This window comes from Eucyclogobius newberryi, unplaced genomic scaffold (assembly GCF_026437365.1).
Source record: "Eucyclogobius newberryi isolate DKJ021-1_F unplaced genomic scaffold, fEucNew1.0.hap1 SCAF_4, whole genome shotgun sequence".
Lineage (NCBI taxonomy): Eukaryota > Metazoa > Chordata > Actinopteri > Gobiiformes > Gobiidae > Eucyclogobius > Eucyclogobius newberryi.
This window is the reverse complement of record NW_027316056.1, coordinates 33,933,057-34,077,235: the sequence shown is the minus strand read 5'-3', so window position 1 is coordinate 34,077,235 and position 144,179 is coordinate 33,933,057. Positions and strand designations below refer to the sequence as shown.

Here is a 144,179-nt window from a genome sequence, read left to right as displayed (position 1 = left end):
GTTGAGTTGCCCGACTGTTAGCTGCAGAGCTATGTTTAAATTGTAACCACAGTGAACGCCACTGCTTTATGTACAAATAACTGTATTTTTTTGGAATGGTCAATGGTGTTAGTCGTCATTATACATGTTTACTAAGGAAATTAATGATTTCATTGGTATTATTCGTTTTAGATATTGTTTATATGTAGCTTTATTTATTTTCTTTCAGCATTACAGACTAACATGTCTTCATGTGTTCAGGTTATTCTAGTTGGGGAGGTGGAGGCTCTAGCAGCAGAGGTAAGACTGACAGTTGTGTACCACTTTTTAGTAGTACTGTACTACTTCTAGGAATCTTGCTCTTGCATCGTTTTGTAGCGACCAAGTAGCAAAAGTTTGTTTGAGCTATTAAAGTTCCTACAATGCTATCACGTCTACCTATTGTCATTGTGCACTTGATCTTGCCTATGTCCTAGTCTAAATGCTAGATGGGACTGGGTGAGCCCAGTGCTTGTCTCTTCAAAGAGTTGGTACAAATGCTGCTTACCTGTTGTTTCCACAGCAACTCATGCAGATGCCGTCATTGCCAAGATCAACGAGCGGCTGGATATGCTGTCTCAGCTGGAGGGGGACATGAAGGGGGCGAGGTGAGCCCAGCCCACTGCAGAGCACACAGCTTCTCTGCAGGTGTCACAAACTTAACCCGTGCTGTTCACATCAGGGAACCTGGAAACGGGTCCAGTCTTGTTACTGGTTATGGCTTCATGTGTTGCAGACATGACATTTCTGACAACAAATTTGACTCTTATGTTTATTAGCTATATTGGTAAACACCATTTGAACTAGCCTCATTTTTGGCTGTAGTTCAGACCTATGAATTGTACCAATTTCAATTGTTGGCCCAACATAAAAGTTCACCATCAAACTTTTATCGGTTCCAAAAGAGCCTTGAATTTCCAAGAATTTGAACAAAGCTGCAGTTGCCCCAACACCCAGACTCCAGAATGTCTGATCTGTGTTGTAATCCCTCACTAGGCTCCTGTTTAAGCCTGTATGATGAGAGCATGGAGCAGAGCTGCCCTCCTGGCTCCAGCACCTCTTCTGTCTGTGACTGCTCTCCTCCTCCCACAGGTATGACCAGTATGAGTCTATGGACTCGCGCTCTTCCATGGCCTCCTCCAGAGATCTCTACAGATCTGGTAGCTATGGTTACGGGGATGGCAGGGGTGACAACACGCTGTTGACTCACCGCGGAGGCTCTGGCTACGGAGGAGGGATGGGAATGGGTTCAGGGGCAGGCTTTGATGACTTTTCCTCATATGGAGTTGCTAAAATGCGACCAAATGTGAGGGAGCCCTTCGTCGGGGGCCAGGGAGCGAGCTCTGGAGGATGGGCTTCAGCCAACCGCCACAGCCCCCGACGGGGCGGGAACACTGGGGGCCGAGGACCCGCAGGGGGCTTCGGTGGTCACAGGGGCCACTCTCCAGGAGGTGGTAGAGGCAAGCTCCCATCCCTCCTGTCCAACCGCATGTACTCTGAGAGCGGGGGCTTCCACCAGGTCCCCAGCCAGGGCCCTCACGACTTCCCCGGGAGGCATTTTGGAGGGGGCCCACGGGCTGGCCGCCAGCGAGGCCGCAAGAGACCCCTCAACAAAGTAAGTATTTCCATAGAATGAGAGCTCCTGAAATTGTGCCCACACAAACTTCTATATGCCCATAGGAGCGACGGCTCAGCATGCATGACTGCCTTTCTATCTGAGCTGGCCTCACCATCTCGTAATATGTCCCCTACATGTCAAGGGCAAGTCGCAACGCTCTGGCCCTCTAGTTTCCCACATGCACATAATTTGACATTATTATATAATGTAAACGTGATAATGTAATGCCCGTAGACACCATGGTGCTGTGAGTAAGGACCTGAAGGTGTAGGTTTAAAGAATGCTGTGTGCTGTAGCAGGTGAAGCCACAGCCTCAGAAAAAGAAGCGTCAGATGGCGTCTGAAGGAGATGAGCCGGAGTCAAAAATGAACAAAACTGAGTCGACCGGAGGTGATGCAGCCCTTACTGGTAATGACCCAGGTATTGCAGCCACCCTTATGCCTGCTCTTGTAACTGTGTGTGACTGACTGCACTTAAACCTGTCTCCTGTGCTTCCAGAGCCACATGACAAGAACGGACACGGGGATGAGTCAAAGACTGCAGAGGTACAGGGGTGCTTCAAACTCAACACTAACAGGGTTCTAGGTACTAGGGGCCAAGATCCTCGCGATACGATACGTATCCTGATACAGGGGTCACAATACGTATCCCGATATTTGTATGGGGTCATGATACGTATCCCAATACACTTGTTAAAAAAAGGGTCTTAAAAATGTACCAAATGTGTAATGTTTTTACTCTGGATAAGAAAATGTATGAAATTTCATGTTTATCTACAAAGCACTTATTTATAAATCCATTCTGCTCTAATAACTTTGTACATCCAATCAACTGATTCAAATAGAAATATATGGAACACATTCTAGTAAAGTATTGCATGTTTCTTGCCAAACAATCAGCCTGATCTGAACATGCTGCAGCAGCATCTTCTGCACAGATCAGCTTCTGATCAGGTCCACAGCTCCTTCTCACTCGGCCCAGAGGAGCAGCACAAACAGCAGATCAAAAGAACTATTCCACCTCGTTTCAAGCCTACGGGCCACAAAAATCAGTGACAAAACAGAGCTCCTCCTCATTGGCACCAAATCCACTCTCAATAAAACTGGTCCCTTTTCACTCAGCATCGACACCTCGACCATCACCCCCTCTACCCTGGTACGCAATCTCGGTGTCATCATGGACCCCACCCTCTCCTTCACTCCCCATGTCAGCCACATCGTCAAGACCTCATACTTCCACCTCCGCCGCATCGCCAAAATCTGACACTGCCTCACCCTCCCCGCTGCTGAATCCCTCATCCATGCCTTCATCTCCTCCCGCCTTGACTACAACTCCCTCCTCACTGGCATCTCCCATTCCCTCCATAGACTCAAAATGGTCCAAAACTCCGCTGCCCGCCTCCTCACCCACACCCGGTCCCGTGATCACATCACTCCCGTTCTCCGCTCTCTCCACTGGCTCCCCATCAAGCAGCGCATAAACTTTAAAATACTCCTCCTCACCTTCAAAGCTCTTCACCACCTTGCCCCCCCCTACCTGTCTGACCTCCTCATCCCCCACCGCCCCTCCCGAGCTCTCCGATCCTCCTCCTCTCTCACCCTGACTGCACCAACATCCCGACTCAAAACTTTTGGCGACAGAGCATTCTCCCGAACAGCACCCCGACTCTGGAACTCCCTCCCCCAACCTGTCCGCCACTCTCCCTCACTCACAACATTCAAATCCCGCCTAAAAACATACCTCTTCACCCAAGCCTATGACCTCCCCTACCCCTAGCCTCCTCTACCCCATTGCCTACTCTTCTACCCCCTGTTACATCCCCATCTTTTTCTCTCTACTTCTTCTGTCTTGTTCATTTTATCTGTATATTAATGTGTATTGTACGTGTTGTCCCCCCCTATCTGTAAATACCCCCCCTTTTTTATTATGTTCAGCGTCTTTGGGTCACTGAAAAGCGCTATATAAATAAAAGTTATTATTATTATAAATCTTAAAATAAAAAAACATTAAAAACAAAAAATATATCGATACTGTGACTCAGTCACAGAGTCAGTGACCATATATTGCCGTATCGATATTTTGAACACAACCCTACTAGGTACTAGTACTACTGTATAAATAGTTAAGAAAATTATATGAGTATTGGTAAACATTTTCATAAAACTTGTTCATTTAAGCCAGGCTAGACCGTGCATACATGTGCCCCGCCTAAGGCCCAAAGTCGCTGGGATAGGCTCCAGTCACCCGCGACCCTGAAAGGGAACAAGCGGTAGAAAATGGATGGATAGACAGTGCATACAGTCGGTAACACTGTAGCACAACGGTTAGTGTGGTTTGCATGTTCTCCCTATGTCTGTTTCCTCTGGGTAGTCCGGTTTCCTCCACCACTAAAATACTACACACATGTGTTTGACAGAATCAGGAGAGTTTAAAAGAAGAAAACATGAGAGAAGAGGAATTAAATGAGTTAACGAGCAAAATGTAATATAACAATTGGTACTCTGCATATAAATAATATTTTACCATCACAAAGCCACAGGCGTGAAACCAGCAGTGTGAGACCATTATGTGAAGACTCGCACAGGTAAATCGGCTCACACAGAGTAATCAAGGACAGAGGGGACAGCAGGGACGGCTCAAAGGTGTTCTCTGTATGTTAAACTTCAAATAGATGTGTGTTGTATTACAACCCAACTTATATTCACTGGGAAATTAGTCTTAACTAGACCCATAGCGCAGTGAACCGCAGGTGCGCCGCGAGACCCCTGGTTAAAAAAGACAACCGGCGCAACACTACTGTGTACATACAGCATCTCATGTTTCAACGTGGGCACCTGTGGCTAAATGTTGTTATCTCCCCATAGGACACATCTGTCACTGAAGAAGTAGAGGAAGGTATTGTTTATTTCCCAGTCACTTCATTGTTGCCTGTTTTTTTTCACACTGACCTAAGCCTTTCTCGCTCGTCAGGTGAGCCAAAGGCGGAGGATGGAACGGAGGGGAGCAAGACCCAGAATAAGCAGCCCGCAGCAGCCCAAAGTCACCATCAGAGGATGAGGAAGAGGAGGGGCTTCATTGAGCGGTAAGGATACACTTCAACAAACAACTTCATAAGATAAGATATTCCTTTATTGTCCACACATGGGGAAATTTCATTGATACAACGCAGGTAGATACAGAGGAAAAGGACAGATAACTTATTGGAAGTTTAAAAAACACTCTTAATAGAAGAACTCTTGTAGACAAAAACTCTCATTTCCCAACAAGGGATGGAGGGGAAAAATTAGAATGTCTGCCGGGATAACGTGACGATCTCCGGGTAAGACGATGGTTTCCCCCTCAGGTTCATGAGTTCCTCCTTTGTATAAACTCGCGGTGGGGCCGGGGGGGGCTAGCTCAGAGCTAGTATATTTTTATGTAATTGTGTATGTTGCAGGAATTGGATATTATAAAAACCGATGTGATATGTACGGCTGCAACAATTGATCGAGTGATTGACAGGGTGGCTATAAAAAAATATTTTCATAATGGTTAAAGGTTGGATGGACGATTTTTCTGGCCCAAATCTGAGTCTTATTTCCTCGTGGCGTGGACTGCTGATTAGTCTTGCCAGGTATCATAGAATCATAGAATGCACCTACTGCTCACCTGCAGCCTCGTCCGGGTCGTCCCCAGGAGAGCAGCACGTTTCCCCGTGTCCAAGCGCATTGATCTATCATAATATAGTTCCCTCAGTGTACAGGACAAAATTAAGACGGAGAAAGATAGTTCGAGCTGACTCAGAAGAGACGGAAATCTACGGGAAACGAGAGATGCGATCCGTCGCGCTAATAAACACACACTTTTTGTGCGTCCACATGGGGTGAGAGCGCATGCGCACGGGGTGAGAGCGCATGCGCACGGGGTGAGAGCGCATGCGCACGGGGTGAGAGCGCATGCGCACGGGGTGAGAGCGCATGCGCACTTCCGCCTGAGTTCTCAAATCGGCGAAAAATCGGCCATTATGCCTTTAACTATACCAACTCTAAAACACATGTGACCAGACATACTCATATTCACAGAGAAATGGCTTTAATGAGGGAGTGAAACTAGACGCGGCAGAAAAAAAGACTCATGCATAGCGCGCACTTCGATATACAGAGATCTGACCTGACTTGGCCAGACATGTGCATCACACATGGACCATATTTCTGTGTAAATATCATGTTACAACGTAACACACCCTTGATAAATACGAGCTCAGGAGCAGATTAACCAATGTAAAGACACAGACAAAGGTAAATCGGCTCACACGGAGTAAAGGACAGAGGGGACAGATGTGATGTTTGTTAAAATTTCAAAATGCTGTTTTATTACAATCCAACACGTATTCACTGAGACATTAGTCATTAATTAGTCCCACAGCGCAGACTGCCATGAGACCTCCGGTTCAAAAGACTCATCACTACCACGTTTATTTATGTGTAAATATCTCATTTTACAACGTTGGTGCGACCCGTATATGGACAAGTTCTATTTTGTTCGTAAATATCGTGTGACCCAACCCTGGCAGAAATGCGTTGATTTGAAATCCAAGAATGGGGAGTCGGACACTCAGGCTCCAGCGGCGAAGGATGAGGTCTCTGACCTGAGTGACACGTCCAACACCGTAATATAAAAGATACGTGGAAAACTATCCAACAGTTGTTGTAGTCTGATCCTGATCATATTGCTTTTCATTTCAGTAACTTTTTTCAAATATTGCTGTCACTTTGGCCAATAAGATCAAGAAGTACATTAAAAATTCCAATTTCAATCTATGGTTTGCTTTGACCCTCCTGATACCAAAGAATTATATGAGATTATTTTACAATAAAAGATTCAGCCCATGATTGCATCAAAGCTTCTTTGATTTAAAGACATGTTGCAACTAAGCAATCCATTTGCAAATATTTTTTTATCAATGAATACTATCCCAACAGATTTAAAAGTAATCACTTTATTTAAAACTGGAGAACCAAGTATGTTTTCGACTTTTGCTCTCTATTTTAAGTAGTGTTACCAGACTTGGTTCTTCCTTGTTTAGTCATCTTCTGTTCATCCTCTTTAGGATTAGGTGGGTCAAACGATTGAAACCCAGATTTGGCAGTGAGAGGTGCGTCTGCTCAAAGCGCCACCATAACCAGATGTTGTGCCCATAGGCATTATTTATTGCAAAGTAGTGTGAAATGGTGGATTTCTAAAATTAAAAAAATGTACTCATTATGCGCCAGAGTTTCAAACCATGTTATTGTTGTAAAGAACTGAAAATTGTCATGTCCATAGCAGCCAATAATACAGAGGTATTCTTTGCAGCATGAGATGTTGCATTGTCATGTTACAGAAAGCACACTTCTTCTTTTTGTACCATGGTAGAAAGTGGGCAGTCAAAAACTCCTCATTTACTGAGGTCATGTTCACACCTTCAGGGACCTAAATGGGCAAACCAGCTCATGAATCTGGCCCAAAACATGAATCCGCCACTTCCTTGCTGAAATCTCAACCTTGTTGGGACTGGAGCCGTTTCTGCTTGTGAGCATTGGTTAAGGGCCAAATAGAAGGTTTATGCATAACTGCAAGTCTCTGGTGGATCCTGAACCTTGATGTTCACGGGACAGAGGCACCAGCAGCTTCAAATACCTGTTTGCTGCTTTGTAATGACATTTTAGCAGCTGCTCTCTTAATCTGATGTATTTGTCTGGCAGAAATCTTCCTCATTGTGTCTTTATCTGCACGAATCTGTGTGTGTTCTGAGTCAGCTAATGGTACGATTAGTAATGATCACTGGAAAACAAACAAAATAACTGACACCTAAACACAATTTGCATTATTATTTGAAACAGTGTAGGCGACCAATTGAAAAACGAATTTCTAGCCCCAATTATTTGCACAAGGATTTATCTTTATCTGCAGTACATTTCACATTAGCGTGTAGCAGATTTTGAGATGTACTTGTTTTATTTGAGACAAAACATTACGTTATTGAACTGCATCAGAATCAGAAAAGGTTTGCCATAACATTGGAACTTGTTTCATCGTAAAGGTGCAACATAAAACAATGAATAATAAAATAATAATAAAACATCTATAGACTGCCCCCGAGCCATGGCAAATACTGAGCCAAGGGCATGACCCCCATCCAATAGTTGAAAATGTATTTCGCTAAATGTGTCCTTTTATTTGTGATTCCATGCAGTCTTCTGTGCTTCCTCAGGGTGATGTTTAGCTGCTCAGTTTGCAAGTTCCGCTCTTTCTACAAGGAGGACATGGAAGCTCACCTCACAAGCCGCTTCCATAAAGACCATTTCAAGTACCTTCAAAGTCAGCTGACCAAACCCACCACGGACTTCCTGCAGGTATGCGTCACCTTTGTATACTGTGTTACTCTGTTTAATGACCTAATCTCTGACAAAATACTGTGGGTACGGAAAGTAGTCAGACCCCTTTACATTTTTCACCCTGGCTATAATATAGAGAAGGTCATTTTATATCTCAGTAATGTGTCAGCATCCCATTTTGATAGAAAAAAGCAGAAGTGTAGGTTTTTGCAAATGTATTAAAAAAATAAACAAATACATCCACATGGTCCTAATCATTCAGACCTTTTGCTCAGTATTGAGAAGTACCCTGTTTGAGCTAATACAGCCATGAGTCGTCTTGGAAATGATGCAAGTTATTCACACCAGGAATTGGGGATCCTCTGACATTCTTCCTCGCCAATCCTCTACAGTTTCGTCAGGTTGGATTGTGAACGTTGGTGAACAGCTATTTCAGGTCTCTCTAGAGATGCTCAATTGGGTTTAGGCCTGTCAAGAATGGTCAGTTGTTCCGAAGCCACTCCTTTTGATATTTTTGCTGTGTGCTTAGGGTCATTGTCTTGTCTTTGGCTGGATGGCCATGTCTAGGAAGAGGCCACTGCGCTATTAGGAAGTGCTGCAGAAATTATTTTGTAACCTTGGCCAGATCTGTGTCTTGCCACAATTCTTCTGAGCTCCTTGGGCAGTTCCTTGGACCTCACGATTCTCAATTGCTCTGACGTGCACTGTGAGCTGTAAGGTCTTATATAGACAGGTGTGTGCCTTTCCTAATCACATCCAATCAATTTAGTTAAACACTGCTGGACTCCAATGATGGAGTAGAACCATCTCAAGATGGGGTGTGAGTGTACATTAATGAGAAATAAAACAGTTTTGATTTTAGAAAATGGCTGCTCTCAAAAAAAATTTAACGATGCGTCTGAACACTGTCTGTACCCACTGTATTACAGAAACCTTTGGGGTGAGCAAAATATAAATTCCTGGAGAGAGAGAGATATATATATATATATATATATATATATATATATATATATATATATATATATATATATATATATATATATATAGATAGATAGATAGATAGATAGATAGATAGATAGATAGATAGATAGATAGATAGATAGATAGATAGATAGATAGATAGATAGATAGATAGATAGATAGATAGATAGATAGATAGATAGATAGATAGATAGATAGATAGATAGATAGATAGATAGATAGATAGATAGATAGATAGATAGATAGATAGATAGATAGATAGATAGATATATATATATATATATATATATATATATATATATATATATATATATATATATATATATATATATATATATATATATATATATATAGATATATAGATATATATATATATATATATAGATATATCTCTGAAAGTCTAGCGCTCAATATTTCCCACGGACTTTAGGTGGCAGGGCAGCCTTTTTTATTAAGCACATAAGGCAAGTGAAATACGTTTGGAAGATGTTGTGACAGAGTTTTGGAAATGGGTCATTTGTTAAAAACGTTTTTAATTTTACACTGCCTCTGTGTCACTCACATGTCCGCCGCGGCTTTAGCTTGAGTCACGGCTTTAGCTTCTATATGCACTCCGTCTCGCCTCTGTCTCTCTGCTTGCCTCCATCTCTCCTGTCTAACTTTTAAACTTGCTGCCCTGTCCAAGTGTCTGAATGGGGCCATGAGAGGTACTAGCTTCCAGAGTGTCCTGGGTCGCTTTAGGCCCATGTAGTGGTTCACAAAGTAATCCACAGTGACCGAAAAGTAACGCGTGTGCATCTTCTCCTTGAAACGCTGTATTCACTGCAGTGAAGCGCCAATTCTGCACTGTCCCACTGCAGAGAGTGACTGACCTGTGGAGAAGAGACAAATGGAGAGGAGAGCACTGAGTGGCTCATTATACAGTAGATATAAAAACGTCTATTAAAATGCCAGGTTTTGTGATGTAAAAAAAATGGACCAAGATAAAAGCAGTCATTTCAGAACTTTTCCCATTTATTTTATTTTTTAAAAATATTTTTTGCCCATATGCGTAGCTTATGCTTAATAGACAGGACAGATGGCGTGAAACGGGTGATGAGAGTGAGAACATGCAGTAAATTGTCTGAGTCGGGATTCAAACTCTTAACCACTCGACCACCGGGCAGCACTTTTCCCACCCCTTTTGATGTGACTTATAACCTGTATAATTCAGTAGTAAAGTCCTTCGTGGGGGGGTTGTACGGAAAAAAAAAAAGTTTAAGTCGAATTCTGCCATGCTGATAGACTTGAAAAAATGTACCCACACTTCAGATCACCCCAGAGATTTTCAATCGGATTCAGGTCTGGGCTCTGGCTGGGCCATTCCGAAATTATTTTTTTTTAGAAAATCACTGTCTGATTTTTAAAGAATTTCTTTGCAAATAATGGTGGAAAATAAGTGGTCAATAACAAAAGTTCATCGCAACACTTTGACCTCTGTCATTGCCAACAAAGGATATATAACAAACGTTTTCTGTAAGTCTTCATAAGGTTGACACACACAGTTGCTGGTATGTTGGCCCATTCCTCCATGCAGATCTCCTATAGAGCAGTGATGTTTTGGGGCTGTCGGTGGGCAACACGGACAGCCCCAAAACATCACTGCTCTATGTCGGTGGGCAACATGGACTTTGAAGTCCCTCCAAAGGTTTTCTATGGGGTTGAGATCTGGAGAATGGCTAGGCCAATCCAGGACCTTGCTTCTTACGAAGGATTTGTTGCCGTGGCAGTGTGCAAGGGATCATTGTCATGCTGAAAGACCCAGCTCCGTTTCGTCTTCAATGCCCTTGCTGATGGAAGGAGGTTTGCACTCAAAATCACAAAGGAGGAACTCATGAAACCATCGTCTTACCGGAGATCGTCACGTTATCCCGGCGGACATCCTAAGATTTTTTTATAAGAGCTCTTCTACTGAGACTGTTTTTCAAACTTCCTATAAGTTATCTGTTCTTTTCCTCTGTATCTTCCTCTGTATCTACCTGCGTTGCATCAATGAAATTTCCCCATGTGGGACAATAAAGGATTATCTTCTCTTAAGCAGGGGGACACGTCTGGCACTGCGAGAGTCTGACGCCATAGTGTGTTACTGACGGTAACCTTTGTAATGTTGGTCCCAGCTTTCTGCAGGTCATTTACTAGGTTACCCCGTGTGGTTCTGGGATTTTTGCTCACCATTCTTGTGATCATTTTGACCCCACGGGCTGATAATCCCCCTGATCGAGGGAGATTGGCAGTGGTCTTCAGGCTGAGAAATAGATTTTCAAAATTAGGGGCCCCCAAGCAATTTCAGGGGCCGACAAGCGCGCGTGGCGTCATAAGAAGGAGATAAATGTGTTGTTTTAAACCTGGTTATTAGCATGTAAAACAATTTGAAGTACTTTTATCTGTTATTTGATATGAAGAGCACAAATACTGAATCAAATAAACCAGAGATCATGATCTTTAAAACTGTTTAATTCAATATAATAATAATGTTTCTTAGATGCAAAATAAATACTGTTTACAGCATTTGACACAAGGAGATCTTGTGGAATATATGAAATCACGTCCTACAAAATAAACTACTAACCTATATACATTGCCCCAAAAATTAGACCGGGCATTTCCGAGGACACGTGAATGCAACACGAACTCAGCGGCCAATCAGATGCCCGCTTTCATCGATATTACATCACGGAGACCGCTCGGCCAATGACAAGCGAGAAGACGTGCGAAGTGGGCATGTCTGTCAAAACGAAACTTAAACGATGAAAATGCCCCGAATATGGCCAAATTACTAGTTAAATCTTGATTTTTTTTTTTTCGAGGAGGGGCACGGCGGGCCCCCTCCTATTTCAAACCGTGGGCACGGCGGGCCCCCTCCTATTTCAAACCGTGGGCCCGCCGGAGATTCAACTGCTTACGGGCCCCCGTCTATTTCGCAGCCTGGTCTTGTAAGTCTTCCATTTTCTGATTATTGCTCCCACAGTAGATTTCTTCTCCCCAGTCTGGTGCAGGTCTTATGTTTGTGGTGTCCTTTGACAGCTCTTTGGTCTTCACCATAGTGGAGTTTTGGACTGTGACTGTTTGAACTCTGTAAGACTGAGCAAAATGATACGTATGTTTGCCGTAACCCGACCGCCCCGGTATAAAACTGGCCGACTGAAACACAAATATCAGCATTTTGTCAAAATGACGCCAAATTCTTTTATTTTACTAATATTTTGCCAACTCACCAACCATACTTTTCAAAAGCGCAATGTAGAATTGTTTTATAGCACTGGCTAACTTATTTTTAAGGGACGAATTACACATTGCGCAACGCATGTGCGCTTACATTTTAGGTCCTCCATATGCTTCTGTAGTAAACAGATCATGCAGGAGAGAACCCATATTGCCTTTTACCTGTTGGTTTGCCTCTGTCAGTGCTGCTGCCGCGGCCACTGCTCATGCCATTCTGCATCATGGTGAAGCTTGTTAAATTTGACCTGCGCTTTGCATTCTGGGAGGGAAACACGCCCAACAGTGTAATCACAACAAACACGGCGGCGCCCGTGTCCCCCGCATGTTCCCCCCGCTCGCATTCGCTACCAAAATGGAGTGTAACGACGTACAAAAGGTCGATTTGAAATATCTTAAAATCGTGAGATTTAGTCTCCCGATCGGGTTGATCGAGGCGTTTTCCGTCATTGACTGTTGAAGCTCTGGTCACTCGGAGTCAAAAAATGGCGATGATTTGGATCTCTTTTTTTTGCCTTCAAAGTAAAAAACTTTAGAATTTACCGACCGGCCGGGTCGGGTTACAGCAAACATACAATTTATTTGGGGTAGCCTGACAGTATAAAAGACACCTGCCCCCACCCTCAAACAGGGGTCCTCTGAAGTTACAGGTCTGTGACAACCAGAAATCTTGTTTGTAGGTGACCAAATACTTATTTTCCACCATTATTTACAAATTAATTCTTTAAAAATCAGACCTGTGATTTAGTTTTTTTGTTTTTGTCTCATAGTTGAGGTCTACCTATGTCAATTACAGGCCTCATCTTTTTAAGTGGGAGAATTTGCACAATTCCCCCCCCCCCCCCCCCCCGTATACACACATTACACACTACTATAAATGTGAATATAGATGCACACACAGACACATTTCACACTACACACATTTCACACTACACACATTTCACACTACACACATTTCACACTACACACATTTCACACTACACACATTTCACACTACACACATTTCACACTACACACATTTCACACTACACACATTTCACACTATACACATTTCACACTATACACATTTCACACTACACACATTTCACACTACACACATTTCACACTACACACACGCATGCATGCACGTGATGTTCATCCCTGCTGCTTCCTCCTGTTGTAGGAGTATCTGCAGAACAAGTTGAGGAAGACTGAGTACCGAGTGGGTCAGCTGGAGAACCACTCTGCATCCATCTGCCAGGTGTACAGGGAGCAGGATTTGACCAAAGGTGAGTGTGTTAACCATTTGTAAAAAAGTAAAATACAAAAAGAATGTTGTGCAATTTCATTGTTAAAATAAATATATGTGTGGACTGAGTTTTGTCAATGATCTCTAGAGTTGGCTGGGATTACAACAGTAGATGGTCTAGTTTAGTCTTTGCTTCTGGGGATATTTATTTAACTAGTTAAGAACCCATTGAGACCAAGACTTTTCAAGGGTGGCCTGCAAAGGGAAATATATGGCACAACAATCATAAAAACATTTACACAATTAAAAGACACTTTAAGAACATATAATCCATTTACATCTAAAAGCAGACATTTTTAAAATAGAATTTCTTTAGGGTTTTGTAAGAAATCGGTCAGACCAGTTCTCCCAACCTCAAGTCCACTTGAGGTTGGGAGCGTTCCATGCTGCAGGAAGTTTTGGGTCCACGGTCCTTTGTTCAGGGTTGTACGGTCGCTGCAAAAACTGGAAGAGCTGGCTCGAAGTGCTCGATTTAAAAACACGAAGCTATGGACAAAGTAAAAATATTTGTACTCTGGGCTAAGACGTGCATCCAGAACACTTCTCATCCTGAGCAAAGTAGACTGTTGATAAAAGAGGAGAAAGACTGGCACATCTGTCACATCATTTCTCAGTGAATTTGAGTCTGATGCTTAAAATACAGCGAGCACAGCGTGTCCCCTGGACAGTGATCACTGTCTACTGACGTCTTCTACAGTGTGTCAAACACTAGTGCTTCCTGCTAGAGTTCTCCTTGGTGGCCGTTGGCCAAATTGGACACACCGTTGTATGGGCCGCAGGGTTCAGAGCATGGGAAAAAGTTAGTGACTTGAAAAATGGTGATCAGTCGTATAGAGAAACCGTCTCAAATCGCACTTCATTGTGAGCAATTTGTTAAAGACTCAACTATCCCGTAGTGTTTTTAAGGAAGATCCAACAGTGTTCTGTTTGGGGTTGCTCATAAGAAACAGACATTTCTAAACAATCAACATCTGTGGATGTCATGTTTAGTCCCTGCTTTGCTGGACCTGGCCCAGGGGGAAAAGGGAACTGTGGAAAATACTTATACATATTTTTGTCTTGTTGGTCCACCAGACCTGGGTTTGGAGCACTTCATCAGAAAGGTGGAGGCTGCTCACTGCGCCGCCTGTGACCTGTTCATTCCCATGCAGAACCACCTCATCCAGAAGCACCTCAAGTCTGCAGACCACAACTATAACCGCAAGGTACAGTGCCACACGCCAAACTTCCACCACAGCAGGCTCAGTATAGTCCAGCCTTTTGAGAAAATCCACAAACTAATGCAGCTACAAGTCCATCAGTTTAGGATGCCACAGATTCTCTTCTATAGATCCTTTTTAAAAGTGTTTAAACAAATCTATTCCGAACTCCAGAATGGAAGTGTAGCATATGTGAGAATATGCCACTGGGCTTGATCAGAAGGTAGGTTTGACTCAGGGAGGTGCGTTTAAGCAATAATAAATAAAAACTAGTGAATCAAAGTGCGGCTGTGCCTTATATATTTACAGTGACTGTTTACCAACATACCAATATTTACAATATGTACAATCTGCAGATGATCAATGGTATACTGAAATTTTTTTTTTTTTTTTTTTTTTTTTTTTTTAAATGTGGTTTGGTCAAAAACAAAACAAATACTGAAAAACGTATTACAATCTCTAGTTGTATAAATAACAATCCAAATTCAACAAATGTTCAGCATAAAACATCAAAGGTAGAAAGCGCACACATATATTAAATCACATTTGCACATCTCAATGAAATAGTAGAAAAATGTCCATGCAAGAGCAAGCAAGAGTTTTTTGTATTGTCCAAAAATATAGCGCTGTGACTGAGGGGAGAGTTCGCAAAGTGTGTGGTGTCTTTCGGGTGGGATCGGACGGCTGAATCAGCCCCTACCATACCGCAGGTGGCTCATGTTGAAAGGTTTGTAGATTTGCGAAGTTCAGTGTTCAGTTCTGGGTCCAGGCTGGTCTCAGCTCGCCACCAAGTTAATCCTTCTTTCTGGTACCCCACTGGGCACACCTGGCCTGCAGTCAATAGACCGGACCATCAGTGAAATACCCAACATTTAGCTAGCTTCTAGGTTCTTTGGTTCATCTCTTTAAATTACAAATAATGCAGTAAATGCTTATTACATTCATCAATATAAATAATTTGAATAAATGCATTTTGTTATGATCAATAACCAGTTGATATGGGTAATAAACATATATATCAACAATCAAAGCAATATGTATCACAACAAGAAGAAAGACCGACAACTCGGACAGACTCACCAAATTTCACGTTTTCCCGCTTGCTAAAATTCCAACATCAGCGGCGGTTGATAAGTCCATAAACATACACTTGAGTTTAAAACCGGCGCACATTACAGTGATTAAAAACGGGTGTTTTAGTCGCAAAGCTTACCTGGTTCAGCCGTCCTGTCGTCTCTCCCAACACCGTGCACAGAGACACACAGGAAGCTGATATTGGCCAGGCAAGCACGTGATTGGTTCAAGTGACGCAGTGCGTGCGTGACGTGCGACGTACGTAAGCTACGTAAGCCACGTGACCAGAAGTGGTATCAGGAATTGTTGTTTTTTTCCCTATATGCGATAAAATTACGTGGGTTACATACGCATAAGTGAAAGGGAACGTAATGGGATTTCAATGGAAATACTAGGATTAAATTAAGTTCTAATAAATGTGCATGTTTGGGTCAGAGACAGTTTATTGCAGGGGTGGGCAAACTATATATAAACCTATATAATAACCTATATTTGACAGAAAAGTGATATTTTATTTGATATTTTTTTGGATTATTTTTATTTATTTTTTCCACACCAATGATCGTGAGCCGGTCCTCCGCTACTTGCCTGGATTCGATTATGGCCCTCGGAGGAAAATAATTGCCCACCCCTGGTTTATTGTGAAGACCTGCCATGTAAATAGTGCCTGAGGCCACAGCGCGGCGCAGCGGCCCCTTTAGACATGCTTTTAATCCAGATGCTCTTTTTAGACAGGAATATTTGCCCTTTGCCTCATATGTGGTTCTGATATTTTCTGGCTGTTGTGTTGTAGGCCATGATGGAGCAGTCCAAGAGGGCCAGTCTGTCGGTCGCCCGCAGCATTCTCAACCACAAAATCATTGGGAAGAAGCTGGAGAGCTATCTCAAGGTGTGCTACCTGCTCAAAGTATTGTATGGTTATTATGTTTGACACATGCATGTGTACAAAATGTACACACACACACACACACACACACGTTCCATGTACGGATTCTTTTATGCTTTGGAGGAAAAATATCTACAGGGTTCTTTCATCTCAAATGAATTTCCAAGTTTTATATATGAAATAAAATTTCATATATATTTGTCTTAAATTTTCTCACTTCTAGTATACGTTGAAATAATGTATATGTGTGTCAGAATGGTTTACTGTACTGAGTGAATGAGTTGTTACTGCAGCTTCCAATTATTTCAGAAAAATATCTTTCCCTAGTTCTACATAAGATTAGGTTGTACATGTTCAGCTTCTCTTTGTAAATCTCTTTTTGAACCTGGAGCTTTGACTTGCGCCATTTCCGTTCGGCCCTGCGGCACTCCCTTTTCTGTGCCCTGACCGAATCATCATTTCTCCACGGCGCCTTCTGCTTATTTTTAACCATTTTAGCCTTCATAGGGGCGATGGTGTCCAGAACATTCAAAACACTAGATGTAACAGAGTTCAACAAATCATTTACATTAGAACATGAGACATTTTCAAAGTTTATCATTTCCATAAACGGTGCACCTGTGCCATCACTTATGTATCTCATCTCAACAACTGCAGGACCAACCGGTGGTCTGGGAGAAACAGACAGGTCAAAGAAGACACAGAAATGATCAGACAGAGCAGCATCGATCACATTAACATTTGAAATATTTACCCCCTTTGTAATTATGAGATCTAGAGTGTGTCTTTTGCTGTGGGTGGGGCCTCTCACATGCTGAGTAAGACTGAAGGTTTCAAGGACAGCATCAAGCTCTTTAGCGTTTCTGTCACAAATATTATCAACATGCACATTATCAACATGCACATTGAAATCACCTGTAATGACCAAACCATCAAAGTCTGTGCATACGACTGAAAGCAGTAAAATCATCAATAAAACTTTGGCAGTGCTGGGGAGGCTTGTATAAAACAATGAAGAGAATGGATGGAGACCGTTTTAGCTCCATTTTAAAGGATACATACTCAAATGATGAAAACACCTCAAAAGAAAACCTGCGGGTAATTATTTCATCTCTAAAGACGGCACAGACTCCGCCCCCTCTTTTGTTTTCTCGTGTTTCAGATTCAAACTTAAAGTTGGGTGGAGCAGATTCTATCAGAACTACATTTCCTGTGTTTTTGTCAAGCCATGTTTCAGTTAAAAACATAAAATCAAGATAAGAAGAAATAAAATTATTAAGACATTTGTTACATAAGGATCTGACATTTAGCACAGCAAGTTTCAGACTAGTTTCAGTGGGACTGGGCTTTATCTTTTCACAGGGAATATGAATCACATTTCTCAGATTCGGCCTGACCCGCATTTTGTTTTTCCATCTTTGTGATGTGACTACAGAAATAGCACTAGGGGGGGCTCTTTTTACATAGGGCCCCGGGTTGGTTTGATTTTTAATATGACAATAAGTCCCGGCAACGCTGAGACCCAGTGCATCCTAGCTATGGGAGATACCAGGTGGATACGAGGTTGGATGGGTGGTGGGGCTTTTGTAGCCAAGGAGAGTTTGGGACCAGGTGAGAGGCGAGGGGGGGATGGGTGGTGGGGCTTTTGTTGGTGTAGTCGGCTTGTGCAGGGAAGAGTTGATAAGTATTGACATGGCCCTTGCTATATTGGGCGTGAGTGGAGCCATCTTAATGCCTGATTTGATCAGACTTTCAAAATGGCTGGGAAGGCCCATGGGTGAGAGTGGAGATGAGAAGGAGAATGATGAATCTTTAGTGGGAGTAGATGTTGCAGGGGGAACCCAGGGCTGGTGTGAAGGCAGGGGCGATGACAGGGATGTTGTTGGGCCTGTCACAGATGGGTCCAAGGCCTTTGAAGATTGTTCCTTTGCTGGAGGCGGTGGAGGTGAAATGTGGAGCAGCTGATGAATCCTTTGGAGAAGGCTGTGGTTGTGGTGCTTTTGATGTTGAAACATTGGCTCAGTCTCTGGCTGATGGAGCAGGAATTCTTCTCTCGTTCCTCTTTTCTCTAAATCTGCTCAGGACCCTGTCCAGGCCCAGTCCAATGCCTCAGAGCGTGGAGCAGGTTCTCTGTCAGCACCCTCACTCCACCTCTGCATAGGTGGGGGCCATTTCTCTTAAACAGGTCCTCTCGTTTCCAGAATAGATAGAAGTTCTCAATGTAGTGTAGTCCTCTCGGGGAACACTCTTTGGACAGCCATGTGTTCAGCTGAAGAAGCCGGCTAAACTTGTTTATCCTCCTGTCGATGTTTGGAAGAGGTCCACTTATGAATGTTTTGATTTCCATTTTATCAAGTACGTCGAATAACTTCAAGAAGTCTTTTTTCAAAACTTCAGTCTGTTCCCGCCGCATGTCCACTGCACCCACGTGCACAATCAGCTGTTTAGCTCCTCCATGCTTAGCCATAATATTTGGAAGGAGTGACGTTATCTCAGAAACAGTGGCGCTTGGAAAAGAATGTGTGTTTATCTTTTCATGCATCACGTGACTTATCGCGCCGTCACCAACCAAAACAATCCGTGTGACCTTGGCTCCTGGCACAGATCCTCCTCGCTGTACTTTGGCCTGTCATCTTTCCTTTTTTTCATTTAATTCCATCTCTGAAAGTGGTAAAAATCTGTTTGTGAGCTGCATTTTAGGTGACTTCACGTTATCTTTGTATCGTTTAGGCTTTGCTCCAAGTTTGTTCCAAGAAACAGCCTGGTCTTTCTGGTTTTTAGACAGTTTTGGAAACGACAGTCACTGCGGTTTAAGTTGAAAGTAGCAGTTTTTCTTGTAAAAGGTGTGCTCTTCTTACCATCGGCTGACACAGGAATGGTATCGTGAAGACCTTTTTCAGATTACAAAGCAAATATCCGTGTTTTCAGCTCATTAATTTCTTGTTGATATTTCCGACAGCGTTCAGTCTTTCTCCCTTCTCCCGGACATGTCGCTGGCGTCAGATATGTCGTTAAAACTGGAAAAATGTTCTTAAAATCCTTGGTTTACTTGAAAAAGTCTAAAGCAAAAATGTTTGGAAGACAAAAACTGATTAAAAAGCAAAATAAATGAGGAAAGCAGCGATAGCAAGCGGAGCGAGCAAAAAAGCGTGTGCACTCTTCGGAAATTAACCTCCTCCTTTCTTAAACACTTGGAATACATACGTTTTGGGGGAAAAATAGAAAATGATTGAGAACTATAGTTTATTTAGCACTTTACACATCTTTAGATATGGCTATAATATTATTATTTATTGGAGTAAAATTAGTCTTCACACTTTGCTAGTCTGAATTTCCTCTTTTGTTTGTATTCTCGGACTAAAGCGTTTCTCTGAACCTCTTCAGTCGTGTGACATCCTCGTATTGCTCTTCATCCTCCTGCAACAACATTAACAGTCTCAGAAAACCCAAGTCATATCAGCAGCTACTAGAACACGCCATTGTATACACCGATCCAGAGCATCCCAAACATGCTGAGTTTGACCTTACGAGTTGACCTGGAGCTACCCTGGAAGTCTGCAGGACAGTGTTTGGTCATCTCTCCTTAAACATTTTCATTATATGTACAAATGTGTTTGTGGTGGTGTTGGTTCATAGCTTTGGTGCTGTTTAAAACTGTTCAAGCCATTAATGTGCATTTGCACAGTTCGTTTCTATTTTTGGAAATATATTTCAATGATTCCCTTTTTTGCAGCTTTCTTTTCTTTCTTTCTTTTCTTCTTTTTGATGTACTGTATTGCAATACAAATCACTCTTTTTAATTTGTTATGGGTTAAGTATTTGTGTGTTTATTGTGCAATGCATTGAAATAGCAATATAGTATCGGGCCCTATTTATCGTTATATTAATTAATCTTCTACTGCTTAGTCGTGGGTGACTGGAGACTATCCCAGTGACTTAGGGCCTTAGGCGGGCTACATGATAAACTGGGGCCAGGGCCAGCAAGTCCAGAAGAGTTCATTCATTCACTAGGGGCAATTTAGAGTTGCCAATTAATCAAAATAAATACAAAATGATTACTCTCCCGCTGGATATATTGTAGTTACCAGGGCTTTTGTTACTGCTCTTTGTTCAGCTTTCTTCAAAATGAAAAAAATGTCAAGTGACCGGATTTGTTTTCCAGGGGGAGAACCCTTTCTTTGATAACCACGACGAGCAGGAAGATTCTATGGCAATGGATGTGTCTGTGGAGCAGGCAGACAACCAGCCACAAGAGGGCCTCACTCCCTCTGATGCCCTGGAAGAAGCCCCGCTCAGTCTGGAGGTTGAAGGGGCATTGGAGGTGGCGGGAGGAGCAGAGGAGGAGGTGGCGGGAGGAGCAGAGGAGGAGGCGGCGGGAGGAGCAGAGGAGGAGGCGGCGGGAGGAGCAGAGGAGGCGGCGGGAGGAGCAGAGGCGGCGGCGGCGGGAGCAGAGGAGGCGGCGGCGGGAGCAGAGGCGGCGGCGGGAGCAGAGGCGGCGGCGGGAGCAGAGGAGGCGGCGGGAGCAGAGGAGGCGGGAGACCACCACATGGATCAGGCTGAAGAAGGTGCAGAGTTCCACCCTGAGGAAGAGGAGGGCTTTGAGCTGGGGGATGAGGAGGACTGCCCCTACGTGGTCCATGAGCTCACGGAGGGACTGGATCTGCAGACGGGCCTCGCTGCTGACGAACAGGACCAAGCTGCACAATAAGCCGCCTGCTCTCAGCTCGCTCCTGTTAAGTTTTTGTAAAGGACACATATTATGCTAAAATGACTTGTTTTGCTTTTATTGTTCCCTCATCAAAAACGTACCTGAAGGTTTCATTCACGCTTGTTTAGCAAGTTCTCTCCCTCAGAGTCTCCAACACATTTGTGATGTCGTAGGTAGAGCTTCTTTAACTTCAAAAACTATCTCCAGATTCTAAGCATTTCATTCCCTCTGAAGCCAATAGACAGAACTGTAACTAAATCCTTGACTTTTTGTGTGTTAAAGGTCTAAAATGATTTATACAAATAATGCATAATATGTGTTCTTTATTAGTTTGTCTAATGGCTAATCTAATCTACTAGACTGTCCATCAAAACATTTTCGAGTCACTATTTCTGCTATTTAATGTCAATTCTAATATGTGAACGCTCGGGGACCAGACCAATTATTTGGATAAAAAAATAATAGGATTGCTGGCCAGACTGATCGAACTTCTTTTTGTATGTATATCTTTTATTTTTGGATGAAGCTTTTACATCCCTAAGCTTGTTAACACGATGGAGAAGCGGCATTATTTTGTTTGTGTACCTTTAGTTGGTGCTGTGTTTTTTCTGCCGTCTTTCATTCTAAAATAAATGTTAGAAAAACACATCTTGGCCATTTATTTTACAACTGTTTTAGACGTTATTTTTAATTTAATACGTGATGACTGAATTTTCAATTTTGGGATAATAATGATTCACATATTTACAACTTAAAAGTAATGTTTCTTGTGCTTTTAGACCCGATTAAGAGGTTTGTCTGGTTATTTTTTTGGGTATATTTTGCTTAATTTTAGTCCATGTTCTAGTTTGAGCAACAAAAATCACCTGGAAAATTGCTTCTGATCGGCAAAAATAAAGATTTTTTTTTTTTAAATCAAGATCCCAATACACGTGATTGCTTTTATTATTTTGTTCCAGGATTTTTGGCTCACTAGGAAGAAAAACTTAAAATTGAGCAGATAAATGGGCCACAATGTTAAACGCTGCGCCACGTCCTTCTCTATCGCCAGAGCCAAGGCAATTAAGCAAACCAAGTCTAAATTAGCAGGTTATGTCCGAGTCTGACTGCTTTTAATGTGAAGTGCACAGAGCGCTGCCACCGCCGTTAGCCGAGAGAAGCAGCAATGAGTTTCAAACTTTTATTACGCCTGATTTTCACTATCTCTTATGTTTTTAATTGATAAGTATGTTTTAATAGTTTCGTTTTAGAGGCGGAGTTGACCGTACAGTCCTATGGAAAGCCAATATGATCACACACCGTCGCTTAGTATTTTCTAGCTGTCTTTCAAACTAAAGCAGCGGTTTTATCACTGTGCGCCGTCAGGTGGTTTTCTGAAAACGAGCGCCGTAGTTTATTAAATATCTATTATATAAGATGCTGATGATTCCCACCCTTTGATTTTGCTAAGCCAATTAGACTCTCCTTTCTTCAGCCAATCTGGGTAAGTGTAACATCCACAGTCAAAATCAGAAGTACTGAGCCCCTATCATTGTAATGGATAGTAATATTTCTACCAAGCAATGAGGAAGAGCATATTTTTGTTGTCCTACAAGGCTGGTAACCAGTGGCGGCTGGTGGTGCAAAATATAGGAGGGGCTATTTGACATGATTGTGTTTTTTGTTTTTTTTCCATGTCCAAAATTGAATTGACTGTATGAATACATATTTTAAATACACATTTACAACTGAATTGATTAAATAAACACACTTTATTTCCACTTCTGGTAATGATAATACAATGACTTAGAGGTGCATACCATTTGTGAGAAAATACATTTGACATAAAATTACATTTTACACTTTTTATAAAATATCAGATTGTAAAGAGCAAAACAAAAATCTCAGTGATACTGTACCTTATAGTATCAATAACTACAAAAAGAGAATATAAAAAAGGCCGTGGCTGCAGAGACGCGGCGCGGTCAAATGGCCCAGCAGTTTCAGGAACCGCGGCACGGCCATATAGCCTCATGGCTAACCCTAACCTTAACCCTAACCCTGACCCTAACCTTAACCTTAACCCTAACCTTAACCCTAACCTTAACCTTAACCCTAACCCTGACCCTAACCTTAACCCTAACCTTAACCTTAACCTTAACCCTAACCGTCGGTGTAATCCCTCATTCGTCCAGGCGTGTTCCATAGTAGAAAAAGCTTCAGTTGTGTCATCTGGACTCAGTTTGAAAAAATAGACGTTTCGACTCTCATCCAAGAGTCATTGTCAATAACAGAATTTAGGTCGAGAACTCCGATATTAAGTTAAGTATTAATTAAGTATTAATATCGGAGTTCTCGACCTAAATTCTGTTATTGACAATGACTCTTGGATGAGAGTCGAAACGTCTATTTTTTCAAACTGAGTCCAGATGACTACAACTGAAGCTTTTTCTACTACTTAACCCTAACCCTTTCAGGAACCGCGGCACGGCCATGTAGCCTCATGGCTAACCCTAACCTTAACCCTGACCCTAACCTTAAACCTAACCTCAACCTTAACCTTAACCCTAACCCTGGCCCTAACCTTAACCTTAACCTTAACCTTAACCCTAACCCTTTCAGGAACCGCGGCACGGCCATATAGCCTCATGGCTAACCCTAACCCTAACCCTAACAGCGCGGTCTAAAACGGCGCGCTCAAATAGCGCAGCAGTTGCAGGAGCCGCGGAACAAAATAACATGGCAGTTTCGGCCGCGCGCCGCGGCTCTGTAAACACTCCCTATAAAAAACACAAACTTGTTTGTGCCTGTTTCATAAAACAGCTTCTAAGTGGCATTAGTTACCCTGAACTACATGTGTAACATTTTACATTTTTATATTTAATCATCACAGACATTATTGCTGTCATTTATAGCATTCTGTCATGTTTTTTTTAATAAATGGAGTTGGCGATGTTAATCGTTAACTAAGGTTCGGGAGCTGGACCACGCCTCAACCGCTTACTCCTCCAGCAAACACACCTCCACTCTTCAACCACACCTCTGGTGTCTGCGACCAGACCGCGGCCGGCCGGCATCACGGCCTTCAGACACAAAGATGATAAATATCCACTTTTCCACTTCCTGGTTCCCCGTCCTGAGCGCGCACAGGCGATCACCATCGCTCCAAGGGGCCCGCAGCTCGACCTCTCAGCTCCCCCTGGTGGCGGGAGCCAGGTTGTTTAACTAATTCAATTCAATTCACTTTCGTGACGCCCAGGATCGCAGCAATGCGTGTCTCGGAGGGCGACAGTGAAAGAACAGATTAAATACTGTTCATGGAGCATCCTGTGTCTTTGGACAAATGTTAAAATGAGTTTCAAATGTTGAGTCTCATCGACCCCTGTGCCTGCTCCTCTTTTCTCAACCTTTCTCATCGAATCATTCTTCTCATCCCCTTCTTTGCAGTGCACTCAACTCCCTCGACATGGATTCCTCCTCAATACCACAGCTACAACCCACCGCTACAACCCACCGCTACAACCCACCGCTACAACCCACCGCTACAACCCACAGCTACAACCCACAGCTACAACCCACAGCTACAACCCACCGCTACAACCCACAGCTACAACCCACCGCTGCTACAACCCACCGCTACAACCCACCGCTACAACCCACAGCTACAACCCGCCGCTACAACCCGCCGCCACAACCCACCGCCACAACCCACCGCCACAACCCACCGCCACAACCCACCGCTACAACCCACCGCCACAACCCACCGCCACAACTCACCGCCACAACCCACCGCCACAACCCACAGCCACAACCCACCGCTACAACCCACCTCTACAACCCACCGCTACAACCCACCGCTACAACCCACCGCTACAACCCACCGCTGCTACAACCCACCGCTACAACCCACCGCTACAACCCACCGCTGCTACAACCCACCGCTACAACTCACCGCTACAACCCACCGCTACAACCCACAGCTACAACCCACCGCTACAACCCACCGCTGCTACAACCCACCGCTACAACTCACCGCTACAACTCACCGCTACAACCCACCGCTACAACCCACAGCTACAACCCACAGCTACAACCCACCGCTACAACCCACCGCTACAACACACCGCTACAACACACCGCTCTTTACCATTCATTATCAATCTGGCTTAAGCTATTCTATCTTTTCGCTCTATGCTCATGCTTACTATACGACACTATTCTGACAGTTGCTAATCAAGCTGTCCTATCCTACTCTCTTATGTGAAATCTCCGCTTCCTTTTCTGGCAACTTATGCAACCTTCACACCTCGTGGCTCACAATTTAAGCTTTCACTACATTACTATCACGTCACATTCAGCTGTTTGGCTTCGCTTCCACATGCTAGCCACAGGCATCTTCGGATATTTTATTTCTTGTATTTTCTTGTATATACTGGCTTGATGTCACCTTCAGTCTCACTTTTATCCCAGCTTCTGCCCTTCACGCTACCTCTTCTTACCATGTTCACCTTGCCTTCTCACACATGCTCACATTGCCTTCGGGCTTCTGCAATATTCCATGCCAGCGCCGCTCATTTTCTTTCACCCCTCATCGCATTCATCATTGCCATTACGTCGACTCATGCTAGCATACTACTCCGACCCAAGCTAGGCTTCGCTGCTCCTATCCATGCTAGCAGCCACTCTCGCTCCGAGCCCCCTCGGCAGCCACACTTGCTTCGGGTCCCGCCGGCAGCGAGTGTGGCTGAGAGCGTGTGCTCGCTCTGATCCACGGCAGCGCCCACGTGCTCGCTCGTCACTCCACGCGCGCGCTGCTCGTCGCTCGTTGTGCCACGCGCTGCTCGTTGTGCCACGCGCTGCTCGTTGTGCTCGCGGCAGTCGAACTCAAGAGGCCCTGCAGGAACAATAAATAAGAAGTTCTGAATCTTATCGAAGAATTTAGAATTGATTGACATGTGGAGGAAAATGAACCCTAGAGCATGCCAGTTTACCCATTTGTCAAACCCACATACAATCTATTCCAGAAAGGATTACTTTTTTGTTCTCATTAAAGACAGATCTAAAATCATTGAAGCAGATATAGGCACAATAGACCTAAGTGATCATGCTCCTATCTATATTTCTGTAGACTTAAAGAAAGACATAAAAAAGCACACTTATGGAGGTTCAATGCCAGCCTGCTTAATGACCTTTTGTTTAAAGAAAAGATATTCTACAATATTAAAACCTGGAGAAAAATTATACAAGGAAAGCTTCCCTGCCCATCCTCTGGGATGCTTCCAAAGCCGTCTTGAGAGGACAAATTATAGCCATAGCCTCCGAAAAAAAGAAAGAAGGGGAGAAAAAGCTAAATAATCTGTAAGAAAAATGTAAACCATGCCAAAAAGGGATGTCCTAAACTGCTACAAGAAATTAAAAAGATAAGAGGAGAAATAAATGATCTGACTTCACAGGAAATAATTAAGAAAACGCTCTTTACAAAAAAAAAATATATTATGAGAGAGGATCAAAAATGTATAAATTACTATCTTGGAAACTTAGAAAACAACAAGCTAAAAGATTTTTTTTTTTAAAATATGGGACAGGTTGATGTAATCTTAACCAAACAAGACCAAATTCAATCAGCTTTTCAATCCTTTTATAAAAAAAAGAGGATAAAGAGGAAGATATAAATACCTTCCTGAACACCCTGACTTTGTCTGTTGCATCAGAAGAACAAAATAAGAGCTGAAATAACAGTTTTGGAAATTCAAGGTGCAATCAAAAGTCAATAAAACAATACATCTCTGGGGAGTGATGGGTTCACCTCAGAGTGGTATAAAGCTTTAAAAGACACACTTACTCCTTTCCTTTTTGCAACGTTTAACTGAGTTCTTAAAAAAACTCAGCTGGAAAGAAGCCATAATATCACTGATACCTAAAGAAGGGAAGGACTGACTGACTTGTACCACTCATAGACCCATTTCTATTCTGCAGTGGTGGGCCGTGGGTCTGGGGCCTTCAGTAAGGTCCTACACAGTCCCACCCGAATTAATCCGCCTCTTATTACCATCATTATGATGCCATGGCTCTAGACACTGTACATTTAGACAGAAACGCAGTTGAACCAGGTGTTGTGTCACCTTGAATTGCAGGGGAAGAGTACAATACAGTACAGTTCAACTAAGTTCAATATTCCCTATTTTTCTTTCTTCATTTTACCTTTTCATTGTGCAGCTTTATTGTCCTGCGCGTGTCATTGCTCGCTCGGTTGCAGTGCCGTCGCGCACTAGCGGTTTCCTGTCTCGCAGCGTCTTGAGAAAGGCGTTATAATTATGGCCGTGGCTGGAGAGCCGCAGCGCGGTCAAATAGCCGCACAGTTTCAGGGACCGCGGCATTTCCCTTATAGCCTCATGGCTAACCCTAACCTTAACCTTAACCCTAACCCTAACCCTAACCCTAACCCTAACCCTAACCTTAACCCTAACCTTAACCCTAACCTTAACCCTAACCTTAACCCTAACCCTAACCTTAACCCGTCAAGGACTTAAACGGCGCTAAAACGCGGTCAAATAGTGGTGCAGTTTCAGGAGCCGCGGCGCGCGGCCGGCACAGAAATAACATGGCAGTTTCGGCTGCGCGGCGCGGCTCTGCAGACACTCCCTATAATTATATCCTCGTGGGTTGACACAGCTTAGTAGTACGCAAATTCAGTATCCTCGTTCTGAGGTTCTGCATAGCCCCGCTCATAGGACCTCCCTCTCACTATTGGTGATCCAATCAAAAGACGTGCACGTGATGCACCTGCTGCTCCTGAGCAACAGCAGCAGACGTACAAGAGACAACTCTGAAGCTGATTGGTCATTTTCATTTCCATTCACTTAAAGCTACAAGTGCCAGCCCTGTTGATTCTGAAGGCCTGAGGGCAGAGTATAACTCTTACTCTGGGGAATAATGTAATAAATATTTGTGGGAAAATATATATTTTTTAAGGATATATTATTTACGTCATAAGGCGCTGGTACAGCTGGCAGCCCGGTGTAAACGCTCTCTCTTCTTTCTCACACTTATTGTGCTTTATCTCCTATATTTTGTAAATATAGTAAGTATATTTTTTCTATTTTACTGTACGATAGGGACACGCGCTGGAATAGTTTTTTAATTCAACTGTTTTTGACTTTTTTCGGCTGGATTTGAGCGTTTTTCGTTGCGTTCGTTGTGTTGTTGTGACGTGAGCTAGCTCCGAGCGAGCCCACCAGCCCCCCCCTCCCCGCGCCCTCCGGCCGCGCTAAAGTACGGCGTGTCGTCGGTACACGTTTATATACACGTTTATATGAAAGAGGAACTTCACGAACGATCGGGACACGCACTGGAATCGCTTTAAATTAACTTGTTTTGACTTTATTCGGCTGGATTGAGTGTTTTTGTCGTGTCGTTGCGATTTGTTTTGGCTCTGAGTCCCCCGGCTCCGGCCCCGCCCCCCGGCCGGCGCCGGACCGCGTTTATACAAAGGAGGAACTCATGAAACTGCGGAGAACTGTCGTCTTACCCGGAGATCGTCACGTTATCCCGGCGGACATCCTAAGGAAAACGCAACGAAGCAGACGGGCTGGACGTAAACTCCGAGAGAAGAGAGGGACAAACAGGAAGTCGGTTCCTGCCGTAGTCATGGGTAACGTGAGGTCCCTTCAAAATAAAATGACGGAAATAGCGAGCCTCATGCGGTCCCAGAGGATTTATAGGGACAGCAGCGTCTTGATTTTCACAGAGACCTGGTTAACAGCAGAAATGCCAGACTCTATTGTAGGTTTGGACAATTTTCATCTGCTGCGGGCGGAAAGAACGAGAGAATGCTTGAAGAAAAGAGGTGGAGGTCTGGCGGTGTATGTGAACACGAGCTGGTCCAAACCCGAACACTGCACAGTGAGGGAGCAGCTATGTAACAAGGATATTGAACTATTGGCTATTGGCATGAGGCCATATTATCTGCCCCGGGAGTTCTCACATGTGATTTTGATCGCAGTCTATGTGGCCCCGTCTGCCAATGCTGAAAATGCTTGTGAAGCACTGCTCTCCTGCACTTGTAGGCTGCAAACACAGCATCCACAGGCTCTCTTCCTCATCTCTGGTGACTTTAACCACGCTTCTCCCTCTTCTGTTCTACCAACATACACCCAGTATGTTACCTGCCCCACCAGAGAGAATAGAACATTGGACTTGTTTTTTGCCAACACCAAGGAGGCTTATTCTTCTTCCCCCCTCCCTCCCCTGGGCAGCTCGGACCACAACCTTGTACATCTGAGGCCTGTGTATGAACCCATCGTGCGCAGGCAGCCTGTGGTGTCCCGTGAGGTGAGGATGTGGTCTGCTGAGAGCGAGGAGGCTCTGAGGGACTGCTTCAGCACCACTGTCTGGACTGAGCTTTATGACCCACATGGGGAGGACATCAACACCATCACAGAGTGCATCACGGACTACATCAACTTCTGTTTTGAGAACATTGTTCCCTCCCGGACGGTGCGGTGTTTTCCAAACAACAAGCCATGGATTAACCGTGAACTGAAGGCTCTGCTGAAGGAGAAGAAGAGAGCCTTCAGGTCAGGGAACAAGGAGGAGCTGTGGACTGTGCAGAAGGAGCTGAGGAGGAAGATCAGGCAGGCTGAGGCCGGCTACAAGAGGAGGATGGAGGAGCAGCTGCAGCAAAAGAACATTCAGGGAGTGTGGAGGAGCCTGAAAACCATCTCGGGCTTCAAAATCCCCCCTGCCCAGACAGAGGGGGATCTACAGTGGGTGATGATTTAAATGCTCACTTCTTGAGGTTTGATCGGTCACCCGCCCCTCCCCCTGCACAGCTGCATGCTCCCTCTTCCACAGCTGGACAATGCCCTGCATCTGTTCCTCTTCGCTTATCTGCCCCGGACCATCAGCTCCCCACTTCGCCTGGACTCACCCATCCCCCCAGCACACAGTCCCCCTGCCAACCACTGACTGTCACAGCAGCACAGGTGAGGAGTGAGCTGAAGAGGATTAAAGTGAGGAAGGCAGCAGGACCTGATGGCATCAGCCCCAGGCTCCTTAAGTCCTGCGCAGATGAACTGTGTGGAGTTGTGGAGCATGTCTTCAACATGAGCCTGAAGCTGAGGGTGGTACCACAGGTCTGGAAGACCTCCTGTCTGGTACCTGTGCCTAAGACACCGCGCCCCAAAGACCTCAACAGCTTCAGGCCAGTGGCTCTCACGTCCCACCTGATGAAGACACTGGAGCGGCTAGTCCTGGACCACCTCCGCTCCACCGTGAGCTCAGCCATGGACCCGCTGCAGTTTGCATATCGGTCTGGCATCGGAGTGGAGGACGCCGTCATCTCCCTGCTGCACCGCTCTCTCTCTCACCTGGAAAAGCCTGGCAGCTCTGTGAGGATTCTGTTCTTCGATCTTTCCAGCGCCTTCAACACCATCCAGCCGCTGCTCCTGAGGGACAAGCTGGAGACGGCTGGTGTGGAGTATGACCTGGCAGAGTGGATCCTGGACTACCTCACAGACCGACCCCAGTTTGTGAGAGCCCGGAACTGTGTGTCTGACACTCGGACCTGCAGTGTGGGGGCGCCCCAGGGCACTGTCCTCGCGCCCTTTCTCTTCACCCTTTACACTGCAGACTTCAGACATGACACGGACAGCTGTGTCCTGCAGAAGTTCTCTGACGACTCTGCTATCATCGGACTCATCACGGACGACGATGACGCGGAGTACAGAGGACTGGCGCAGGACTTTGTGGACTGGTGTCAGCGGAACCACCTCCTCATCAACGCGGGGAAGACCAAGGAGATGGTGGTGGATTTCCGCAGACGCCACCCCACTGCCCCCTCACCAGTGAACATCCAGGGACGGGACATTGAGAGAGTGGACTCATACAAGTACCTGGGTGTTCATCTGAACCACAAACTGGCCAGAGTCGGCTCTACCTCCTGAGGAGACTCAGGTCTTCAGGAGTGACAGGGCCACTCCTGAAGACCTTCTACGACTCTGTGGTGGCATCAGCCCTCCTGTATGGTGTGGTCTGCTGGAGCAGCAGCATCACAGAGAGGGAGAGGAAGAAGCTGGACAGAGTCATCAAGAAGTCCAGCTCCGTCCTGGGCTGTGCTCTGGACTCGGTGCAGGAGGTGGGGGACAGGAGGGTCCTGGCTAGATTCACATCTATGCTGGACCATGAGTGTCGCCCCCTGCAGGACACTCTCTCCGCTCTGGAGAGCAGCTTCAGTGAGAGACTGATCCACCCTCGATGTGCGAAGGAAAGGTTCCGTAGGTCTTTCCTTCCTGCTGCTGTCAGACTTTATAACAAAAACTGTTAGTACTGAACACTCGCAATACTGACCTAACCATGTGCAATTCTGTCATATGTGCAATTGCTGTTGGAATTTATGTGCAATTCATGTGCAATTACTATGAAATTCATGTGCAATCTATGTGCTGTCGTGACACATATTCATGTGCAATTACTGTCGTGATCACATGCAATGGTATTTATGTATTTATTTATTCATTTGTCTATGGGAGTTTTTATTTATTTATAGGAGATCTTCTACTGAAAGTGTTTTTCAGACTTCCTATAAGTGATCTGTTCTTCTGTATCTACCTCTGTATCTACCTGCGTTGCACCAATGAAATTTCCCCATGTGGGACAATAAAGGAATATCTTATCTTATCTTATCTTATTATAGATTATGTTTAGGCAAGCAGTGAATTGCCTTGCTGGCCCTGACGGCCACCACAATTCTGAATGTGGACTATCGTATATATACACCTCAAATATGTCCAAAAGAATGGAACAAATGCTCTCAAACTTTATCCACAATAATAAAACAGGATTTATTAACAAACAACAAACACAAGACAACACACAATAAGGGTGTAATAATTAATTTGGACGCCGAGTAGGCTTTTGATTCTGTTAGCTGGCCATATTTATTTGAAGTCTTAAACAAATTAAACATCCATATTGGGGCTCTTTACGATGGCCCAACATCGAGAATTAAGATCAATGGCCATCTGACAGATCCATGAACTCTGGAAAGGGTGGTGAGGTAGGGCTGTGCTTGGTTCTCCCTCCTGTTTGTTGTGTGTTTGGAACCATTGGCCCAATATATTAGACAATCAAAAACAATTCATAGGGTTACAATTGATGGGATGGAACATAAAATTGCAATGTGACAGATTTTCTACAAAACCAAAATGGAAATTATCTCATTCTGGCATCCCCTTTGACCTTTAGAAATACCTACCCATTTAAATGACATATGGAATCTCTTAGATATTAAGGTGTGGTCCTCCATAGAGACCAATCAACAATTCTAGAGAAAAATTATACCCCTCTTTTTACTACTATAAAGGGTTAGGGTTAGTTTATTTTCATCCTAACTGGTTGTTTGATGAGTGGAATAAAGCGATCTCATTTGTAAGCCAAGGGGGGAAAAGTATCTGATTCAAAACTTAACAATTATCAGAAGATATGTAAGGTTTTGTCAGCTGTGAGGTCCATCTACGACAGTGTGGTAGGGTTTGGGTTGACATCTGACTGTTTGATGGCACCAAAAGGATTTTAAAGACTGCTGCATTCTTATCTTCACAGAGAGGCTTAGAGAGCATGACACAGACACGGATCTGTCGATTGGGGATTTTGGAACACCTTTCCAACTCGATCGGGACACAGACACCACAGGGAAAAGCCAAGCAGGTGGGGTATGTGTGTACATCTGTGACTGTCAGGGCAGGCATCTGTACCCCTGATATTGAGCTCTGTGTGTATCCCTCTGCCCATCATCAATGGGGCTCTAAGAGCCATCATAGGGAACTCGATGAAGCTGTGGAAAACCACCCTTGAGGCCAATGGCAAGGCACTTGCACAAGTGTCCGTCAAATGTGACATATACCAAGGAAAGGCCCCGTCCCCACTGCTGTTCTGCATAGGTCTAAACCTCCTCAGCTAAATAATCAACAAGACTGGCTATGGATACCGACTCAGGAATGGGGCCACGATCAGTCACCTCCTCTACATGGATGACATCAAGCTGTATGCTAAGAGCAAATGAGACATCAACTCACTGATCCACACCACCAGGATCTACAGCTCAGATATCGGAATGTCATTCGGACTAGAGCAGATGGTGACTAAGAGAAGGAAGGTGGTCCACACAGAGGGGGTCTCACTCCCAGAAGGAACAATAGCAGACATTGAGGACAGTGACAAGCACCTTGGAATCCCACAGGGAAATGACAACCTTGAAGAGGTAACAAGGAAAAAGGCTACAGCCAAATACCTACGAGTGAGGCAAGACCTTAGAAGCCAGCTCAATGGTACGAACAAACCCCGGGCAATAAACAGCTACGCCCTGACAGTGATCCGATCCGATCAGTTGGCCAAAGGAGAAGATACAGACCACAGATGTTAAGACACAAAAGCTCCTGACCATGGAGGGTTCCACCCCAAATCCAGCACCCTGAGACTGTACACTAGCCATAAAGAAGGAGGTCGTGGACTAGTGAGCGTGAGAGTCACTATCCAGGACGAAACGTCCAATATCCATAAATACATCAAGGACAAGGCTCCTACAGATGACGTGCTCAGTGAATGTCTCAGACATTGGGGAACAGAGGATGATGAGGTGCTGGAGGGACCATCATGGGAGGACACGCCCCTACATGGGATGTACCACCGGAACATAACTGAAGGGGCTGACATCAAGAAATCCTACAAATGGTTAGAAAGAGCCGGTCTGGGGTCTTCTGTCTTGACTCTTGATCCTTTGATATTAAGGAATTATTACAGGGACACTCAGTGGATGATACATTTAAGTGTCTTTAAAGTACAGGATTAATAGAAAGGGGTTTAAAATACTGCTAGGGCCTTCCCATTACACACTCCACCAGATGGTGTCAGTATGCAGACTCTTGTCACACTCGCACTTTGTTCTTATAGCTTTTGGGACAGGTGGACTTGATGACATCACAAAATATGAAGCTTATGTAAACACTTGCCACAATATAAGCCAATAGTTAATCTGCATTTTAATATTTAACAAATAAAACAAAAAACATCTTCATCCAAAACACTGCACCATTGTGAATGATAAAAAAATAACAATCACCCATCAGTCCTTTTCATCATACTTCTTTAAAGTTGTTTATTCTTGATAGTGCTTGTCCAAATAAGTCAAAAATATTGTAGGCGTTGAAGTTAAAGATTCTACTGAAAATACATGTTCAGAATTCTAGTTCTGGGTCCCTATTTCATCTGGTGGATCAGAATACTTGACTTTTCTAAAATCAAAGGAATACATTGTTGTACTATATACATAATATTGTTATAGTTATATTGCTTTGCTCTGTTTATACACTATGATATAATGCAATTTAAAGTATTTTAAGTTCAGGTAGCCTCTTTCGAATACAGTATTGAATAATTAGGCTATTCTTCCCAGCAAAGTCCAGGCATGTGTCTACAAGAAATATAGCCTAATAAGCTTCATGGCTAAATTTAGGCCTCAATGATTATTATTGTCATTGTTATTATTATTAGGTGGGCGCTAATAACGTTCATTAATACGCTTGTTCCCGTTAGGGGTCGCTGGTGACTTTGGGACTTAGGCGGGACACACCCTGGACAGGAGTCGATCGCAGACGCAGTGAGGGTCGTGATCGACATATTGGGCACCGCTGGTTTGAATGATAAACAACCAAAGACAAAGTAGATCTACTATAAATGCTCCTGTCATTCAATCCAAACTGCCTGGTCAAGCTGGTGGTGCGCCTCGGAGCACTTGTTGCCCTACGCAATGTAGGGTTAACACAGGGTATTAATAATATTATTATTAAAATAAGAGTAGTACTATTCAGATGGAAGTATAAAAGTCTGTTTAAAAGTTAACTGAAAAACACTGCTGCATTTGTCTTTTAACTGGCGACTGGACACTAATTGTGAGGAAATGGAAGCAAGTTTGACTCCACACATCTGTGAGAAAAGATGATAATAAGATGATAAAAGCATTTGATAATAAAGATCAATGATTTGGAAACTGTAGTGGGCTGATCTATCGTCTTGATCACGCGCTTCTGCACTTGTGGGTTATGTGATCTTTGTATATGAAGTGCATCTTTTTTCTAAGTCTTCTTTGATGCATCCTCAGTGAAACAGGCGGAGCAAGTTCTCATCCGGGGATTTCCAGCGAACTTGCTATGAAGCGAACTTTGAATTGGTACAGGACTTGTGTCGTCAAGGACATTTCATAAGTCCACAAGCACACAAGTCTGCACAAGTATGTGGGTTGAGGTGGAACTTGGTGCAAAGTACAGAGACCCCCTGGTGACAGGGAGGAGAAATATTTGTAATTTTAAATTCAAATTACTATTTTGTTCCCACCAATTATTCTTTATTCCCACAATTTAGGCAAAACATTCCCACAAATTGGACAAAATGTTCCTACAATTTCGATTTGAAATAAAAAAAAGGTTGTTATGCGCTACAACATGTCTGCATTCAGCTAAACAGGACTACAAAATGGGCTATATATCCAAGTTAATTTAAGCCAATTATAGAACCTATAACAATATTATCAGCATTTTTTTCCTGCTATCTGTGCCCAGCTCGTCTTATTTGCTTGACCCGCCAGCCCCGCCCACATTCTGTTCAAATGCGTAAGGGTCAAGAATCGGAGTCAGAGCCAATGAAATCGTCGGTAATCCATTTACCTCTCCAATCCCAGGCGGAGGTTTTAACGCGTCACACTGAGATACGGAAGTAGCTCTTCACCCCCGTTCCAAAACATTCAAGATGGCGGACCCGGCTCGTGACCCGGCCCGTGACCCGGCCCGTGACCCAGCTCGTGACCGAGTGTTTACTTCTGTTCTCGCTTCGGTTTGAACAATCAGGAAAGTCCGCTCTACTCGCCGTGATGAACGTGCGTTAGATGCGGTTATACGAAGGGCGTCATCGCGATTCAGGAGACATTTTCTGCATTCGGGGACGGATAACGCGGAACACGCCTTGTTGACATGGGCTACGTAATATCTGGTTAAGCGTGTCGCGTTTTTTGCGTCACTTCTGGGTTTATGTGACTGGTTCTTTCTCTGCTCTAAACTCCGCCCTAGAAATTGAACCTCAGCGGTCGAGCCCCAGAACCACACGGTTTAGATAAGTAGTTTGCAAAAACAAGTTTTTTGGTCAGGCAAGCGTCTTATAGCACATAACAACCAGGTTTTGGCTAACTTGGTATACAAATATTTTAATTTGTCCTTAACTTTATCCCCTTTTACTAGGGGGCCTCCATAGCAAAGTTTGAAGAGCACTGAGCTAGAACTTGTAAATAAATCCAAAACAGTATAAAGGACTCAAATGATAGATACAGTAAATAGTCCAATCCAAGTCCTTTAAACTCAGTAAATTACTGCGGCCCCAGCGTGGCTAGGTCGGTGGGCAGGTCAGAGGGCAGGTCAGCATGCTCGTTGCCCCACAGGTGGTAGAAGTGGCTGAAGTCCACATAGGGGGGCACGCGGCCAGTCTCGTCTGGCTGAGCTGCCTGGCTGCCTCTCTGCCTGAACAGGCTGCCGTCCCCCGAGCTGGAGCTGGAGCTCTGGGTCTGGGTGTTGGTCGATTGGAGTGTGGTGGTGGGGCTCTGGCTGCTATAACACAACACAATAAATAGTACATGCAAAGTCATTATGTGTATGCCCAGATTTTTTCCCAAATTCAACAGTTTAGTTTTAGTTTATTGGTTTATTTATCAGGGACAATGCACTTTAAACATTGATCTACAGGAAAGATGCTTGTGCCATGTTATAGCAAAGTTGCTCATTTCCACGTGCAGTCCTGACTCCTGAGACAAATAGCATTAATGCCAATAAAATACATGTAATGTATTTTGAGTATATTAATACACACATCCAGATTCAAAGATTGCTAATACTTTGTTTTGCTAAATTCATGCAAATTGAACCCATTGATCTCAACGGGTTCTTCCCGAGTTAAATAAAGGTTAATAGATAATACCGTATTTTCCGGACTTTAAGTCACACCTTTTTTCATAGTTTTGGCCGGGGTGCGACTTATATTTATATTTATACACTTATACTTATACTCCGGAGCGACTTATATGTGATATTATTTGTTATTTTCACACTTGCAACCGCATTTCATACTCAACTTAATAAATGCTTTTTTCTTCTCTATTATGCATTTTTTGGCTGGTGCGACTTATAGTCCGAAAAATACGGTACACAAAAAGACTGATGACTTAAAATGTACTGTATGCATTGTATATTTGAACTGCAGATTTTTGATTTTTTAACCTGAGAAAATCAATTAAAATGTAGACTGCAAAATTCAGCAACTGATATTCAAAATGAAAAATAAAAATAAAGCATGTTGATTCAGGATTAAAAAAAGTGAGACATTTGCCACCATTTAGACTGTATTGTTAGAAACTTGAATTTCAAACAACATTTTGATATTAAAGTGGAACTGAACACCTGATCTCCACCCACAGGAGGAGTCTGAAGGACTAAATGGGATAGTAACCACACTAAAGGGGTGTGGTTGACTAAAGGAAAGAGGCGGGAGGGGCAGGGTCTGGAGGAATATTTTATATCTTAGGATCTTACTGTGAAAAAGTCATTGAACCGTTTGATTAACCAGCGTTTTTGTAAAGCCTAGTTGAGTTTCACTGCTCACACCCAGGTCTGATTACCACCATGTGTAGAACCTGCCAGACGCAGCAGGAATTCAGATCTAAAAAGAAATACTGTTTTGCAGTTTTCTGTTCTTTTCTGTATGCTTATGTTTTGGGTCCCAGAAGGACTTTTTGTCTTTACATCTGTGGTAGATCTCAATTGTTTGGGAGAAGGAGGCACGAGAGTTGATATGGTAGATTCAGAATCATGGTCAGCATCATCGTCACCCTCACCATGCTGCCCACAGACTGGGGGCAATTAGTGTGTTTGATGAATCCTATTTAATAAGACTTATCAAATAGCATTCATCAAACACACTAATTAAGCTAAATACAACTTCAGGGCTATGCTTATGAATGCATTTTTTTCTGCACAATATTTTATCAATATATATCAATCAATATATTTTAATTTATTGCTTGTAGTTGGTGGGGGACTCACCCTGGGGTGGGGGTCTCCTCCTCTGGTGCAGAAGTGGTGTTGGTCCCGTTGGTAAGGGTGCTGATGGATGGCATGACCAGGGACAGCATCACACTGGTCTTACTGGTGCTCTGAGAGTTGGAGTAGGGCACTGACACTGGGTAGATACGCCCTCCTGAAAATACATGGAACATAGACCACATGAAAAATATGCAGAGAAAACAGTACAAACACTGGAAGTTTATTTGGATATTTCCACATTTCATGAGTTTCAGCTTTCAGTATTTCGTGGATTAGACCCCTTTGTTTACTAGCCTCAGTCTGAGCTAGCCGAGCTTAGCTGCTAACTTCATGGCTGAATATTCCCACGCCTTGACCTGCTGAAGTTTTCATTGCCATTAGGCACCGTTATTCAGTTTGAAGGAGGAACCTCCCATAAAGGTCCAAGTAATAATGGAACCAAAAGAAAACAAACAACACAAAAAACAAACACCAAAACTGTTCACAAACGGTATGTTTCCACTTTGTCCTCCATGTCCAAACAGATCACTGTGAATCATCTAACAATGGAATATACATTCTTCAGTGAAGAGCCTTATCTGTTCATGATTTGCCTATAAACTGACTGGTTAGATAAGCATTTTCAAAAAGTATTGTTAGTATTATTTGTATTAACAATGATTCATATGTTTTGTTTGTTCATCTGCAGGTTATGGTCTGAGGACAGTCATTACTGGGGTGGAGGAAGTGTTTACTGATGAGAACATGCAGATACATAAAATGGGTCAAATGCAGAGGACACTGGAGGAGCTCTGACCGAACTTCTTCAAAGAATCAGACTATTACGATCGATAAGATGTGGGATATGTTGCATTGCCTATTGAAACACTCTAATAATAATTGGGGCTGTATGATTCCTCAAGATCAAATCCAAGTCACATTTTAAACTGTGAAAACATGCTAATCTCAAATGCGTGGTATTGTTGTACTAATTTAGCGCTTTATGTTTTTCTCCCAAGTGTCAATGCAGCAGGAAGTATTTAAGATGGTCACAAACTGGTCTTACTGATCACCAGTAAGACCAGTGTGATGCTGTGTCTGGTATTATTGGTTGACCTGAAAATTGTGTATTTTATAACAGGTTTTTACTCTGGCAGTATTTTTTCAACCAACAAGACCCAAGGCCCATTATCCCATTATTCAAGAGCATCTCTTGATCAGTGTGAATCTCCTCAGCCAAGACTTGTTTAATCTTGGCTGAATCTTCTGGTTGACAAGCATCAAACTGAGAGGCCCAAGTGTGGTGATCGATCTGAAGATCTGTGAGGCAGTGTCACCATCAAACACCCACTCTGCAATCTTTAGTTGGATAAGAAGCAGCAGCAATGTCTCTGTAAAGTAAAGGCTTATCTTCTGATTTCTTCTAAAGTAAAATAACTGTCCTGTTCAGCTGTCTCAATGTTTTTATCTTAACTGACAACCACCTAAACGGCTTTATGAGATCAGAATCAGAAAATGTTTTACTGCCATTGTCAGTGAGTTCTAAGAATAACAGTACAGAAGGAATTTACTTTGATGTGGTGCAACATAAAACAATGAATATTGTTTGTAAAATATAATGAGGTGACCATAATAATTCTCCAGTAGCAGTGGGACAAACCGTGCGAGCGCCGTAGGCGGCGCAAGCGAAAAGTACTACAGCGCTCGCACAGTGATCTTAATATTACCCTTTTCCCTTTTACCCCTGAAGGAGCTTGATCAATTGAATTCAAACAGGATTGTCACTATCCGGTTTGTGTGCGTCTGTGTGTGAGAGAATACCCGCCATGCTAAAACCCCTCAGCGAGAACACGGAGTAGGAAAATACTTTTGTTCTTCTACCATTTTCGAGTGTGTGAGTGGAAACAGACTAAGATGGAGTACAGCAAGTTAATCCATCGATCACTAGAGCACATGTCAGAATCAGAATCAGAAAAGGTTTATTGCCATTGCTAATGAACAGAATTCACAAACATAGGAACTTGCTTTGTTGATGCGGTGCAACATAAAACAATGAAAAATGATAAAACAAACTATATATAATCAAAAAGAAAAACAATATAAATCTGCTATCGGATAAAAATAAAATTAAAATAGGCTTTCTACACAACATTTACAGTTGAATTGACAGATGTAGCGCAGGAGTCAACAGTGCAGTGAGTGATGGGTCCGGATAGACCGTAGCCTCCTGCCTGAGGGGAGTGGCCTCCTGCTTGAGGGGAGTGGCCTCCTGCCTGAGGGGAGTGGCTCAAATAGTCCGTGTCCAGGGTAAGAAGGGTCGGCTGTGATTCGACCTGCTCGTCCTAGAGTCCTGGAGACGTACAGGTCCTGCAGAGATGGAAGTTCGCGATCACCTTCTCAGCAGAGCGCACAATGCGCTGTAGTCTCTGTTTGTCCCTGGCTGTGGCTCCAGCGTACCACACGGTGATGGAGGAGGTGAGGATGGACTCAATGATGGCCGTGTAGAACTGCACCATCATCTCCGCTGGCAGCTTGGCTTTCCTCAGCTGCCGCAGGAAGTACATCCTCTGCTGGGCCTTGATGAGGGAGCTGATGGTGGCTCCCACTTGAGGTCCTGGGTGATGGTGGTGCCGAGGAAGCGTAAGGAGTCCACGGTGGTGATGGGGGAGTCTGAGATGGTGAGGGGGGGCTGGGGGGCTGTGACTTTCCTGCAGTCCACGATCATCTCCACTGTTTTCTGGGAGTTGAGCTCCAGGTTGTTACTGCTGCACCAGGACACCAGCCGCTCCACCTCCCTCCTGTGGACAGACTCATCCCCGTCCGAGATGAGCCCGATGAGGGTGGTGTTGTGTGTAAACTCGATCAGTTTTATGAGGTTGGATTTGTCTTAAAGTCTTTTTTGTTGTCACTTGTTACAATTATTTGATGTGTCTTTTGATAAATTACTATGTTGACTGCAAGACATCTATCCAGATTAATACAAATATTATCTCTCCATTTCTAAATTGATTTAAATGCACTTATTATGTTTCATGTATTCCCTTATTCATTATAAAATCCCATTCTGAAATTAAAACGGCATTTTTCATTACTTTTGTTGAAAATTGTAAATCAATTTTGAGATTTATCACAGGAACATTGGTAATTAGAGCTGAACATAATACGGTAGTTTGTTTTGGACATAAGATTTGGGTGAGATAGTCGGAATATTTTCTCCTTGGTGCGTGCACTTTTTAATACGTGCATGTGTGTAATTTGCATGGCGTTAGCATTAGCATTAGCAGGGAGTGTTGGTTGTTGAGTGACGGAGCAACACGAAGAAGCAGCCGTCATTGGCTGGGTTCTTCCATGGATGCAGAACATGAATTGGTACACAGCTAGACAGTACCTTGCGTGGGGGGAGAGAGTACCTTGCGTGGGCAGGTCCGGCCTGGGGTAGTTGATGCAGCGGATGAGCAGGGTCATGTCCTCATGTTGGACACACAGGGGCGCTCTCTGGCGCCCGGACACGTACACATCATGGTGCACGCGTTTGACCCGCTCCACCACAGACTGAGCTGCCGCCTCCAGGTCCGACTGTTGCGCCAGCTCCGCTGCTACCATGGCAACCAGCTCCTATCAGCCAGACAACAGGAACAGTAGAGTTACCAGCTCCTGATATGGGAGCCAATTTGAGCACTTTTGATCAGTCAATAGAATGGTATAGTTTTTATTTGATTTTAAGCATTTAGACAATATTCAGTATTATCCATATCTTTTGTAAATTGATGAGCTATGAAGCTAAACAGGTAGCTGTTTATTTACATAGTCGTAACACAGTATAACCAATTAGATTTAATAAGATTTGTTTTATTTTTTTACAAAAGTGAAAAGGTAATTGCAAACTTTAAAGCAACTTCAATTTAATTTGATTTGTAAACATCAAAATTGATAGAGACAACTACTGTTGTAGTCGATAACAGCAAGTGTTGGCTGAAGAAATGCATATTGGACAATCTCCAATTGATTTGTTAATTGCTATGGTTAGTAGGGATACACAGTTACCAATATCAGTCCTCAATGTGGTGGTGACACCAAGAACCAATATTTACCTGCACTGTGTTTCCTGGGTTTGTATCTGAGCTGAGCACTAAGCTCTGAACAGTTTTGTTGAAATTTATAACAGCTCCTCAAATAAGTACTTTCATGCAAAAAAGTAAGCTGCATTATGAAAATCGTCAGAAATGAATGAGATTTACTTTCCGTATTAGAACCCCTTTGAAAATAATGCCTGGTACCAGTACTCTGTATTTGCAAGTAAGATAAGATAAGATATTCCTTTATTGTCCCACATGGGGAAATTTCATTGGTGCAACGCAGGTAGATACAGAGGTAGATACAGAAGAACAGATCACTTATAGGAAGTCTGAAAAAACACAATTAAGTGTTTGAAGTAAGAAGAAGAAATACGTTTGAAAAAACACAAGTAGTGAAAAGGAAGCACTCTCACTTGCGTCCCGAATGGCAATAGTCCTAATTCTAGATTACTCTGAAACTCAAACAAATGAGAAACTTGAAACCCAACAGCAGCCCTGTTCCATACTCACTTTGGTTGTGCACCAGACCAGTGCACACTGGTCACACTGAGTGTGTTTTACAACCCTTTATAGTCCTTCTTTTGTGCCATCTTGTGGCCAAAGAATAATCTTCATTATGTTTTATTATGATTTACAAAGTCAAATGTGTAAGACTGAGAGGCGTACCTGATTGGCCTGATCCGGGCCATGGGCACATTCCAGAGCACTTATGAGCCCTTCTGACATGAGCAGTAGGAAACCACTCACTTGCTCCAGCGGCTGGCTGTGGATCTCCGGCTCGGCAATGATCGGCTTTGACTTAGCTGAACTGGAAACATAGACAGAAGAGTGGCAAAACTAGTCACCATAATTACTGCATCAACTCATTGTTCGGTAATTAAAAGGGACCACATTCATTCATTTTATTTATTTATACAGGGAAAATCCAATGAGAAAAGTTCTCTTTTTCATGGGTCCCTGTTAAAACACAACACAAAATACAAGAAACAAAGGATACTAAAACCAATACATAAAAACACATTTATACATTTAATATGAGATAAAATTCTATAAAACAAGTGCATCGCCCTGCGGGTAGTCCTTGTCCAGTTCTTTAAAATCATTAAAAGGCAAAACATTTAATTTAAAAAGTCTCTGAGTTTTGTTCCACAGGGAGGGAGCAAATCCAATGCATCCAATGATTGCCATGCTACTTTAGACTATAATTCACAGTGGTGAGTTTTGTACTCTTCTCCTGTAATGAACCTTAATGCTGAATGATAAATCGAGTTCAGAGGCATCACTGCAGACAATGCATTGATTCGCATGTCCATCTCACGTTCCATCCTTCCCTCACTCGTGAACAAGACCCTGAGATACTTGAACTCCTCCACTTGGGGCAAGGACTCCCCACCCACCTGGAGAGGGCAAGCCACCTTTTTCCGATCGAGAACCATGGCCTCGGATTTTGACTGATTGTTGCAGATACAGGTTTGATGGAGCCATCAGGACATCATCTGCAAACAGCAGGGACGAGATTCTTTGGTCCCCAAACCGGACACCCTCCGACCCCTGACTGCGCCTTGAAATTCTGTCCATAAAAACAAGGAGCAGAACCGGGCACAAAGGGCAGCAGTTGGTGGAGTCATACAGGGACTGAACAGCCCTGAGCAAAAGCACCCCCCAAAGGACATCACTAAGTACACGGTCGAAAGCCTCCTCTAGATCCACAAAGCACATGTGGACTGGTTGGACAAACTTCCATAAACCCTTGAGCAACCGGTGGAAAGTATAGAGCTGGTCGAGTGTTCCATGACCAGGACAAAAACCAAACTACTCCCCCTGAATCTGAGGTACAACTATTGATTAGATTATCTTCTCCAGTACCCTGGATTAGACCTTACAGGGGAGGCTGAGGAGGGATCCCTCTGTAGTAGAAACATCTTAAACAGAAGGACCACCACACCGGTCTGCCAGTCCCCGACCGCCACACGATGTTGCAGAAACATGTCAGCCAAGACAGTCCTACAACATTCAGAGACTTATGGTACTCAGGATAGATCTGAGCCATCCATGGAGCCTTGCCACCAAGAAGTTTGCCAACAACCTCAGTGACTTCAGCTTGGGTGATGGATGAGTCAGCCTCGATCGTTCTCTGCGTCCTCTTCGGCAGAGGGGTTGAGGAGATCTACCAAGTATTCCTTACACTATTCAACAACATCCCCACTCAAGGTCAACAGCTCTCCACCTGCACTGTAAATGGTTTTGGTGAAGCACTGCTTCCCCTTCCTGAGGTGCCGAACGGTTTTGCCAGAATTTCTTTGAGGCCCCTGCCAAGGCCTCCCTTTGTGACCGCACGAGCTGTAGACCGCTTGGCCTGCCAATACCTCTCAACAACCTCAGGAGTTCCACAAGCCAACCAGGCCTGATAGGACTCCTTCAGCCTGACGGTATCGCTTACTTCCGGTGTCTACAATTGGGTTCCGGGGTTGCGACCACAGGAAATGCTCACCACCCTTTTTTCTTGAAGGTCAGCGATTTATGATGTCTCTGGTAAAAGGAGAGGCTACAAACTTCGAACATTGGAAAACGTTTTAACAATAAACTGTCGACAAGATTAATTTCTGTACATAGTAATGGTAATGTTGTTCTGAATGTTCATTTAACTGTTTTATGACTCATCTTGTGAACATATTTACCTAACTATGTGGCCCAGTTAATGTTGAAACAATGGCTGCATGTGATACTATATTCCAGATCCAGACGCCATCTCTGTCAGCTGACTCACATGCTAGCATGTGTCTGATTGGTTGAACATTGGCGCCAAACCAAACCCCCCAGTTGTCAGTCAGTTACAGCCAGGTCTTCAAGGAGGATAGACCCACAACCCGGAAAATGAGAGAAAAACTGTGTCTCCTAGTTTAAGCAACTCTAGTTAAGCTAAGAGAGGGAACAAAGACATTCCAGAGACACCCGAAAACTCTACTCTCTCCCGATAAGTAGTTCTGTGCCTGTCTTTGGACATGATTTTTACTTTAAACTGCAATATGCAAACTCAAGCAAAGGACTTTTTGCAACTTTTCAACTCGACAACAAAATTTAGGTCCAGGACACTTCAAAACAGCATAATTTGTGGATCAGTGCAATTGCCTTTTCGTTATTGACGTGTTAGAGCCTGAACTCCAGACCGAGCTCCCCAGCACCGAGCTGAGCTCCCTCAACACGGACACACAGGCCCATCTTGGCTGGATCCCAGCTCCTGCGCCTGGTTGAATGAACGCACATATTTCACAGCTAGAATCTTATTAAAGGTTGAATAGAGGATTTTTTGCCGATTTGAGATCCATCCATTTCTACTGCATGTTCCCAGTGACTTCGGGCCTTAGGCGGGGTACATCCTGGACAGTGGCCAATTTGTCGCAGGGCTGACAAAGAGACATGGACATTACAGACAATAATTCACTCTCACATTCGTTCACTAGGGCCAATTTAGAGTCACCAATTTTACCTAACACATGCATGTCTTTGGACGGTGGGAGGAGCCAGAGAACCCGGAGAGAGAGAGAGGGAAGAACATGGGGAGAACATGCAGAGATCATGTGATGTTGGTCTGGTCTGGGAATCGAACCCATGATCTCCTTCTTGGGAGGCAAGAGCGCTAACCGCCTTTGCCACCGTGCACCGATTTGAGAACTCAAGCAAAAGTCCCTTTTTTTAAAATGCCTTTGCGCACACTCACCCCAACCCTCCTGTTCTTTCCCATCAAATCTCGTGCATGAGCATGCAACAACTCCGCTGCTACACGTGTGTTTGTTCATTAGCACGACGGATGTTTGTCAGCCATGTTTGTGCTTCGCGGTCCGAAGCGTGGAGCTACACGGAAGGAACTTGCTGCTAGCTTTGCTAAACACACACCGGCATATCAACCACACATGCAAAGCCAGGTAAACGTGCTGATATTGTGGGAACGAGCCAGAACGAGCCTGTAGGTACTCACTAGCACGCAGGGAATGATTGACATGTGGGATAACTACTCGGCTGTCCACGCCGCTAGGAAATGAGACTGATGGTCGCAAAAATCCTCAATTCAACCTTTAACTCTAACACACAACTAGATAGATGTTGAACAATTGAATATAATTTCTCCATCGGTTATTGACTTTTTTTCACATTCCATTTCATATTTTATGTTTATGTTATGTTTGTTATGTTTTATTTGGTAGATAAATCTTCATTTTAATGGTTCCTTTAAAAACGTGCAAATGCTATAATTGTGACTTTGTGTCAGCAGGACAGGGAAGTGTCAGTGTTGTTGTATATCATATTTTCTGTAAAAATATATCGCACCTCAAGTATTGTGTCCCAAATAGACTAGACAGGTCTAAACAAGACTAGACTTCATAGCGAGAATTCCATTATAGAAGGTAAGACAGGGGTCCGCAGCATCAACTTGGGGTAGGTGTGGGTCCTTGCCTGAGTAGGTGGGTGTCGCTGTAGTGGATCTTGGCACGGTAGTCTCCCAGCCGCCTGGTGCTCCTGTGCCCGGCAATTTTCCCCGCCTGTCGGACCAGCGCAGAGTCCAGCCCTGAGGCAGCGAGAGAAGCATTCAGAGGAACACAACAGGGTGCGAGCCCTCACACTGAGACTGGAATACTGCAGTTATTTAATCCCTTTCCAAAACCAATTCTTCTTCCCTCTTCCTCCCACTTCAATAAAAGAAAAAGAAAAAAGAGGTCTCCTTTTTAATTCTACGCCCTTTCAACAGTTTAGTGATGCCGTTTCCAATGCCTATTAGTATACTAGCCTATTAGTTTAAATTTTAAAAATGAATTAACTACTCGTGACTAGTCGACTTTTAAAATAATGGTAGTGGTATTTTGATAATAGTAACCATTATCTGGACTATACAGACTAAAACACATACAAAAAGACCTTTCATAACAAAAACAATGGCTTTATTAAATAAAAATATAGAAAGAACTTTTCATTTTCAACAGATTTTCATCAAATGTTCACTTTATTGATAGATATTCTATTTCTAAAAGCCTTCAGTCCCCTTCAGTTTTCAAAATTTGAAACATTGAACAATGGAAATCAAGACGGTGCTCTGCACATCAGGTTCTGTGCCAGGTGCGTAGGAGAAAGGCGTACGTGACGCTAACTGTAATGGGGAAAGAAATCCCGCACACTTTCTTACTTGCAAAATAAAAGTTTATTAATAAAGAGGCAACGTTTTATTAATAAACTTTTATTTTGCAAGTAAGACAGTGTGCGGGATTTCTTTCCCCGAAACATTGAACAACAAAAACAAGAACAGAACATGACTAGAGGGAACAAACTAAATTAAAGCCGCAAGCGGCATCCAACGGCCCTCGCGGGCCGCCGGCCTTCCGACTCTGCGCTTTCGACTTGATAAAGATGGCCCCCTTAATGTGTTGAATTAAAAAAGAACTTGACAGACGGCGACACATTGGACATGGCCAATCCAGTGCAAATGAACACAAGTGTCAGTCAAATTTGCTGCGCCGCCGCACGGAGACCGTAGCACTTAGAATATAAATATGGATAACTTTTGATGCCCCGCTTGTGTAGATGATATTTCCCAAAGTAAAGCTTGATCGAGCTATTGCCCACGGAGGAGTTTGTTAAAGTGTGAAGCGTAAATGTGAACATTTCAAAGATTTGGCGTTTCCCCATTTGTGACAGTATATTTGCAGCTCCACGGCACAGAGACCGTACCACTTAAAATCAAAATATGGATAACTTTTGATGCCCCACTTGTGTAGATAATTTCCCCCAAATATGAACTTGATCGGGCAATCGCCCTAGGAGGAGTTCGTTAAAGTGTGAAGCGTAAAAATGTGGTGATTTGAGCGATTCTGCGATTTTCCCATAAGGATAACATGGGATGTTTCTGTCATCGCTACGGTTACGCCGTACAAAATATGACTTTGGCTCTCATACCTTTTATGATCAGGATGGCAAATTAGAATTTTGTTCAAAATATCATGTCATTTGGAAAAACTCTATTGTTTATAGGCCACTCTGAAGGCCAAATAGTCAGAATTCTGGGAAACGTTTGCGGCTCCGTCGCACAGAGACCGTAAAAGCTATCCTTAAAATTTGGATAACTTTAGATGCCCCACTTGTCTAGAAGACGTACACCGATTTTGAGGTTGGTGGGCAAAACGCACTAGGAGGAGTTCGTTAAAGTGTGAAACATAAAAATGTGGATATTTGAGAGATTTTGCGGTTTTCCCATAGGGATAACATGGGAGGTTTCTGTCATCGCTACGACTACGCCGTAAAAATTAAGGCATTTGTCTGATTGGCTTTTTTGATCGGGACGGCAAAATAGAATTTTGGGTAAAGTTTAGAACATTTTGGTCAAACTAATTTTTGACCTTCAATGTTAATTTAAAGGTCACTCTGTATCAAATCAAATCAAATCAATTTATTTTTGTAAGGCCCAAAATCACAACAACAGTTGCCTCTGAGGGCCACAGGGAGAAATGAATCAACAATGTCTGTGGTGGCGATGGAGTCAGACAATGTCTGTGGTGGCGATGAAGTCAGACAATGTAGGGGGCGCTATCGCGCCCATTTCAATTTTGTCATCATAAACTGGTCCAAACTAGAAAGTTTAACAACTGATTCAAATATGGTCCTAATCGGACTCGTTTTGATCAAATGGGAGCAATTTTTAGATTAGCAATAAGTGGTCCAACTTTGCGGCTGCGCCGCACACAGAGCGTAAAAGGTATACCAAAAATTTTGATAACTTTAGATGCCCCACTTGTCCAGAGGACGTACGCCGATTTTGAAGTTGGTGGGCAAAACGCCCTAGGAGGAGTTCGTCAAAGTTTGACGTGAACAAAATGGCTAACTCAGCTTGTTTTCATTTTCAAAGGAAGATGGCGGGCATAGGGTAAGTCTGGGGGCGTGGCCACAATGATATATTTTTTTTGTCCTCACGAGAGGAATGCGTGTCCCGAATTTCGTAGCTCTACGACAAAGTTGACCTCGGGGCGTCTCCCATAGGCGCAATGTATTTTGACTTTTGTCGGTGGCGCTGTCGCGCCATTTTTTGACGAAAAAAAAATGGCCCAGAAAAAATCAAATTTTTCGCCGATTCTGAATTTTGGGCAAAGTTTGGTGAGTTTTTGAGCATGTTCAGGGGGTCAAATTAGAGCTCAAAGCGCAGAAGAAGAACAATAAAAAAAAAATAAATAATATTTTTAGCAAAAACAATATAGCCGTTTTCACTATAACAACAAATGATACATCGTTTGAAAGCTCTAAGCCTTCCCGATGCCGCCATGGGGTGGAATCATCATTACGAGCGCTTACGCGCTCGTCACTCCCTATTCCGTCGGGATGCCCCGCCCACTCCCCATAGACTTCCATTGATTTGAGCAGATAGAAGCATGGCCCATGCCTGCGGCATGGATTCTCGCGTACGGGACGATGCCAGGAGGGTTTTTGGAGGAATGCAGCGCTTCGCGCTGCTGTTGTCAACAATTGACTATTTCTGTCATAGCAGGAGTAAGTATGCATGATCCATGCCTTCGGCATGGGCTAGTTCACTGTACTTGCCAGGGGCGACGGGGTACCAAACATGCGGGCTGTGCCTGCATGTTTGGTCAGACAGTTGCATCGCTGCCTTTGGCAGCGTTGCGGGAGCAATAGGCCCTCCGCCCTGCTGGGGCTCGGGCCTAATTAAAATCGAAAGAAGATATACAACGTTTAAAATAAATGTCCCATCGTCCCATTTTGTGTCATCCATTTTTTTTGTAATGGCCTTTTCCCTTCGTGTCAAATATAGTCAGCAATGCCTTACTAATTTCAGTCCAATATTTTTGAGCAACTTGACAGTCCCAGAACACTGGACAACCACAATTTTTCAACAACATTTAACAAATCCCTGTGAATAGTGAGCACAGACATGTGACTTTTAAACCATGTATATTATAGAAATGATCCTCTCTTTCCCACTCATTTTCAGTATGTTTAGCAGAGTGGTTGTCCAGATTATTTTAATGCATTTATATAATTTAGACATTATTCCCCTTCTGTTCTGATTCATATGCCTGAGGCAGCACTTATTTTATTACTATTATATTACGGATTTTTTAATTAAATATATTGAACAGGCAGGCGAAATATAAATATAAATATAATTTCAACGTGGTGCGTTTACCCAAAACGCACCACGGGAGGAGGGGGGGGGGGCGCGACGTGCAGGAGAGTGTAACAGTAGATTTAGTGTTTTTGGATCGGTAGAACAGACGCTTCCAAGTGTGCACCCTTAGTCACAGCAAAATGCGCTTTGTTTAATTTCTTGGTTATAATAACTCCTTATTGGTAAATATTAAAACATTTTTATTAAATTTGTTATTAGGATTTTACCATCTTTGCTTAGTTTGTAAATTTTGATTGGCTCTGTTCAAGTTGATTTTGCCCAGGGATTTTCAACTTGCTCGATATGACAGGGCAGTTTGTCATCTGCCTGCACAGGAACCTCCAGCACAACTTTACACTACATATTTTTCCATCAAGCTTCATACTCACTCGTAACAATTCTCTGAATTGAGATGAAATAGTCATTTTTAAAACAAGGTAAGCCAACCATTGAACTTTTTTTTCAAACATAAAAGAAGAACAAACTTAAAAATATAGCCGTTAGCAGCAATGGTAAAAATATTTTCACTCTGTAGGAGCGATAGCGCCCCAAATAAAAAAAAAATCACTTCAAATAGGTTTAGGGCAGGGGTCTCCATTTATATTTTCCTGGGAGCCAGATTCTTCAGAGGGCTAAGGTCCAGCGGCCGGACTACAAAATCACACAGCAATTTTATGTTTTATCTCTATAAGATCCACAAACAACTCACAGTGGCACAATTCAACAACATAAATCAACTTTACAAGACAAGTACAAATATCATAACAATATTACATTACTAAATACAGGACACAAGCACTAAAACCCAGCCAATGCAACCCCAGTGTTTATTAGAAACTTGACTTGACTAGTGCAAAGCAGACCTGGACCAAGACCAGGTTTAAACCAAGAAACGAACCATATCTACCAGAAAAAACATGGATAAACTATAAAGCAGTACTAAAGTAGGACTAAAGCAGGACTAAAACAGAACTAAAGCAGAACTAAAGCAGGACTAAAGCTGGACTAAAACAGAACTAAAGCAGAACTAAAGCAGGACTAAAGCTGGACTAAAACAGAACTAAAGCAGAACTAAAGCAGGACTAAAGCTGGACTAAAACAGAACTAAAGCAGAACTAAAACAGGTCTAAAGCAGGTCTAAAACAGAACTAAAGCAGAACTAAAACAGGTCTAAAGCAGGTCTAAAACAGAACTAAAGCAGAACAAAAGCAGGTCTAAAGTAGGCCTAAGCCAGGACAAAAGCAGGACTAAAACAGGTCTAAAACAGAACTAAAGAATGACTAAACCAGGACTAAAGCAGGACTAAAGCTGGACTAAAACAGGACCAAAAAGCATAGTAGCCTACAGTAGGCAGCCAAAAAAAGCTCACCGAGGCTTTTTCTCTTTCTCCCTGCTCAGGTCTGTGTTCAGCACGATCTTGCAATTTGTCAGGACTATACTATTTGAATCGCAAACTACGCAATCATCAACAGTGAATTACAGAGCGTCGTTTGGTATGCCGCAAAACGCAGCAGAAAACATGTTTGCGCGGGAAGGGAAGGCGGTCGCGCTCGGTAAGGCGGTTACGCTCGGTAAGGCGGTCGCGCTCGGTAAGGCGGTCGCGCTTAATGGGGCCCGCCTTCCCGCGCGCGACCGCCTTCCCATTAATTCTCTCCGTAATACAGTGCAGCTGTCCTGTCCCCTGTGCAGAAAAGCCCCCCCAAATCATGATGTTTCCACCCCCATGCTTCACTGTAGAGATGGTGTTCTTGGGGTGGTACTCATCCTTCTTCTTCCTCCAAACACAATGTTCTATTTTGGTCTTATCTGACCACGTGACTTTCTCCCATGACTCCTCTGGATCATCCAGATGGTCATTGGCAAAATTCAGACGGGCCTGGACATGTGCTGACTTAAGCTGTGGAACCTTCCGTGCGAAGTATGATTTTAAACCATGACGTAGTGCATTACCGATAGTAATATTTGAAACTGGCGTACCAGCTCTCTTCAGGTCATTGACCAGCTCATCCCATAGTTCTGGGCTGATTCCTCACCTTTCTTATCATCATTGCTACCCCATGAGTAGATCGTGCATGGAGCCCTAGTCCGAAGGAGATTGACAGTCAACTTTAGCCTTTTATATTTTCTAACAATTGCTCCAACAGTTGATCTTTCTTCACCAAGCTGCTTGCCAATTGCCCGTAGCCCTTTCCAGCCTTGTGGAGGTCCACAGTTTTGTCTCTGCCTCTCTCACCTACTATGAAAATCTCAGACATAATTTCTAAGTGGGAGAACTTGCAAAATAGCAGTGTGTTCAAATACTTGTTTTCCTCATTGCCTGCTGGGCTGCCTGCTGGGCCCCCTGCTGGGCCCCCACAGGGCTTGTCCGGGGCATCTCTTAAGAAGTCATGTTAGCATTGGCATAAAAAGCTTGTGAGAGTCAGCTTTCTGCCGACATTACGTTATGAAAACGTTCCTTGTTTTTTTCTCTGTTTAGTCAGCTCTCATGACATCTCCCTCGTTTTGGGGTTTTTATTGATGAAATTGAGATTTCTAAGGCAAATGTTGGTAGAGAGGCTAACACCTGCACCATGCCCGGAGTCCCAGTCACCATATTTCAACCTTTATTTGTTTGATAATGTATTTTAAAAGGCTCAATCTACAATAGAAAAAATATATAATTAATGACTTGGGACTTGGTTTTAGACAGTCTTTGTCCCGCTACAGATGAGTGGCTTTTATTTACAAGACTGCTTTTTTGGGGGGGTATTTATGGTCTTGAAACAGCTTTGTGAGTGACTTGCCCTTTCTGTCAGTCGCTCCCGTCTCAGGTGGAGTCCAGGTGATATTGTGCAAATGGTGCTGTCCATGCAACATACAAGAGTACATTTGGAAACTATATATGCTGTGAGAGGGGGTGTGTGTGGCTCACCCAGCCCAGCCAGCCGGTGCAGCTCCTCCTCGTTGGTGGTGGTGTGGGCTCGACTGATCTGGAGCACCTGGTTCTGTCCATCGCTACTGGAGCGACACAGGAGGGCCCGGTCTGTGCCTGGAACACACCGAAGCGACAACAAAAAAAAAAAAAGAAAAGAATGAATTACAGTAGAGAATTATCATTTTATTCCCATATTTAAAAAAAAAAAAAACATACACCAAGTTGTGTTTTTTTTTGTTTGTATTTATCTCCAAAACAACAATTGTATTATTAACTTTTTCATACATTTTCCACCACTATTCTCGGACAAAAAAGGGCATTCAGAAATTCAATTCAATTTATTTTTGTAACAACTAAAATCACAACAGCAATTGCCTCGAAGGGCGACAATGAAATCAGATTAAACAATGTGGAGGAGAGATGAAGCCCAGTGCCCGCCAGTATAACCATTTTTGTAATCCACATACAATCTACTCTAGAATAGACTATTTCTTTATCCTCAATAAATCAAAATTCACAGAGGCAGATATAGGACAATAGACTTAAGTGACCAGGCTCCTATCTACATTACTGAAGACTTTGAGGAAAGATGAATAAATGCACTTTGGAGGTTCAATGCCAGATTTATCTGGCGGAGAATGATCCGCAAGAAAAACTATAATTTATGGAGGTAAATGATCCCAAGAAGGGGTATCCTCAAATGTTACAGGAATTTAAAAAGATAAGAGAAATTAATGACCAGACCTCACAGGAAATGATTAGGAAAATGCCCTTTACCAAGATATTATGAGGGTGGATCAAATATTTCTAGAAAACAAGTTGAAAGAGCAATTTCTTTAAATACGGAACAGGCAAAGTAATGTAATCTTAAAATCTTCTCTAAAATCTCAGGAGATAAAAATAATCATATAAATTCCTTTCTGGGCAACCTCAATTAGCCTGTTATGTTAAAAGAGCAAAAATAAAAAAATTGGAGCTGAAATACACTGTGCCATCAAGAGATTAAAGAACAATAAATATCCAGGAAGTCATGGATTCACCCAAGAGTGGTCTAAAGCTCTAAAAGAAACACTTATCCCTCTACTTTTAACAATATTTAACTGTGCACTTAAAAAACCTGAGACCCCTGCCAGCTGTAAAGAAGCCATCATCATTTCAATTCTGAATGTGGACTATCGTATATACACTAGTGGCAGCTGGTCCATTAAGGGCGATGCCCTCCTGTCAATCGGCCAATTTAGTCAATTATGTATTAAACAATTTTTTTTGTCTAAAAACAATATAATTTTTTCATTATTAGTGTAAATATGTAAAAGAACAAAAAAAAAAAAATATATATATATATATATATATAAAGTATACGATAGATATATAATATATATAAATAGTATTTAATATATATATATATATATATTATAGGAGGTCTGCGGAGCTACGCTGTTTACGCTGAAGACACGGTGGAGCAGCTCAGACGTGATCTTGGCGCATGGCTGAGAATTAAACTTATATTTGTTCTAAAGTGAAAACGGCTGATTTCTTATCAATCCGAGCCGATGAGACATCTGATGTGTCGAACCAGTGTAGCACTTGTGCTCCGTTACTTTGACTGCAAACACACCAAACAGGAGTTTGTTTTTTTAGTTTATTACAGTGGATAATGCCAACGCTGAAAGCATCACCGAAATTCTATTCATAAATAGATGTTTTGGTTATTAGAAAACCCAGGAAAGAATGCTATGAATGACATGTCTTTAAAAACAACTTTCCATTTAGCAATGTTGTCTGTGATGATTAAATATAAAAATGTAAAATGTTACACATGTAGTTCAGGGTACCCCATGCCACTTAGAATCATTTTGTTTTGTTTTCTGTACCGTTTTAAAGTTTTTTAAAGTCTCATTTCCTCGTGGCTTGGACAGCAGAGTAGTTCATTCACATGTCAATCATAGGACGCACCTACTGCTCACCTACAGTCTCGTCCCCAGGAGAGCAACCCGTTTCCCTGGCTGTGCATGCGTGGTTGATATGCCGGTATGTGTTTAGCGAGATCCTTCAGTGAACAGTAAAAAATGACGACGGAGAAAGACGGAAATTCTGCGAAGACGAGAGATGTGATGTACGTGTAGCAGCGAGGCTGTTGCGTGCCTTCCGCACGGGGTGAGTGGAATTCTGAGGCCCAAATACATTGTTCTAAAATTAGACGGGATGTCAATGTCAAAAACTGTCTGCAGGGCATTCATTACTTTCAGTCCAATAACATAGAAAGACTGGACAGTCCCAAAACACATGGTAGTGGTTTGATTCCTGGCTGCCACAGTTTCTAGAACGGTCTGCATTTCCCTGTGAATAATGTGCACTTTGACATGGGGTTATGGAAAAAACGTGATTAATTTTTCCAACAGAATTTCCTCCTAACATGTGACCTTGTGGTTCTCCACTGAGAAGTAGATGGATTTATTTATATTTCCCATTCTTCATGATTTTCCATTGAGCCAGTTTCAACTCCTCAACGCTTCAACCGATTTCAACATGTTATACCTCAGAGAGAGAGAGAGAGAGAGAGAGAGAGAGAGAGAGAGAGAGAGAGAGAGAGAGAGAGAGAGAGAGAGAGAGAGAGAGAGAGAGAGAGAGAGAGAGAGAGAGAGAGAGAGAGAGAGAGAGAGAGAAATGGCTTCAGCCATTGCAGATTTTCTAGTATAATTTTGATATTATTATAAGCTTTAATAAATAATTCAATCAGTATTGCAAATGATTATAATAGCATTGCACATGATCATGAAAGCCGGATGACACGTTCAGGGCTAACAGTGTTCATTGTAGAGTCTGACAGCAGCAGGAAGGAAAGACCTGCGAAACCTCTCTTTCTCACAGCGAGGGTGGATCACGGGGGTCTGTCACTGAAGCTGCTCTCCAGAGTGTCCTGCAGGGGGCAACACTCATGGTCAAGCATAGATGTGAGTTTAGTCAGGACTCTTCTGTCCCCCACCTCCTGCACCGAGTCCAGAGCACAGCCCAGGACGGAGCTGGACTTCTTGATGACTCTGTCCAGTCTCTTCCTCTCCCTCTCTGTGATGCTGCTGCTCCAGCAGGCCACACCGTACAGGAGGGCTGATGCCACCACAGAGTCCTCAGGAGTCACTCCAAAAGACCTGAGTCACTTCAAGAGGTACAGTGCGTGTGTGTTATGAGTCCAGTCCAGTTTGTGCTTCAGATGAACACCCAGGTACTTGTCTCTCAATGTCCCTTCCCTGGATGTTCACAGAGTGGCATCTGCGAAAGTCCACCATCATCCCCTTGGTCTTCCCTGCATTGATGAGGAAGTAGTTTTGCCGACACCAGTCCTCAAAGTCCTGCTCTAGTCCTCTGTACTAAGCATTGTTGTCGCCTGTGTCATCAGAGAACTTCTGCAGGACACAGCTGTCCGTGTTGTGCCTGAGGTCTGCAGTGTAGAGGGTGAAGAGAAAGGATGTGAGGACGGTGCCCTGTCAGACACGCAGTCCCGGGTTCTCACAAACTGTGGTTGGTTTTGGAGGTAGTCCAGGATCCAGTCTGGCAGGTCTTACTCCACACCAGCCATCTCCAGCTTGTCCCTCGGGAGCAGCACTGATGGTGTTGAAGGCGCTGGAGATAAAAAAAAAAAAAACTCACAGCGCTGCCAGGCTCCAGGTGAGAGAGAGCGGTGCAACAGGGAGATGACGTGTCCGCCACTCCAATGCCAGGCCGGTATGCAAACTGCAGCATATCCATGAGCTTGCAGTGGAGTAGGGGTTGTCCAGGACCTCAGCTTCAGTCTCATGTTGAAGACATGCTCCATAACTCCACACTGTTCATCTGCGCAGGACTCCCTTCCTCCGTCTTCAGCTCTCTCCTCACTTGTGCTGCTGTGACAGTAAGTGGTTGGCAGAGGGACTGTGTGCTGGGGGGATGGGTGAGTCCAGGTGGAGTGGTGAGCTGATAGGCCGAAGCAGAGGTGTGAAGAGGAACGGGTGTGGGCCATTGTCCGGCTGTAGAGGTGAGAGCATGCAGCTGTTCAGGGGGAAAGGTGGGTGGTTGATCACATCTCAGGAGGTGAGAGTTTAGATCGTTTTCCCACTGTAAGTCCCCCTCCATCTGAACAGGGGGGACTTAGATGCCTGAGATGGTTTTCCTCCACACTCACAGGACTTTTCCCATCTTGAGTGTTACAATTGGAAGTAACATTTGCTAACATGTACAGGGGCTACCAACAATGACTAACCTGGAGAGTGATAGACAACAATTAGAACACAATTAATCTGTATTGCACATGCCCCCATATTGCACTGATTTCTATTGCACGAACCCTTACATTGCACTAATTCTTATTGCACATAACTCTATATTGCAGTAAATCCAATTGCATTTAAATCAGGAGATTTGGTTGATAATACTAGCATTGCAAATGTGCAACTTTATACAACATGTTTAATTTCACACATGATCACATGTTTGCGTCTCAGCCACAATTTCAAATGTATCTTAAATGGTAGGGAAACCTGTGCTATCCGTTAAAGAGAGTGGCATATTATTCTAGAAGGCTACATCATGGTATGACAGGACATTTTTGGAGAAGGATGTTCACCTGAATGGGAGTTCATGGACAGTGGCTCGACAAACGGGCCGCTTTAAATTTGTTGACAAAAAAGTGGCAATAAAAATAAAAATAGTTGACTTTGACAGCCCTAATGTTTACCCATGTTGGCGATGTAGAGCTTGTTATTGAGAATGAGGGCCACCACAGCTGTAGCGCCTCCACACACTTCCTGCTCCAGCTCTTGCAGTCGCTCATGCACCTTCTGGCTCTGAACACACAAAACACACATAATATTCACTCACAATATTCATTCACTATATTTGAAAAATACCAAACCAGTGAGTCTATTACACCCAGTCCAGTACCACAACACATCGCAGAAGAGAAACTGCAGGCCGTAACATGCACCACAAACCAAACTGATCCAGAGCAAATAGTAAAATAGAACATCCAACAATCCATTCATTTTAATGTAGAAGAGCTGCTCTATTTTACTGTTCAACAAGTACAAGAGAGTAACACTTTGTCAAGAGACTCAGTTGTGACTCAACTGAAATTAATTGGGCTTAAAAAACACAACATTTTCCAGGAAACGTCTAAAAGAGTGACTCAACCCATTGACTCAACAGAGTTGATTTCCCACTATGAAGCATTGCTGACTGTGTCTGCATAAATAAGCATGATTTATTGAGCCTTTAAACCTTTTAATCTTGATATTTATTTATTTTTTAATTTATTTGACATTTTTCTCTGAAAAAAAAGAACTCGTAACAAATTATCTTATCTTATCTTTCTCATTTGTCAGCATTTTCAAAAATAAATATTTCAAATAAAGATATATAATAGGTAGCCTTGTCTAAAATGAAAAAATGTAAATTGGACAAAATTCTGCAGGAGGAAGGAAAGACACTGGTGGATAATCTACATGTTCAAAATAAAATGTGCAGTCCTGTCCCTTTCTGGAACCAAAATCTAGAGTCAATCATTCATGCAATGAGTGATATTTTACAACCAACAATGTCAAATGAAAGCAGATTCTACAGGCGTCTTATGGCCTGTTTAAATTCAAAGTCTATGTAAACGCGCGCCTTGGGGCGTCCTGCGTTTTTTGCGGCGTGATTTCTGCTTTTTGAGCGTTGGGCTCGTCTGGCTCTGGACGCTCCGACCCACTTGAAAAATGTTGACTCGGGTTACAGCAAACAGACAATTTATTTGGGGAAGCCTTATGTGTCATAAAATGCAAATGATTTCATAGCTAGTGTAAATGTTAACAAAACAGTCTGGTGACAAGTTAGTCCTTTATATATATTCTACAAATTTGGACTAGTGAAGTGAAAAGTTGCTGTGTTATTTCAAGGAGAAACTCCATATTTGTTATTTGTTTATTACTATAAACTAAAACGTTTATTTAAAAAAATAATATGATTTAAAAATGTTTGTTTTTGGAATGTCAAAAAACAACAACGATTAGGCTACCCCAAATAAATTGTCTGTTTGCTGTAACCCGAGTCAACATTTTTCAAGTGGATCGGAAGGTAAATTCTTATTTTTTTTACTTTGAAGGCAAAAAAAAAGATCAACATTTTGCCATTTTTTGACTCGGAGTCAGGCTTCAACAGTCAATGACGGAAAACGTCTCGATCAACCCAATCAGGAGACTAAATATCCTGATTTTAAGATATTTCAATCGACCTTTTGTACGCCGCTATCCTTTATTTTGGTAGCAAAGGCGAGCGGGGGAACATGCGGGGGACACGGGCGCCGCCATGTTTGTTTTGATGACGCTGCTGGGCGTGTTTCAATCCCAGAATGCATTGCGTAAGTCAAATTTCACACCGCGATAGAGCGTGACATGTACTATGGACACTTACAGAGGCAAACCAACTTGTAAAAGGCAATTTAATGACAGTTATGCGCGTTCTGTTTTATTACAGACGCATGTGGGGGACCGAATATGAAGACACGTGCGCTGCGCAATGCGTTATCAGTCCTTTGGGATGAAAAATAGGATTACCAGTGTGATAAAAATATTCGACACGGCGGTTTAGGAAAGACCGGTCGGTGAGTTGGCGAAATAATTGAAAAATAAAAGATTTTGACGTTTTTTCAACAAAATGCTGATATATTTTTTTTCAGTCAGCTAGTTTCATACCGGGTCGGACGGGTTACGGCAAACAGACATATCATTTTGCTCAGACTTACTTGATTAATCAAAATTTTAAAATCAATCGATTACTTGATTACTAAAATAATCGGTAGCTACAGTACTAGTGGAGTGTGCACTGCACTTACCCCGTCATGTGGGAGGAAGTTAGACAGGTGAGCCTTCTCTGCCAGAGCATCATCTATGGACTCAAAGTAGCTCTTCTCCACCACGTCAAACGCCTGTGAGGAAAAAAATACACATCATATGCAGAAAGAATGACATATCCACGTGTCTATTTCTTAAACTGAGAAGGGGGAAGAAAAATTACTATGGGACATATTTTGCCCTCTGAGGTAGTGCTAACGTGAGCCTTTTCCAGTGGGCGGGGCCAGGGCTCTATTTTCTACCCTGGACATGGCCGCTGGAGGCTGGAGTGGGATGCCAGTCCATTATGGTGATAGTGTTTGAAGCAATGACTGATAACTGCGGCATTCAAAAGCACCACCTGGGTGGGAGATGTTTGTCATGGCCTCATATACAGGCAAAGAAAGAAGTGAGCAATAAAATGGTTTGATTTCCCGTTTTCCAACATTTTAAAAATGAAGTGAAAACGTTAAACTATTGAAATGCAGCCTCAGAGCGTTGTTTCTTTATTTATTTCACACCTTTATTTGTTTTGCACAGCCCGGAATATGTCCTCAAGATGGACTTGTGCCAATATAGTGGAACCCGAGTGCTCGATGGACGCTGCGTGGTCCAGGGGGCGCGAGAACAGCGCACACACTGTGGTCAGCTCAGTCTCATTTTATGTGCCAGTTTTACGCAGACTGGGTGAGAAGGGTCAGCAGTGATCCAACCTGCTCGTCCCAGAGCCCTGGAGACGTACAGGTCCTGCAGAGATGTAAGTCCGCAGCCAATCACCTTCTCAGCAGAGCGCACAATGCGCTGTAGTCTCTGTTTGTTCCTGGCTGTGGCTCCAGCGTACCACACGGTGATGGAGGAGGTGAGGATGGAATCAATGATGGCCGTGTAGAACTGCACCGACGCAGGAAGTACATCCTCTGCTGGGCCTTTTTGATGAGGGAGCTGATGGTGGGCTCCCACTTGAGGTCCTGGGTGATGGTAGTGCCGAGAAAGCGGAGGGAATCCACAGAAGTGATGGGAGAGTCCAAGCCCCCAGGGTCAAAGATGGCGATCCATTCAAGTCAATGACAGCTGCTCAGTGGTGCATATCGCCAGTTAGCCTTTAGCGGTCAGGCACTGCGGCCCGGAAGTTACGTAATGTGGCCCAGAAGTTACGTAGGTTTGCGTACCATGTGATTGTGCTGACCAATCAGAGCGAGTTACTAGAGCAGCGCAGAGCCCAGTGTGAGACAAAGCAAAACTTTGAAAAACTGGTTTTAAGAAAACAGAAGGATTTTGAACCGGAAAAAAGTGAATGACCCGATAAAGGCATAATTTTAGTAGCTCCATGGTGTGCACGGGGCGAGAAGTGAGCACGCTGTCACTGCGTCATCCTAAAATCAAGCCGGTTAAACATGGATCTATTATAATATGGGGTTCACCTTAAAGTCCAGCTCATGGCCTAATGCTGTTGTGCCGCTTCTTTACTTTTACAACAATTACAATACATCAGAACATTGGACTATTAATGTTATTTTGTTTTCATATGTCAATTTGAATATTATATTGTATGCATAGTGCTAAACTGTACATTTTGTATATGTTCTTACCTAAATCTATCAATTGTCACGGCTCTATCAGTCAGTATTTTAGTTATTATTCAGTGTTTTGTGGTGTATCGCAATGTAAAACCATAAACAAATGTCTAGTTTGCAAACTTTTTCCCTGAATGATTCTTATTAAAGGTTGAATGGACGATTTTTTGGGCATAAATCTGAGTCTTATTTCTTCGTGGCGTGGACTGCCGATTTGTCCTGCCACGTATCAATCATAAAACGCACCTACCGCTCACATGCAGCCGCGTGCGGATCGTCCCACATTTCCGCGTGTCTAAGCGCATTGATCTATCATAATATAGTTCCCTCGGTGTACGGGACAAAATGAAGATGGAGAAAGACAGTTTGAGCTGACTCATAAGTGGACAGAAATCTACGGGAGACGAGCGATGCGATCCATCGTATTAATAAACAAACACACGTGTGTGTTGTATCGGTCCGCACGGGGGAGTGCGCATGAGCACTTCCACCTGCGTTCTCAAATCGCCGAAAAATCGTCCATTGCGCCTTTAAGGAAAAGGAATTGATTAAAAATGCATTTATTAAATTACAGATTTTTTATCTGCCAAATGCCTATCATTCTGCAACATGTCAAATGTATTCAGATGACATGTTTATCAATGTACATGCAAAACGTACTGAAAAGTCATTATTAAGTTAGTATTTAGGCTACTTGTATGTCTAATACAGGTGACAGCACTGATGGACACGAAACATAAACATTGATTATTTTATACCTGGCACAACATTCGATTTCCTTGCTTTCCTTCGGTGGATTTCTCACGTTCTTTCAGTTTTGCAGGCATTAACATTTCAAGACAACGCTTCCGAGAAAAAAGATCCACGGCCCTCAGATCCATGGTGGTCATTAGTTTGATGACCTGTTCTGTTATAAAACCTATGGATCCATAGTTTTACTGCAACTCGTTCACGGCACCTGCAAGCACTGGATTAGAGCGTCGCGCTTTAAATGGAGAAAAAGTACATGACCCGAAAATAGGTAAAAATTGCCGCTATATTTCTGAAAGCTCCTGTGCTGCTGTGACAGTCAGTGGTTGGCAGGGGGACTGTGTGCTGGGGGGATGGGTGAGTCCAGGCGAAGTGGGGAGCTGATGGTCCGGGGCAGAGAAGTGAAGAGGAACGGATGCAGGGCATTGTCCAGCTGTGGAAGAGGGAGCATGCAGCTGTGCAGGGGGGGGGGGACCGATCAAACCTCAAGAAGTGAGCATTTAAATCATTCACCCAGTGTAGGTCCCCCTCCGTCTGGGCAGGGGGGATTTTGAAGCCTGAGATGGTTTTCAGGCTCCTCCACACTCCCTGAATGTTCTTCTGCTGCAGCTGCACCTCCATCCTCCTCTTGTAGCCTGCCTGATCTTCCTCCTCAGCTCCTTCTGCACAGTCCACAGCTCCTCCTTGTTCCCTGACCTGAAGGCTCTCTTCCTCTCCTTCAGCAGAGCCTTCAGTTCACGCTTAATCCACGGCTTGTTGTTTGGAAAACACCGCACCGTCCGGGAGGGAACAGTGTTCTCAAAACAGAAGTTGATGTAGTCCGTGATGCACTCTGTGATGGTGTTGATGTCCTTCCCATGTGGGTCATAAAGCTCAGTCCAGACAGTGGTGCTGAAGCAGTCCCTCAGAGCCTCCTCGCTCTCAGCAGACCACATCCTCACCTCACGGGACACCACAGGCTGCCTGCGCACGATGGGTTCATACACAGGCCTCAGATGTACAAGGTTGTGGTCCGAGCTGCCCAGGGGAGGGAGGGGGTAAGAAGAATAAGCCTCTTTGATGTTGGCAAAAAAACAGTCCAATGTTTTATTGTCTCTGGTGGGGCAGGTAACATACTGGGTGTATGTTGGTAGAACAGAAGAGGGAGAAGCGTGATTAAAGTCACTAGAGATGAGGAAGAGAGCCTGTGGATGCTGTGTTTGCAGCCTACAAGTGCAGGAGAGCAGTGCTTCACAAGCATATTCAGCATTGGCAGACGGGGCCACATAGACTGCGATCAAAATCACATGTGAGAACTCCCGGGGCAGATAATATGGCCTCATGCCAATAGCCAATAGTTCAATATCCTTGCTACATAGCTGCTCCCGCACTGTGCAGAGTTCAGGTTTGCACCAGCTCGTGTTTACATACATAGCCAGCCCTACACCTCTTTTCTTCCCGCATTCTCTCGTTCTGTCGCCCGCAGCAGATGAAAATTGTCCAAACCTACAATAGAGTCCGGCATTTCTGCTGTTAACCAGGTCTCTGTGAAAAGCAAGACGCTGCTGTCCCTATAAATTTGTGTACAGGGAGAAGAGCAGGGGAGAAAGTACACAGCCCTGTGGAGCTCCTGTGCTGGTCGTCCGAGTGTCTGAGACATTCTTCCCCAGCCACATGCACTGCATCCAATCCGTAAGGAAGTCAGTGCTCCACCTGCAGGTGGAGTCAGGCACGTTGAGCTGGGAGAGCTTGTCCTGGAGCAGAGCAGGGAGGATGGTGTTAAAAGCTGAAGTCCACAAACAGGATCCTGGCATAGTTTCCGGGGGAGTCCAGATGCTCCAGATGCATCTCTCGTCTCCGCAGATTTCCGTCTCTTTTGAGCCAGCTCGAACACAGTTTTCCTCTGCCATCCTTCAGCCTGTACTCTTAAGGATTTCGCTAAACACATACCGGCATATCAACCATGCATGCGGAACCAGGGAAACGTGCTGCTATGCTGGGGACGAGCCAGAACGAGGCTGCAGGTGAGCAGTAGGACACAAGGGACGATTGATATGTGGGAGGACTGTCGGCTGTCCATGCCACGAGGAAATGAGACTCAGATTTGGCGCCAAAAAATCATCCATAATTCCTTTAAGGTGGGTGATATGGGGATGACCAGGGTTGGGTTGGCAGAGGTGGCCACGTCTCCAATAAAGTCCAGGTCTTTTCCATTGAAACAAATGGAAAAAAGGGGGAATGTAATACAGTGATCCCTCGCTATAACGCGGTTCACTTTTCGCGGTCTCGCTGCTTCGCGGATTTTCATCATGCATTGTGTTCTGCATTCTGATTGGCTAAACAGTCTCTCCGCGTCTTCTCTACCTGTGTGTCAATAACGTTATGGATTAATATGTACACGTACGTAAAACCGCTCGCCAAATTGAAGTTTGTGAGGCCGGTGAGAGCGGCGCGTGTGAGTTGCGGGACACGCCGGTGAGAGCGGCGCGTGAGAGAGGCCGGTGAGAGAGGCGCGCATGAGCTTTAATGTTTTATGGAGTATTTCATTGTATAATAACTGTAAAAATATAAAGGTTTCTACTTCACGGATTTTGCCTATCGCGGGTTCGTTTTGGAACGTAACCCCCGCGATAAACGAGGGTTCACTGTATTCCTTAGCAACGTATCTGCGAATGACGATGCCTCATCCGGTGTGTGTCTACTTTGTTGGCTTGAAGGGTAGAAATTGTGACTTTCAAAGACTTTGCAATCCGCTTGGATAGCTAAAACAGGCCGGTACATTCACTCAAGACAGTGGAGATTATTTTGGACCGTACCAATCCGCTACATAGCCAACCAGAGGACACAAGCCATAGGAGGCATACCTGTGTGACTGGCTGATAACAGGGGGCATACCTGTGTGAGTATGCGCCGCACTTCGCCTTCGCTGTGGGCCGTGGCAAGTTGCCCCAGGAGCAGCTCAGCAGTCAGGAACTGAGATGCAAAACTGGCCACTTTACTGCCGTCGTAGCCGTTAAAGACGCCATACAGAGAGCAGCCGTCCTCGCCCCTGACAAGTACAACACACATGTCAAGGTCAAAGACCAGTGAGAGCAGTGCTGTAATAAAATCAATTAAAAAATGGTGCAATTGAATTAACAAAAAAACACATACATATAACTATATATACATATAAATACACAGACATACAGTATATAATTTTCTTGTGCTAATGTAGGCTGGTATTCATCTTATTCTGGAAGCCCACCTAAGCATTGCCATTCCACACAATCCTTTTTCAATTTGTATTAGTTAACTTAAGGCTGCCAACATCGAGAAAAAAATCTGTTCTAAACAGACTAAAAAGCTATTTTCGGGGAATTGGTAAATTTTTGACTTGTTGCACATGAACATTGGACATTTTACAGAAATGTATCTACTTTATAGCATATATTATAGCACGTTTCCCTCGCTTCCATTTAAAATAATCGAGTTCCAGCTCAACCGGAAGACCGGAAGTGCCGATCCGAGTCAAAGAGATGAAGAAGTGGGAGGGGCAGAATAAGGTCAATAGGTCGCTGTAGGCTGCTGTAGGCCTGTAGTACCTGAAGCGAATGTGTGCATCCTCATAGGCGTGGCTCTGGCTACTCCCTCCTTCAGCTCCATACACACAGTTGGGGGCAGAGCCGACTCCACACATCTCACACTGGGGCAGGTCGTCTGTCCAGCTCTGGTGCTGTCCACAAAAGCACACAGTATGGAATTACACTCGACTGGGGACCCCAACCTTTTTTTATTGAAGTACCTCAATTAATTTATAGGAGATCTTCTACTGAAAGTGTTTTTCAGACTTCCTATAAGTGATCTGTTCTGTTCTTCTGTATCTACCTCTGTATCTACCTGCGTTGCACCAATGAAATTTCCCCATGTGGGACAATAAAGGAATATCTTATCTTATCTTAATAAATAATAATACATAACAAGCATTTACTGCCAAATTCATAGCAATTGGGGTGTGTTGTGATTCTGTACCAACTAAAAACATAGCGTATAGTGACTTTGATGAAAGCCCGCAGTTCTGGAAAACCCCTGTAATATTCAAGACTTTATGTAACACAAGCATCTTCATACACATCATTGCAACTCATTCTCCACACAGGCACATGCTAAGGATTTTTCAGAAACATAGTAGGTACTAGTTGAATAAAAACTGTGGTCTGGAGCTACTACTATAGGTATGTCAGAATCTGCTAGAGGCGCACTGCCAATTCAGTCCTGCAGTCCTATAGTTCTGCTGGCCCACCTGTGACCGTCTTCCACGTTTGACAACTTTAACAGAAATTGCTCCTCTCGCAACACCAACCAATAACATCGATCGAAATGTGCTACAACTGTAAATTACCGCCTAAAGGGGGTTACAGACCGCAGCGTCCAAAGAGTCCAGTTTACATTCAAAGTCTATGTAAACGCGCGTCGAACGCGTCCTGCGTTTTCCGCGGCGCAATTTGAGTTTTTGCTGCACAATTCCTGCATTTTCGGAAGCTTTCGATGCTTTGGGCGCGCACGAGGCATTCAAAGCGGCCGGCGCCGACATGTTCAGCTTTGTCCAACTTTCTGCGGCAGCAGCATATCAGAGATGACGCTCCAGTGACGTGCTACGCACGACCTGGAAGAAGACCCAAAACAAACCCGCAAGGATAAAAAAAAATCCTTAGGACGCAGCTCTTGGAGCAAATAATGATATTGACTAAACTCTGCTCACCTCTGATGTATATGCGGGTCCCAGACAAGCCCCAGAACCCATCGCCTCCACTTTTGGACTTTGTAAAGTGAATAAACCAAAGTCATTGTCTGCCATTAAACTCCATTTACACCACGAGAAAAGCAACACAGCACAACTCCTCCACTGAGCATGTGTGCAGAACGACTCGGACGCACGTCTGCTGCTGAGTGTATTTTACGGACAGGGGTCTCGCTACCTACATACCTAACATGATAAATCAAAATGGCCCGCCATCCGTTTTGATATAGAGGAAAAATAAACCAACCATAAAATCCGGCGCAAGCGTCCGCGCGAGCATGCTGTCACCAACCCACGGCGACCGTCGCAGAAAAGTTGAAACTTTTTTCGGCAGACGCGGCACAGCAACCAATCAGAGATTACGCTCTAGTGGCTACCCACTACCCAGAAAAGGCTCAAAACAAAGCCCTCAATGATATATATATATTTGTTTAAATCCTCAAGATGCAGCTCTTGGAGCAAATAAATATATTCACTAAACTCTCCTCACCCCCAAAGTATCTGACTATGATCTTCTATGATCCTGACTATGAGCCTGTGTCCAATGGATGAAAAGGCCAAGAAGAGTTGATGTGTCTAAATTATTTCAGCATTATATTACTCTTTAGCTAAAACTGTACCAAATTTCATAACATACCAAAATTGTTAATAAAATTGAGTATTATGATGGAGTGCTCACTGGTAATACATTTAAATCACTATGTCTTTATGTTTATTTATCATTTCCATGATTCCATTCAGTTTTGCGTAGCCAATATTCAAATTTCTTGATGTTGAATAGGCCTATACACCATGTAATAGTATGTTTAGGCTTATACACCATGTAATAGTATGTTTAGGCCTATACACCATGTAATAGTATGTTTAGGCTTATACACCATGTAATAGTATGTTTAGGCCTATACACCATGTAATAGTATGTTTAGGCCTATACACCATGTAATAGTATGTTTAGGCTTATACACCATGTAATAGTATGTTTAGGCCTATACACCATGTAATAGTATGTTTAGGCCTATACACCATGTAATAGTATGTTTAGGCTTATACACCATGTAATAGTATGTTTAGGCCTATACACCATGTAATAGTATGTTTAGGCCTATACACCATGTAATAGTATGTTTAGGCCTATACACCATGTAATAGTATGTTTAGGCCTATACACCATGTAATAGTATGTTTAGGCCTATACACCATGTAATAGTGTGTTTAGGCCTATACACCATGTAATAGTATGTTTAGGCCTATACACCATGTAATAGTGTGTTTAGGCCTATACACCATGTAATAGTATGTTTAGGCCTATACACCATGTAATAGTATGTTTAGGCCTATACACCATGTAATAGTATGTTTAGGCCTATACACCATGTAATAGTGTGTTTAGGCCTATACACCATGTAATAGTGTGTTTAGGCCTATACACCATGTAATAGTATGTTTAGGCTTATACACCATGTAATAGTATGTTTAGGCCTATACACCATGTAATAGTATGTTTAGGCCTATACACCATGTAATAGTATGTTTAGGCCTATACACCATGTAATAGTGTGTTTAGGCCTATACACCATGTAATAGTATGTTTAGGCCTATACACCATGTAATAGTATGTTTAGGCCTATACACCATGTAATAGTGTGTTTAGGCCAATACACCATGTAATAGTGTGTTTAGGCCAATACACCATGTAATAGTATGTTTAGGGTGCATGTACCTTTGGAAGTAATTAAGGTACGTTAAACCACCCTTGGAGGAAAATGCAACCCCATATGAGGCATATTTACCATCCCTTAAAAGAAATCTGGGGAGAGCATTGGAAGTAGGAGAAAGTTTTGAAAATGTACTTCACGGAAATGCTGAAAATATACAGGTAAGATCAATTGCCACCCTATTTTTATGAATTTAATGAACCATAAACTACAGAAGATTTGTGATCCAATACAACAAACCTCATGAAAATTGATTAAGGCCAAGTATGTTTTTAGCAGCCACAATATTGCTTGTCTAGTCGAGGCATCTGCTCCCGGGAGGTCCAAGTTGGGGGTCGGGTCATAAATATTTGCATGGCCTCTTTCATAATGCTTGTTGCTTGCCCTAACTGCATGGAATTATACAGGTTGTGAAAACACATGCCCAGAAAGTTCAGATATAACTCTGTTACCCCCTTAATTAATACATTTATAACTTGGAACACCAACATTTAATGAAACCCCTTCAGTAACTTAATTTCTGACATATCAGAAAATAATATGATGTGGTTAGATCCATGAATCCAGTAACAGTGACTGGCTCCTTGGTGGTTGTGCACACACGGTGACCGCTCCCCTGCACAGCAGCAGCCAGTGGTCACAGCTTTTTGGCTGAAATGTGAGGACACTTTTGCGTCATTTTGACACTATTAAAACGTGAATCACTTGGTTTTTGAAAAAAATTGGCGTATTCACAAACTCTGGTTACAATGACCTTGATGATGTAAATCAATTGTAAATCTTACACCTTTTGATATTTTTTCCTGATACTGAAATACTACTGTGACCACTAAAGGCCAAATGGCCAGGTCTTAATAATACTTTAGACGTTTTAGACCACTTTTGGAACTGCCACTGTCATCTGTATATGAAGATATAAACTTTCCATTTCTCACGTTTCTGACAAGTCTGTCGTACTTCCCTGGTCTGTGCTGTCAGGCCCTGGAGGACATGTCACCCGGGGACAGGGGCCCAAGGCAGAGGGAACAGACAGTGAGCCTTGGAAGAGTCTGATCGGGAAACCCAAACAGCCCCAGCCCGCTCTGGAGGTGTAATCTTCTGGTACTTACACTTTGGCTCAGATCCCTGCGCTGTGCCATGTTAGCTCGGCTCCGAACTTCGCCAGTAAGAGCGGAACTTGAGGGTAAAGTGTGCGTTTTGCTTGGAAACTGGCAACAACAGTGTACAGGTCCAAGAGAAGCGCGGCAGACGCCCCACGAGAGCAAGCCAAGCCCGCAGAGAAGCCCCTCAGCGCCACAGAACCATGGAGGAGAACACAACACAACACACACGCCGCACTGCCCCGGAGCATGCGCAGTCACGGCGTCCACTGTCGCAACAACAGTCGTAAAGCTGTACTTCACGACGTCCTCTGCGTGCAGGTGGTTTCCGTATGCTCTGGTCTGCCGGAGGATCCGTGAGAGCGCTCGTGCTGGTGAGTGTGGCTGCAGAGACAAAGTTAGGACAAAGTTCGAACATGCGTATACATGCGTTCGCACATATGGGAACTTGTGCAGGGGCAACCGAGTCCGCCATTTTGAAAGGGGCACAACAGCACGTCTACTACATACGAAATCCAGGAAATATGAGGCCAAAATGCCAAAAACCTGCGTTCTGTTAGGACATTGCGCTGTTGACTGACCAAGAAATGATAGCTCTGTCGTGTACCTTAGTTTGCCGTTATTGTCTAAAGATTCAAAGTATTCGTAGCTGATTATGCCGTAGAAAAGGATGCAGTTGTGTTGGTTTTGATGTATCGTGTGCCCCTTTTAAAATGGCCGCTATGGGAAGTCCCGGCTGTATGATGTCACCGTCCGGGTCACATGATCCAGTAACGCGCGCCGTCATTTTTGCGAGGGGGAAACAACACATGACACGCAAATTCGTGAAGCGTTCCTCATTTTTCAGGGCGAAATGAGAAAGGCCAGCGTGGCTCCCAAGAAGTGTGAAGGTTTCAAGAGTGGAGGTCCCAAGTGTGCAGGTTCCAGAGTTAATGAGAATACCCTGGTTGTGGATAGAGAGGATTTTGTACTCTTTATGGTGGATGTTGTAAACTGTGCTGCTCAGACTCAAAGCAGAACTGAAAGGATCAGGATCATTGCTAAAGCTGCAGGGAGATTCCTTGGAACAAAGGAGCTTGATTGGGCAGATATAGAAAACAGGCTAAAGGCGCTAAATGGGAGTCGGAGTGATGGGGGTCTGCTTGTGGGGAGTCAGAGTGATCAGAGTGACGAGATGGGGGTGGGGGTGGTCTCCTGTCCTCGCCCAGTCTCGTAGACGCACGGCTACCAAGCAGCGACATCAGTGGACATATTAAAGCCTATAGAATGAAGCCTGAAGAATAAAGCTGTACGATGGAAGCACCGAACGTCAAAGAAGGAGAGGAAGATGAAGAAGAGTCTCCCTGGAATAAAGCCGGTTGTTGTTGTTGTTGTTGTTTTATGGCGGTTGGCATCCAATTGTTGCATCTCTGAAACAACAACAACTATTCTAGTCACAAAGACATATCATGACCTCATGGGCTTTGTAACACCAAAGCAATGGAAGGAGTACTTTTACGGACTACGACAAAGTCTGAGGAATAAAGTCTGGCGGTAATGCAACACTTGGATGCCAACCGCCATAAAACAACAACAACAACAACCTTAACTACCGTTTGTCATACGGTTACGCAGAGCATTTTGGAGCCATCAGAAAAGCATCGATATGAGCTGGAGATATCACACACGGGGCTAAAATGTTGTCCTTACTAGATTCCCAAAGGTTCGTGGTCCTACAGGCCAAATCTCGAAGGGCAAGCAATTTATGAGGACCTGACCAAGACCCCCGGCGTCTACACCAAAGAGCGTATGAGAAATGACAAAAGTCTTGATGTTTACATATTTTTCGAGATATATAGTATATGACATATAGTCGTATAAATGTTTTCATCTCAATTTAGTGCAGTGGTTCTTAACCTTTTTGGAGGTACTGAACCTGACCAGTTTCATAAGCGCATTCACCGAACCCTTCTTATTGGAAAAATAAAATATGATTTTTTCAAATTCAAAACATAGGTATATATTTTACTGGTGCACAAAATGAACCGTGCATCACTGTGTTCAAAGAACAACATTTTCACACACACAAAAAAAAGAATATTTACTGCAAATCAGTGTGACATCTGCTTTTGCCTTTCAGAGACCAGTTCAGAAATGCACCTTCACCTTGGCAAGTGCCACGCAACAAAGTCTGTTCCTTTTCTTAATTTTTATGTCCAGCATCCTGGAAAAAGATTGCTCGCAAAGATATCATATTATAATATAGTAGTTATAGAAAAGGCCAAGGGAAATGGCCTCAGAGACTGACCTTTTGGCCCTTTTGGGAGCGCACCAAATTCCCTGCAGCACAGATAGGCCAAGTGGGGCGTGTCATCACGAATCATATAAGTGGGATGTGTGTCTTGACCTCCGCCAAACCCCTGAGATTGACTCACCGAACCCCAGGGGTTCAATCGAACCCAGGTTAAGAACCAGTGATCTAGTGTCAGAAGAGAAAATAAATCTAGTTTGATAATAAATAATAAATATAGCCGCAAGCGGCAATGATCGGCCCTCGCCACGCCGCCGCCACGCCGCAAGAGGAGGGGGCGCTAACGCGCCCCAATTGTCCTTTTATTACGCCTACTGCTGAATCTGTGACGCTGTCACATCTTCTCCCCTTTGTTTTACCATCAAAAAGCTATTTTATTTTGAATTCTTGGCAAAATGTGGCAAAATGTGCGGCTTTGCCGCACAGACACCGTGACTCTTTGAATGAAAATGTGGATAACTTTTGATGGTCCTGAAGATGAGTCTCACCAAATTTCAGGTTAATATGTCTAACGCCCTGGGAGGAGTTTGTGAAAGTCTAAAGTGTAAACATGTTCTGGCGATTTCCCCATTGGAATAACATGAAAGGTTTCGGTCATCGTTACTGCAACGCCATAACAATTATGACATGGGTCTCATTGACTTTTTTGATGGGGATGCCAAAATTGAGTTGTGTGTCAAATTTCATATAATTTCGCAAAACTAAACATTTAACCTCCATATAAAATCTGTAGGGGGCGCTGTGGCGCCAAATGAATTTATTTCACTTCAAGTAGGTTTAGGGCAAAGAGTTTAACAACTGATTCTAATTTGACGCAATTCGGACTTTATCTGCGCAAACGGCAGAAATTTTAAATATGGGAGATTTCTGAAATTCTAGCTACAATTTGCGGCTTCGCCGCAGAGAGACCGTGAGAGGTATCAATGTAATTTGGATAACTTTTGATGTCCCACTCCTCAGTAGCATTTTCACCAAATTTCAGCTTTTTAGGGCCAACGCCCTGGGAGGAGTTCGTAAAAGTACCACGTTTGGAAAAACTCCGAAGTCATGTTTAGCCATTTTTGAAGCAATATGGCCGACATTTGGTTGGGCGGACGGCGTTGCCGTAATAATATTTTTTACTTCTCTTGTCACCATCTACCTCGGCGCCAAATTTCATGATTCTACGATCAGATTTTTTTTGGGTCATTTCCCATCTCTCAATGCATTTTTGGTACATTTGGGGGCGCTGACGCGCCAATTTTTTTTGTTTTAGAAAAGGGAAATAGCCAGAATGTAGAGAGGCACGATTTTTAGAGGTGTGAACATTTTTGTGACTTTTCGTCAATGTTCACTGGGTGAAAAATAGGGGGGTTGGTCCCGAGAAGAAGAAGAAAGAATAATATTCCGATGCGAAAACAATGTTTCCCATTTTTCAAATATCATAAACTATACATTTTCGGAAAGAGCTCGCGCTTTCCTACCTCATGGTGTGGGTCCCTGGTCACTGACGGGTACTTTCGTTAATTTTGAGTGGGCTCCGCCCACTTTGTGTTTTTGGCCCTCTATACAGTAATAATGTTCATTTTTTGCATTACATGCTTATATGCACGGAACATGCAAGAGATGGGGAACGTATTCGTGAGCTACTTAGCGCAAATGAGTGCTTTATATGGGGATGACGACCGCTTCGCGGTCGTCATCTCAATGTAAAGTGCTCGTTTAGTGCGCACTTTTGCACGGGCTTCGCCCGTTTACAACGGTAATGTTCCATTTTCCTACTACTAATTAGTATGCACGGGGCGTGCATGAGTGAAGGAGTGCGTTAGTGAGTGTTTGGAAGTGGGCGAGCGCTTCGCGCTCGATTTCGTGCGCACTACGTGTGCACTTTCGCAGCCGTGCTTCGCACGGCCTTACGAGATTAATAGGCCTCTCGCCAGCTTGTGGCGCTCGGGCCTAATTATGCTAACTAGGCCAACATGAACTAACTGTTTCTAAAATGACGACTGCAAACGTAGCTCCACTTTGATTTTGAGCTCCATGTCTTGCCATCTTCGACCTGTTAGATCGCGTTTAGCCACGGAGTTTGTATTTGACCTTTTACTGCTGGTATCCAGTAGAAGGAAACATTTTCTTCTTGCCAATCATGATTTGACCATACAAAAACTGAGCAAGTTTTTGGCATCAATACTGTTTTGGTGTCCGAGATGGATCAGAATGACAGCTAGCTTACTCGGTAGTCAAAGTGTCGTTGAGGGGAAGTGACCCGGATGTTGTGACGTCGCGTGAACCTATGTATAACGTAAAGAGAAAGAGAGAGAGAGAAGACCTGAACCATTCCAGTCATGGGGAATTAACCCGTTTTATTTCGCATTTATATATTTACTGGCACAATAAACTATCGCAATGGGCTCAGATGCAAACTTTCCTGTGCCTAACCTCATCAGTAACTCTGACCCCTAGAATTGGTGGATCCACCAATCCTAGCTAAGCCAGAGTCCTTGTTTTTGAAGAGGGACCATAATTACCGGGTGTTTTATAGTTTTTTCATAGAGAATAATGCATCTTTAATTTGTATTAATTTTGTTAATAAATTCATTGCAGTTGTAAATGTTACTAATTTTTGGGACATTATTAACTAGCCTCTTCTCTATGTACAAAGAGTGCATAGAAGAAGGAAACATTACTCCAACAATGAAGCAAGGTGTAATTTCACTTAAAGGAGTAATAGAGAATGTTTTGGTGCCAAATCTGAGTCTCATTTCCTCGTGGCGTGGACTGCCGATTAGTCCTGCCACGTATCAATCATAAAAAGCACCTACCGCTCACCTGCAGCCGCGTGTGGCTCGTCCCCAGGAGAGCAGCACGGTTCCCTAAGAGCATGGAACTATCATAATATAGTTCCCTCAGTGTACAGGTCAAAATTAAGACAGAGAAAGACAGTTCGAGCTGACGCAGAAGAGACGGAACTCTACGGAGACGAGAGATGCGATGCGATCCGTCGCGCTAATAAACAAACGCACGTGTGGCAACGAGGCTTTTTTGTGCGTCCGCACGGGGGGTTAAACTTAAATTGGCGAAAAATCGTCCATTATTCCTTTTAATATAAATAAATGTTGTCCAAACAATGTCCAAACAAAATTATAGCAGACACGGAAACAACATTTGTCGAGTGTTGGATTTACTTGAGCACCGGGATGATGTGAATTCTGAGGCACTCGTTTTCTTTATGGACTTCTACAAAGCTTTTGATACAATTGAACATACGTTTATTTAAGAATGTCTTATTTGACTTTGGTCCTCCACAATACGAGATATTAACTGGAAGAAAACCTGGCTATTACCAGACAAATATATTCAAAAGTAAATGAAAAAAAATACATTATAACTTTCTTCATAAAATGTACCGGGTCAACTCTTTTGTCTCCAGTTTGACTGACACTGACAAAAATGGTTCATTCTGTCAAATGACTGAAGAAACTTGGGATCACTTATTTTTTAATTGTGTTAGGCTTACACAATTATTCAAATTTCCACATTGTGTGGACAAATAAAGGCGTTCTTATTTCAATCCTCAATCCATTCATTAAAATTATTTGCAAACAGTTTCCAATTAGTTGTTTACCCTAATAAATGTTTCACTCTCAATTCTTTATAATCTTTCAATCAAAACCAAAATAAATTCCATTACAGATGTGATCTAGCAGTTCCGACAAGTTATAGGCCAATATCAAACTTAGATATTTAAAATTAGTTTTATTTCTGATCAGTTGAAAGAGTTCTTGTACTCTAATGACATCCTTTGCAAATGTCAGAAAAAAGCACAGTACTATCACTGTTACTATAAAGATGGTAAATTATATTATTGTGGCACTTGATAAGAAACTGTACTTCAATTATTATAGATTTGCTGCTCTACTGTACAATCATGAGTATTCTGTGGTGTTAAGCAGCCTGTGGGGTCACACTGAAAGCACTTTTGAAATAAAAGGAAGCCACATTGTTTAGTAACACATTATGCATGTTTCCCAGTAATGGGCACTAAGCACTCACGCCTCAGGTGCAATCAATCTAAATACTATTTGGAGTACACTAATCTTAAAGAAGCAAACATGTTATAACATGGCTAAAAGCTTATAAAGGTTCCCTTTAATGAAATCTGGTCCTACAGAGGGCTGGAAACTCAGAGTAAAAACACAGTGGAACAAGCTGGTTTTCAAATATCTTGCCTAATCATCTTGAAATGCTGGAATGTGAAAATGTGAAAAGGACTGACATGTGTAATGCCCTCCTGCAGGTGGCGCTGCTGAGCCTGTGCATGCTCCCCCTCCTTAGACGGTTTGGCTCCAGGATGCTGTCCATGGCTTCAGAAGTCTACTCTCCAGGAACGCACTCTGCTGCCTTCATCACCTGCCCCAACCACACTGTGGCCCTGGAGCTGGCAAGGTCAGACTGTGGCCCTCTGCACGCCTCACAATACAGACCTGAGCCAGTGCTCGCTCACTCGCTCTGTGCTCTCGCTCTGCGCTCACTCTGCGCTCGCTCTGTGCGCTCACTCTGCGCTCGCTCTGTGCGCTCACTCTGCGCTCGCTCTGCGCTCTCTCTGTGCGCTCGCTCTGCGCTCTCTCGCTCTGCGCTCTCTCTCTGTGCGCTCGCTCTGCGCTCTCTCGCTCTGCGCTCTCTCTCTGTGCTCTTGCGCTCACACTGTGCGCTCGCTCTGTGCTCTCTCTCTGTGCGCTCTCTCTGTGCGCTCACACTGCGCTCACTCTGTGCCCTCACACTGTGCGCTCACACTGTGCGCTCACTCTGTGCCCTCACACTGTGCGCTCACACTGTGCGCTCACTCTGTGCCCTCACACTGTGCGCTCACTCTGTGCGCTCACTCTGTGCCCTCACACTGTGCGCTCACTCTGTGCCCTCACTCTGTGCCCTCACACTGTGCGCTCACACTGTGCGCTCACACTGTGCGCTCACACTGTGCCCTCACTCTGTGCCCTCACACTGTGCGCTCACTCTGTGCCCTCACACTGTGCGCTCACTCTGTGCGCTCACTCTGTGCCCTCACACTGTGCGCTCACTCTGTGCGCTCACTCTGTGCGCTCACTCTGTGCTCTCTCTCGCACCACAGGGGCATTGTCCAGAGGAAACTAGCTGCCTGCGTCAACATCGTCCCTGCCATCAAATCAGTGTAAGAACAACAGGGCTGCGGGTGCGTGAGTATTTGCTGGTGGTCGGAGGGGCAGATAGTGCAGATTAGCAGCCTAACTTCCATCAATCTGCCCCAGGGCAGCTGTGGCTACAATAGTAGTTTACCACCACCAAGTGTGGAGTGAATGAATAAAACACTGTAAAGCGCTTAAGTGTTGTGAAAGGCGATATATCAATCCAATGATGAGTTAGTTACTATGTAACAAATGGTATTTTGATAACAGTAATAAGGATGTCACACCATTATTAAATAACAATAAAATGCTTTTTTTCCTTTCATTCAAATTGTCTGTAGATCACAATTCCTCTGGTCTGTGACCAGCTTTATGAAATCAAACTTAATGCATGGTAAAATCCTGAGTGAGAATGAAGAATCCAAAGTGATTGTTTTTTTAAGAACTTGTTGTGGACAAATATAAGTTAGTAAGACTTCACATTAAATAACAATGGCAATTAATCAGATTAATTGGTGAATTAAAACAACACACTGTTTCACTAGAAACACACTCACGGAAATAGAAAATATATCAAGTAAACATAATTTCTAAGTGCTGGCAATATCAGAAATTCATTTAGTCTCAACTTTTGAAGATCCATCCATCCATCCATTTTCTACCGCTTGTTCCCTTTTGGGGTCGCGGGTGACTGGAGCCTATCCCAGTGACTTCGGGCCTTAGGCGGGGTACACTCTGGACAGTGGCCAACTTGTCGCAGGGTCTGAAGATACATCAATAACAATTAAAGGGTACAACATATTTTGTCAAGACAGAAATTTGTTTGGTGAAGTCACAGTCTATGTTCAAATTCACCTTCCATTAAAAGTAAGGTATGATGGATACCATTGAATATTTGGATACAGGTTCATGATGAATATCTCAAGCCTATACTCATTGGGTACCAAATTCATGAAAAATATGTGTCAAATGCTGAAGTGTATTTGTTAAGAGACCTTAACATCGACTGGAGCTTGAACTGTTAAATTAAAGTTTGTATGGACGATTTTTTGGGCATAAATCTAAGTCTTATTTCCTCGTGGCGTGGATAAATCATTTGTCCTGCCACGTATCAATCATAAAACGCACCTATCGCTCACCTGCAGCCGCGTGCGGATCGTCCCACATTTCCGCGTGTCTAAGCGCATTGATCTATCATAATATAGTTCCCTCAGTGTACGGGACAAAATGAAGACGGAGAAAGACAGTTCGAGCTGACGCAGAACAAGACAGAAATCTACGGGAGACGAGAGATGCGATGTGATCCGTCGGGCTAATAAACAAACACGTGTGTGTTGTATCAGTCCACACGGGGGAGTGGCATGTGCACTTCAGCCTGAGTTCTCAAATCGCTGAAAAATCATCCATTGCGCCTTTTAAATTAAAGTTAATGACACTGTTGGTTGAAAGCTTATCAACTATTTTTAGATCCTAAAGGAAACGAAGAAGAAATGCAATATTTTTTGGACATTCTCAATTTACCTGCCGTGACTGAAGAGCAATACAAAACATGAGTTGCTGAAATAACCACTACTGATATTCAAAGTGCAATCAAAAGACTACAAAACTATAAATCCCAGGGAGTGACGGGTTCACCTCAGAGTGATGTAAAGCTCCAAAAGACACAGCTCCATTGCTTTTATCAACTTTTACCTGGGCCCTGAAAAAGCTCAGTTGGAGTTTGAAGGAAGCCATCGTATCCTTAATACCTAAAGAGGGGAAGGATCGACTTGACTGTGCCTCATACAGACACTATCGTTCATACACCTCAATTATGTCCAAAACAATGGAACAAATACTCCCAAATTGGATTCACAATGATCAGACAGGATTTGTGAACAGATGACAAACACAAGATACATAAGACACATGATTATTACACATTACACATAATGACAACAACAATACAAGGCTGTAATAATAAGTCTGTACACTGAAAAAGCTTTTGATTCTCTTGCTGACCTTATTTAAAGTGCAAACTACATTTAAAATTGACAATTTAATATAGAATATTTAGGCTCTTTACGATGGCTCAACATCAAGAATCAAAATTAACATTTGACAGACTTGCTGACGTTGTGGCTCCTCCCGCTCTCCCTGTGGCTCCTCCCGCTCTCCCTGTGGCTCCTCTCGCTCTCCCTGTGGCTCCTCCCGCTCTCCCTGTGGCTCCTCCCGCTCTCCCTGTGGCTCCTCCCGCTCTCCCTGTGGCTCCTCCCGCTCTCCCTGTGGCTCCTCTCGCTCTCCCTGTGGCTCCTCCCGCTCTCCCTGTGGCTCCTCTCGCTCTCCCGGTGGCTCCTCCCGCTCTCCCGGTGGCTCCTCCCGCTCTCCGGTGGCTCCTCCCGCTCTCCCGGTGGCTCCTCCCGCTTTCCGGTGGCTCCTCCTGCTCTCCCTGTGGCTCCTCCCGCTCTCCCTGTGGCTCCTCCCGCTCTCCCGGTGGCTCCTCCCGCTCTCCCTGTGGCTCCTCCCGCTCTCCCTGTGGCTCCTCCCGCTCCGCTCTCCCTGTGGCTCCTCCCGCTCCGCTCTCCCTGTGGCTCCTCCCGCTCCGCTCTCCCTGTGGCTCCTCCCGCTCTCCCTGTGGCTCCTCCCGCTCTCCCTGTGGCTCCTCCCGCTCTCCCTGTGGCTCCTCCCGCTCCGCTCTCCCTGTGGCTCCTCCCGCTCCGCTCTCCCTGTGGCTCCTCCCGCTCCGCTCTCCCTGTGGCTCCTCCCGCTCTCCCTGTGGCTCCTCCCGCTCTCCCGGTGGCTCCTCCCGCTCTCCCTGTGGCTCCTCCCGCTCTCCCTGTGGCTCCTCCCGCTCTCCCTGTGGCTCCTCCCGCTCTCCCTGTGGCTCCTCCCGCTCTCCCTGTGGCTCCTCCCGCTCTCCCTGTGGCTCCTCCCGCTCTCCCTGTGGCTCCTCCCGCTCTCCCTGTGGCTCCTCCCGCTCTCCCTGTGGCTCCTCCCGCTCTCCCTGTGGCTCCTCTCGCTCTCCCTGTGGCTCCTCCCGCTCTCCCTGTGGCTCCTCTCGCTCTCCCGGTGGCTCCTCCCGCTCTCCCGGTGGCTCCTCCCGCTCTCCGGTGGCTCCTCCCGCTCTCCCGGTGGCTCCTCCCGCTTTCCGGTGGCTCCTCCTGCTCTCCCTGTGGCTCCTCCCGCTCTCCCTGTGGCTCCTCCCGCTCTCCCGGTGGCTCCTCCCGCTCTCCCTGTGGCTCCTCCCGCTCTCCCTGTGGCTCCTCCCGCTCTCCCTGTGGCTCCTCCCGCTCCGCTCTCCCTGTGGCTCCTCCCGCTCCGCTCTCCCTGTGGCTCCTCCCGCTCCGCTCTCCCTGTGGCTCCTCCCGCTCTCCCTGTGGCTCCTCCCGCTCTCCCTGTGGCTCCTCCCGCTCTCCCTGTGGCTCCTCCCGCTCTCCCTGTGGCTCCTCCCGCTCTCCCTGTGGCTCCTCCCGCTCTCCCTGTGGCTCCTCCCGCCCTCCCTGTGGCTCCTCCCGCTCTCCCTGTGGCTCCTCCCGCTCTCCCTGTGGCTCCTCCCGCTCTCCCTGTGGCTCCTCCCGCTCCGCTCTCCCTGTGGCTCCTCCCGCTCTCCCTGTGGCTCCTCCCGCTCTCCCGGTGGCTCCTCCCGCTCTCCCGGTGGCTCCTCCCGCTCTCCCTGTGGCTCCTCCCGCTCTCCCTGTGGCTCCTCCCGCTCCGCTCTCCCTGTGGCTCCTCCCGCTCTCCCTGTGGCTCCTCCCGCTCTCCCTGTGGCTCCTCCCGCTCTCCCTGTGGCTCCTCCCGCTCCGCTCTCCCTGTGGCTCCTCCCGCTCTCCCGTCTTCAGACTAGAACAGGCTTCTGAGAACCCCGAGGATGTCGAGGTCCAGAACAAAACCAAAGACGTGTTGTGTGTAAAAATCCAGAGCCGTAAGAGAACTCATTCTGATACAAAATGCTCATTATTATCTGATGACGAGTCTGGTGGTGATGTAACTTATGAGAAGACAATTAATATGTAAATGAGACTCATGCAAATAGTCATCTGAGTGATGATGTTATGGAAAAAAGTTGTAAATAAGGCTGACTTGGTGTTAATTTGCAAGTTTTCTGTTTTATTTTGTTTAAAAGTTTGAGTTTTTTAAAATAGAATATTTACAAATACATTTGAAATAAATAATCTTATTACATCAATGTAAAATATTGATTGTTAGTCATTTTCGTGTTTTGCTATGCAACTTATCAAATTGCTATACAAATATGAAAAAATTAACAGATTGTTTAGCAGCTGCTGCTATACAAGAGAAATCCTTCATCTGAGCCCTGTTAATACAAATAAAAACAAATACATAATAATAATAATAATAATAATAAATGTTTTCATAAATAAATAAAATAATTTTGGAAAGAAATATATGGCCTACTAAAACACATCGAAATACTGGTGTTTTCGGTTTATGTATTTATTTTCTCCTGATGTATCAATGTTATTTAGTTTGTTTTTTATTTGTAGGTTTTTTTTGGTGTCTTTTTTGTGTGTAAATATCTGGTGATGGTGGAATATTTTAGTTTTGTTTTGCGACTGTATTATGTACATTTTTGTTGTAATTTAAATAAAATAATAAAATAAAAATAAAAACTTCTTAGAAACATTTTCTTAAAAGCCGCTCATCATTAACACACGGAGAAGCTGCACTGCTCGTTCTCTGTAAATCAGTGTTAAACGGTTACCTTTGGTCCGGATCCGGACTGGAGTCCGTCCATTAGTGACCTGGGCTAAAGAGAGCGCACAGCATTAGTGTCCCTGATTGGCTAATCCTTGTTTTGGACCTGATTTAGATCTGATGGTACTCTGGACTTGGTTCTCATTGATGGTTCTTGGTGTGAAAAGTTGGAGAAACTGCTTGATAATCATCTGTGTGTGCAGATACGAGTGGCAGGGAAAGATCGAGGAGGATGACGAGGTTCTACTGGTGAGTTCATAAACCCCATGAAACACCACAAAGTGCACTAGGACTCCCTCTAACGCTGTAATGCTCTTGTAGATGATCAAAACCAGAAGCTCCAGGGTTTCTGCTCTGACTGAGTTTGTACGGTAAGAATCACCTCTGTCACTTCAGTCTCATGAAAGGGAAATTGTTTTATTATGTCTGTTACAGAGGAATATTGAGATAAAAATAACTTTGCCATGGTTAAATATACCAACAAATTAACTGACAAAATCTAAAATTAAAGCTGCTCCCTAAAACCTGCTTGTCTTCATGGCGATAATTGTAATAATACGAGCAGTGATGAATCTATTTAGATTTCCCTGATAAATGCAGATAATTTTCCGATTACGATTATTACGCCCAACGATTACAAAAACTGCGTAATCGAGCTGTGAATATGAATAATTATTGACAGCAAAACCGTCTGTACTGCGCACACACACAACCTGTGCCTTCTCCTCTGCAGAGGGGGCATGGCTGTGTGTCCTGCCACTTCTCTGGGACAGAGCTGTGCACATCAGTGACCCACTGTCGTTCCAGGACTGATCCAAGGCTTTTTTTTTTTTTTTCATATTTGAGTTTTTAGAAAAGTCGTTACACGCAAGTCACAAGTATATAGTCAATGGCATGCAACAGCACGAGCCCCGCCCCTGTGTTTTCTTTCAAATCTTCTATATTAATCTTGATTAATATATCTTCAATAATCAATGAGCCCTAATTGTAGGTCCAGTTTGTGGCATACATTTTTTTTGTGAAAGCCCTTTACCCTGCTGCCAGAAGTATGCTCCAAAGATATCCATGGAGTTTGTGTGGAGTTTTAAGCCTAAATACTACTAATATTTGAGGGTATTTACATCCAAATCAGGTGAATGTGAAGGAATAACAAGTTACGTTTGGTCCCTTAAAAAGTGGGCGACACATAAACTAAATTTAATAAGTCGAACATCATTTTTTTAACTCATGGACATCACCAGACACTGGGTTTCATTCCCGGTGATGCTGCCAGGCCTCTGCTGCAATAGTCTCCTGCAGGCGACCCTACCTTTGAACAGATCACCATATACCAAATATTGAACTAAAAAGTTATACAAAATGTATTGGTGCTTTAATTTAATTTCACTCATTTTAAAACATTGTGAAAATGTAACGGGTAATTTCAAATATTTGCAGGTGTCCAGAGAATATGTCTCAGGTATTCAGAGCATCCAAATGATTCACAGCGATGAGTTTATAAGCATTTTTCACAATTTACAGAGGCCAAGGCAATGGTGAAGCCAACAATTTGAAGCCAACAATTTTCATGGTAATGATAATACGCTCTACAATAAGATGCAGACAGCACACAGCCATCTAATTTTCCCCCTAAGATCTGTACTGAGGCAAAACAGAGCCTTTTTACATATTCACTTTGACACATATTAACCCACTATTAACACTTTTCTAAAAAATCATTTTAGCTGTATTTTATATCCGAGCAATAAGGGCTGAATGTATGTGTCCTCAGGTCTAACCACCCGTACGAGGTGGCAGAGGTCATCAGTCTGCCCATCGAGCAGGGCAACCCTCCATACCTCAAGTGGATCGGAGATGTGGTCCCGGAGGAACCCACCTCCACCAACAACTGAATATTAATGTAATTTTGATATAAATACGTCAAATCGAGACTTGGTTCAGTGCAGGTTTTAAAGTCCTCATGAACACAAGAATCCCATTCATATCAGAACATGCCTGGAAAATAAATAAAAATGGTAAATGATGCTTTTCTACCTTCAAGAAACTCAAAGTGCTTTACATCGAGGAACCACACACACACGCACCAGTTTCACACACCAGTGTGCGTAGACATTGGGGGCAAGGTGTTTTTAAGTGTCTTGCTCAAGGACACAATAGCAGTATTCACCTGAGGCAGCTGCAATTGCACCACCAACCTGTGGGTCATTGGATCTGACCACTCTACCAAGGAGGTTTTTCTGTCGAGGGGGGGATTCGAGCTGCCGTACTTCGGCTCAGAAGAAAAGCAATGCCACTGAGCAGCTGCTGCCCTCCAGAATCATCTTTCTCTATTTGTATACATAATGATATCAGTCTGGTCACTCTGTAATTCCCCGAGTTCAGATGGATGTGATTGACTGGGGGATTAGCCAGTCAGGGACATGCATGGTGTGTCCTATCAAAACAAACATGGCTACTTACAAGGAAAAAATAGGCAAAAGAGATCACATTTACTGAAAACGGTAAAAAAAAAAAAAAAGTTCTGTTTCTCATGTCACAGAAATAAACACATCTGATAGCGCAGTATGTTTTAAGTTTGACTTGTGACGCGACAGGGTGAGGCTCACTCTCCAGAAAGAATTGAAGAAATGCGTATTCTGTATTCCAGGCAATAACAAGTGAACACTTTACCTGCAGCATTATACGTTAGGTCTTTGCCATCATCTGGCCCAGCAAATATGGCACTTCTACTGAGAATAAGGGTTCTCAGTAGAAGTGAGAAGAATTCTCTCCTTGTGTAACCAGTCCATATATTAATGTATTATAATTACACAAAACAGTTATTATTTTTGTTTAATATTGTGTTTAACATACCTGGTATTTGATTTACTGAGATGTTTTGGTCCTCCAGTCCCCACTTCTTCATGTGTTCCCCTTGGCACACAGGTATAAATTTGAGGGTCGTGACTTCCTCTTCCCTTTTGATAACTCCGTGTGGGGAAGAGGTCAGTCATCCCTCGTGTCGGCCCTCATGTTTTATGTGTTATTGATTTGGTTGTTATCTCCTTTCTAGTTTGTAGCTAGTAGTAAAATAGGATTATTGATCTTAACCTAGGATTTTCAAATAACATTTTAGTGATAAAAGCGGCTGGGATGAGAATCAGCACCTCCAAATCAGAAGAGGCCATGGTTCTCAAGCGGACATGTCCCAACGGGAAGAGGCCCCGGAGAAGACCCAGGACACGCTGGAGGGACTTTGTCTCTTGACTGGCCTGGGAACGTCTCGGGATCCCCCCGGAGGAGTTGGAGGACGTGTCTGGGGAGTAGGAAGTCTGGGTGTCCCTGCTTAGACTTCTGCCCCCGCGACCCGGCCCCGGATAAAGCGGAAGAAGATGGATTTTAGCGATACATTTTTTTTTATAATAAACTTTTTGCAAATACATGGAACGGTCTCTCCCTCTTCAGTGAACCTTATCTGCGTGCCTTAGGCTCATTTCCCTTGGCTCATGAACTGGGTGGCATTGTTGGACAACATTTAGTATATTTTGTATTTTATCTGCTCTCCTTTCACTTATGTATTCTGATCACAACACTTTTATTAACTGTAACTCATTCTAGTAATTTTAGAAGAAAACAGAGAGCCACAGCATTTGGACAATTTAGTGTTTATAAAAATACAAAGAAATCAAATGAAACACAACTTTATTTTACTGTAGTAATTTAAAGAAGACATTTTATGCACCGAGTTGAATTATGGAGGAAGGAAAACATTATTTAGTAAGTAATTTAGAAGGATAACACAAAAACTGTACATCCCGTCAATTACCAGATACAAAAAAACTTTAGTAAACTAACAACACATGCTCTCAGATAAAGAGAAAATATCCATTTGAAACAGATGAATATTACCATTGCTTCTGTTAAAAGAATGTTGGACAGGTGACGGAGTGTCTATTTGGCCAGGCTCTGCGTCTTCTCACAGCTCTCCTCAAACAGGGACTTGCATATCTGAGCCAAACTGAGCAGAGGGGCCATGCAAGTGTCCAGCTCCTTCTGTAACAAAGACACATACCACTCACTCTCCTGCAGTGTACAAGAGCTGCATTATAGCTGTTTCCACTGGCTCTGATCTCCAGACCAACTCACTTTGAGCACTTTGTAACAGTTATTTTCACGGCAGAGTGTGTCCTGAGCTCCTGAGCTCGTATTTATCGAATGAGTGTGATGTAATATGAGATATTTACATAGAAATATGGTCCATGGTAGTGTCATAGTCAGGTCTGGCCAAGAATGTTTTATTTCAATGCGGCAGGTTCTGAACTGCAGACCGCCGCATATCGCCTGTGCATGCTCCGTATCTCTTTGTACTCTGCCGCGTCTGCGTTCACTTCCTCATTAAACCAATTTCTTCTGATTGTAATAAAACACACAGCGTTTTGAAGCTTAAAATATAGAAAACACAACGTGTCCCTTGGACAGTGCTTCCACTGACGTCTTCTTCTACAGCGTGTCAAACGCTTGCACTTCCTGATAGCTTGCCGTTGGTGGTGGCCGTTTTCCAGTAAAAATCTATTAATTAGACGCAGGGCTAAAAGCGTGGGGGAAAAGTAGCGGCTTAAAGTCCGAAAAGTACGGTATGTGTCGCTGTGAGAAGTAGAGCAAACAGGAAACTACTTCTGGATTACTATGATCTTTTTCTGCATTTATTTCCCTTTTCTGTGCCATTTAGCATTTTTGTATGTAATGCATTGAGTTTAGACAATGTTAGATGCATTATAAATGAAAATATAATATTTTCTATCATAACAAAATTGTGGTGCATCAATAAACAGGAAATGACTGGGTGCTAGCTTTGTTTTGCTTAGCATGTGGGGTCAACAGCATGCACTGGGTTTACACCCTCACAACATAATATCTAAATTCGCATAAGAAAAGCAAATAAAGGTAAATTTATTTACATTTTCATCTAAGCGTCCGAGCGCAGAGCTGGGGGTTTGCTTCCTGGTTATGGGGGCTGCACGTCTGTTTTGTCAAGAGTCACTCAGTGGGCGTATCGTGCCGTTTAAGTTTGGCTTTTCTAGAGACGCGCTTTTCGACGCCCTTCCAGGATCCAGAAGCTGAACTCCTTGGTCAGTTGTCTAGTGCAAAAAAACAATGGCTGAGTAAAAACTTCTTGCAGCTAAATGCTGACAAAACAGAAACACTGATTATTGCCCCTGATGATGCCATTCCAGGGATAAACCAGTACTTGGGTGTTTTAGGTCAGACTGCTAAACCAAGTCTTAGAAACTTGGGTGTTGTCTTTGACAAAGACATGTCTTTAGAGCAGCACTCCGAGCTGTTGAAGAGGAACTGTTTCTTTCAGTTGAGGAAAATCTCTAAGCTCAGGAAAATGGTGTCTCAAAATGACCTGGAAGTTATAATTCATGCATTTGTGTCTTTAGACTATTGTAACAGTTTGTTTTCCTGTCTTAACAAGAAGGAACTCTCTCGTCTGCAGCGTGTCCAGAACTCTGCAGCGAGGATCTTGACCCGCACAAATAGAAGGGCCCACATTTCACCCATTCTTAAAGCCCTTCACTGACTGCCGGTCTCGTGCCGGATACAGTTTAAAATTCTGGTCCTGACTTTTAGAGCTTTAAATGGTCTGGTCCCATCGTACATCAGCGGTCGGATCACACCGTACACTCCCTCTCGCTCACTGACGTCTTTGGATCAGAAACTGTTGTTGGTTTTATCCTATGTTTTGTGAAGCACTTTGTGACTTGTCTGTGAAAGGTGCTAAACAAATAAAATGTACTTAGGCTGAGCAAAATAATATGTCTGTTTGCCGTAACCCGTCCGACCTGGTATGAAACTAGCTGACTGAAAAAAAAAGAAGAGCATTTTGTTGAAAAAACGTCAAAAACTTTTATTTTTCAATTATTTCGCCGACTCACCGACCGGTCTTTCCTAAACCGCCAAAGACCTCCAAAATTTGGATCTTTTTTTTGCCTTCAAAGTAAAAAAAATAAGAATTTGCCTACCATCCGACCCACTTGAAAAATGTTTACTCGGGTTACAGCAAACAGACAATTTATTTGGGGTAGCCTTACTTACTTACTTACTTACTTTGTTATTTAACGTTGGCTGTTAGCTGCACTTTTTCATCATGTCCAAAATTGAGCAGGTTAACACTTTAATAATGCTATAATGCAGGTTTACTACCAAACAAAAGGCTACTGCCTCTATTTTTGCCAAAATCAAGTTCAAAAGAATGAAGTCTCGCAACTTTTAATGTTGGACAAACAAACTATCCCAGAGTTTCTTCTCTTCGCACTTAGAGAGTGCGTAATGTGTTTTATTTGGCCCATATGTTTTGTTTTTAGCTTGAGCTGCAGACCTTGTGCGGATGCTTGTTTAGCTCTGCTTTTCTGGAGGATTTGCAACAAACAATCAACCTGATGGAATATGTGGATTATTTTGGCTTTGTTCATCACCTATGTCTGCTCTGGTGCATCTGGTCCAATGGTCACGTGAGTTTTGCTTCATGAGTTTATGCGACTAAAAGCGTAGCCATCTTTCAAAATTCTCCTGAAGCGAGCGTAAAAACTTAAGGGTTCAAAATACGATATTTGGTTTTTCCACCTCCCGTTAATTATGTTTAAATTTGAAATAAGGGGGTGGAAACACAGTTATACAAGATAGCATCAGTGGAAATATAGCAGTTTATCACAAGAGCATGTCAGAGTTTGGTGAGAAATGTATATTTTCTGTTTGTCACAGGTTCTTTGGTATGTTTACTATCACTCATCCGGCGATAACGCTACAGAGGGCCACTGACGTCACCAGCAAGGTGTGGGACATCAGCAGTGTTCCCTCTAAGGGATCATCTCAAAATAGGTTGAAGCTGAAAAGACTTAATTATTTTAGTCTCTCTTAGTCCCCCCCACGATCGGGGCATTTCACTTGCTGCAGTGCGATGTACGCGTTGACCAAACGATCGTAATTTGATAGCGCTTGCTCGCCTCTAGTCCCTGAACAGCCTTTGGTATTTGTATTACCGGTAGTAGAAGCAAAGTCTCCAAATAATGTCACCTGTCGCGACATGTTTGTTTATGGTCCACGGGCGCTACAGCACATCCCATTCAGCCGCTACACGCGCACCGTGCAGACTCACCTCACGCGCGCGACGAAATGATTTCCTCATTGCGCGAGTTGATTGGCTGCTGTAAAGCGCTATGCGCGTTACATTTCAAAATAAGCAAAGTCATGAGTGTCTGATGTCATGGATGTTGGCCTAATGCTCGTTGCTGAGAGTTTTTAGCATTTCAAAACAATTACTGCCACAAAAATGTATTGAAGCTTCAAAGCAACAAAAAGACGAAATGTGGTTTCAACTCCTTTTGAGATGATCCCTAAGCTGTGCACTGCTCGCACATTCTCAGCGCCTAACCCTATGTAGCGCAGAAAATAAAATTCACCATAAACGTATTAATTCATATCTAATATTAGACCGAATTTAATCTAATCTAATTACCAAACGGCCACCAGGGGCAATCTTGCAGGAAGCGCAAGTGTTTGACACACTGTAGAAGAAGACTCCAGTGGACAGAAGAAGCACTGTCCAGGGGACACAACGTGTTCTCTATATTTTTAGTTTCAAAACACAGTGTTTTATTACAATCAGACTCAAAGAAATTAATCTAATTAGCCCCGAGGTGCAGCAGCGGAACGCCCCCGATTCAAAAGACAACACTCTTATGCAAATGAAACTTTCATGGCCAGACCTGACTATGACACTACCATGGACCATATTTCTGCGTAAATATCTCATTTTACAACGTAACACTCACTCGATAAATACGAGCTCAGGAGCAGATGATCCAGATGTGAAGACACAGACATAGGTAAATCAGCTCAGAGTCATCAAGGACAGAGGGGACAGATGTGATGTGTTTGTTAAACTTTAAAATGCTGTGTGTTTTATTACAATCCAACTCATATTCACTGAGAAATGTATCAAATTAGTGCGGTAATTTAGCGCAGCGGACCGCGGAAGCGTCACGAGACCCCTGGTTCAAAAGACGCATCACTATCACGTTTATTTATGTGTAAATATCTCATGTTACAACGTGGGCACCTGCGGTTTATTGACAGGTGCGGCCCGTATATGGACAAGTTCTATTTTCTTCGTAAATTTCGTGTGGGTGGCTTTTATTCAGGAGCGCTGTACAGCCCCAAAAGTACAGTAATTAGACCAATAATGTGTTTTTTGTACAATTTTTCAATGTAACACAGTGAGTGACAGGTATACGATACGGTTTACTTATGCTACGCATCCAATCATAGCATTGATAGTGCCTATGTGCCCTGCCCATACGCACCATGCAGGTTACCTAATGCAGAGTACAGCTTCAAATAATAGGCCAAGTATTTGAGGGCTATTTGAAGCTGTATTCTGCATTAGTATATTTTAAAGTATGTTTAAAGCAGCAGTTCTCAAACAGGGGGTGAGGGGCCACAAAGGGTGTGGGTCACAGAGAGTATGGCTATAGGCCACAGAACATTTGGCTCCTCAGGTGAAATGAGGCAGTTTGATGTTTCAAGGTGCACTATATACATTTTCTAGTTGAGGGTCCTTTTCTCAAAAAAGTGTTCTTGATTTGCCAAGAAGGTTCCACAGTATGATATAAATTCATCTATATTTCATTTATCTAGTTAAAAGGGTTCTCAAAAGTACTTGGGTACATGCTGTACTAAATAAAATGGGTGCTGATCAAGAAATATTTATTTTATATTTGTATTTTAAAAATTGATATAAACCAATATTCAGCTAATTTAATAACAAACCTATTGAATCAAGCTGAAATTATATTGGAGGATTTCATACTATGAACTATATAAAATAGATAGATTAAAACACACACACAACAAAGTACATGAAATTACCCGTATTTTGTGATATATTTTTTCTGGCAATGAATTTGGACGTCCAGGAATAAATATTATTATTATCATAATATTACTTTAACTCCTGGGCCACTTTTTTCATCCAGTCCGCTCCTGCTAGACAGGTCATTTTGTCTATTTCATTGTAGGTAGATTAAAGCACTTCATTAAAAGTAATCTAATTTGCTGCTGTAATTTGGTCCAACTCAGGGAGTTTGTGTGTTTGCTTAGACACGAATTAGATGGGACATTGGACATCTGAGTAAATCTTAGAGGAACAATAACAAATAAAAGCTTTTACTCACGGCAGAGGTCTCGTAGTAGTCCAGGCCATTATTCTGAGCCCAGTCCTGAGCATCCTTGGACTGGACCGCCCTCCGCTCCAACAGGTCGCTCTTGTTTCCCACCAGAACACCTAAGACGCAGACAAACACCTTCCTCACAGTTGTGAGGTCACAAAACATTTCATACTCATTTCTGACCTAATGTGGCAGTATTGGGTTTTGCCACAACTTTAAGTCCATTGGTGGCGCTTAAGAGTATAAAAGCCTCTCTCGTCTTCTTCCTATCTCTCTTAATCAAGCATTTCCATTTCCGTTCCTGCGTACGCTCTGTCTTTGTTGTGTCAGGTAGCTATTAAAATAGTTGGTCCCCAATTTAAGACTGTAGTCATAGCAATTGTATTGTCCCAGAGAGTCCCAGGTGTGGCTTCATGGCGCTTGTTGTCCGTTGATTTGGTGGCTGCGGCATCTTTTGAAGCTGGGTTCAAAGTGTCGTCTATAGTACTGTCAGCCGTCTCCCGTCAAGGGTGCGCGTTCACAAGCCTTTGCATGAAGTGGTTCTGCCACAGTACGGTGCATAGGACTATTTGTGTTTTGAGCAAATCCAAATGTCTTATATTCAGGCTTTGGGGCGCGTCACTGCTTGGCCCGTCTGTGTGGGCTGCCTGCTCTGTGCTCTGTGCCTGTTTTATGTTTGGTTATGTAGTTTATATCAAACCAAAGGATGTGCATCAAGAGTGAGCAATAGTACAACTAATGAACTCAAAGGACTCTTGACTATTTTTTATATCTGAAACCAAGAACAGAGTATTTAAAAAATATGTTAGTAATCAATTATTGTACCTAACTTAATGGCCCCCTTTTTCATCAATGTGGATGAACCTGTGCGCCTTATTGTGCTGCATATGTTACATACCCTGGCGTTGTTGGGTTTTATATTAAGAAATGTGAATCATAAAAGCGTTTTTAGAGGGCGGCGAACCGCTCGGTATGCCACACTAAGTTACACTGATAATTAATCTGTCTGCCTTCAATGTAATATAATGGTATGGAGAGTTTGGGATTGTGATATTCAGTTAGCTGTTAAACTAATGTAGATTACTCTATATGCAACTAACGACGCCCCTGGTCCAGTTTGACTCATGATGTTAATAATGATGTAGACCTGGTTTGGCTCATGTCAGTCATAATGTAGTTCTGGTTTGGTCTGGTTTGACCTCATGTTAGTTATGACATAGACCTGGTCTGGCCTGGTTTGAATGCTAGGGACAGACTCACCTGACACAGAGCGTCCCAAACTGTGGGTCTGGACCTTCTCCAGCCACCGAGGACAGCTGAGGAATGACTGCTCATTGCTCAGGTCAAACACCAGGCACAGCAGCCACGCTTCCCCCCACTGACAACAGAACACAGCACATAATACAAGACTGAGGAGAACAGAGAACTGAAATGAGGCGAGAACACAGCACATAGAACCAGACTGAGGAGACCATAGAACCAGACTGACAAGAGAACACAGACCATAGAACCAGACTGACAAGAGAACACAGACCATAGAACCAGACTGACAAGAGAACACAGACCATAGAACCAGACTGACAAGAGAACACAGACCATAGAACCAGACTGAGGAGAACAGAGAACCAGACTGACAAGAGAACACAGACCATAGAACCAGACTGACAAGAGAACACAGACCATAGAACCAGACTGAGGAGAACAGAGAACCAGACTAACAAGAGAACACAGACCATAGAACCAAACTGACAAGAGAACACAGACCATAGAACCAGACTGACAAGAGAACACAGACCATAGAACCAGACTGACAAGAGAACACAGACCATAGAACCAGACTGACAAGAGAACACAGACCATAGAACCAGACTGAGGAGAACAGAGAACCAGACTGACAAGAGAACACAGACCATAGAACAAATATATATATATATATATATATATATATACATATATATATATATATACACACACACATATATATATATATACACATATATATATATATATATATATATATACACACACATATATATATTTATGTTTTTTTTCAACATAAAAAAGCTCCACATGATCTTAATATTTTTATTTCACTATTGTCTCTGTAATAGTAATTAAGACCATAGTAATCAAGTAGCTTCTTTCACCATGGTCCACTTAAACTCAAATTACCAACCAGTACAATCCAGTACAACCTTGCTCCTGATTGGCTGTGTGGTTGCCACTTGAGATTTTTAGATAAGGAACTTGGCTACACATTAACTGCGACTGGCTTCAGTTGGCTCTGTGCACAGCGCTATTTGCCTTTACACTCTCTCCGCCGTAGTTCTATCCTCATGGGTTTTTCTCCGAAGCAATGCTAAAATGATCAACACAAATAAAAGATTCTGCAACAATGAGTCACAGATAATCACAGACGGCGTGTTAAAGACTAACTTATGATGCAGCCACTTCACTAGAGAATACAGATGGTTGTTGTTTACTCAATGCTATTGCAAACCTAAAATAAATTATATTATTATATTATTATATACAAATAGCACCACAGTTTGACTTGTACAATCGAAGTTAGTTTAGCATTAGCATTGAGGCACAAATAAGACCGACCTTAGAACTACAGTTGCTTTCCCCGGTGAAGTGGTTACATCTTAGACTTTAACGCTCCGTTCGTGATTCTCCACCTGTACCTTGTTGTCTGTTGCATAATCTTTACATATTGATTACTTTAGCATGGCTCTGTAGAAAACCCCATTGGGATAGAACTAAGGGGAAAAGGGCATCTCGGACAAGCTAGTCAAAGGGAAGTGGCACTGTGCTCAGAGCCTATTCCTGGTGTCCACTTCTATGTACAGTCTATGGTAGAACATAGATGGCAGTGTAGTTTACAGAATCCCTTTATGTCTAAAGTAATAATAGAGGACAGCAGTGGTTCTGATGGAGGCTGATCTCACCATCTTCTCACAGGCCTCTGCCAGCAGCTCCTTCCCTGGACAGTCCACCAGGTACAGCTCCTGAGGGAGAACAGGCATACATTACCCATGTTTCCACTTCACTTTTAGCCATGTTCAAACATTGTTTCCTCATCAAAAATGTACCTGGAGTAGCATTTAGCTTCCTTCACTCTAATTTGATGAATCCTCTCCTTCGAGCAGCAAAAACATTGTGGATACCCTCAATAACTGGTGTTTTTTCAATGAGAAACTTTTTTCTGAGAAAATTCACTGCATTTTTTTCCATAGATCATGAAGTCCATAAATCATTGGCAGACTCATTCTGTGAATTTGATCTAATTGCAATCAGTATAACTACGTTCCGAGACCAGGATGTAAACAGGCCAACGTGACATGTGCCAAAATGTTCATATTAAACTATGTGTAATTTCAAAACAAAGGTAGTCCCGGGTTGAAAAGCAGAGATACAGATGTGATTTTGTTATAGTAAAAAAATAAAAGATGTTCTAAAACAAGATGATGAGATGCCGAACTGGAGGTACTCCAGATAATGTGTTAAAGGCTTGGAACTTTAATTTTGGGTCTGTTTAACGTCAAAATGTTTGAGAGCAGAGGTTATGAAAGAAGATTTTTTTTCTAATTTTACAGTACTACTTTTGGCTTTTCTTGATAGTTCCACGATCAGAGGAGAGGATGGGAAGCTCCAAATAGAAGTGTATAGGAAACCTACACACACGGACCAGTATCTGCTCTTTGGTTCTAACCACCCACTACAGCACAAGCTGGGTGTGATCAGAACCTTACAACACAGAGCTCAAGGTGTGCCCACCAGCTCAGAGGGCAAGAAGAAAGAGGAAAAACACGTCCGAAATGCCCTCTCAGCCTGTGGTTACCCCGCTTGGGCTCTCAACAGAGTGAAGAGAACCAAGAAGCAGGACAAAAGGGAAACTGAACATAGAAGGAAGGGCGTTTCTATCCCTTACGTCTCTGGCCTGTCGGAAAAACTGCAGAAAATTTTTAGACAACATGAAGTCCCTGTTTATCTTAAACCAGGAAACACTTTAAGACAAAAACTGGTTCATCCTAAGGACAAGTTGCCGACTCAAAAACAGAGCAATGTAGTTTATTCTATCCAATGCAGTGAAGAAAGTTGTAAAGAACGTTACATAGGTGAGACTAAACAGCCTCTGCACAAGAGACTCTATCAGCACAGAAGAAAAACAAGTTCAGGACCTCAGAGTGCCGTGCATCTTCATCTTGAAGCCTCTAATCACTCGTTTGAAGACGGTGAGGTGAAGGTTTTAAGCAGGGAGAAAAGATGGTTTGAAAGAGGAGTCAAGGAAGCTATTTTTGTTAAAAAAGAAAGACCTTCTTTAAACAGAAATGGAGGGCTAAGATTCAATCTTCCTGTAATCTACAATGGTATACTGAACCCCTGGAGAGGTAGAGGACCAGTACCAGGATAGTTAGATGTTAATCAGGTACTCAGGGTGGGTGAGCCAGGGTCTCACAAAGACAAAGGGGAGACTAATAGCCCATTAAAGGGTTGAATAGGCTCGGTAGATACAAAGAGGGTAAGTTTCGGTTGAAACAAACAACTCTTTCCACTTCAGGAAGGCTCCGCCCAATGGGCTGGACTTACCACAGAATAGTACAAATATCGGAGTTCTCGACCTAAATTCTCTTATTGATAATGACTCTTGGATGAGAGTCGAAACGTCTATTTTTTCTAACCGAGTCCAGATGACTAAAACTGAAGCTTTTTTCTACAGTACTACTTTTGGTTATTTGGGCAAATTTAGCCAGAACCCTCAGAGCTAATGTGGTATCTGGCTTAAAGGAATGGGTCTTCTGTTAATGTTTTCTCTGTACATTGTGTGCTGAGAAGATGGGGCCTCCTGATTTACAACCATGGAATACAGCGGCAGAGTTTTCATTTGTTTATGCATGAAGAAGCTGTGTCGAAGAAAACCAGATAAGGCTCCATTTCAACATCTGGTTAGCAAGATGGGGCCTTGTCACCGTGAATAGCGTCTTCGTGAGCTCATAGAGGTCAAAGAGCAGTCAGAAGGGGTGTTTCTTTGTGTGGGATGAGTATAAGATCTGCTGAAAGCTTTGTTCTGGGTTCTTCGATTTGGCCAAGCTGAAGTTCCCAGGCAATGACGATTGTCTGCTTGTATTGAGGCTGCTTTCTCTAAATAAACATCCTTTGAAAATATAGAGCAAGTGTCAGCGAGTCTTCTTCCTTTTCTACTCAACCACCTCGGAGACACCTTTGGACACCACAAATTGGCGACACAAACGGACGGTGCACAGGAATCTTCCTGCCACGGACAGCCGCGGTCCACTGGTCTGGGTGAGCATTTTTTCTCTTGACCTCTGGGGTTTGGTGCTGTGCGAGTCCGGCACAGTGCCTGTCCCGCTAAAAACACTTGGGTGGGGTGTTTTTTGTTAAAGGTGAAGTAGAAAGGAGGAACTCGTCTAAATTGTAAAAAGTTTGCTTTTTTATTTTTTTAAAGCACGGAAGCAAAACGGTAAACACTAAAATGCAACCCAAGCGTGCTGGGCAAAGGACCTATGTTGCAGAACAATAAAGAAACAAGAGATAAAATGAAGATCGGATTGAAAAGAACATGCCGAAAGTGGACAAGTGATGGAAGAGATTAATAGACCATTCTCACATACACAGGCGGTACAGAAAAAACCTCCACCTAATGATAAATTAAAGGATATTGCAAAAGAATATCCCCAGCTTCCAGTGATGACACAAGATGGAAGATATCAAATTGAAGATGACAATGAGCAAGTCATAAAGACTGGTAAAGCTATGACAACTGTAACAATGGACCCAAAATCCAAAAGAAAGAAGAAGAAGAAGAAGAAGAAGTCAAGTTACAAAACTTCTGGACAAAAACTCGGAAGAATGTCAACCAAAGATGACAAAACTGATGAAGAAGAAGAAGCAGTGGGTGGATACAACCCAGCTGTGAAGAAAGCTTTGGCTGCAGCCAATACATACATTTTACATTTACTATCATTTTTTTCATCGAGCCATTCAATGGAATGGAATGCGACGAGTCTTTGTTATTGCTTTGGCATTTTTGACCCCCTGAACATCGATGAAAAGTCACACATGGGGACATAAACGCGATCGGCTTGGCCCAAACTCGAATAAAATAGAGCTTGCGAGAACGCCCGTTGCAACAGTGCCGACTAGTTAAAAAAATAAAAAACATGAAACTTTTAATCTTTGGCCTAGGCCCATAAAACTTGGGACAGTGATAGAGCTACCTTTGACCTCTGACCTCTGACCTTTGACGAGTAACTGAAACCACACCAGTTAAAGTCACAAATGATTTGTTATTCGCTCTTGACAATGGACTGGTCTCCATCCTGGTTCTGTTGGACCTCAGCGCAGCGTTTGAAACCATCGACCACAACATTCTACTGCAGAGGTTAGAATATAGTGTAGGTGCCGGAGGGACAGCCCTCAGCTGGTTTAAATGCTATTTATTGGATAGGTATCAATTTGTTAATGTAAACCAGAGCTCCTCATCTTGTTCTAAAGTAACTTAAAGTCACAGGGTTCGGTTCTCGGTCCAATTCTGTTTACTCTTTATATGCTGCCATTAGGCAACATTATCAGAAATCATGGCATTAACTTCCACTGCTATGCAGATGACACTCAGCTGTATTTATCAATGAAACCCGATCAGAGCGATCAAGTAGACAAACTTAGCGCTTGTGTGAAGGAGATAAAAACCTGGATGACACTTAATCATCTGCTTCTTAAGCCTGAAAAAACTAAGGTCATTGTGCTGGGCCCTAAACATCTATGAGACGCTTAGAAACCTCGGAGTCTTATTTGACCAGGAGCTCTCATTTAAAGCACATATAAATCAAGGCCGTGGCTGCAGAGCCGCAGCACGGTCAAATAACCCAGCAGTTTCAGGAGCCGCGGCACTGCCATATAGCCTCATGGCTAACCCCAACCCTAACCCTAACATTAACCCTAACCTTAACCTGGCGCGGTCAAATAGCCCAGCAGTTTCGGCCGCGCGCTGCGGCTCTGTAGACACTTCCATAAATCAAGCCTGTAAAACAGCCCATTTCCATTTGTGCAATACAGCCCAAATCAGAAGAATCCTGCCTAAAAGCAATGCTGAACTTATCCATGCATTTGTAACGTCTAGATTGGACTCCTGCTCACAGCGTGTCCTAAAAGCTCCATAAAAAGCGTTCAACTGGTTCAAAATGCAGCAGCAAGATTACTGACAGGAACAAAAAGAAGAGAACACATTACGCCGGTGGTCGAATCTCTTCACTGGCTCCTGTTGTGTTTAAAATCAAATTTAAAATCCTTCTCCTGACTTACAAAGCCATAAATGACATGGCCCCATCCTAAAGATGCTATAGTGCCATATCATCCCTCGCTCTCAAAATGCTGGCCTTCTGGTGGTCCCAAGAGTCTCTAAAAGCACAGTAGGAGGTAGAGCCTTCTGGTGGTCCCAAGAGTCTCTAAAAGCACAGTAGGAGGTAGAGCCTTCTGGTGGTCCCAAGAGTCTCTAAAAGCACAGTAGGAGGTAGAGCGTTTAGCTCCCAAGCTCCTGTATTATGGAATCAGCTCCTGTCCATGTTTAAGAGGCAGACACAGTCTCTTCATTTAAGAACAGGCTTAAAACGTTCCTCTTTGAAATAGTTTATGGTCAAGCCAGTTAGGAACAGAAATTAAAACCTATAGTTTCCCAGCTACGGGGCCCTAGGAGCAACTATGCTGGGGGAAGTATGGCAGCTTGAGCACTATCGTCTGCTTCTGACTATTTATTCTATCAAACAATATTTAATATTTAATTTCACTTACAGTGGGAAAAGAAGAAGAAAAGGCAATGCATCATTGCCTTATCTTCTTATTTTCCCACTTCCCCGTCGGGGGTGGGACAGGAATATCGATGACCCGTGGACCCAGATGCTCCTCGACTCCCTGGAGAGACAGTCACTACACCATATGAACGGTTTTTCAGCTACCACAACAAACCGGTTCTCCTCCTGCGTGGATCCAGCTCCACTGTCTCTCTCGCGTCCGCTTGTCCGCTTGAGGGAGTCAGATCGCTCCTTCACTGTGGAACTCCAACAGGTTTCTACTTTTTCCCAAGGAGGTTTTGTAGTTTTTCCTGGCCGAGAAGGAGGGTCTAAGGACAGGGGATGCTGGGACATTGCCACGTCCCTATGAACATTATTTAATTTGTTTTTCACTGTCGCCTCAGATGCAACTGCTGTTGTGATTTTAAAATTGAATTGAATTGAATAACTCAAATGCGTCAGCAAATGTGTTTGAACTGGGTTTATCAGACATTACACTGGGGAGAAAATTGACACTGAAAGGAAATCCACTGAGTTTGGGTACCACCCTCGCCATCGTGCGAATTAAGACTGTACTCGTGAATTGCTGTTCTTATTTTGAGGTAGGGAGACCTTTCGAATTCCACAGTTCAAAAGTCCAAATCGAGCACCTAGTATCCAGGATCCAAAAGAGTATGGAGAGGAGTTCCCTCAATTCTCGTGGTCTGGAGCAGGATGGAGCAGTGGCAGGTAGGCCAAAGATGGAAGTGGCCGAGGAGGCGGTGGCAACTGCAAAGATGTGCTTGAAGCATGCAGGTAGTTCCCACTGTTGGTCGTCGTTAACATTAGCTGCTAATAGGTCCCTGATTGTCTTATGTCCACCGTTTCATGAACAAAAAAATACTAGGTGAATAAACAAAATTAGATGTAAAATAAAAAAATGAGAAAAGGAAAAAACATCTAAACTACTTAGCAAAGCTGGACTGGTAGTACGTCTGTGCATACATATTCCCAAGAGGTAGATAAAATGCCTAGGGTTAGGGTGCCAACCCATTATTAAATAGCCCTCTCTGCAAGCTAATGAGGCTAATATGGCTAGCGGGTCCGATGCGACGGACTGCAGCTCTTCTCCCACGGAGGGACGGAGTTCCACTGGCCCAGATAAGGAATCTCACTATGTACACCAGTTAGCGGTCATGATGTGTGAAATGAAATGCGAAAAGCAGCGTCAAAGAAGCATCAAAGAAGCTGAACAGCACATTTCAGATACAGATGAGCTGCAGACACTGAGAGCTGAGATGGATGCGATTTGGGCCCAGCTGATGACGATGCAGAGAACTAGAATATGAAAAGTAAGATCCTGGATTTGGAGTCCAAGTCCCCAGGTGGTTTTCTGGAGAAGGCGGTCTGGAGCACAATAGAAAGAGCACATTGGACAACACTTATACAAAGACCGTGCCAAACAACAAACCACAGGCTCCAAAAAGTCTTCAGTTGCTATGATACATGCTGACCAAAAAAACAGATATAAAGAAACATTTAATTGACTTTACTCAAACATGTTTTGATGCAGTTCAAGCAGTTCAAGTGATGTGTATCACCCATAAAAATTGGATCAGATTAGAGTAGTGTTTCGCAAAGAACCAATCACTATCACAGCTGATGTTCAACGGATGTTTTAATGTTTTACAGTTAGTGAGAAACAATGTGACTTCTTGCAGGTTTTTTTTTGTGGTTTGGAGACAATGACCCACAAAAACCCATCAGAGAATTTAGTATGACCGTGCATGTGTTTGACAACAGAACCTCACCAGCCATAGCCCTTTACTGTCTCTGTCGTGATACCCTCAAAGCTGCAAACTCTCCTCTCCAACAACAAAAGAGTTTATCCTTCGCAACTTCTATGTGGATGATGGGCTTGCATCTTTCCCCACCGCAGAAACACTCATAGTAATCCTGACAATATCATAAGAAATGCTGGCTGACTCAGATTTTAGTCAGACTTTTTCACATTCCGTGTATCTCAAAAAGAAAACCTGTGACAAAAATATGTTATCTCTATAGTTAACAGTCTGTTTGACCCCCTTAGATTTGTTGCACCAGTTACCCTAGGAGGAAAACATATGATGAGAGAACTATCAACTGACCAAATACAACACAGAGCTCCCAGCTTAAAAACAAGAGCAATGGAAAATGTGGGGAGACTTAGTCAGAGACTTGGAACAGTTGCAAATCCACATACTGTATGTACTTGTTTTGCTGTCCACTCAACCTCAATACAGAGAACAGTGCGTCTTTTCATACGAGTCAAACACCTCCATTGATATAGTAGCTTGAAAACCATGTAAATTTCTGGGAACTGTCAAGTAGGCTTAATCATGGGTAAATCCAAGCTAGCTTCTCGCCTTGCGCACACTATCCCGCGTCTTGAACTGTGTGCTGCAGTGTTAGCTGTTGAAATGGCAGATAGACCTCAGCATCAGTGCCGACTTTCCTGCCTCGGCGTGGTAAATCCAAGCTCCAGACACTCCAGAACTTCAACGCAATGTGGTATCTGCTGGGTAACTTGGGTGCGTTGGTTGAAGCGGGAGAGCAGGTGAGCCCTGGTGTAGCAATGGACGTAGATGGGTGGAGTTAGGTTTTCCAGGCTGAATTTACGCTAGCTTCATCCTGTAAAGCCTACAATCACCAACTCAGGCATTTCCCTTTTGAGACACTACACCACGCTCTACCACTAAAAGAACTGTTCCAAAGCACCCTACAGTCAACATGTCCACATGTGGGTTCAGACCAGTACCTACCACGTTATGTCCACTCTCGGGGATGGTGACGCATTTAGTGACCAGCTCCACTCCTGCTGTCTGCAAAAGGAGCACATGACTGTTTATTACAGTATACATGCAAGTCACAGCTCAACAGATGTAAGGCAACAGAATGTGCTGATGCCCTTTTCTTCTCTCATGGCCGGAGATTGTAATCAATCAATAAAAAATAAAAAATCCACAAATGATTGAACTATTTCTATGTTCTTCTGTCAATTGACATTTGACCTTAATCCACATGTCTCCATCAATTGATATGGGGCATTGCAATGTCAAAGTTTCAAAACAAAAAAAAAATATTATTTTTTCCCCAAGTTTTTACACATAAAACATGTTAGTAATGAAAAACATTAAATTATGAAAATGTGTAATATATATTTCTTTCTTATATTTATGTGAGTAAACAGAAAAAATTGTATCTCACAATTCTTAGATGTTTTACCCTTGGGATAATAATCTAAAAAATAATAGCCATGAGAATATGAGATGCACTAATGTCTTTTCAATTCAATCTATACGCCTTTACATGATCATTCATCAAGCTGCCCACATACGTGGATGATCTATTCTATGAGACAATGTGAATGTTAATCAATAATTTCATTGTTGTTTCAGAAGAGAATCATTGTAAAATCATAATGTTTCTTATTACAATAATTGTAGCACCAACATTTGAAATTGTGACGTCAATAGTCTCATACATGTTAAAATGGTCTGTCAAATCCAGAATGGAGGCAACTGGAGGCAAAATGATTCTTTGCATGGAATGTGAGGAGCCATTGTTCTCGCCTAGTTAGGCCCGAGCGCCACAAGCTGGCGCAAGGAAAGTCCGCATTGAATCGAGCACGAAGCGCTCGCCCACTTCCAAACACTCACTAACGCACTCCTCCTTTTTTTCGCATCCGAATATTATTCTTCCTTCTTTCTTCTTTCGGGGACCAACCCCCCTATTTTTCACCCAGTGAACATTGACACCTCAAAAAATTGTGCCTCTCTACATTCTGGCTATCTCCTTTTTCCAATTTTTTTCTTAAATTGGCGCATTAGCGCCCCCCAAATGTACAAAAAAATGCATTCTGAAACTTAATAAACACTTAACCAAATGCAGTTTATGAAGATTTATTGACCAAATAATTAATGGAATGTGCAAATGAGTCGATAACAGATGGAAAAGCTAGACATGATTGTTCAAGAAAGAATCTAGATCTATCTAGTTGTGTGTTAAGAGTTAATTCTAAGATGATATTATCAGCCAGCCTGTGAAGTGCATTATACGAACGGAACCAGAAGCTGTGAGGAGATGGGCCTGTGTGGAGTCCGAGGGCCCGTTTGTCCGTGTCGCCTCCAGGGTTCACTCAAGGGTCACACTGGAGCTCAGTTTACACGCTCTGGAGCTCCAGGCTCTCGCAGTGTCAGGCCAAAGAAGCACTGGATCAGGTTCAGTGATCTGCGTTCTCCTTGGCTCTTAGTTCCTCAGATAAAAAGGGCTGTTGCACGGATTCACTTGTGAAGCTGAAAAGACTGTCCTGGACTTGAAAAGTTGCAAAAAGGTCCTTTGCTTGAGTTTGCATGATGCAGTCTCAATTACGTTAAAAAACGGGCACAGAGTTCTTAGTTAGGGGAGAGAAAAGCTAGCTTCCGCGGGCGTGTCGCTGGAATGTCTTTGTTTTTTAGCTTACCATCGCTAGGCCAGAGATGAGCCCTCATCTTCCGAGATCCGAGCTCATAGATCTCCTGGTGGAACTCTCAGGTGGCGCTCCGATGGAAAACAACTGGACTTTCTCTCTCTGACCTACCCCTGCGGGGGTTGAGTTTTGGCGCCATGGTTTAACCAATCAGCACGCACGCACGCTGGGTCAGAGCTTGATAAGGGAAGTAATGCAGCCCTTGTTCATTGTTCATTAGTAACATTAGGTAAGGTTAAGATAAAATCATCCACAAGACCAGTTATAAAACAATAAACAATAACATTATGTACAGTAAATTCACTTGTGGACAAAGTCTGTAACCAGATAATTGTTTACAAAAACCGCATAGTCTTTTTAGCGTTTTAGCTTTTGTCTTGGAGAGAAAATGACTCTGAGTTAATTTTAATCCAAAAGAAGTCATTCAATGGAAAAAGTTATTTCCAACGTTCAAAGCGTCTCTGCTCCTGCAGAGATGCCATAAATCTCCACATGGGAGTTGTACGCATTCCTGCCACCATGGCAACATGAAGAGATCATCTGTATATCCTACAATTCTACGATCAGACTTTTTTTCTTTAATGCATTTTTTGTACATTAGGGGGCGCTGACACGCCATTTTTTATTTTAGAAAAAAGAGATAGCCAGAATATAGAGAGGCACAATTTTTAGAGGTTTGCAAATTGTTGTGACTTTTCGTCAATGTTCACTGGGTGAAAAATAGGGGGGTTGGTCCCGAGAAGAAGAAAAAATTCATGATGATCATACCAGAAGGCGTATCAGCTTTGAATTCATAACATTTCATTGCTCATGGGATTTGTGTCTTGTGGCCAAATTTGAAGTGTTTTCAATTAAAACTGTAGGAGGATATGCCAAAAGTACGAAGAGGTGCACTTTTGTAAGCGCCATGTTTGATCCAATATGGTTGACTTCCTGTTTGACTTAACTCACGGAGTTCTAATTTTTGATACCACTTAGTAGCATATCAGTCCTTGTTTACTACACAATTTTTGTGTTTTCCCAAGGGACAATTCTCGTGCTTTGACCCTTAAATATTAATAAAGATCTTGAAGAATTAATAGTGGTCCCTATTAGTTCTTGACTGAGCCACAAAATAATAATGCAGTAAAACAAAATGTTAAATGTGCCTAAAAAAGCAGCCTCTGATACCACTCACATGTATCTGCTTTTACTTTGACAAAACCGCCTAGATTTGTCATATTTTATCATTTTCTGTGGTTAATCCCAATTTAATTGGAATATCGTGACATTCTGCTTTAGTTTTGCCTCCAGTTGCTGCCATTCCAGAATTTGGAATGATGTTTACAGACTTTTAAAGTAATTAAAGTCACATATCCTTAGTTGTTTGTCTCTGAAGAGCAGCAGCTCTCACCATGTTGTAACTTCTCTGGAATTGAACGTCTTCACTGTGGAACATGTGGCACAGGGCACTTTTCCCCACCGCCGCATCTCCTGCAACACAACACATGAGCTCACAAACTCTGAAGTCACAGATGCCTTGTGACATGAAAGTCCCATTGACGGTATTAATCTCCATTTCTTTCTTCTTTTTTTTTTAGGCTCTTCCCCTCTGGGGCCATAAAAAAGAGATGCTACATCTCAGCTGGACTTTCCTGGTTAAATAAATGGCCACAGAAAATAATCTTAATTGTATTCATTACAACTGTTTTTTTTTTAGATATTCCACCGCTTGATTGATGCAGAGAACATAAAGATGACTCCGTCTAGAGATGTGTGACTTGTAATGTAATTGATGTCCGGACCTGTGGACCCAGATACCCCTCTCCTGGTGAAGTGGTCCCTGCCCCGTGTGGACGGTCCCTCATCTGCCTGAAGAGTGGGTCCAGCTCGACTCAGACGGTCCCTCATCTGCCTGAGGAGTGGGTCCAGCTCGACTCAGACGGTCCCTCATCTGCCTGAGGAGTGGGTCCAGCTCGACTCAGACGGTCCCTCATCTGCCTGAGGAGTGGGTCCAGCTCGACTCAGACGGTCCCTCATCTGCCTGAGGAGTGGGTCCAGCTCGACTCAGACGGTCCCTCATCTGCCTGAGGAGTGGGTCCAGCTCGACTCAGACGGTCCCTCATCTGCCTGAGGAGTGGGTCCAGCTCGACTCAGACGGTCCCTCATCTGCCTGAGGAGTGGGTCCAGCTCGACTCAGACGGTCCCTCATCTGCCTGAAGAGTGGGTCCAGTTTGACTCAGACGATCCCTCATCTGCCTGAAGAGTGGGTCCAGTTCGACTCAGTCGGTCCCTCATCTGCCTGAAGAGTGGGTCCAGCTCCAGTCTCCCTCGTGTCCGTCCATGAGAGTCGGATCTCTCCTTCACTGGAACTCCTCCAGGTTTCTACGCTTTTTTCCCAAAGAGGTTTTTTTTTGTAGTTTTTCCTGGCCGAGAAGGAGAGTCTAAGGACAGAGGACCCTGGAACATCGTCCCTCGCCACCACAGACATTGTCTGATTCCATCGCCACCACAGACATTGTTGATTCGGCCCTCAGAGGCGACTGTTGTTGTGATTTTGGGCCTTACAAAAATAAATTGATTTGATTTGATTTGATGTCTGAGGCCCAATAATATTGTCGAAAATAATGTAATATTGACCTTCAGCCACGTGCAGGTTTGTAGGCCCAAACAAAATTATTTATGAGTTTGTCTATATTTTGGAAAAAGGATTTTGTTAAGGTGTATACAAGTTTAATCCAAGGAGCTGAAACCAAAATTCTCTGATATAACAAACAGATATTTCCACTCCACCCTGTCAAATGCCTTTTCAACATCGAGCGTGATAAGAACTTAAGGAGTAGGGATGGAGTGGAGATAATATTCAGAATTCGTCTAGTGTAAAAAAAAGAATGTCGCCCAGAAACAAACCCTGTTTGAGCTAGCGTAATAATTGAGATAATACTCTGAAGGCGTATGGCCAGTACGTTAGCAAGTATCTTGAAGTCCACGTTTAATAGGGAGATCTGTTGATAGCTGCTACAGCACGTAAGACTTTTATCTTTCCTTAGTATCAGTGAAATAGAATACAAACTTGGCGGTAGTTTACCTTTTATAAGTGGATCGTTATACATTTTCACAAGGATTGGGGTCAGCAAGGAAGAGTAGGTTTTGGGAAATTCAAAGGTAGGGAAGATTTAGGGAAATTCAGGTTGTAAAGAGGATCAAAAATTGGGTCAATGCAATCTGAGCTATAGAGTTTCATAAAGTAATTATGGAATATTATAAGGGGATTCCATCTTCTGTACAGATTTGGGAAATAAATTTGGAAGAGTACACTGCTCAGGATTGTTGTGGCAGTAGCGTCCCTGCTTTCTCTCCGTGTTCAAAAAGGGGACGAAGAACGTGAACGAAAACAAAACAAAAACGGTATCATGACATAAACGTAACGTAACGTAATGATAACAAAAACTTAACGTGACGGTCAACAAAAGTCTCCTTCCCCGTGCTCACCCCGCCGCCATTATCCAAGCCAAAAAACGCAGGGGAGCGTTCTCACACACACCCCTTAGTGCCGCCCCCAAACACCGCAGAGTCGTGCTCGTACCCACGCACCTGCACAAACGGCTCCTACAAGGATAGTTAGTTTGTTATTAAATGCAGCAGTTGTTTGTCTATTAGAAAGAATTAATAACTGCATTTTTATTCATTCATTAATATTTTTATTGACTATTTCTCTTTCTTTTTTTATCCACCTTACAAGCAATCATTGATGACATGACAAACAGGCACATCCATCCTGGTGATCATGGAAGGTTCGAGGCTTGAATGAGGCTGTCAAGGTGGGAAAGGTGCTGACATGCTTACGCAACTAAAAGGTGAGATATTATTTTTTACAAGAGACCTACTTGAGACCTACCGTTCCATCATTAAAAAGGTCCTGGATGAGTCCTATTTTTTATTCCAAATTTGATAACAGTTCAAGAGGAGTAATACAATTTTTTTCTTGTAGTGTCTGGCATGCTAAATAACAAAAATAATTACCTTAATATGTGTGTATGCACCAAATTGGGATTAGATTCCTAATATGGATAACCACCATTTAATACTAGCATACTGGGCGATGCACGCTGCCGCTTTCGACCGGGTGCCGCCATCTTTGTTTACTAAAAGACCGGAAATGACATCATCATCTTTATCGCTGATTGGTCGGAACTGGGTCTGACGCTTCACACTCGTATTGTATAATGCCGACATTCAGAGTCGAAATGCAAAATAAATACAGGATTTCTGCTTGGGGAAACTTCAGGTAAACATGCTGGTGTGCTACATTTTCAAAATGTGTTAAGAGATTTTATTTCCCAGGACCCTGGAATGGAACGACACAATAGAAAAGCTAGCCTATGGCCTATGGGGGGCGATTTTAACTTGGTTCAGGACTCAAGACTCACCGGCTAAGCCCTCCCCAACATTTAGGTTTTACAGACCCCTGGAGATCTATGAATCCCACAACTAAAGGTTTTTCCCAAGTACATCCCATTTGTTTTTAATATATTTAATAGAAGAGTTGTATATTATTAATGCATTGATATAATTTAGATATTATTGCTCTTGAAAGTTCAGATGTATATGCCTTGATAAAAATTTCAGTCAGAGGGTTATAATGGTCATTGCTTTGTTTCATGTCTTGTGTATAATAACTCCTGTATAATAATCCTGTTTCTCCAAGTCAAAGGATTCTTTCTAAATATTAAAGCCTTTCATGTGATTCTCTTTTACTAATTTATACCTTTTGTTATCTAGACCTTTTGTTATCTAGACTTTAAATCTCAAATCTCTGCTAGTACGGTACATACACACCGCAGACGCCTAATCGCGCCCGATGCAGAATTTGAGCGCGCGTACATTTGAAAGGTTTACGCAGTGGACGCGCGCTATCGACGCCCCGGCCACTGTACACAGGCGCGCGTACGGCGCGCTTGAGCTCTCTGCGCACATGCGCATGAGTTGTTGTCGGTGTGGCCTTTCATTGTGTAAAATGGCGGATATCGAGAGTGTTGTTTTCACGTATTTGGTTTTCAAAACCCTCACACGGAGGCGCCGGTCTCTGTTTTCCACCGTGAATACATGGTACAGCTCCTTTCTCCCACAAACAGCCACAATCAGTCTTTCGTCTGCCATTGTTGACGAGCAAGGAAAAAGTGGCGCTTCTTGGGGAATTCCACGGGGAATACCGGAAACGCGAGGGGAAATACGAACGTACGTCACTGGAGCGTCAGCTCTGATTGGCTGCTGCGGCGGCTGCTACGCTTCAGCTGCAGAGACCTCAACATATCTGAACGCGGCGCGTAAGCCGCTTTCGTCGCCTCGGCCGGCTCATACGCGCGCTCAAAGCGTCGAGAGCGTAAATCGTCCCGCAAAAACGAAGAAATCGCGCCGCGGATAACGCACTACGTGCTCGACGCGCGTTTACTATAGACTTTGAATGTAAACTGGACGCTTCGGCCGCGGCGGTGTGGAAGCCGCTTTAGGCACAAAACCATCCAGTTTAAGATTTTAAGATTTTGTTTAGGTTTTGTGTTTTGATTAGTTCTTTCCATGTTGTAAGAACAGATTTTACCCAGGGATTCCCAACCTCCTCCAAATGGCTCCACCATCATCTACCAATAACATTATAACATATAGTCGTAAAAAGAAGGGTATAGTTTTTCTCCATATAATTTTTGATAGATCTTGATGTAGGACCACACCCAAATATCTCAGTGAATCCATTTGCCATCTAAATGGGTAGGGCAAAGATAAGATAAGCCTTTATTATTATTCTTAGAATAATAACTGAAGTATTTGATAATATTGAAAACTGTCCCGTCCATAACACCAGTCAATAGCCTTAGATGTTGATAACACAGGATGTGTTGAAGAGGTCACCATGGAGACGCCTTCAAGCCGGAGTTCTGAATCGGGGCTGACCGCTCTTTTAAGATCAGACCAAGGGTGATAGAACCCAATGTAACAGTTATACCAGAACTCACTCAAATGCAGCTTTGTCATTTTAACTTTGTTACTTTGGTTCTCCAAATAAATGTATTGTTTAAAATGATTTTCTCTTCCTTAAAATATACATTTCAACATGTTCCTTTTATGAAAGTTCAATAATTGTAATAAAATATTTCATCTATGTAAACAGTCCATTTGGAAAATTAACTATAATAAAACAAAACGATTCGACTCCCATCGATTTTTAATCTTGAGTTAAATAATTGGGTTTGTTTTTTCGTTCACAAAGGACAAAGTAATTTCAATTCACCTGGACGGAATAGAAACATATGTGGATGGAAAAGGCTCTTAGAAGGGTCAATTTAGACCTTGTTTTTCCTTACTTTTTGGCGCTATCTAATTATTATGTAATTGTTTAAGGATCATTTGTACCAAGTTTCACAATCCTGTCACAAAGTATGTGTGTGCGTCGTCTCATTACCCATAACTATTTTAACATCACAATCTATTTGATATAAAGAGTTGTACAGCATTAACAACACACTATACTTCAGACAACAGTATTAAACCCGAGACAAAAACACATGAAATTAAAATTACTTATAATAGAAATTTGTGTAATTTTCATTTAAATGTCTATCTACCACAAAAAATCTAAATTATGTGACTAAAGGAACTTGCCTAAATTTGTAATTTATTGCTAGATCTTTGACCACACCCCAAATCCCAGACATACTAGACACATGTTTCACACTTCAGTTCTGTACATCAACAGCAACTGTGCAAAATCTGAGGCAAATCCATAAGGTTAATTTGACTTATTTCCAGAAATCTGTCACTTGACCATAGAAGTGGGAATGTGGAATATGATTTCTGCAATAGCATGTTAAGTGTTTGAGATACAATATCTTCATTTGAAGTAAAAGAATTGGGGATTCGTTTCACTTCAAATGTCATCCACGTGACACTGCACGTGACTGTGCAGTTCTACAACATTAAGTCTGAGACATGGTTCAAAAAGGAGAGTTCGGGGTCCTGGAACCAAACGGTGCCGAGTTGAAACAAAATACTTGAACTCGCAAAGGCCCAAGGTCTACACAGAATAATACTAGAAAGAAACGGGAAGTCTTGGCTTGACGCGAACATAATATGTCTCACCCACGAGCAGGCACCGCGTCCGCAGCTTCACCATCCTCACATCCGGCTCTGGCTCTGTGTGTTTCTGAGGAGCTGTGCGTGAGCAGCTGTTGTGACCAAGCAACGGACACAACCGGGGTCAGCAAGGCGTCCTCTGATTGGTTATTGCACTGCGCAGACACGCACAAGTAACAGCGATAGCGATTGGTCATTTCTTCAAGCCTGCTCAGCCCACGGGCTCCGCCCCCATTCCTCAGTCCAGTAACGTTAGCGTCATATTCACAGATTCGGACTTCCAAAGTCAATAACTCCTAAACTCTTTAGAGATCATACACATGCCGAAATACTCACATTTACACAGCCAAGCAACTACAAACTTGTTCTATTCATCAGGTGCGTTACGTATTATGGACGCAGCGAAATGCCTCCAAATATGTTTCATTTGCTCCACTACGCCATCTTGTGGTAAAGAAAATGTAATGCATGTAAGATATTAGTGTCAAACCAAATAATAACCAATTTTATTGAGAGAATAACATCAATACACAAAATATAAATCATCTACCCTATGATACATACTTATTCCATAACTACAGATGGTGTCACATGGTACAACAACGAGGCCTCATTCTCATGCTCCCAAAACAGATCAGCAACACCAGTCAGCCACACAGACATCTATAGAAGGCATTTTTCATTGACAACAACACAACGTTGTAATAACGAAAATTCAACTTTATTTGAATTGAGAAACTTTTTAACGTCAAAACATCTCCAACCCAAACAATGATTAATTATAAGCTTTCCAAGACCCAGGCACTGCCACAGATAATGAGGCAAATCGTTTGCTTCAACAACGCTTGGCCGCCATCAAACTTCATACAATCCTGATGGTGCTTAAAGGTCCCATAACATGCATAATCGACTTTTCAGAGCTTTTAACCTTCTTACATTGCTATTTGTGCTTCATATATGTACCCAGAGTGTTTTTTTGATTGATTCCCGCAGTGTTTAGCTATATTACAGACTATCTCCTTTCCTCGAATCTCCAAACTGACGGGCGGTGGGGCAAGACCGCGTCATAAGGGCAAGCACGTGTCATCATCGTTTCTCACTCATTCGCGCGGCAGGAGCGGCGCAGCGCGGAGCAGACAGCTGTGGGGCTACGTCACGGGTGGGCGGGGCACACACGCTCTCTGAGACTACGTCACGGGTTGGGCGGGGGAGCCAGATCGCTCTTCGCAAGGGTGGGGGCGAATATCAAACCAAGCCGTTTGCATTTCCGGGTTGGTGAGTGGGTCCAAGGTCTGGGTGATATTTCTTAACTATTATGTTAAGGGTGTTGCAAAACCCTTATTATTATCAATTATACACTTAGGATAGACTACGAAACGTGAAAAAAGCATGTTATGGCACCTTTAAGGTAAATCTACCTTAATGTTACTAATCTGTTTTGTTTAAATAAGCCTTTTAACCTCTACATGTCAGAGGAAACAACCCCATTAGCAAAGTGCACCAGGTCAAGGAGTATGTCACAGGTAAGGCCACAATTTACACCAAACAAAACACAATATTGTTCTATTAAAATGGTTTCAAAGAAGTTGATGGGAACTGTTCTTTCTTCAGACGTAAACATCTGGTTGGTCACATTCGGGTTCCACCTCCACAATGCTATCCCGGGATTCCCCATTTCCAAGTTTGACCTGACACAGCCCTCCTGGAGATGAAGAAGAGTCAACTGTGGGATGACCTGCCCGTAAGTATCCCTATAATAGCATTCACTAATGTTTTTGTAGTATCTTAAAAATGCATCTACCCAAATGAGTAGACCTTCAGAATAATCTGTTTCCACTGGCTTGCCAAAATCATCCAAATAAAATAAAGTCTGCATTTTGACACGAGTATTGGTTGTTTATATAATTATAGGTGATTGACTTTGGCTTTGTCCCCCTTCTCCAGACCATCTCGGGGGTGCAGCAAGAGGTGCTGCGTCAGTCCAAATCCTTCCTGTCATTCGAGCGCATGCCTGAGCTGCAGCTGAGCCGGCGACACTCAGACCACACTCGGCCCTGGCTCTGGTTCTCCTCGGCGCGGTCGCTGGTGGGGAAGGGCGTGATGCTGGCCGTCGTACAGGGTCGTGTCGTCACTAATGCCCTGAACATGGCCAACGAGGACTTCATCAAAGTGGCAGCTGTCCTCAACAATGCCTTCTCCCTGGAGGACCTGCACTTCACGGTGGAAGGGACACACTACTTCATCAAGACCAGCCTTCCCGAGAATGACCTGAGCGCGCTGAGGCTCACCTCGGGGAGGAAGGCCCTGGAGAACGGCGTCAACGTGACCGTGTCCCAGTCCACCACCGTCATGAACGGCCGCACCAGACGCTTCGCCGACGTGGAGCTGCAGTACGGAGCGCTGGCTCTGCACGTGCGCTATGGCACCACGCTGGACGAGGAGAAAGCACGCATTCTGGAGCACGCCCGCCAGAGGGCGCTGTCCATGGCCTGGGCACGGGAGCAACAGAGGGTGTGTGACGGGGAGGAGGGGACTGTGGACCGAAAGGAGAGAAGAGACAGCTGCTGAGCAGCGGCAAAGTGCTGGGCTACGACGGCTACTACGTCCTGTCCATAGAGCAGTATCCGGAGCTCGCAGACAGCGCCAACAACATCCAGTTCTTGTGGCAGGAATCGGCCGGAGGTAACGACCACGCCGCCCACAGACTGTTTAACAGGGATGTCACAAAACTGAAGGAAACCCAATGTTTGTTTAGTTTTTTCTTTGAAGATGGTCTCCACTGATCAATGATGATCACTAAATGCACTGACCCCAAACCAATCGAGAAACTCGAGCTAAACAATGCCTTTGTCTTTTGTTTTATCTGCCTTCGAAAAGCCTGCACCATGCCCCTCCCCTACTGTGGTGGGCGGGGGCTAAGTCTGCACCATGCCCCTCCCCTAATGTGGTGGGCGGGGCTATGTGGGTGCTGAGTCGTGAGCTGTGCAGCTGTGTAACAGTGGGATGTTAAGACTTTGATACAAGAGCATTTCTGCAGCTTCACGAGGAGCTCGAAGCATTTAGACAGGAGCAGGAACTGTGGGACTCTCACAGAGAAAGACACTAAAGGACTCATTTGTATGGAGGACAAGAAAAGACTTAGTTTGAATTTTTGTTTTGTTTTGTATGAACTTGCATTTGCTTCAAACAAAAAGGAGAAATTAAAATGAACAAAAAAGTGTTTACGTACTATTATCTATACCACTATTATTATGTGTTTATACACTGTGTTTATATGGTAAAAATGTAATTCTTGAAAGTACTTTTAAATGTGTGGTCCCTTTGTTGTGTTATTTCTTGCATTCTTGACAAAGTGAAGTTGAAACGCAAAGAAATGTAATGCAAGAGAGTCTAAAGTCCAAATTAAAGTTTCATCCATGGTAAAGTAGATGAAACAACATCTTCTCAGCTTCTTCTGCCCAAGTAATATCTGATCATACTTGAGTACTTGAGCGTTTTTTTTTTGTGTCGTAATCTATTTCCCAAATGCTTCTTGGATGTTTCTGTGTCTTATTTGGACATGTGCGGTTTCTTATTGTGGCTCTGATCAAAGTCCAAATACCTAGTTTTATTCCTATTCTTTGATAATGTAAATGACTACTACATGCAAAGAATTATAGTGTTTGTATCAGTTGCTGGGCTGTCAACCAATTTAGTTAAGTCCATTAGTGACTTTTTTTTGACCCCCTTGAGAATGAGATGTATGCGTTTGCTTTATCTTCACAGGGTAAACAATTAGACAAAAAGGGAACTAAGACGATATGGATACAAAAATCAAACTACAATGGAGAACGTATATAGTTGATGTCAAAAGAACCAAGATGCCTATGTGAAGGACAGAGAGCCTTGTCATAAAGATAATGTGTGTTGAGGATTAGGAAGATGCCTTTGTGAGGGGTCTGATAGATAACCCACGACCAAAGATGAAACAAAGGCTTCTAACAATGATTACTTTCTGACATCATGTTCTGACTGTTGTGCCTTTTTAAGCTGGAGTTTGTGAGATTCATTCAGTCAGACCAGGGAGGGAGAGACAACTCTATCAGGGAAAGCATTTTGGCTTGTGCTCGGCTAAAATAAAGACCCACATTTGAACAAGACAACTTGATTCTATTCTGCCTTATTTCTCTGGCACGGTTTATAGTGTATTTTCCGCAACAACACTGTTGGAAATATCAACAAGAAATTCTTGAGCAACAAGCAAGGATATTTGCTTTAGAATCTGAAAAGGACTCCACAGTACTATGTCATCCAGTGGTAAAAAGTCCACATTTTTTACAAAATAAACTGCTATTTTTAACCTAAACCGGAGTGACTCTGAATCGTTCCCAAAAGTGGAAATAAAGGCCAAGTGGACCTCTTCCAAACATCGACAGGAAGATAAACAAATTTAGCCGGCTGCTTCAGCTGAACACATGGCTGTCCAAAGAGTGTGCGCTACACTACATTGAGAACTTCTATCTATTCTGGAAACGAGAGGACCTGTTTAAGAGAAATGGCCCCCACCTATGCAGAGGTGGAGTGAGGGTGCTGTGATGTAAAAATGTAATGTCTTTGCCTGATGCCATAGAACTTAGGTCAACATATGTGTAACATCCGGGTCACACCTATTATGACTCTGTATGCAGACATCCCTGGGTAAACAGACTGACAGCTGCGGATCCAAGGATGTCTCGCATGCGGTAGAACATTGAGTGTGTTTTTCTGCAATATGTTTAGACTGGTTTTGTGCATACGTGGCACCTGCTGTGCTTTAATAAGCTGAACTCAATGTTTGCTCTGGGCAGATCAGGGAGGGACAGAAAGGCAAATGTCAGGGAGAGCTTTTTTGGCTGTGCACGGCTAAAATAAAGAACCACTTTTGTACAAGACAACTTGGTTATATTTTGCCTCATTTTCTCTGTCATTTGTTATAGAATAGTTTACGCAACAATTTGGTGTCAGAAGTGGGATCCTTCGTCCGATGACTCGTCTTCGTGGGCCGTGACCGGTGTTTGGCCACCTGAAACGATAACAAGATTTCAGCCTCATTCCTCATCATTTGGGAGAGAGGACCGTCTCATTGGCCTGAGAAGACGGCGTCGGCGCTAGGATCCGAGCAAAGAGAAAAGTTGTGGTGAGTTGTCTTGTTTCAAATGTGTAGACTAGGGTTTTTTAATGTATGTTAACTGTTAATCGACAGACAGACTATTCTGACTAGTCCGGTACCCATTTTTCCTTGACATTTTAAACACTAAAGGACGTGTCTGGGACTATTTTTGAGGTAGTACCCTGCACTTTAAATTTTAGTCTAAAAATAGCACCTTTAAATTTATTCAAATTAAAAGGTCTTTCTTTAGAGACATTCTTTACAATTCTAAAACTACTATTTAGACACAATTGCATTTGAACATTTAACTAATTTTGCTGGACACAATAGCCCATTGTGCTGGTGTCCAAGCGCAGCCGCATGGCAGGTGCCTGGGGACAGGGTCAGAACACTCGCTGGTTAGGTTGTCAGTCGGCATTAAGCCTTCTGTAAAGTCCAGGAAGTCCTGGCGCACCTGGACCCACTCACCAATACCCTGGTTTTAACACTAAAGCTTTGGTCGAGTTTTGTCTGAGACAATTAGTTTAGTGAAAGCTAAATCTAGGGAGGGTGTGACGAGACGAGGTCCGTCGGTAAAGATACAAAGCGCCACACATCAGGTGGAGTCGTCGACGAGAGAGTCGTCGAAAAAGAAACACACGCTCTGCACAGACGTGTGCAGTTTGCAGAAAGCTCTGATATGGAGCTCTGATAAATATGGGAAGGAGTGTCTGGAATGCCTGCCAACGTGGGCGAATAAGTTTGGATTTCCAGCTGCAGGTTCACTGAGCACTAATCAAATTGCAAATCTAAAAGCAAAATTAGAAAAAACAAAAAAAGAGACATCAGAGGGAAATAAAACGGTGTCTACAGAGGTAGTGAGAGACATGGAGAAGCACGAGAAATGGATCAAACTGTGGGAAACTGAGGCCGTAACTCGGGAAAGGAAGAAATTATGCAAACAGATGACCGGTGTGAGTGTGAAAGAGAGTGAGAGTGAGAGAGAGAGCAATCCACACCCTGCACAGAGCACACAGGCTGGTGCAGGCACAAGAACACATGTGCCCCTGCATATACACGGACACCCGCACCACAACACACACGGACACTCTCACCTGAACATATTACTGTGTCAGTTCCTTCTATTTACCCAGATCTCACCTGCCTTTCTGCTGCGCGGCTGGACCCGGATTTGGACACCTGTCCAGTCAGAATCACCATGCCCACACTCGAGGAGGAGGACATGCTGGAGGTCGTCACCCACACAACACCAGAGAGGGCACCACCCGTACTTCAACCAGCGACACACCGCCAGGACAGCTTCTCACGTGTCGAATGATTGAAGTGGCCGGACCCGATGGGCAATTTTATGTGTACCGGCCCTGGTCAAAGGAGGAGGTCATGGCTGTGGTGAAATCTCTGCCCGACCCAGTCACAGACTCTCTGAACATTTGAGGAGACTCAAAGACTTTGAGGAGTTTTGCACCAAACACAGAGAGGTGCGTGCTTTGTGTGTGGTCAATTTGGACATTTCTATCGAGACACACACATTCCTGGACCACAGCATGGGGCCTACTTTGGGCCATATCCAGGACAGCCACAGCAACAGGCCTGGTCAGGGCCACAGCAACAGTCTTATCAAGGACAGCAGCAGCCATATCCAGCGCCACCACAGCACCTAAACCAACAGCGGCCTGGAGGGAATTATGGGTCGGACTGACTGGACGGGGCTGAAGGGGGGTCTCAGCGCGTGGCAGAAACAGCAGCCGGGACAACACACCCAGAGCACTTGTCTCTGCAGGAGGGTAACGAGCACGATACACTACTCACACACGCTATCGCTCATCTTGAGGCTCGAGCTGCTAAACCTAATGAAATTTATCTCACAACATAAGATAAGATAAGATAAGATAATCCTTTATTGTCCCACATGGGGAAATTTCATTGGTGCAACGCAGGTAGATACAGAGGTAGATACAGAAGAACAGATCACTTATAGGAAGTCTGAAAAACACTCTCAGTAGAAGATCTCCTATAAATAAATAAAAACTCCCATAGACAAATAAATAAATACATAAAAACCATTGCATGTGATCACGACAGTAATTGCACATGAATATGTGTCACGACAGCACATAGATTGCACATGAATTTCACAGTAATTGCACAGTAATTGCACATGAATTCCAACAGCAATTGCACATATGACAGAATTGCACATCAGTATTAGGTTAGGTCAGTATTGCGAGTGTTCAGTACTAACAGTTTTTGTTATAAAGTCTGACAGCAGCAGGAAGGAAAGACCTACGGAACCTTTCCTTCGCACATCGAGGGTGGATCAGTCTCTCACTGAAGCTGCTCTCCAGAGCGGAGAGAGTGTCCTGCAGGGGGTGACACTCATGGTCCAGCATAGATGTGAATCTAGCCAGGACCCTCCTGTCCCCCACCTCCTGCACCGAGTCCAGAGCACAGCCCAGGACGGAGCTGGACTTCTTGATGACTCTGTCCAGCCTCTTCCTCTCCCTCTCTGTGATGCTGCTGCTCCAGCAGGCCACACCTACAGGAGCTGATGCCACCACAGAGTCGTAGAAGGTCTTCAGGAGTGGCCCTGTCACTCCTGAAGACCTGAGTCTCCTCATCTCAATCAAGTTCTAAATTTCCAGAGTTCTCTTTAATTGTAATGGTGAAAAAAATCAATTTTCTTGTGGACTCAGGAGCTACACGTTCTGTAGTAAAAAAATCTGCACAAAAAAAAAAAAAGCCCAAGTTAAGTGGTCGCTACACATATTCATTAGCGGCGTCTAGTGAGACATTAAAGGAACACTACACCTCTCCTTTAACATGCTCTGATAGCAGTGGTCAAAAAATTCAAACGTGAATTTCTATATTCTCATTTGTGTCCTGTCAATCTTCTTGGACGAGATCTCATGTGTCATTTGGGTCTTTGTCTCATCTCCACTTCAGATGGATTAAAAGGTGACGACTATCAAAGAATTAAATTATGATTCAAATTTCCTTATGGAGCTCACAGCTCCCAAATCTGATTTTCACTGGAAATTGACCCCTAATTCCTCAATTGAACTGATTTCTTTAGCTCAGAACAAAGTGAAGCAAACTGATGACACTGACTTTAGAGACGTAGGAGAGCTGCAACACATTCCTTGTTTGTCACAGACATAGAACTGAATGGTGCTATGCACTGGTGTTACTGTGGGGAAGATGTACTAATGACTGACTTCTTTTACTGGGATGATCATTTCTCTGGCGTCTCTGTGCCACTCCCAGACTATCTCGAAAATTTAAATTTGTCTAATACAAATATGTATCTTGCATTATCAAAACCTATTATGGCTAACTGGGGGGAAACTCAAGATTTTGTTAAAGATTTCTGTGGAGGACTGGGTTGAAATGCCTGATTCTGATGCGTTGTTTTAACATTCCACAAAGTCTTGGAGACAGCGTTTGTCTCTAGCTTTGCATACGGTTTGTTGTGTTTCCAAAGACATAGATAAGAGCAATGCTGCTGAAGGAGTTTTTTTTTTCAAACCTTTACATGCAGAAGGCCACAAAGCGAGCCTTTCTAAATTACAATTCGTTAAAGAGGAAGTCACCTTCCTGGGTCATGTGATATCTGAACATGGCAAAAGCATTTCCACAAAGCGTGTTGCAACAATACAAAATATTCCAAAACCAATAACTAAGAAACAATTGATGTCATTCCTGGGAATGTGTTCATATTGTCGACAATTCATCCCAAATTATTCTGTAATGGAGTCTCCTTTAAGTGCACTCATCCATGGTAAAGGCCTTAGGACTAATGACAAAATGACCTGGACCAAGGAAGCAGACAAAGCTTTCTGTGAGTTGAAAATGGCCTTACAGAAGCCGCCAACTCTGACCCGACCCAACTAGACCTTTCACACTGACTGTCCACGAACGCAACGGCTGCATGACGTCTGTCCTTTTGACCACGGGGGCTCCCTACGACCTGTCGCTTATTTCTCTGCTAAACTGGACCCAGTTGCAGAAAATTTCTCATCTTTCTATCTCATTGTTATGTTTCCACTGACCGGACGTGAGGGAGGAGCCGCTCACTAACCCTGATTTGATTCTTTTTCTAGATGGTTCTGCATCTTGGGACGCAGACACAGGACGGAACCGAGTAGGGTTTGCAGTGTGCACTAACTGAGAGGTGCTGGGCTCAGGTCCCCTGCCCAGACACATCTGTAACCATAGGACTGTGACCATTTTTACTGTATGTTTTGTGTCTCATGTAGCATCCATCCCACATTCTCTCAATGCCATGCAGAGTGTGGGAAAAGAGACATTTTTGGTTTATTAAAATGGATACCCCCCCACATGTTTTATTTTTCTAAGATATGATTAAAACTGTATTGTATGGAAAACTGTACTTAAGGTACTTAAAATGTCTTAATTACTCATTCAGTTTAAATGCATGCGATGTTGTGGTGGTACCACCAAGAGGCGTTCGCCTGTTTTGAGTAAAGGAGTGCGCTCGTGAATAAGAGAGGGACAGAGAGAGACAAGGGAGAATGTAAAGATGTAACCATGGATGTAACACGTTGTTTTTGCCGTGACTTCTGTGAGGAATAAATGGAGAAAGCACTGAACTCCGACAAAAGTTTCCTCCTCTTCTTCTATAAGTGCAACAAAATTTGGTAGCAGAGGATGGTTCAGCTGTGCTCCGAACGACGATGAGTTCGTGAAAAAAAAAGAAAACAAGCAAGATGGAGTTCGAGCGGCTACAGGACAAGCTAAGCGAGGCCTTGGTGCAGCTACAGCCTGAGCAGCTATATGATTTGTGTTCTTTTGCTAAAATAGACACAGAAAAGCCGTCCAAAAAGCACACGCTGATAAGATTGATAAGTGAGGAAACGGAAAAGATCATTGAAAGTGAAGAAGAGGACGTAGCGCGCACATTTTTGCGAGACCTGATCGCAAATGCTAATGATGCTAAATCAGCTGAGCCAGCGCCACAGACGACAGCCGCAGATACTGGCTCCAGGCAAGATGCAGAAGCACTGGCGAATTTGCAAAAACAATATGCGGCTCTGCAAGAAAGTTTTCTGGATTCCACCAAAAGACTTGAAGAAGAAATGGCTAAGTTAACAATCAAAGGGACAGATCAACCACTAAGAAGTGCTACTCTGACGCCGCCTGTTGTTTCCCCGATCCTTCCACTGCCTGAAGTCACCATTAGGAGAGAGTTTAGAATTAATGGTCGGATTGGAGAGCGGGGCCAAAAAGACAAACTGTCATATTCCAACCTCATTCACCAAATTGATATGGGCCTAAAGAAGAATCACAGTGAGGCAGAGATTATTGAAGCGTTCGTCAGAGCAGTGAGTCCTGGCCTCAGTTTACGTGATATGCTGGAGATAAAATCTGATCTCACCCTGTCACAGTTGCGCACAATCTCCGAGGGCATTATAAAGAGGATAGTTCCACCGACCTCTATAATCGCCTAATAAACCTCACTCAGGACAGTAAAGAGTCACCACAGAACTTCCTGTTTCGTGCAATTGAGTTAAAAGAAAGACTCTTATTAACATCCAAAGAGCCAGGCACTGAAGAGAACTACAGCCCCGACCTCATTCAGAGAAAGTTTCTTAGAGCTGTAGAAACAGGACTGATTAGTGCAGATGTGAAATATCAACTCAAGCGCTACTTGGAGGATCTGGCCGTTACAGATTATCACTAAAACAAATGCAGCAGCCAGTCTTGAATGGGAGAGATGCCAAAAATTCAAAAAGCACATGAAAGAGGCCAAAGTCAGAGAACTTAGAGTGGAAGCTCAAGCAGTCCCAGAGGCAACAGTGGCAAGGGTGGACAGTCAAGCATGCTCGTCCGCTCCACCATTAAAAGCTAAAATGCTTAAACCACAGCCTACAGCGACCCGCAGTGAGTCCGAGCTCCTGGATTTGGTAACACAGCTCAAAGGTGAAATGGAGGAGATCAAGAAAGCCATACGTGAGTCTCCAAGAGCCCCTTTCAACCCAAGAGTCAGCCGAAAACGTGGATGTAAGAACTGTCAATCAGTCAACACTGGGGACCAGTGCGACCATTGTTTCAAATGTGGGAAGAGTGGTCACCTGTCACGGGACTGCAGGACTGGGAGAGGACCAGGTACAACGACTGGGCAAGTAGACATGGCAGCTAGTACTGTCACAACCACACCCACAGTTAATACACAGGATTTGTACAAGCTAGTTACTGACAGCATTCAGAAGTTGGAGGCAAAACCGGAAGCTAAAGCAGAGATGCCTCAGGAGAAAGAAACAGTCAGTGTCAGTCTACTATCCCCTAATCGCAGAACACAGTTGCTCAATCTGATTGGAAAAAAATATGTGATTACATGTTCCCTCAATGATGTAGAGACCAAAGCTTTGTTGGACACTGGGTCACAGGTCTGCCTAATGAATGAGACCTGGAGACAAGACAAACACCACAGTCAGGGACCTAGCTGAGTTAGTGGGTCCAGAGGTACTTGATGGGAGGGCAGTAAATCAGACGTCGATTCCATTCTCCGGGTGGGTCGAGGTTTCCTTTAAACTTCCTACAAACAGTGGTCAACAGGTAGAGTTCTTTGTTCCAGTGCTAGTGGCAAATGGAGCTGGGGTGGCTGAGCAGCCTATCATTGGGTTTAATGTGATTGAGCATGTCCTTAAGATGGGCATAGAACCCCCTTGTGCCATTAGTGAAGCGGTTAGCGCAGCCTTCTCGTTTGATTGTAAAAAGACAGAGATTTTCCTGAAGGTGATGCAATGTAGAGATGACGGGTTGGGGGAAGGCACTGTAAAACTAGGCAGTGAGATGGTGACCATTCCAGCTGGCCAAACCAAAGTAGTTAAGTGTTTTGTCAGAGCAGGCACACTCACAGACATGCAGGATGTACTGTTTGAGCCAAGTCAATATACTCAACTACCAGATGGGTTACAGGTGCAAAGTGGGGTTGTGCAGTTAAAGAAAGGGAGTCGGTCCATGTGCACTGTACCTGTGACAAACAGCACTACTCGTGACATTCAACTGACAGCTGAAACAGTTTTGGGACAGACACAAAGAGTCAAAACTATTTATCCTGCAAACAGAAGACCTGCTACTGTTAGCCAGGTAGTAACTGACCCCTTAATGAACAATCAAAACCCAAACACTGTAAACTGTGAAAGCCAAGAAAGAGACATTGCCGTTAATGATGCTCAGGACGTTTGGGAACCACCAGTTCCCCTGGACCACCTCCCTCCAGCAGAACAGGAGCAAGTTAGGCAACTTCTGAGGGAGGAAAGGCAAGCTTTTGCCCGTGATGAGTATGATGTCGGGACAATTCCCTCTACAGTTAAAAATAAGACTGAACGATCCTACTCCGGTGAAAAAGACATACATCTCAGTCCCTAGGCCACTTCATAAAGAAGTAAAAGAACATTTGGAGGATTTGTTAAACAGGGGTTGGATAACAAAGTCTAGGTCATCCTACTCTAGTCCCATTGTCTGTGTGCGGAAAAAAGATGTAGGTCTTCGCTTGTGTTGTGACTTTAGGGGGCTCAATAACAAGTCAATAGCCGACCGTCACCCAATCCCCCGCATATAAGACATGTTGAACAGTTTAAAAGGAAGTGCCTGGTTTTCAGTCCTTGATCAAGGGAAGGCGTATCATCAGGGCTTCATGGAAGAGTCAAGCCGACCCCTCACTGCTTTTATCACCCCCTGGGGTCTCTTCGAATGGGTAAGAATTCCATTTGGTTTGTCCTCAGCACCAGCAGTATTTCAGAGATCTATGGAGGAATGTTTGTGGGGGTTGAGGGATGATATTTGTCTGCCTTACCTCTATGATAATCTTGTTCATTCTCAGACATTTGTAGACCACCTGAGTGACTTGAGAAAGGTCTTGCACCGCTACAAAACCCACGGGGTGAAGCTGAGACCTCGTAAATGTGAGTTATTCAAGCAAAAGGTACGTTTTCTCGGCAAGATGGTCACAGAACAGGGCTATACAATGGACCCTGCTGACATTGCCCCAGTGCAGGCACTAAAACAGAACCAACCAGCCACTGTAGGAGAATTAAGGAAGCTGTTGGGCTTCATCTCATACTACCGAAGCTACATACCAAACTTCTCCCGTATAGCAAAGCCTCTTTATGACCTCCTCGCAAACAAGAAAACAGACACCGCAAAGAAAAAAAGCAAAATACGATCAAAAACTAAACAAAATGCTACAGGCCAATTGCCCTCCTCCCACAAAATCAATTGGTCTGCTGAGCATCAGACGATTTTGTGTCAACTTATTGACTTTCTCTCCCAGCCCCCAGTGCTAGGGTACCCGGACTTTGAGGAGCCCTTTATTTTGCACTGTGATGCTTCACAGGAAGGACTCGGAGCAGTACTATACCAACGACAAAACAGCAAACTTGTGGTGATCGCTTATGGCTCCAGAACACTCACAAACCCCGAGAAGAACTACCACCTTCATTCAGGGAAGCTGGAATTTCTTGCCTTGAAGTGGGCCATATGTGAGAGGTTTCGGGATTTTTTGTATTATTCCCCACCATTTACAGTCTATACTGACAATAACCCCCTTACATATGTGCTAACTAGCGCAAAGTTAAATGCAACGACTCAGAGGTGGGTAGCCGAGCTAGCGGACTTCCAGTTTGTGATTAAGTACCGCCCGGGGAAGGTAAATGGAGATGGCCTGTCACGTATGCCTTTAAATATGGAGCAGTACATGAGCAAATGCACGCAAGATTTTCACCCTGATGTAATGCAATGTGTGGCACAAGCAGTCAGTGTAAAATCTCAAGAAAATGAGCCATGGCTTTGCCCAGTGACCATTTCCACTCTCATTAGTGAGGCCGATCAGGAAGTCAGCTCAATTGCTCCAATAACAAAGACTGTTTTAAAAAAGGCTCAAGAGGAAGATACTGTGATAGGAGATGTTTTACGTTATGTGGAGTCAAAACAGTGGCCAAGAAATGGAAAACAGCTCAACAATAAAGTTGCAGCCCTAGTCAGAGAAAAACGCAAACTACAAGTGGGAGATGATGGACTACTCTATAGGAAAACTACATCTCGCAACCAGCTTCTCTTGCCCCAAAAGTTTCACAAGCTAGTGTACAAAGAGCTCCATGAAGACATGGGCCACTTCGGGGTAGAGAGGGTAATGACTTTGATTAGGGAACGCTTTTATTGGGCTCATATGCAGAGAGATGTTGAGCACTACATCACCAAAGTGTGCAGTTGTTTGAAAACTAAGCGTCCCAACAGGTCGACGAGGGCACCACTAAAAAACATTGTCACCACCTACCCATTTGAACTTGTGTCTATTGATTTTTTACATCTGGAAAGATGCAAAGGCGGATATGAATATATCTTAGTCATAATGGATCATTTCACACGTTTTGCTCAGGCCTACCCCTGCCGCAACAAAGCTGCCCACACTGCTGCTGGAAAAATATTTGGGGACTTTGTACTCAAGTTTGGTTTCCCCACCCGTCTTCACCACAATCAGGGAAAAGAGTTCCAAAATAAACTGTTTGCAAAGTTACAGGAATACAATGGTGTGCAGGGGTCACGGACAACGCCGTACCATCCCCAGGGAAATGGCCAGGTGGAACGGTTCAATCATACTTTGTTGGCTATGCTCAGGAACTTGCCCCAAGCAGCAAAGGCAGACTGGAAGTCCTCGCTGGCTAAGGTGGTCCATTCCTACAACTGCACGCCAAGTGAAGCTACAGGTTACGCGCCATATTTCCTGCTCTTTGGCCGTAGTCCAAAGCTGCCGATTGACTTAATGTTTGGCCTTGAGACAAAAGAACAGAGTTCCTCTCACCAAGACTATGCTGAAAATTGGAAGAATGACTGAAGCTTACAAACTGGCCTCAAAATCGGCAAACAAAGAGGGGTTGAGAGGCAAAGCACTTTATGACAAAAAGATTCAGGGCGCTGAGTTACTCCCTGGATCCAGAGTACTGGTCAGAAACCTAACAGAGAGAGGTGGGCCAGGGAAATTGAGATCATTCTGGGAAGATCGAATGTATGTAGTAACTCAGAGGAAATATCAAGACAGTCCCTTGTATGAAATCACACCGGAAAATGGCAAAGGACGCATCCGAATAATGCACAGAAATCTGCTGTTGCCATGTGATTTTCTCCCTGTGGATACTGTGGTGCCTCCTGATAAAAACTCAGGAAAAACAAAAAGAGATACAAGGAAGTTAAGCCATGTTGACACGAAAGACAGCTCAGCCGAAGAGGATGAAGACGACTGGTACGCCATAATCGGACTGCAAGCTGAAAATAACGCTCAAATCGACAGTGAACTGAGGGCTGAAGCACCTGAGTTTTATCCGGACAATGACATGACTCAAAGGGACAACAATGAGACGGATGATGACACAAGAGTGCAACTGGCAGCAGAGTACGACACTGCAGTGGCGCCAGATGACCCGGCTGGGACGGACATGGGCCAGGGTGATGTGTCGTCAGAGTCCGGCCCCAGTGACCACGAGGGTCCTGCCCACATCCCAGCAAAACAGTATCCTTTCAGACAAAGAAAAAAGAGAGTGATATTTACCTATGATACATTAGGCCAGCCTCGCCTTTCGCACGTTTAGGAATTAAAATGGTTATGTCTAGAGATAGTTATTGCTCAAAGGTTATATGTTTGAAGCAAATGAGCAATGTTTACTACATTTGTTTATATGTTACCATTAAGGTCTTAAAAAAAGGAGATTTCAGTGTCTTAATCTGGCAATTGTACTACATTTGGTTATTGTAGTGGGATATGACTATGTTAAGTACCTTACTCTCAGGAAAGATGCAGATACTCACTATGGTGAAAGATGCGGATGAATGTTATCGTGCACAGAGACATCTTCTGCCAACATAGAGTGTGGAAAAGGAGATACACGCTGTATTGTGGACTGTACCCAGTTTTGCATCTTTGTAGACTTAAATGTGCTCCTGATTCCTGATTAGTACTTTTTAATTCAACTGTTTTTGACTTTTTTCGGCTGGATTTGAGCGTTTTTCGTCGTGTTGTTGTGATGTGAGCTAGCTCCGAGCGAGCCCACCAGGCCCCCGCGCCCTCCGGCCGCGCTAAAGTACGGCGTGTCGTCGGTACACGTTTATATACACGTTTATATGAAAGAGGAACTTCACGAACGATCGGGACACGCACTGGAATCGCTTTAAATTAACTTGTTTTGACTTTATTCGGCTGGATTGAGTGTTTTCGTCGTGTCGTTGCGATGTGTCTTGGCTCTGAGTCCCCCGGCTCCGGCCCCGCCCCCCGGCTCCGGCCCCGCCCCCCGGCTCCGGCCCCGCCCCCCGGCCGGCGCCGTACCGCGTTTACACAAAGGAAGAACTGATGAAACTGCGGAGAACAGTCGTCTTACCCGGAGATTGTCACGTTATCCCGTCGCAATACTGACCTAACCTAATACTGATGTACAATTCTGTCGTATGTGCAATTACTGTGAAATTCATGTGCAGTCTATGTGCTGTCGTGACACATATTCATGTCGTGACACATATTCATGTGCAATTACTGTCGGGATCACATGCAATGGTATTTATGTATTTATTTGTCTATGGGAGTTTTTATTTATTTATAGGAGATCTTCTACTGAAAGTGTTTTTCAGACTTCCTATAAGTGATCTGTTCTTCTGTATCTACCTCTGTATCTACCTGCGTTGCACCTCAATGAAATTTCCCCATGTGGGACAATAAAGGAATATCTTATGTTTTATTTTTCTAAGATATGATTAAAACTGTATTGTATGGAAAACTGTACTTAAGGTAATTAAAAATGTCTTAATTACTCATTCAGTTTAAATGCATGCGATGTTGTGGTAGTACCACCAGGAGGCGTTCGCCTGTTTTGAGTAAAGGAGTGCGCTCGTGAATAAGAGAGGGACAGAGAGAGACAAGGGAGAATGTAAAGATGTAACCATGGATGTAACACGTTGTTTTTGCCGTGACTTCTGTGAGGAATAAATGGAGAAGCACTGAACTCCGACAAAAGTTTCCTCCTCTTCTTCTATAAGTGCAACAAGAGCTTTGCCACAACAGAAGAAATCTCTGTGTGGAAGAAGGCTGGGGCGTGGAAAAGGGGTGAAGTTTGGTTGGTCTGCTTATCTAAATATGTTTTCAGGCAGATGGTGCTGATTTCACATGGCCGTGACCTGCATCGAAGGGGGGAATGATAAATCGGTTCACAAAGATTTTAAAATTTATGCCCAAAAGATTTGTCGATGCTTAGTCCCGGCATGTGGAGGCGTTTCCATGCAAACACGCCTCCAGCAACGCAGTGGTCAAAGCTCTGATCACAGAGTACCACGCCGGGGCATGGCGTCCTGTAAAGAATTGTATGCACTGTTGTTCTCTATTTCTGTGCAGGTGAAAACTGCTCTCCCAAAGGCAGCTGAAGCTGTCCTTCAAACCAGGGGAATGGATCCTGGTCCGTTCTTCTCATCGCCGACACTGCAGTGGATTCACGCATCACACTGCAGAGCCATCTTCAGCTCACCTGTGGAGATCAACGACAACGCGGCTGTCTGTCCACCTGTGGGTCAGACACACGGGCCGACCACTGAGGACGTCGTGGGACCTTTGAATTGCAACAATCTCAAGTGCGAAAGAGCGGGGGGCAGAGCAGGTCGTAAGGCTCGACCCGCACAACCAGAGCGGTCTGATCGGGTGCTCCGAGCACGTGGCACTTTGCCAAACCACAGCGCAGTTTAAAGCTCCACTTTTCTCTGCAGCGTTTGGTAATCACATCTACACAGACACTCTCCACTTTCCCACTTTCCTCATGGCTCCTGAGCCACACCTGGAGCCCAAGAGCTCTAACAAGATCGACAGGAGCACCGGCAGGTCTTTGAACTGTAGAATCATGTTTCTTGTCCCGTTGTTGTTGTTGTTGTCGTCTGCAGCTTTAACATGGTTGATACTTCATATTGCTCTGCTTAATTTGATATGTCCAAAAGAACAAAGTTTAGACCGTAAAACTCGCACTCTGCAGAATCATGACTCACCTAAAGCTGAGACACACCTTACATACACTAGCAATCATTCCACTGTCTACACACTAAATTTCTGATATCGATATGCTAAATATATAGCCGAGAGCCACAAACGTAAAGATTGCTATGTGTGTACACACATGCCCATAGCAACCACGTCCCCACATGTGCTGCCTCTTCCTGTGCCTGACCTGGCCAACAGAGTACCTGCCTGTCTCTAGATTATGCTAAACTTCTGAGTAAGATAGTTTGGTCTGTGTGGAGAGCGATAACCCCTCCTATATCACGCAAGACTAAAGGTCGACCTAGAATCAAACCTCCTGAAAACTTAGCATTGGGACCACTCTTCGGACCAGTCCACATTAAACCTGGCTCTAAATTTACATGCTTCGCACAGAACATTACATCCGTAGACCTAGTATCTGAACTTAAACCAACACGCGTGGGACAAATCCCTAATATATATTGTTCTACAGTATATGTCCCGTGCACTTATCTAGAGGACGGCACACACCTGAACACATCCCAGGCGAGTCCTGGAACCACATTTTGGGGACCATGCCAATAGAGGATTACATGTTTCTTTGTGGATATTTCATGTATGAATGTCTTCCAGCGGGATGGGTGGGCCGATGTGCCGCTGTGGTCCCTTCAGATCATTCATACATAATATCCAGCACACCACATGTCACACACAGGGCACAAAGGGATCTGCTGCCTCATGACTCTGGTTGGAGTTCTGATGTGCCAGATGACCACAAAATTTGGACAACAGGGGAAAAAGTATTATTGGCATTGTTCCCAAATCTAGGTGTGGGTAAACTGATGTTGCGTGTAGAGACTCTTAGCTATAGATTTACTTCCTTTATCAACACAACACTTGCTACTATTGAATTACAGAGAGAAGAGCTGCATGCACTTCGCGCAGTGGCACTTCAGAATCACATCGTCCTCGATCTGATTACAGCCTCAAAGGGTGGAGTCTGCATTTTACTACGCCAAGCTTGTTGTACATACATTCCCGCTAACGATGAGGATGGAGGAGCAATCCAACAGGGACTCGTTTGGAAATTTGACTAAGCTCCGTGATCTCATGGAGTCAGAGACTCTGTCCCACACTCACTCTTCGTCGGTGTTCGACTGGTCTCTGTCCTCCTGGCATAACAGACTTATCAATTTTGCTATAATTATGGTAGTGATCTTAATCCTGTTCTCCTGTGTGATCCCATGCTTACACAGGATGTGATCCCATGCTTACACAGGATGATTAGTAAGACGGTTTCTGCCCAATTTGTGTCCATTCAAATGACAGGACCTAACACAATCACTCCACCTGGTGATTCTGATCATGTGAGTGACTCAGATGATGACTCCATCTGCAGAGGATCCTGTAGATTAGATTAGAACTACTTGGTTTTGTTTTTTCATCTATTCTTAATCTTATACTTAACCTAATCACCGGAGATGAACTAATCATTGTTTGCGTTTTAAATACATGTGCTCATTTTGCGGTAATGTGAGGATTGAGACACTGGTTTAAAGTCCCAGGACAAAGGTTTATCCTCTGAACAGGTGTTAAGTGTTTCTCCTTTGACAGTTTTGCTTCTGCTGAATTTTGATGATGTGCTTAACATTCTTTTGATTTTCAGGTTGTTGATTTACTTATATTGATTGATACATTGTTGACATTTTTTTGCTAATGATTAATAATAAACCAGGGGTTTGATTCTAATCATAAGGGGGGAATTGTGGTGTAAAAATGTAATGTCTTTGCCTGATGCCATAGAACTTAGGTCAACATATGTGTAACATTCGGGTCACACCTATTATGACTCTGTATGCAGACATCCCTGGGTAAACAGACTGACAGCTGCGGATCCAAGGATGTCTCGCATGCGGTAGAACATTGAGTGTGTTTTTCTGCAATATGTTTAGACTGGTTTTGTGCATACGTGGCACCTGCTGTGCTTTAATAAGCTGAACTCAATGTTTGCTCTGGGCAGATCAGGGAGGGACAGAAAGGCAAATGTCAGGGAGAGCTTTTTGGCTGTGCACGGCTAAAATAAAGAACCACTTTTGAACAAGACAACTTGGTTATATTTTGCCTCATTTTCTCTGTCATTTGTTATAGAATAGTTTCCGCAACAGTGCTGACAGAGAACCTGCTCCACGCTCTGAGGCATTGGACTGGGCCTGGACAGGATCCTGAGCAGATAGTTAGAGAAGAGAGGAATGAGAGAAGAATTCCTGCTCCATCAGCCAGTGACCGAGCCAATGTTTCAACATCAACAGCACCACAACCTCAGCCTCCACCAAAGGATTCATCTGCAGCCGTTCCACCACCACCAGCAAAGGATTCAGCTCCAGCTGCTCCACAATCACCTCCACCGCCTCCAGAGAAGGACTCATCAGCAGCCACACCACAACAATCTTCACCGGCGCAGGAGTCATTTCAGTTATTTCCCACAGGGCCCTCATCACAAGCCTTGGACCCCTGTGTAACAGGCACGGCAGCACCCCTGTCATGGCCCCTGCCCTCAGAGCAGCCCTGGGTCCCACCTACAACATCTACTCCCACTCCAGAATCCTCACTCTCGTTTTCATCTCCACTTTTACCCAGGGCCTTCCCAACCATCTTTCAAGTCTGATCAAATCAGGCATTAAGATGTTCCACTAACGCCCAATATAGCAAGATCAAGAGTTCTGATATCAACAATGATGAGCTCTTCCACGCACAAAACTGTGTCACACAAGAGTTCCAACTCTCTTGCTACACCAACAAAAGCCCCACCACCTATCCCCTGTAATGGAAGATGTCATGTCATTCTATCTATGCTGTTATTGTGTGCGGATAACATAAGAATATGGGTTACTGATAAATGTGAATATAAGAATATGGGTTACTGATAAATGTGAATATAAGAATATGGGTTACTGATAAATGTGAATATAAGAATATGGGTTACTGATAAATGTGAATATAAGAATATGGGTTACTGATAAATGTGAATATAAGAATATGGGTTACTGATAAATGTGAATATAAGAATATGGGTTACTGATAAATGTGGTCCGGCACCTCTGTATCTGGGTTACCCATACTCTGCATCGGGCCAGTCATGCGTCAGGACATGGATTGAGGGTCACCTTTGAAGGAGATAGCTCGTCTCTTTGCATCTGTGATGGTTGTTCTATCTCTTTTGGAGCTGATTTGATTGTGTTGATGTGCCTTTAAAACAGGGGTGTCCAAACTTTTTGCAAAGAGGGCCAGATTTGGCGAGGTGAAAGTGTGTGAGGGCCGACCATTCAGCCTGACATTCCTCACATGGAACACAAATAAATTTAAACAAATTTTACCAAGTCACACATTTCATATTTGCCTTTTTTATTTATATTTTAAGAAGCTTAAACATTCTTAGGTTCATTTGAAACATGACATATTATTGGAACTTTTAAATTCAAAAACAGAAATAGCTTATCTTATTCAGATTTAAGTCTCAGTGTATATATATTTATAATTGTAGTTTTGACACAAAACAAAATGTATTCACTGAGATTTTAGAATGTAGTCGTCTCAGATGACAGAAGACTTTCCTGCACTAATGTGAAGGGTGATACTGAGATCTGGACTCCAGTACATAGGTCAGGTCAGGCTCAAAGGCAGTGGTTTTGATGCGCAAGATGTCACGCAGGTGAGAGTCAGTTAGTCGTGTCCTCACGCGGCTCTTGTTAAAGTTCATAACCGAAAAGGTCTGCTCACACAAATATGTCGAGCCGAACAAGCTCAGCATTTTCTTAGCAAATGTTCGAATCTCTTGGAACCTGCCTTCATCCAGCTGGCGGTAAAAGTCCGCAAGAGAGAGCTGTTGCTGTCGACTGCGGCACTCGGCGTCACACTGCAGCTCAATGAGCTCCAGTTGCAGGTGGTCAGGAGCAGTATCAGGGTCCACGGAGAAAGGAGAGGAAAACATCGTGATCTCCTTCTCAATAGCTGCAAAATCCCGAAAGCGGTGTTGGAACTCCTCAGCCAGAGATGAGATGTCTGCTGCATACCTCCTTGTTTGTGCGTTGATATTGCTCTGTGGAAAGCTGGTCATGATTCCCTGCAGCGCCGGGAAGTGTGTGGCATTGGGCTGTGGTTGTGACAGGTGCCTTTGGAAAAGTTTCAGCTTGGTTCCAAAGGTTTGGATGTGTGAATACAGTTGGCTTATCACTGCATTTGGCCCCTGAAGGCTCGTGTTCAGCACGTTCAGGTGTTTTGTTGTGTCAACTAAAAAACCCAAATCAGCCAGCCAAACTGGGTCACTTAGTTCTGTGATTGATTGTCCCTTTTTTGCCATGAACTCTCCGATTTCCTGCTTAGGAGAGTAGAAGCGCTGCAGTGCAGAGCCCCGGCTGAGCCATCTCACGTCGTTGTGATAGACAACATCTCCATATTCAGCCTGGATGTCTATTAGAAACTGTTGAAACTGACGGTGGCACAGGGCTTTGGAGCGAATATAATTAATAACCTTTATTACCGGTTTCATAACATGATCATATTTGAGATGTTTGGCACACAGAACTTCCTGGTGAATAATGAAATGAAGTTTTATAGCTTTACCTCCGTGTTCGACGACTTTTTCGCAGATACGGGTTGATAATCCACTCCGTTCGCCAGCCATGGCAGGTGCGCCGTCCGTAATAATCCCAGAAACTTTAATCCACGGGAGTTTCATGTCATCGACGGCCGAGCAAACAGAAACGAATAAATCTGTTCCTCTTGTTTGGTTTTTAAGGCTCTGCAGGTCAAGTAGCTATTCAGTCACGTTCATGTCGCTGTCTACTCCTCTCAAAAAAATAAGTAATTGAGCGGTGTCAGATGCGTCCGTGCTTTCGTCGCAAGCTAAGGAAAAAAAGTCAAACTCCTTTCCTCTGGCCCCCAACTGTCTCTTAATATCTGATGACACATCTTCAATTCTCCGTGCCACAGTGTTACGAGCCAGGCAAACATTGGCAAACTCTTGCTTCTTCTCAGGACAGAGTTTTTCTACCATTGTCATCACGCAGTCTTTGATAAATTCACCCTCGGTAAAGGGTTTGCTGTGCTTAGCAATCAGCGTTGCCACCTCGTAGCTCGCCTTTGTGGCATTTTCATTTGACTCTCGGGCTCTTGTGAAAAATCGCTGCTGTGACGTTAAACCAGCTTCCAGTTGCTTCAATTTTTCGCTGCGTTCGTTCCCTGTTAGCTTGTCATACATGTCTGCATGTTTCGTCTGATAGTGTCTCTTGACATTGTATTCCTTAAACACAGACACAGTCTCTTGGCAGATTAGGCAGACACAGTTGTTTCGTATTTCAGTGAAAAAATAGTCCAATTTCCACTTGTCCTGGAAGAGCCGACGTTCAGTGTCAACTTTCCTTTTTTTATTTGCAGTCGCCATCTCTGAAATTGTCCGGAAGGATCACACAGGTGTCACGCAGCCAGAGTTCAACCGAGTGCTGCTGCCCTCTAGTGGATACATATAAAATAGCTTTTGTAGGTGTGCATTTTATGCGCTGGTCAACAGTGGTGGCGCGGCGGGCCACATATTATAGATTTTATGACAGAGGCTGCGGGCCTGATGAAAATTGACCTCGGGCCGCAATTGGCCCGCGGGCCGGACTTTGGACATGCCTGCTTTAAAAGGATGTGTATTGTCATTGTTCTGTAGGTTAGGGACAGAAACCACTGTCAGGGAAAGTGATTATTTAATATGCACGAGTAAATAAAGATCCACCTTTTGAGAAAGACAAATTCTGTTCTGTTTCATCTTTTCTTGGTGATTGTTTGCAGAAATTCCACAAACAAGGATCCTTCGTCTGGTGGTCTGTCATCCACGCAGCATTTGCATGGGCCGTGTGACGCAGCATTTGCACGGGCCATGTGACGCAGCATTTGCACGGGCCGTGTGACGCAGCATTTGGCTAGCCTCATTCGGCTATTGAGACGTGAGGGTTGCCTCACAAGTCCTGGGACGTCAACACCGGTGCCAGTACTCAAAACTAATATATTGGGTTGAGTTGTCTTTTTCAATTGTGTCGATAGATTTTTTTTGTAATTTCTTTTATCCGGACAGAACCCGAAAAAAAAAGGGGGGGGTGGCTATCCTCAGCTTTTAGGTTTGAATTAAAAAGATTAAAAAGAAACAAAAAACAAAAGAAAACAAAGAAACACTCATTGCATTTGGAAATACAGACAAAATATTTAGTTTGGATCCGTGCTGCACATTGCTGCTGTGACTTTAGCTGGTGTCTGAGGAGGATTAGTCTGTTTTGACAGCACACTCGAGGATTGTCAGTGAGCAAGAGGCCACTGCGGAGAGCCCACTCACCTAACTAATAGCAAATTTAAAAGTTAGCTTTAGTAGAGTTATGCCTGGGGCAAGTGGTTTAGCGAGTTGTGTATCCTAAACTGTGAGTGGAGGGTACGTTAGCACAACACAGACGTGTGGATTGGCTAGAAACGTAAAAACAAAAATCAATCCAATAGTTATATGCAAATCCCAGTAAATATTATAATGTCAAATATATTGGGGCAAGAATGTTTAGAATGCCTGTCTCTTTGGACGGAGAAATATGGGTTTCCAGTGGGAAGAACTCTAAGCATGAATCAAATTGCGAAACTAAGATTCAGCAAAAGGAAAATGAAAAGAAAAAAAAAAAGTTAAAGATGTTTAAAGGGCTTCTTGAGTTTAAGGGCTGACACCTGATTTCAATTTTAAATTAAATTATCATTTTTTCCTCATAAATATTGTATTCATAGTGTCCCTTTTAAGAATAATAGATTTTATTCAAATGCAAACATTCACCCAGACCACTGCCCGCATCCTCCACCAACACACCCTGGACACAGGCTTGTATCTGCGAGACACACGCCTGCTCTAAGCTGCCATAAGCAGGGCGAAGAAGGAAAAGAGGACACTGGAAAGACAGTGTTTAGAAAGCGATCTATCTGGACCCAAAGAAGACAAGACGAAAGAGAATCACTTACACCACTGTGATTTGAATCTTGACAATTTGTACAGTGCAGATCAAACTGTGGAGGGGCTCCTGCTGGGCGTGGTCATGGGAGAAGATAAACATCTGAGATCACTGCTGAAGTGCAGTGAGAGGACATTGAGCAGAGTTTAAGAGCTTCTTTTTGCAATGAAGAATGCTTTGCTGCACCACAGACATTTCATCTGCATCATACAACAAACATATGCTCTCAGCAACGAAAAAATGCTTTGCACTGATTCACTTTAAGAAATATTACATGTTTTACCTCAGTTGGTTTTAAATATGAATTGAAATTTTAAAAGATGAATTACCGTAGATATGAAAGTTTTATGCAGTCCAAATACTGATTGGAGTGAGTTCAAATAGGGAAAATAGAGCTACAGTAAATGAGCAATATATAAAATCATTTTATGCAATTTGACAGTGCTTATTTTTTTTATTTTTTGGGATTGACCAAGATTTTCGATGCTGGTCATGGACAAGAACCTTTTTGCAAGAGGACATTGAACAATGATCCGCACATGGGTCTTATCAGTTGTTTTTGCTCCTGTTTATAATTTTTTATTGTAACAAGAACTTAAAAGCTAAACCCTTCCCAAATTAATTTTGGAGGTCCCAATTGTCTAACATAAGAGTTATTCAGATCACTTTGAGACTGTGGAAATGTTGTTGTTTTTTTTGCGCATGCGAAACAGACCAGACAGGACTCTGACTCCTTCCTCTGCTCTCACGCAGACTAAACACAGATAGAGTCGAGTTTGCAGCTGTGAAAAGCTGTCATATCTGCAGTGAGGTCAAGTCACAGGAGAATCACAGATTACAGAGTGAACAAACTAATGAAATTTAGAGCTTATAAAGCATCAAATATATTTAATAGTAGAACATAGCAACTGAAGAACTATGTTTAATTGCATGATGGTGATTTTTGTGTGTTTTCATCTGAGATGTTTCCAAAGAGAATCTGACGTGCCATCATGGTCAGAGAGGATGTGGATGAGTCTGGTCCAGGGCACTCAGGGCGTGGCAGAGGGCGTGGCAGAGGATGAAGAGGTCAAGGAGGCAGCAGGAGGACGTCAGGAACATTTCACCTGACACAAAGAACACAGATGAAAAGTGTCACATCAAACCCAGGTGAAACACACTGGTAGTGGGTAGATGTGAACATTAGGGGTGTTGGAATTACTAAGTTAAAGGCGGTATGGACGATTTTTCGGCTTCTACAGCTTTAAAGGATATTATTTGTCCAAACTCTCAATACATTTTAGATCAAGTCAGTGTTACTGCTGTAGACCACAGTAAAATGCTCCATTCAAACAGATGTTTCATAATATGAAATATGAAACATCTGTTTGAATGGAGCATTTTAAAAAACGTTTTTGGGTGTTATCTCAGTTTCACTGACGCCAACGTGTGGCGGTTTTTCCCGTGGTCAATCACATATTGTTAGTAAACTGGTAAAAGTAGATTTAAACTATTTAATAATGCTTTATGATGCAGCTTCATTAAAACTCAGGGTGCTGCTGGAAGACATTAGACTTGAGCTGGGATAGAGGAGGAGAAGGGCCTGAGTTCCATTCGCCATGAAATAGATGATTAAATCCATAAGACTATACTGATAATTAACTTTGTCAAATAGACTTACATAAGAGTGATCATGGAACATGATCCACAAAGGATAATAAATGTGGAGAGACAATCAAAAATAGCTTCAAAACCTAATTTAGAATGATTTTTTGAAATAAAAATAAAGAGTTAATTGCCTGGAGATTCACAGCCTAGTGGACATACAAAAGTGAAAAGGGAAGGATGAACTGTAAACTCAATGATGTTAATGCATGGGAAAGTTGTAGAAATATGATACTAGAAAGCAAAGCATCAAAAGTATAATCTATTTGTTTATTAGAATCATCTCAGAACATTCAAAGAATGGGAGTGTCTATATAGCCGCAGCGCGCGGCCGAGACTGCTAGGCTATTTTGTGCCGCGGCTCCTGAAACTGCTGGGCAATTTGACCGCGCCGGGTTAGGGTCAGCCATGAGGCTATATATGGCCGTGCCGCGGCTCCTGAAACTGCTGGGCTAACTGACCCTAAAAGAATAAGTAAATCCAGCTGAAGTAAACTTGGCAAGGCCTTGGAGAAAGCTTTTATTAAACTTGTTGCAACAAGAGGTAATGAACAATCCTGATTTAGAAAAATTGCACTTTTGCTTTTCTTTCGGAGCAGGTCAAAACCACACCGCGGAAAGCGGCTTCATAAGGGCTCATGGCTGCTGGTCAAGGAGACAAGGTGCTAAGGCAGGAGATGGAAAGGTGCTGATCACGGACACCGCAGTGAAAGTTGCAGGCTTCTCACTGTCTTCAGTCCACCCGAGGGACCAGAGGGTCATCTGTACAGTTTTAGTTGATTTTTATTATTCATGTTTTATTTTATATTAGTGTAGTTTGCGTCATTCCTGTAAACTCTAAACCTTTTTTTCTGTGCACAATAAATAGTCTACATTCTAGATTCTACAAAAAAAAAGAACAATCAAAAGTTTATATAGTGTGATGTAGATTAGCCATGAGCGGTTTGAATTACAGTGAACAAAAGGTAAAAACCAAAGCACATGATCCACATAACGTTTTTTAAAAGTGGAACTTCCCAAATACTAAAACCAAGATTGTCAATCACATAGTTCTACACATACCAGTACACGTTAAAGTCAAATGGTTCATCATTTTCCAGAAAAAAACACCAGCACATTCGTTATACTTGATTCTAGGATAAAAACACACCCATGCCACTAATAAAAAAATAAAAAAATCATCAATACATGAAAAGTTAGAGAAAACTGATAGAAAATATCATAATAGGCTATAAGTTTCAGACTTAGGTTAAGAATATCAAAATGGCTCTCATTTCCTTCTTTGTGCTTGTGTAATCAATCTCCCATTCCAGGACAGATGTGGGACAGCACTATATCAATCTTAAGTTTGATGATTTCTGGTGGTGGGTGGAGGTCATGCGGGAGGTAATGAGCCTGTACCATCTCCCAAGCCTCCAACAGGAAAACCCCAGTGTCTTTGAACACAGCCCGGAGCACCTTGTCCCACTGCAGGGAGTACCAGTCACTGTTGGTCACGCTCACATCCAGGTTCAGGTTTTTCATGTTGGCAGTTCGGATGATCACTTTGGTGTCTGGAGCTCTGTCAAGCAAACGTTGCACTGCTTTGCGAATGGTCATAAGCCGCTGATAGTAGACCTCCATGGGGAAGGTGTAAAAGTGGGCCCACACGCCTACCACTATGACAGTGTTGGGTCCACCAGTCACTCTGTCCAGTTCATTAGCCACGTATCGCATCTGGGACACAGGGAAAGGGAAACTGCGAATGGGAGGCCCGTGGCAGCGGAACTTCACCACGATGTCGTTGATGTAGTCGACAGCCAAGAAAGGGCCACATTGAGATGAACTGTGCTTGTCAAACCTCTGTAGATCTGAAAGAGAAAGGTTGAGAGTAAAACAAGGGGTCGGCTAGAATCGGGCAGAGAACATCAACTGTATAGCCAAGCAAGCTTTCCTCCATGTGCTGGGGTTCTTACGTCACTAAAATCATGTAGGCCAACATAAACATCCTCACTAGGACAACGTTACTTGGTAGAAGGGTATAACTGCCCATGATACTTACTAGGTACTGCTTTTGTGATGTGCAAGTAGTACTGCCTGACGGTGGAATCTCCAAACATATGAAGTTGTTTCCCTTTGAGACAGGCAGTGGTGACTGCAGCGTTGTTGAACTGGCGCACTGCAGGGCCACCTATCGGACGCCATTGGTTGTTGAAATAATATCCAGAAGGTCCTGGACTCGTCTCATTTGACTCACCTGAACAATGGAAAATTAATGGATTTGCAATCAATTGTATGTGTTTTTTTACATTTACAATGCTTATTAATTATTTAGTTATGAGTTTAGGTTCTCTACTTCTTATCTGATGTTGGTTAAAAAGTACATTTTAAACACACAATACCTGTTTTTGGCAAAATTATGATCGTGTAATTTCCTAAGGCCATAAGTGGGACTTTCAAGTTGATTCCCCTATAACACAAACATAGATGTTGTAGATTTTACATGAATTTTAAAATGGCAGTGTATGAAAAATTGTTTTGTCCCAAAGTATGCAGCTATAATTTAATTTAACTTAATCATTCCTACCTTTGGAACAGGGCTCCTTCTTCCTTGTTGATTCTCAGGTTGATTCCTCGTTTGAAGTTGTTGATCCGTGTGTCACAATCCAGTTTTTTGGGTTTGTAGCAGAACCATTGCTCACCAGTTTTGAGGTCGGTATAGTTACACAGTGGAGCTTTGTGTGGATCCAGACACATGTTACATGAGGTCGTTTCCTTGAGCCCTCTAGACTTAAAGTCACTGCCGAAGTCAACCCTGTCAGGGTGCTCTTCTGTCAGATGCTTTAAGACTGTGATGGACTCACTGCTGTGCACCAGCATCACCTACAAAAGGACCAACACCAGTGATATGTTCTGAGTATGATACCTAGTACCCCAATGGTCACTGGCCCAATGCCAGCTCTAACCAATAAATACTGTGATTGTGTCATTTGGCACATACGTCCCTGCCTAGTATGAATGTGGTGTGTGGGAGGGAATGATTTGGGGTGGTCAGGTCGTTATGACTGGACTTGTTTTAAGACAAAATAGCTTGTAAAATAGCTTGTTACTATTTATAACTATAATTATGGTAAATTAGACAGCAGTAGACGCAAAAAATAGTTTAGGTTCTTTAGGTCTTCACGTTTTAATGAAATTAGGATTTCTTATAGACACGTCCCCAGAAGTGTCATTGGTATTACTGTGATGTACTTGATCAGCTGATTCAAACTGATTTTGGCGCTGCCTTCCTACTTCGATCAGTAAGGCAAGGCAAGGCAAGGCAAGGCAAGTTTATTTGTAGAGCACATTTCATACACAAGGCAATTCAAAGTGCTTCACAGCAGGAAAAATGCATTCAAATCACAAAGAAATTACAGAAATACAATAAAATTAACTAAATTAAAAATTATCAATCCAACTGATTTTCTAAACTAATAAAATCACAAACAAAAGAGAAGAGTGCAAAGAAAAAATCCTTTTAGTCATATGCGCAGCTAAACAAAACAGTTTTTAGCTTAGATTTGAACATTGTCAGAGTAGAAGCCTGTCTCACATCTTCAGGAAGACTGTTCCAGATTTTAGCTGCATAAAACTGAAACGCAGATTCCCCATGTTTTGTCCTGACTCTGGGCACCAGCAGGAGGCCGGTCCCTGAGGTCCTCAGAGTCCGAGATGGTTCATATGGCACTAACATATCCAAGATGTACTTTGGTGCTAGGCCATGGAGAGACTTGTACACAAGCAGAGCTGCTTTAAAGTCTATTCTCTGAGCCACAGGGAGCCAGTGCAGAGACCTGAGAACAGGACTAATGTGATCATACTTCCTGGTTCTAGTCAGGACCCGAGCAGCAGCGTTCTGGATGTACTGCAGCTGTTTTACAGCTCGTTTGGAGAGACCAGTGAGCAGGCCGTTACAGTAGTCTAATCTACTGGAGACAAACGCGTGGATAAGTCTCTCTAAATCTGGTTTTGACACTATATTTTTGATTTTGGCAATGTTTTTTAGATGGTAAAAAGCTGCTGATGTTATTGATTTGACGTGGCTATTAAAGTTCAAGTCTGAGTCCATTTTTACCCCCAGATTTCTAATTTGGTTTGTAGGTTTTAGAGCGAGACTCTGGAGGTGACCGCTAACACTTTCTCTTTGTTTCTGTGGGCCAAAAACGATTATTTCAGTCTTGTCTGAGTTCAGCTGGAGAAAGTTGTTTTGCATCCACAAACTGATCTGTTGGATGCAGTGACAGAGTGAATCTACTGGTCCATAGTCACCTGCCGATAGTGAAACATAGATCTGAGTGTCGTCTGCATAATTGTGATAGGACACATTTTCACTGCGTATCAACTGACCCAACGGCAGCATGTAGAGGTTGAACAGAAGGGGACCCAGGACTGACCCTTGGGGCACTCCACAGGTCAGGGTCATGTGGTCTGAGACACAGCTACCAATTTCAACAAAGTACTTCCTGTCTTCCAGATAGGACCTTAACCAGTTTAGGGCAGTGCCAGTGATGCCCACCCAGTCCTCTAGTCTCTGTAAGAGGATCCCATGATCAACAGTGTCAAAAGCAGCACTCAGATCTAACAGAATTAAGACTGAGGCTTTGCCCATGTCAGTGTTCAGGCGGATGTCATTTGTCACCTTGACAAGAGCAGTCTCAGTGCTGTGATGAGGTCTAAAACCTGACTGAAAAACATCAAATGAGTTGTTTATTAAGAGGAAATCTGTGAGCTGTTGGTAAACAACCTTTTCAAGGACTTTGCCCCAAAATGGCAGATTAGAGATGGGCCGGTAATGACTCAGTACTGCTGCATCAAGACTGCTCTTCTTTAGGAGAGGCTTTATGACCGCAGTTTTCAAAGACATTGGGAATGTTCCAGATTGAAGCGACATGTTAACTATGTGAGTGAGTGGTGCTAACAAACTGTTCAGCACAGACTTTAGAAATTTGGTGGGTAACACATCAAGGCAGCATGTAGATGAACTCAGACTGGTGATGATCTCATGGACAGTTTTGTCAGTTACTGGTGCAAAGTGAGTCAGCTCTAAGTGTCTTGGTGGTTTTAGGGTAATTTTTTGCATTGTGGGATTTATAGCATTTTTAATGCCCTGAACTTTGTCATTAAAGAATAATGCAAACTCATTACACTTGGATGTGGAAATGAGTTCTAACGGCAGCTGAGCTGGAGGGTTTGTTAATCTGTTTACTGTGGCAAACAGGACACGCGAGTTGTTACTGCAGCTTCCAATTATTTCAGAAAAATATCTTTCCCTAGTTCTACATAAGATTAGGTTGTACATATTCAGCTTTTCTTTGTAAATCTCTTTTTGAACCTGGAGCTTTGACTTGCGCCATTTCCGTTCGGCCCTGCGGCACTCCCTTTTCTGTGCCCTGACCGAATCATCATTTCTCCATGGCGCCTTCTGCTTATTTTTAACCATTTTAGCCTTTATAGGGGCGATGGTGTCCAGAACATTCAAAACACTAGATGTAACAGAGTTCAACAAATCATTTACATTAGAACATGAGACATTTTCGAAGTTTATCATTTCCATAAACAGTGCACCTGTGCCATCACTTATGTGTCTCCTCTGAACAACTGCAGGACCAACCGGAGGTTTGGGAGAAACAGACAGGTCAAAGAAGACACAGAAATGATCAGACAGAGCAACATCGATCACATTAACATTTGAAATATTTACCCCCTTTGTAATTATGAGATCTAGAGTGTGTCCTTTGCTGTGGGTGGGGCCTCTCACATGCTGAGTAAGACTGAAGGTTTCAAGGACAGCATCAAGCTCTTTAGCGTTTCTGTCACAAATATTATCAACATGCACATTGAAATCACCTGTAATGACCAAACCATCAAAGTCTGTGCATATGACTGAAAGCATCTCAGTAAAATCATCAATAAAACTTTGGCAGTGCTGGGGAGGCTTGTATAAAACAATGAAGAGAATGGATGGAGACCGTTTTAGCTCCATTTTAAAGGATACATACTCAAATGATGAAAACACCCCAAAAGACAACCTGCGGGTAATTATTTCATCTCTAAAGACAGCACAGACTCCACCCCCTTTTTTGTTTTCTCGTGTTTCAGATTCAAACTTAAAGTTGGGTGGAGCAGATTCTATCAGAACTACATTTCCTGTGTTTTTGTCGAGCCATGTTTCAGTTAAAAACATAAAATCAAGATTATAAGAAGAAATAAAATTATTAATTAAGAGAGATTTGTTACATAAGGATCTGACATTTAG

At 43.4% G+C, this 144,179-nt stretch overlaps 6 protein-coding genes across 8 annotated transcripts in view; 3 read left to right on the top strand and 3 right to left on the bottom strand.

Moving 5' to 3' along the window:
- Positions 1-22,032, top strand: part of LOC140377278 (uncharacterized) — a 22,474-nt gene extending 442 nt beyond the window's left edge. Inside the window, exons 2-14 of the mRNA XM_072462623.1 lie at positions 241-279; positions 542-626; positions 1,111-1,633; positions 1,933-2,056; positions 2,135-2,181; positions 4,501-4,531; positions 4,607-4,718; positions 7,869-8,010; positions 13,394-13,499; positions 14,594-14,724; positions 16,586-16,681; positions 20,841-20,999; positions 21,171-22,032. Coding sequence (XP_072318724.1) covers positions 241-279; positions 542-626; positions 1,111-1,633; positions 1,933-2,056; positions 2,135-2,181; positions 4,501-4,531; positions 4,607-4,718; positions 7,869-8,010; positions 13,394-13,499; positions 14,594-14,724; positions 16,586-16,681; positions 20,841-20,999; positions 21,171-21,386 — 1,811 coding nt within the window. The 3' untranslated portion in view covers positions 21,387-22,032. The remainder of the gene's footprint in view (positions 1-240; positions 280-541; positions 627-1,110; positions 1,634-1,932; positions 2,057-2,134; positions 2,182-4,500; positions 4,532-4,606; positions 4,719-7,868; positions 8,011-13,393; positions 13,500-14,593; positions 14,725-16,585; positions 16,682-20,840; positions 21,000-21,170) is intronic.
- A 10,099-nt stretch (positions 22,033-32,131) lies between these two features.
- tab1 (TGF-beta activated kinase 1/MAP3K7 binding protein 1) lies at positions 32,132-70,609 on the bottom strand. 2 transcript variants are annotated; one of them, XR_011930105.1, is made up of 12 exons: positions 70,380-70,609; positions 66,360-66,490; positions 65,671-65,824; positions 60,475-60,567; positions 58,342-58,450; positions 53,628-53,744; positions 47,008-47,119; positions 43,222-43,363; positions 41,890-42,094; positions 38,501-38,654; positions 34,730-37,012; positions 32,132-34,681 (listed from the first exon to the last, which is right to left on the bottom strand). XR_011930105.1 is itself a non-coding variant. In XM_072462581.1 (11 exons), exons 1-11 carry the CDS (start codon positions 70,407-70,409, stop codon positions 36,775-36,777), a joined length of 1,485 nt encoding a protein of 494 aa, XP_072318682.1. In that variant the 5' UTR covers positions 70,410-70,609; the 3' UTR covers positions 32,132-36,774. The 2 variants fall into 2 exon arrangements, 1 of the variants encoding a protein (XP_072318682.1); XM_072462581.1 differs by having other exon boundaries at positions 32,132-37,012.
- Positions 70,610-70,627: 18 nt separating this feature from the next.
- Positions 70,628-84,505, top strand: LOC140377232 (protein CutA homolog). The gene is made up of 6 exons (XM_072462582.1): positions 70,628-70,744; positions 76,937-77,085; positions 77,768-77,827; positions 82,700-82,745; positions 82,818-82,867; positions 84,268-84,505. Exons 1-6 carry the CDS (start codon positions 70,703-70,705, stop codon positions 84,386-84,388), a joined length of 468 nt encoding a protein of 155 aa, XP_072318683.1. The 5' UTR covers positions 70,628-70,702; the 3' UTR covers positions 84,389-84,505.
- A 1,655-nt stretch (positions 84,506-86,160) lies between these two features.
- ift27 (intraflagellar transport 27 homolog (Chlamydomonas)) lies at positions 86,161-111,207 on the bottom strand. 2 transcript variants are annotated; one of them, XM_072462919.1, is made up of 7 exons: positions 111,116-111,207; positions 105,396-105,475; positions 102,297-102,356; positions 94,657-94,716; positions 92,966-93,083; positions 91,712-91,821; positions 86,161-86,528 (listed from the first exon to the last, which is right to left on the bottom strand). In XM_072462919.1, the coding sequence occupies exons 1-7, from the start codon at positions 111,147-111,149 to the stop codon at positions 86,427-86,429; spliced, it is 564 nt and encodes a 187-aa protein (XP_072319020.1). In that variant the 5' UTR covers positions 111,150-111,207; the 3' UTR covers positions 86,161-86,426. The 2 variants fall into 2 exon arrangements, with proteins under 2 accessions (XP_072319020.1, XP_072319021.1); XM_072462920.1 differs by lacking the exon at positions 102,297-102,356.
- Positions 111,208-112,578: 1,371 nt separating this feature from the next.
- Positions 112,579-113,677, top strand: LOC140378020 (teneurin-3-like). The gene is made up of 3 exons (XM_072463650.1): positions 112,579-112,632; positions 112,721-112,850; positions 113,054-113,677. The coding sequence occupies exons 2-3, from the start codon at positions 112,818-112,820 to the stop codon at positions 113,675-113,677; spliced, it is 657 nt and encodes a 218-aa protein (XP_072319751.1). The 5' UTR covers positions 112,579-112,632; positions 112,721-112,817.
- A 25,521-nt stretch (positions 113,678-139,198) lies between these two features.
- The window catches only part of LOC140378019 (NXPE family member 3-like), an 8,549-nt gene continuing 3,568 nt past the window's right edge, over positions 139,199-144,179 (bottom strand). Inside the window, exons 3-6 of the mRNA XM_072463649.1 lie at positions 140,469-140,764; positions 140,284-140,351; positions 139,944-140,138; positions 139,199-139,752 (exon numbers count right to left, since the gene is read on the bottom strand). Coding sequence (XP_072319750.1) covers positions 139,199-139,752; positions 139,944-140,138; positions 140,284-140,351; positions 140,469-140,764 — 1,113 coding nt within the window. The remainder of the gene's footprint in view (positions 139,753-139,943; positions 140,139-140,283; positions 140,352-140,468; positions 140,765-144,179) is intronic.

Coding starts and splice junctions, on each gene's coding strand:
- tab1 (XM_072462581.1), bottom strand. CDS start 70,409: ATGGCACAGCGCAGGGATCTGAGCCAAAGT. Junction 60,568..65,670: donor TGCGGCGCATACTCACACAG/GTATGCCCCCTG, acceptor TTTTCCTCACAG/GCGTTTGACGTGGTGGAGAA. Junction 38,655..41,889: donor GCCGGACCTGCCCACGCAAG/GTACTCTCTCCC, acceptor ATGTATTTTCAG/GAGGGCGTATCTACCCAGTG.
- LOC140377232 (XM_072462582.1), top strand. CDS start 70,703: ATGCTCTGGTCTGCCGGAGGATCCGTGAGAGCGCTCGTGCTG. Junction 70,745..76,936: donor CCGTGAGAGCGCTCGTGCTG/GTGAGTGTGGCT, acceptor GCCCTCCTGCAG/GTGGCGCTGCTGAGCCTGTG. Junction 77,086..77,767: donor GTGGCCCTGGAGCTGGCAAG/GTCAGACTGTGG, acceptor CTCGCACCACAG/GGGCATTGTCCAGAGGAAAC.
- ift27 (XM_072462919.1), bottom strand. CDS start 111,149: ATGGTGAAGCTGCGGACGCGGTGCCTGCTCGTGG. Junction 94,717..102,296: donor CCGAGAGTGGACATAACGTG/GTAGGTACTGGT, acceptor GTTCTCCCTCAG/GAGCTGTACCTGGTGGACTG. Junction 86,529..91,711: donor ACTACTACGAGACCTCTGCC/GTGAGTAAAAGC, acceptor TCTTTGTTACAG/AAGGAGCTGGACACTTGCAT.
- LOC140378020 (XM_072463650.1), top strand. CDS start 112,818: ATGAAGAAGAGTCAACTGTGGGATGACCTGCCC. Junction 112,851..113,053: donor AACTGTGGGATGACCTGCCC/GTAAGTATCCCT, acceptor CCCCTTCTCCAG/ACCATCTCGGGGGTGCAGCA.